Below are 121,896 nucleotides of genomic sequence, written 5' to 3' on the forward strand. Positions count from 1 at the left end.
GGCATAAACAGGCACAAACAGGAGTAAACAGGGATAAACTGGCACAAACAGGAGTAAACAGGGATAAACAGGCATTAACAGGAGTAAATAGGCACAAACAGGAGTAAACAGGAGTAAACAGGCGTAAACAGGCACAAACGGGAGTAAACAGGCGTAAACAGGAGTAAACAGGCACAACAGGAGTAAACAGGCACAAACAGGTACAAACAGGAGTAAACAGGTGTAAACAGGGATAAACTGGCACAAACAGGAGTAAACAGGGATAAACAGGCATTAACAGGAGTAAATAGGCACAAACAGGAGTAAACAGGAGTAAACAGGCACAAACGGGAGTAAACAGGCGTAAACAGGAGTAAACAGGCACAACAGGAGTAAACAGGCACAACAGGAGTAAACAGGCACAAACAGGTACAAACAGGTGTAAACAGGCGTAAACAGGCACAAACAGGAGTAAACGGGTGTAAACAAGAGTAAACGGGCACAAACAGGTGTAAAGAGGAGTAAACAGGCACAAACAGGAGTAAACAGGCGTAAACAGGCACAAACAGGAGTAAACGGGTGTAAGCAAGAGTAAACAGGCACAAACAGGTGTAAACAGGAACAAACAGGTGTAAACAGGCACAAACAAGAGTAAACTGGTGTAAACAAGAGTAAACAGGCACAAACAGGTGTAAAAATGAGTAAACAGGCACAAACGGGAGTAAACAGGCACAAACAGGAGTAAACAGGGATAAACAGGCATTAACAGGAGTAAACAGGCACAAACAGGAGTAAACAGGTGTAAGCAAGAGTAAACAGGCACAAACGAGAGTAAACAGGCGTAAACAGGTGTAAACAGGCGTAAACAGGTGTAAACAGGAGTAAACAGGCACAAACAGGAGTAAACAGGCGTAAACAGGTGTAAACAGGAGTAAACAGGCACAAACAGGAGTAAACAGGCACAACAGGAGTAAACAGGTACAAACAGGAGTAAACAGGCACAAACAGGAGTAAACAGACACAAACAGGAGTAAACAAAGTAAACAGGTGTAAACAGGCACAAACAGGAGTAAACGGGTGTAAGCAAGAGTAAACAGGCACAAACAGGTGTAAAAAGGAGTAAACAGGCACAAACAGGAGTAAACGGGTGTAAGCAAGAGTAAACTGGCACAAACAGGAGTAAACGGGCACAAACGGGAGTAAACAGAAGTAAACGGGTGTAAGCAAGAGTAAACAGGCACAAACAGGAGTAAACAGGCATAAACAGGCACAAACAGGAGTAAACAGGGATAAACAAGAATTAACAGGAGTAAACAGGCACAAACAGGAGTAAACGGGTGTAAGCAAGAGTAAACTGGCACAAACAGGAGTAAACGGGCACAAACGGGAGTAAACAGGCGTAAACAGGAGTAAACAGTGGTAAGCAAGAGTAAACTGGCACAAACAGGAGTAAACGGGTGTAAGCAAGAGTAAACAGGCACAACCGAGAGTAAACAGGCATAAACAGGTGTAAACAGGAGTAAACAGGCACAAACAGGAGTAAACAGGGACAACAGGAGTAAACTGGCACAACAGGAGTTAACAGGAACAAACAGGAGTAAACAGGGATGAACTGGCATTAACAGGAGTAAACAAAGTAAACAGGTGTAAACAGGAGTAAACAGGCACAAACAGGAGTAAACGGGTGTAAACAAGAGTAAACAGGCACAAACAGGTGTAAAGAGGAGTAAACAGGCACAAACAGGAGTAAACAGGCGTAAACAGGCACAAACAAGAGTAAACGGGTGTAAGCAAGAGTAAACAGGCACAAACAGGAGTAAACAGGCACAAACGGGAGTAAACAGGCGTAAACAGGAGTAAACGGGTGTAAGCAAGAGTAAACAGGCACAAACAGGTGTAAACAGGAGTAAACAGGCGTAAAGAGGCACAAACAGGAGTAAACAGGTGTAAACAGGAGTAAACAGGCATAAACAGGAGTAAACAGGCACAAACAGGAGTAAACAGGAGTAAACGGGTGTTAGCAAGAGTAAACAGGCACAAACAGAAGTAAACAGGCATAAACAGGCACAAACAGGAGTAAACAGGGATAAACTGGCACAAACAGGAGTAAACAGGGATAAACAGGCATTAACAGGAGTAAATAGGCACAAACAGGAGTAAACAGGCATAAACAGGCACAAACGGGAGTAAACAGGCGTAAACAGGAGTAAACAGGCACAACAGGAGTAAACAGGCACAACAGGAGTAAACAGGCACAAACAGGTACAAACAGGAGTAAACAGGTGTAAACAGGGATAAACTGGCACAAACAGGAGTAAACAGGGATAAACAGGCATTAACAGGAGTAAATAGGCACAAACAGGAGTAAACAGGAGTAAACAGGCACAAACGGGAGTAAACAGGCGTAAACAGGAGTAAACAGGCACAACAGGAGTAAACAGGCACAACAGGAGTAAACAGGCACAAACAGGTACAAACAGGCGTAAACAGGCACAAACAGGAGTAAACGGGTGTAAACAAGAGTAAACGGGCACAAACAGGTGTAAAGAGGAGTAAACAGGCACAAACAGGAGTAAACAGGCGTAAACAGGCACAAACAGGAGTAAACAGGGATAAACAGGCATAAACAGGAGTAAACAGGCACAAACAGGAGTAAACGGGTGTAAGCAAGAGTAAACAGGCACAAACAGGAGTAAACCGGCATAAACAGGCACAAACAGGAGTAAACCGGCGTAAACAGGCACAAACAGGAGTAAACGGGTGTAAGCAAGAGTAAACAGGCACAACCGAGAGTAAACAGGCATAAACAGGTGTAAACAGGAGTAAACAGGCACAAACAGGAGTAAACAGGGACAAATGAGAGTAAACAGGCACAACAGGAGTAAACTGGCACAACAGGAGTTAACAGGAACAAACAGGAGTAAACAGGGATGAACAGGCATTAACAGGAGTAAACAAAGTAAACAGGTGTAAACAGGAGTAAACAGGCGTAAACAGGCACAAACAGGAGTAAACGGGTGTAAACAAGAGTAAACAGGCACAAACAGGTGTAAAGAGGAGTAAACAGGCACAAACAGGAGTAAACAGGCATAACCAGGCACAAACAGGAGTAAACAGGGATAAACAGGCATTAACAGGAGTAAATAGGCACAATCAGGAGTAAACGGGTGTAAGCAAGAGTAAACTGGCACAAACAGGTGTAAACAGGAGTAAACAGGCACAAACAGGAGTAAACAGGCATAACCAGGCACAAACAGGAGTAAACAGGGATAAACAGGCATTAACAGGAGTAAATAGGCACAATCAGGAGTAAACAGGAGTAAACGGGTGTAAGCAAGAGTAAACTGGCACAAACAGGAGTAAACAGGCACAAACGGGAGTAAACAGGCGTAAACAGGAGTAAACGGGTGTAAGCAAGAGTAAACAGGCACAAACAGGTGTAAACAGGAGTAAACAGGCGTAAAGAGGCACAAACAGGAGTAAACAGGTGTAAACAGGAGTAAACAGGCATAAACAGGAGTAAACAGGCACAAACAGGAGTAAACAGGAGTAAACGGGTGTTAGCCAGAGTAAACAGGCACAAACAGAAGTAAACAGGCATAAACAGGCACAAACAGGAGTAAACAGGGATAAACTGGCACAAACAGGAGTAAACAGGGATAAACAGGCATTAACAGGAGTAAATAGGCACAAACAGGAGTAAACAGGCGTAAACAGGCACAAACGGGAGTAAACAGGCGTAAACAGGAGTAAACAGGCACAACAGGAGTAAACAGGCACAACAGGAGTAAACAGGCACAAACAGGTACAAACAGGAGTAAACAGGTGTAAACAGGGATAAACTGGCACAAACAGGAGTAAACAGGGATAAACAGGTATTAACAGGAGTTAATAGGCACAAACAGGAGTAAACAGGCGTAAACAGGCACAAACGGGAGTAAACAGGCATAAACAGGAGTAAACAGGCACAACAGGAGTAAACAGGCACAACAGGAGTAAACAGGCACAAACAGGTACAAACAGGTGTAAACAGGCGTAAACAGGCACAAACAGGAGTAAACGGGTGTAAAAAAGAGTAAACAGGCACAAACAGGTGTAAAGAGGAGTAAACAGGCACAAACAGGAGTAAACAGGCGTAAACAGGCACAAACAGGAGTAAACGGGTGTAAGCAAGAGTAAACAGGCACAAACAGGTGTAAACAGGAACAAACAGGTGTAAACAGGCACAAACAGGAGTAAACAGGGATAAACAGGCATTAACTGGAGTAAACAGGCACAAACAGGAGTAAACAGGAGTAAACAGGTGTAAGCAAGAGTAAACAGGCACAAACGAGAGTAAACAGGCGTAAACAGGTGTAAACAGGAGTAAACAGGCACAAACAGGAGTAAACAGGTGTAAACAGGAGTAAACAGGCACAAACAGGAGTAAACAGGCACAACAGGAGTAAACAGGTACAAACATGAGTAAACAGGCACAAACAGGAGTAAACAGACACAAACAGGAGTAAACAAAGTAAACAGGTGTAAACAGGCGTAAACAGGCACAAACAGGAGTAAACGGGTGTAAGCAAGAGTAAACAGGCACAAACAGGTGTAAAAAGGAGTAAACAGGCACAAACAGGAGTAAACGGGTGTAAGCAAGAGTAAACAGGCCCAAACAGGTGTAAACAGGAGTAAACAGGCACAAACGGGAGTAAACAGGCGTAAACAGGAGTAAACAGGCACAAACGGGAGTAAACAGGCACAACAGGAGTAAACAGGCACAAACAGGTACAAACAGGAGTAAACAGGGATAAACAGGCATTAACAGGAGTAAACAAAGTAAACAGGTGTAAACAGGCGTAAACAGGCACAAACAGGAGTAAACAGGTGTAAACAAGAGTAAACAGGCACAAACAGGTGTAAACAGGAACAAACAGGTGTAAACAGGCACAAACAAGAGTAAACGGGTGTAAACAAGAGTAAACGGGCACAAACAGGTGTAAAAAGGAGTAAACAGGCACAAACAGGAGTAAACAGGCGTAAACAGGCACAAACAGGAGTAAACAGGGATAAACAGGCATTAACAGGAGTAAACAGGCACACAGGAGTAAACAGGAGTAAACGGGTGTAAGCAAGAGTAAACGGGCACAAACGAGAGTAAACAGGCGTAAACAGGAGTAAACAGGCGTAAACAGGCACAAACAGGAGTAAACAGGCACAACAGGAGTAAACAGGCACAAACAGGAGTAAACAGGCACAAACAGGAGTAAACAGGTGCAAACAGGAGTAAACAGACACAAACAGGAGTAAACAGGCACAAACAGGATTAAACAGGCGTAAACAGGTGTAAACAGGCAAAAACAGGTCTAAACAGGTGTAAACGGGTGTAAACAAGAGTAAACAGGCACAAACAGGTGTAAACAGGAACAAACAGGTGTAAACAGGCACAAACAAGAGTAAACGGGTGTAAACAAGAGTAAACGGGCACAAACAGGTGTATAAAGGAGTAAACAGGCACAAACAGGAGTAAACAGGCGTAAACAGGCACAAACAGGAGTAAACAGGGATAAATAGGCATTAACAGGAGTAAACAGGCACACAGGAGTAAACAGGAGTAAACGGGTGTAAGCAAGAGTAAACAGGCACAAACGAGAGTAAACAGGCGTAAACAGGAGTAAACAGGCGTAAACAGGCACAAACAGGAGTAAACAGGTGTAAACAGGAGTAAACAGGCACAAACAGGAGTAAACGGGCGTAAACAGGAGTAAACAGGCACAAACAGGAGTAAACAGGCACAAACAGGAGTAAACAGGTGCAAACAGGAGTAAACAGACACAAACAGGAGTAAACAGGCACAAACAGGATTAAACAGGCGTAAACAGGTGTAAACAGGCACAAACAGGTCTAAACAGGTGTAAACAGGAGTAAACAGGCGTAAACAGGCACAAACAGGTGTGAACACGAGTAAACAGACATAAACAGGCACAATCAGGAGAAAACAGGCACAAACAGTAAAAAGGCGTAAAAAGGAGTAAACAGTCATAAACAGTCACAAACAGGAGTAAACAGGCATAAACAGGAGTAAACAGGCACAAACAGGAGTAAACAGGCACAAACAGGAGTAAACGGGTGTAAACAAAAGTAAACAGGAACAAACAGGAGTAAACAGGCACAAACAGGAGTAAACAGGTGTAAACAGGGATAAACAGGCATTAACAGGAGTAAACAAAGTAAACAGGCACAAACAGGTCTAAACAGGTGTAAACGGGTGTAAACAAGAGTAAACAGGCACAAACAGGTGTAAACAGGAACAAACAGGTGTAAACAGGCACAAACAAGAGTAAACGGGTGTAAACAAGAGTAAACGGGCACAAACAGGTGTATAAAGGAGTATACAGGCACAAACAGGTGTAAACAGGCGTAAACAGGCACAAACAGGAGTAAACAGGGATAAACAGGCATTAACAGGAGTAAACAGGCACAAACAGGAGTAAACGGGCGTAAACAGGTGTAAACAGGAGTAAACAGGCACAAACAGGAGTAAACAGGCACAACAGGAGTAAACAGGCACAAACAGGAGTAAACAGGTGCAAACAGGAGTAAACAGACACAAACAGGAGTAAACAGGAGTAAACAGGCACAAACAGGATTAAACAGGCGTAAACAGGTGTAAACAGGCACAAACAGGTCTAAACAGGTGTAAACAGGCACAAACAGGTGTAAACACGAGTAAACAGACATAAACAGGCACAATCAGGAGAAAACAGGCACAAACAGTAAAAAGGCGTAAAAAGGAGTAAACAGTCATAAACAGTCACAAACAGGAGTAAACAGGCACAAACAGGAGTAAACAGGCACAAACAGGAGTAAACGGGTGTAAACAAAAGTAAACAGGAACAAACAGGAGTAAACAGGCACAAACAGGAGTAAACGGGTGTAAACAGGGATAAACAGGCATTAACAGGAGTAAACAAAGTAAACAGGCACAAACAGGTGTAAACAGGAGTAAGCAGGCGTAAACAGGCACAAACAGGAGTAAACGGGTATAAACAAGAGTAAACAGGCACAAACAGGAGTAAACAGGAGTAAACAGGCATAAACAGGCACAAACAGGAGTAAACGGGCGTAAGCAAGAGTAAACAGGCACAAACAGGTGTAAACAGGAGTAAACAGGAGTAAACAGGCGTAAACAGGCACAAACAGGAGTAAACGGGTGTAAACAAGAGTAAACAGGCACAAACAGGTGTAAAAAGGAGTAAACAGGCACAAACAGGATAAAACAAACCAAATCAGAGTCAAATTCAAATCAAAAGATACTAGACAAAGATGAGCAAGCAAAAAGACAAACCAGACAGACAGACTAAAATCACTCGCTAAGATAAATTCAAGGACAGAACAGGACAGAGTCAAATCAAAGGAAATCAAAATAGTCTCAGATGAGCCGTCCCCAGCTGCCTCCTTTTATTCCTGAGGGTGATTAGCTCGGGACCAATCCAAAAAGGGTCATTGTCTCTAGACTGAGAACTCTCCCGGGGAGAGGCACGTGGCGCTTAAACTCCAAAAGCCTAGACAGGCTGGATATGTGACACATACAATCTCATACATGGTATAACCAGCCGTGAAATGTTTTTATAACTGCCCACTAACATGAATAATTTACAAATATATACATAAAAAACATATTTCTGTCAGTGGCAATATTGTCTGTATTGATGGAAACATAAATGCTCAAAAATACAGACATGTTTTAATTCATCATGTCATGCCCTCTGAACAGCACGATTAGGAATGGTTTTATTTTTCATCATGATAATGATGCCAAGCACACTGCTAATGGAGTGAAATCATAACTGGAGAGAAAAACAGCTGACAAAGCACTGGCAGTCATCCACTGACTTTCACTGGAATCCAGATCCGAATATGATAGAGGCAGTATGGGATCACCTAGACAGAGACAAGCCTATGTCTAAAGAAGAATTTTGGGAACTGCTGAAAAAAGCCTGGTATAATATACTTCAGGACAGTCTCCCCAAAACAGTTCAAGATGTGCTTAGTGCCAAGGCAGGTCACACAGGAAGCCTGTATTTTGCTCTGGTAATTGTTTTTTTTTTTTTTTTTTTTTTGGATCTTAATAGAGATATTATTAAATAAGTATGATCATTAAAACTTAGCTAAAATAACTAAGCTAGTAGAGGCCTAAAACATTTGCATAGTACCATTTTGCACAGTTGCTATTCTAGTTGAGGAACCGAATAACTTGTGAAAAAGCTTCTCCTCACACTATCTGTGTTGGCATTCAAGGAGCGAAGAGATTATTGGGGTTGGCTGTGGTCCTACACTTGGCCTTGGTCCAGCACTGTTTGCTATATATGGAGTACAGGTCAGGAAGCTCAATCCGGATAATCTGGAGAGCCTGACTGTGCTGCTTGGTGCTGTTCCCAAAGTTTCCTATGAGGATGTTTTCATTGGTGCAGGTGTAGAGGTTGCGCAGCACCTTGGAGGGCAGTTTGAAGTCTTTTAAGCCTCTAAGGTGGTATAGATGTTGATGGGCCTTCTTTGCCAGGGTGGTGGTGTGGTAGGACCGTGACAGGTCATTTTAATGTACTTAAAACTGTCTACACACTCTGATACAAACAGGGTGGTAGTTCCTCTTCTGTATCCTGCTGCAGTCCATTATCAGCTTTGTCTTGCTGACGTTAAAGATGAGATTATTATCTGGCCACCAGTACTCCAGATGTTTAGTCTCTTTATCAAAGATCAGACCCACCACAAGAGTGTTGTCAGCAAACTTGACAATGGTGGTTGTGTGGTGCAGGTAATTGATGCCATCATCTGTATAGTGGTTGTGCTGGTATGCAAACTGTAAAAGGTCCATTAAGCCTGGAAGTGAGTAGGTGCCACCCTTGCCAGTAACAACTGCAATCATACATTTGCGATAACTTAGTTGTTTTTTACATCATTGTGGAGAAATCTTCACCCACTTGTGGAATTGTTTTTATGTGGCTACATTGAAGGGCTTTCAAGCATGAACTGCCTGTTAAAGGTATTGCCACAGTTCATGAATGAAAATCAAGTCAGGACTTTTACTCTGCCACTCTAAATCATTTATTTTGTTTCATTTGAGCCATTCAGAGTTGGACTTGCTTGTGTGCTGCTGCATAACCCAACCCAACTAAATTATTAAATCAATTATGACAAGTCATCCAGGTCTTGGGGAAGCAAAGCAGCTCCAGACCATCACAGTACCACCACCATGTTTGACTGCTGATATGATCTCATGGTGGGTCATTCCATAGACCCATTCCTGGACCCATAGACCCATGTCTTTCAAAAAGTTCCAGCTTCAAACAAAATATTATCCCAAAAATCGTAGGCGTCTAGGGCTGCTGCGATTGGTCGACCTAGTCAATGACGTTGACGCTAAAAATGCGTCGACGTCAATATTTTAAGTCGATGCATTATTTTTAAAACTATGTTTATAAATGATGACCTTTTTAATTTCTACAATGTTACCATTCATATAATCGTTCATATGATTTCCCTCAGCACTACTTGCTGCATTCATGACCTAAGTTGTATTTGGTCCAGTCACTGGTTGGACCCAAATCACCAAAAGTTTGGGAAAACTTAAAACTGGCACAAAACAAAAAGGTGGTTTGTACACTGTGCAAAGCTTTGATGGTACCACAGCAGCACTAGCGTGATGTTGCACGTCTATATTGTTTCATTAAACTTTTTTATCGCGGAGATCCTAGCACACTGTATTCCTTACTTCTATATTGTTTAATTAAGCTTCTTAATTGCGGAGAAGGTCCTGGCTTTGATCCCCAGGTGGGGCGGTCTGGGTCCTTTCTGTGTGGAGTTTGCATATTCTCCCCGTGTCCGCGTGGGTGTCCTCCAGGAGCTCCGGTTTCCTCCCACAGTCCAAAAACATGGAAGTGAGGTGAATTGGAGATGCTAAATTGTCCATGACTGTGTTTGATATAACCTTGTGAACTGATGAACCTTGTGTGAAGATAAACTACCGTTTGCTGTCATGAATGTAACCAAAGGTGTAAAACATGACGTTAAAATCCTAATAAACAAACAAACAAACAAACTTAATTGCGGAATATCTTGGAACACAGTATTTCTTACCGAGTTCAGTTAGGGTGCATCCACACACGCCACGCACTTGCTCCGTCGGGCTTGTTATTTTTGCGGTTGCCGCGGCGATCATAGCGCAAAAAGCTTCTCATGTGAATGCACCCTAACACTTACCACTTTGTTTACATCGCTTAGATTTTGAAGTAAGTTTTGAGTGAATGTGTAGGTTAGAATCTGGGCTCATTCTGTCGTTACTGTACGTTGGACTTAATGAGACGTGCCCACCTCTAACTATTATATTTTTGCTTTAAGTTTAAGCACTTTGCTTTGTGTACAGAATGTCATAAACACGTTACGCTTTGTTTAATATGGAGCACTTGAGAATTTGATAATATGGACATAAACTCTGTTTACATTTAGTTTTGTGCCATATTATTATACCATACAGTTTGTTGTTAAAATAAAAGAAGTTTAAATGAGATTCTCAATTAAAACTTTTGGAGGAAAATTAATCGACTAATTTAGATTAATTGACTAATCGATAAAATAGTCTATAGATTAATCGATAGAAAAATAGTCGTTAGTGGCAGCCCTACAGGGGCCATCTACTGTAGATGTTATTTTTGGCAAATACGAGACAAGACTTGATGTATTACTGAACCTCCAGCTTTTCCATGGATGCCATGTTTGCCCAGTGTCTTTCTTATTGTGGAATAGTGTACACTAAAGTTAACTGAAGCAAGTAAGGCCTGCAGGTTCTCCTGGATGAGTCGTCAATGTGTTCTTGGTGAAATTTTGGTAGGCCGACCCCTCCTCAGAAGGTTCAACCCTGTTCCAAGTTTTCTCCATTTGTGAATAATGGCTCTCACTGTGGTTTGCCGGAGTCCCAGAGCATTTGCAATTGATTTGTAACCCTTTCCAGACTGGTACATTTCAATGACTTTGTTTGGCATCTGTATTTGAATCTCTTTGTAATGTGGCATCATGTGCTGCTTTTGAGATTTTCTAGTCTGCTTCACATTGCCAGACAGGTTCTATTTAAGTGATGTTTAGAGTGATGCCTGGGTGTGGCTAGTGAAATCCAACTGTCTATTGTATTTGGTTAACTGGTTGATTTAGTAGCTAGGGAGGCAATTACCTTTTCAGATAAGGCCAGGTAGGGCTGAACAGCATTTTCCTTTAGTAAATAATTAAGGAAAAAGCAGTATTTTGATTATCTGAAAGATTATCTCACAAATTATTTACTTATTTTACAATGTGTTAATTCTAACTCCAGCTTGTATTAGCAGTGGTACAGAGTTTAAGAACAAGTACTCTTCAGACTGATTCTATTGCTACCATGGACTATCATACAAAACACATCCTAGGGGGATTTCCTAGGGTAAATGTTGATGTTAGGTTGATAACACATGTGGTTGAGGTCCAGATCTTTTTTCTTCACTTACTAAAGGTTGTGGTTACAGGTGTTTGTTACAGGCCTACACACTACCAACTTGATTTTACTTAATAACCCAGCTTTGTATTAAAATCTAGATCTAGCAGAATCGGGTGTTGTGGAGGAAGGCTACATTGGAAACACATACACAGTGAAGTAATTATGAGGACTTTATCATTCGATTTATCCTCAATGCTAGCTTTTATGTTTTTAAGTACTAATACTAATACTTATTATTAGTAACCATTTCAAATGTTACATTATGCTGTAAATGAATGTGTCTTTACCTTTAGGTGTAATGATCTTTAAGCATTTTATACTATATGGCCTACATCCTCTATAGGTCTGTCTGAAAACCTGAGCTCTCTGCATGCATTTTACACCAACGTTCACGCACACCTGAGAAGAAGTTATGTCTAAATTATTAGATACCTTAAAAGTCTGCCTAATGAGGTGCCTTATTTATGACCAATAATCTGACTGAATAATGGGGGAGCATCCAATGATTCCTTTGCAGTGAAGGCAATCCCAGCATTCAGTGTGGCACAACTTTTCTCTCAAAAAGTTACAAATATGGCGGATGAATGCGGAGCAACTAACAGTGTGCTTTTTAAATGTAAATAATTTGTATGAAGGTGTAGAAGTGTCTTTTGTTTGCAAATTTAGGCTCGTCAGTGACAGTTTAACCATTTTCGGTACATGGAGGGAGATGTTAGCTGACATGCTAGCAGATTGTGCCTCCTCAGCCCATTGGTTTGAATGCCCAGAGGCTAACTGTGTTAGCTTAGTAAGTAAAAACTGTGGTGACGTAATCACCATAATCGCTGTTTAAGTAGTGCATCTGAATAACCTGCCTTATGAGTTCAATGTATTATTAGAATCCTCTCTACTTAGTCAGCTGCCTAGGTAAGCAGTACTCGATAAGCTCACTAGATTTTTAGACAGACCCTATATGTATGTGCACACCCACACTGATCTCCACAACCACAGACCTGCTGCATTGATCTCTACTGCATGTGTCTGACTTTACCTGCTAGGGGATCTTTGAGTTCCTGTTTAACAGGAAGCAGCACATGAAGCTGGGAAAACACATGTTCAACCCACCATCAGCACCTGTTCCCCTCAAAGCTGTGTCTTTTCCCCACTACTTTCTACTTTACACAAACAGCTGCACCTCCAGTGACCAGTCAGTCAAGCTGCTAATGGTGACACCACCATCACTGGGCTCATCTCTGATGGGAATGAGTCTGCTTACAAATGGGAGATTCATCGCTTGGTGTCTTGGTGTGAAAGAAACAACCTGGAGCTCAACACTCTAAAGACAGTTGAGATGTTTGTGGTTTTTAGAAAGAACCATGCCCCACTTGACTTAAACACTCTGTGTGGCTCCTGTGGTTAACAATGTGGAATCCTTCTGCTTCCCATCCAACACCATGACACAGGACTTTAAGTAGAAAAGAAAGCACAATAAAGGATGTCCATCCTGTGATAGCTGACAAAGGAATTGATGGTGCACTTTTACACAGCCATGATTCAGTCTATCCTCTGCACCTCCATCACCATTTGGTACCCTGCTGCACTACAAGGGCAGACTACAGCACATCATCCACTCTCCTGAGAAGGTGATTGGCTACAACCTGCCATATCTCCAGAATCTACACACATCCAGAAAACAGAGGCAAGAAAGAAAAATCGTGGTTGATCCCTTCCACCCCGGACATATACACTCTGTCAACCACTACCTTCTGGCCAAAACCTCCAGCCAGAAAAAACAGTTTCTTCACAACTGCAGCTGGCCTTATCAACCACGCCTGGGACCTTTACTGACAGGCTCTCTCAGCCTCATAGACAGTTCATATAACATTTCATGTACATATAAGAGGTTATACAGTATAAATGCAATTATTTAAACTTGCACTACACATTTGCTCATTGCACACACTGTTCATACTGTGAACATCTATCTGCACTGGACACTTACTTTCTTTCAGAACTTGTTAAATATTCTTTCTATGTCTGTAGTCCTATTTCTATACACCAGCACAAGTCAAATTCCTTCTGGCAATCAATCAAATTATGGTTTTGCTAAGCTAAATTATACTTTAAATAAAGAATTTAACAGCTAAAAGATGCAGCAAATGATCAAAGGAAATTAATGAAATAGTATTTAAAATGATGCTGATGTTTTGTTAATACTGCCATGCCACGATTATTCAACTCCTACATAATAGTGCTAGAGTACTGCTAGTCATGACCTTAAGTTGGGTTACAAGGGCAGCACGATGGCTAAGTGGGTAGCTCTGTCACCTCACAGCAAGAAGGTCCTGGGTCCGATCCCCAGGTGGGTGGTCCGGGTCCTTTCTGTGTGGAGTTTGCATGTTCTCCCTGGGTTTTCCTCCAGGTGCTCCGGTTTCCTCCCACAGTCCAAAGACATGCAAGTGAGGTGAATTGGAGACACTAAATTGTCCACGACTGTGTTTGATATAACCTTGTGGACTGATGAATCCTGTGTTTGTTTGTTTATTAGGATTTTAACGTCATGTTTTACACTTTGGTTACATTCATGACAGAAACGGTAGTTACTCATTACACAAGGTTCATCAGTTCACAAGGTTATATCAAACAGTCATGGACAATTAGTGTCTTCAATTCACCTCACTTGCATGTCTTTCCTCTGTGGGAGGAAAACGGAGCACCCGGAGTAAACCCACGCAGACACGGGGAGAACATGCAAACTCATGCAAACAGAAAGGACCCGGGCCGCCCCACCGGGGGATCAAACCCAGGACCTTCTTGCTGTGAGGCGACAGTGCTACCCACTTGCCGCCCTGAATCTGGTGTAATGAGTAACTACCGATGCTGTCATGAATGTAACCAAAAGTGTAAAACATGACGTTTAAATCCTAATAAACAAACAAGTTGGGTTACAACATGATTAAACCACTGGGACTCAATAATGTGCTTCAGCTTTGATGTGTTATATAAACACCACCCAGAGATTCAAGTGTTCAATGTGTGTAGCAACCATAGTGAAAACTAAAGAGCTGTAACAACAGCTGAGACAGGAGATCATTTCATTCAACCTAAAGAGCAATGGGTCTAGGAAGATTTCCAAGAACTTGAACATTCCTAAAGACAATAATGTCCCGAAACTCCAAACTTATGGCACAGCAGCAAACCTGCCTGGAGAAAGCTGAACATTTTGAGGCCTTAGCTTTTTTACAGTACAGAGATGAAAAACCCCAATGGTACTGCCAAAGACTGACAGGATGAATTAATTAGGCTGGGACAAATGTGCCAACCATAAGATCAGACTCAGACTCAGACTCAGCTTTATTGTCATTCAAAACCATGTACATGATTAAAACGAAATGCAGTTACTCAGGTCTCGGTGTGTGTAAACATAATAAAATATAAAATATAAATAGCAAGAGAAACTATGTTTAGTAAAAATAAAACTTAAGACTTAAAAACTAGAAGAAATAACTAAGATATGAATTTTAAATATTTACATTTACATTCAAGTATTGGCTTTATGCGGATCTAAAGTGCACGATTCAGTATAGCAGCAGATAAAAGGCAGCACCAGGTCACAGGTGTTTAAAGTAACTGGTGCATAGACAGTACATGAGGGGTGGAGCAATTTAGCAGTCTGACTGCATCCGGAAAGAAGCTGTTTTTCAGTCTTGTTGTTTTTGCTCGGATGCAGCGCAGCCTCCTACCAGAGGGAAGGGGGGTGAAAAGTCCATGTGCAGGGTGGGTGGGGTCACGGAAGATGCAGGCGGCTCTTTCCTTACACCTGGTTGTGTATATGTCCCCGATGGGTGGTAAGCTGCATCCGATGGTCCTCTGTGCAGACTTTACCACTCTCTGCAGCGCCTCCTTTTCTGCCACAGTGCAGCCAGCATACCACACAGTTAGGCAGGTGGTCAAGGTGCTCTCCACCACACAGCTGTAGAAGGACCTGAGGATGTCTGTGTGAAGACCTGCCCTCCTCAGCTTCCTCAGGAAATACAGGCGTTGGTTGGCCTTCTTTATGACAGCCATGGTGTTGGTATGCCAGGTGAGTGTGTCCGTCAGGTGAACCCCAAGGTACTTGACGGAGGGGACCATCTCCACAGCTAATCCATCAATGAGTAGAGGAGGAGGGGATGTACCAGTCCTGCGGAAATCCACAACCATCTCCTTGGTTTTCTGAACATTGAGGATGAGGTTGTTGTCTCTGCACCACCATGTTAGGTCCTCCACCTCCTTCCTGTACGGCGACTCGTCTCCGTGGGTGATGAGTCCGACCACCACTGTATCGTCCGCGAACTTGACCACGAGGTTGTTGATGATCATGTAACCGAGCTTTCTAGAGGGTTCGTTTAACCACATAAAAGTTAATAACAGAATAAGTGCACACGGACACAGAGTGAACATGAACCAGCACGAACTTTACTTTCTTCTTCTCTCCTCCTTTTCACACAAAAACAATAACATTTTACAGCGCCCCAATAGGGCATTCAATATAACTCATTCTTACATAAAAGTCTTCTACATACATCCCCCCTCAACTATAAACGTCCTCGTTTATACCATGCTCATTACTAAACAAAATCACAAACTGTAAAAAAAACCAAAACAAGTTACAAAATAAACACTAAATATTAGTGCATCATTAACAAAATCCCTAGTGCACCTGAGCATGTCACCTGTTGTTTGTCCACTTTTTTTTTTTTTTTTTTTTTCAAGAAAACAAAACATTTTCATTGAAAACATACCAAAAACTGGGCAGAAAAGTGGCAACAGCACATAGCCCCAATACAACCCCATATATTCAACCCTACTTAATACATAACTGTTATGTGGGAGAAGGTAGGACTCAAACGCAGATTTAAATAAAAAGAATAATTTTATTTATTTATCTTTTAAAGCAAAAATACAAAAGAAAGGTAAAAACTGGAACAACCAAAAACAATCGGAAACTCCGATAATGTCGCTGACACTGCGGACAATGGAAACTGAGAAAGAGAAGAAAAATATAAATATGAGGTGAGACGCGAACCAGGGTCGTGCCGGTGCACGCCGGGTGCGTTACCACCGCGCTATTCGAGCGCGGGTTTTTAATTAAACAGGAAGCGCTGCTAAGCGCTGCGGTAGGACCGCAATAGGAGAAGAACGCTCGCCGTAGACCAACCCAGGAAGCGGTGGTCAAGGCGGAGCACAATCGGCGAACACTCTAACTGGCTTCTCCAAGAGAAAAGCACGCCGATCTGAAAAAGAGAGAAATATAATCAGTGACGACAGACACAGTTATGGTCGGGATTCGAACCGGGGAAGTAGGCTCGCCAGCCGAGTGCTTAACGGCGTCGCCACCCAGCGGTTACGAGATCGGGACACAATAACGGTAATGTGTTTAATAGAAAAGGGCTTTCACCGGTGTCTGATGCTAGCGGTTAGCAAAGCCGCTAGCGCAAACCCGGCACGATAAAAACAAAAGCAGTTCGCGGACTGCACGGCGTCGCACCACACTGGCCCTAGAGGAAATAAAACAAGCTATTTACCTCGACCTTTCAGTCTACACACCCGACTGGCCTAGCTGCCACCCGGGGATACCTGCTGACCCTAAAAAGGAGCATGGACGAACTGCCACTGAGAGAGAAAAGAACAAAAGGTGCGACACCCACTGCTGCGCAGAGCTGGCTTAAATAAGCCAGCTCCCAGCTGCGGGCAATCAGCCCTAATTAGAAGGCTTTCTATTTACAGCCTTTGTTTCCTGAGCTCTGTAACGCCTGCTTCGCCGGGAACCCGGGAGTCGTTCACCAGCTACCGCAGGCATCCTAATAGAACCCCCTCCTCTAGGGACAGCTCCTGAGGTCCCAAGACCCGCTGCTCGGTTCCGGCGGAACTCGCGGATCAGTTCAGGGTCCAGGATCTGGCGAGCCGGTACCCATGAACGTTCCTCAGGGCCATAACCCTCCCAATCCACCAGGTATTGGGTGCTACCCTGAACCTTCCTATTATCCAGCAGGCGGCGGACAGTGAAGGCAGGGGCACCCTGGATGATACGAGGGGCGGGAGGTTGGGGAGGGGGTGAAACTCCCCCGCACATAAATGGTCGGAGTTGGGAGACGTGAAAAGTTGGATGCACTTTCATCCTTGGAGGAAGCTCCAACCTATATGTCACCGGGTTGATCCGCTTTACCACCTTAAACGGACCAATGTACTTGGGTGCCAACTTGTGAGGGACACCTCTGACGGGGAGATTCCTCGTCGACACAAGAACGCGTTGGCCCGGCCGGAAGGTGAGAGCCGGCTGCCGCCTGCGGTCAGCGGTGCGCTTCATGGAGCGCTGGGTGGCTAAAAGTGCCTGCCTTGCTTTGCGCCAGGCGGCGCGGCAGCGGCGGACATGAAGCTGTACAGACGGGACCGCTACCTGCTGCTCTTGCTCAGGAAAGAGCGGAGGAGGGTACCCGAACTGAGCTTCAAACGGTGACATCCCTATCGCCGAGTGATGCAGGGTATTGTGAGCGAATTCAGCCCACAATAATTTATCCGACCACGTGGCCGGATTCCCTGCCGTCAGGCACCTGAGCATCTTGCTCAGATCCTGGATCAGTCTCTCCGACTGCCCATTCGACTCAGGGTGATACCCTGAGGATAAGCTGGCCTTGGCGCCAATAAGTTGGCAAAAGGCCCGCCAGCACTGGCTCACAAACTGTGGGCCCCGGTCAGACACAATGTCTGATGGGACCCCATGCGCTCTCACCACATGTTGCAGGATGATCTGCGCAGTGCCCATGGCGGATGGTAGCTTGGGCAGCGGAACAAACAAGCAAGATTTGGTGAATCGGTCAACAATTACCAATACCGCCGTGAACCCCCTGGACTTTGGCAAACCTGTCACAAAATCCAGGGCAATATGGGACCACGGTCTTGAAGGTATCGGCAACGGATGGAGAAGACCTCTCGAGCGTTCTCTGGGACTCTTGTTCAGAGCGCACACAGAGCAGGCACGGACAAAGTCACGTACCTGGTTCTCCATCCCCGGCCACCAAAATCTTCGGCGCAGCAAAACCAGGGACTTAGTCACGCCTGGGTGCGCCGCGAAAGGGGAAGAATGGGCCCACTCAAATACCTGACGACGTACTGTAGAGGGTACGTACAGTCTATCAGGAGGTCCCCCACCGGGGTCGGGTTCAGCCCTTTGGGCGTCCCGAATGACCTTTGAGATACCCCAGGTGACTGGGGCAGCTATCTGGGTCGAGGGAATCACGGGATCAGGCCCGGTCTCCGGCCTAGTCGGTTCCCACTGTCTAGACAGGGCATCCGGTTTACCGTTCTTGGATCCCGGTCTATACGACAATGTAAAGTGGAACCTACCAAAAAATAAGGACCACCGGGCCTGACGTGAATTCATCCTTTTCACTTGTTGGATGAACGACAAGTTCTTGTGATCAGTCCAAACAAGAAAAGGATGTTTGGCTCCCTCGAGCCAGTGTCGCCACTCGTCTAAAGCCAACTTAATAGCTAGTAGTTCCCTGTCTCCGACCGGGTAATTCCGCTCAGCCGGAGTCAGGCGGTGCGAAAAGAAAGCACACGGATGCAGCTTCTTTCCTGGCCCCACTCTCTGGGACAGAACTGCCCCAACCCCGACCTCAGAGGCATCAACCTCGACTACGAAGGGTTCCTCTGGGTCTGGCAACTGCAAAACTGGAGCAGTCGTTAAGAGAGATTTTAGCCTGTCAAAGGCTTGTTGGGCCTGCACCGACCACTTGAAAGGACCCTTACCAGTAAGGGCAGTTAAAGGAGCAGCGACGGTGCTGAAGTTCTGGATAAATCGCCTGAAAAAGTTTGCGAAGCCCAAAAACCTTTGCATCTGGCGAACAGAACTTGGGGTTGGCCAACTCTCCACTGATTTAATTTTGGCCGAATCCATGCGAAGGGTGCCCTGAGAAACAATGAACCCTAGGAAGGACACCGTAGGGGAGTGAAAGACGGACTTCTCCAGCTTGACGAAAAGATGGTGATCGAGAAGGAGCTGGAGGACTCGTCGGACATGCCCTATGTGTTCGTCGATGGACCGGCTAAAAATGAGGATATCGTCTAGATAAACGTAGGCGAACTTGTCAAGGGTCTCTCGTAAGACCTCATTGATAAAACGTTGGAAAACTGCGGGGGCATTCATTAACCCAAAGGGCATCACTAGATACTCATAGTGGCCAGTGGGCGTAATGAACGCAGTCTTCCACTCATCCCCCTGCCTGATCCGGATCAGGTTGTACGCGCTGCGTAAATCGAGCTTTGTAAAAACAGATGCTCGCTGAAGGGCTTCAAAAGCCGTGGCCATCAGCGGCAGCGGGTACCGATCCTTGATCGTGATGGCATTCAGACCGCGATAATCGATACAGGGGCGCAAAGTGCCGTCCTTCTTGTTCACAAAAAAGAACCCTGCCCAGGCTGGGGAGGAAGAAGGATGTATGAACCCCTGCTTTAGTGCCTCGCGCACATACTCCTCCATGGCTACCTTTTCTGGACCGGAGAGCGAGAAAAGGCGCCCCCTAGGAGGAGTAGTGCCGGACAACAAATTGATGGCGCAGTCGAACGGTCTATGGGGGGGCAAGTCCTGCGCCCTGGACTTGCTAAAAACCTCCCGTAAATCATGGTACGCAGGAGGAACAGTTGCCAAATCCGGGGTCTCCATCTTAGGTTCGGATGGATCGGAAATCGTGCCGGCCTGCAGTAAGCACGAGTCCCGACACCTCGTTCCCCAGATGAAGATTGATCCGGAGGCCCAGTCGATCTGGGGATTGTGTCTTTGCAACCACGAGTACCCCAAAACCACCTGGAGATGAGGAACGTGAGTCACTAGGAAGGTGATCCGTTCCTCGTGGTTTTGCAGACGTAAAGTGAGAGCTTTAGTCTGTTGGGTTATCGGGCTGCCCGCTACGGCTCTTCCATCCACGGCATGGAGCGAGACCGGATTGTCTAGCGGTTGGACCCCTATCCCCAGCCTGCGCACCAGATTGATGTCAATGAAGTTCCCCACCGCGCCTGAATCGACACAAACCTTGAGGTCTGTGTCTCCCGACCCCCACGACAACCGGGCCTGAAGGAATAGGCCCTGAGCAGGGATGTTAGATCGGCCCTTCCTCGGCTCCCTGGTACGAGGATGGCCTACTCGTTTAACGACCGTCGGGGTCGGGGTGACTCCCTGGGTTAGCCCTAACTGCATGGGCTCGGGATCCAGGTCGGGTGGAGAATGTTTAGGAGGGGTCTGCGAACGGGTGAACGGGGGACAGTAACCCCGCTCCCGCGTTCGCTGACGCAGACGGGTATCTATGGTTGTGGCCAGTTTATAAAAGGCCTTGAGAGTAGATGGAAGGTCTCTAGTGGCTAACTCATCTTTGATTTTACCCCCTAGCCCGCGATGAAAAATGGCGATGAGGGCTGCCTCATCCCACCCACACTCAGCAGCTAGCGTCCGAAATTCTATCACGTAATCGGCTACTGAGCGTGCACCTTGAGTGAGCTCTAATAGCCGAGGGCCTGCCTCGCGACCTCCCGAAGGGTGGAAGAAGGTTTCTTTAAGGACCTCCTTAAAGGTTCCTTCTGAGGCGCATTCTGGAGCATCTTGCTCCCATAAGGCAGTGGCCCATTCTAAGGCCCTTCCTGTAAGGAGGGATATAATATACGCTACTTTGGACCGCTCGGTGGGGTATCGAGCGGGTTGCAGCTCGAACGCTAGTGAGCATTGCAAAAGGAACCCGCGACATCTCTTAGCCTCTCCCGAAAACCTTTCGGGAGGAGGAAGGGGAGTGTCCGGGGTTCTGGGTTGACTAGCGGGGGGTACGGAGCTAGGAGTGGCAGCGGTGGCCGGCAACTGCTGGGCAAGGGCAGCTACCCGCTGAGCCAACTCATTGATGGCCATTTCGTGTCTACCTAATGCCACGCCTTGGTGGCGTAGCGCGTCCGCGGCGGTTGAGGAATCTGCTGAGTCCATTTTATGGTCGCACCTTTCTGTTATGTGGGAGAAGGTAGGACTCAAACGCAGATTTAAATAAAAAGAATAATTTTATTTATTTATCTTTTAAAGCAAAAATACAAAAGAAAGGTAAAAACTGGAACAACCAAAAACAATCGGAAACTCCGATAATGTCGCTGACACTGCGGACAATGGAAACTGAGAAAGAGAAGAAAAATATAAATATGAGGTGAGACGCGAACCAGGTTCGTGCCGGTGCACGCCGGGTGCGTTACCACCGCGCTATTCGAGCGCGGGTTTTTAATTAAACAGGAAGCGCTGCTAAGCGCTGCGGTAGGACCGCAATAGGAGAAGAACGCTCGCCGTAGACCAACCCAGGAAGCGGTGGTCAAGGCGGAGCACAATCGGCGAACACTCTAACTGGCTTCTCCAAGAGAAAAGCACGCCGATCTGAAAAAGAGAGAAATATAATCAGTGACGACAGACACAGTTATGGTCGGGATTCGAACCGGGGAAGTAGGCTCGCCAGCCGAGTGCTTAACGGCGTCGCCACCCAGCGGTTACGAGATCGGGACACAATAACGGTAATGTGTTTAATAGAAAAGGGCTTTCACCGGTGTCTGATGCTAGCGGTTAGCAAAGCCGCTAGCGCAAACCCGGCACGATAAAAACAAAAGCAGTTCGCGGACTGCACGGCGTCGCACCACACTGGCCCTAGAGGAAATAAAACAAGCTATTTACCTCGACCTTTCAGTCTACACACCCGACTGGCCTAGCTGCCACCCGGGGATACCTGCTGACCCTAAAAAGGAGCATGGACGAACTGCCACTGAGAGAGAAAAGAACAAAAGGTGCGACACCCACTGCTGCGCAGAGCTGGCTTAAATAAGCCAGCTCCCAGCTGCGGGCAATCAGCCCTAATTAGAAGGCTTTCTATTTACAGCCTTTGTTTCCTGAGCTCTGTAACGCCTGCTTCGCCGGGAACCCGGGAGTCGTTCACCAGCTACCGCAGGCATCCTAATAATAACAAAGTCCTGAAAGTGAGATGGGGCACGCAGGACACGTCCAGTGCGGGACATAGCAGCCCTGGACTCTGATAATCCCAGACCATTCTCCACCTGGAAGACGGCGGACGGTGCCGGACCCCTTCATCACAGTACACTTTCTGACGTTCTCGAGCCAAATTTAGCCTAGTCATCCCAAAGGCACCAGAGATGATATGAATTGGGTGTGGGACCCGAGCCCCTGAGACCCCAGCAACGTGGATGGTACCAGCACATCAACAGGAACCCGTGCCTCACGGCCATGCATCAGGAAGAAAGGGCTAAAATGAGTGCTGCTGTGTTTGGACGTGTTGTAAGCGAAAGCAGTCTGTTTCAAAAAATTGTCCCACTCACCCCCACAAGAAAGCAGCTGCTTGGCTAACTGATCAATCAGCGTTCTGTTATGGCGCTCCACCATGCCATCTGACTTGGGATTATAGGCCGTGGTGCGGGTTTTCTTAATCCCTAACAACCGACAGAGCCCTTGAATTACATCCGCCTCAAACTGACGGCCCTGATCGCTATGCAAGGTTTCTGGAACACCGTGTAACAGAACATAGTCATCAAATAGACATTGGGCCACTGATTGTGCTGTCTGGTTTGAGAGTGCGTACAGATTTACAAACTTGGTAAAGTAGTCCTCCACCACAAGAACATACCTATTACCCTTGGATGTCACTGGCAGCTCTAGAATGTCCGCAGCCACCCTTTGCAGAGGCCGGCTAACAGGCAACCCCCCCATAGGTGCCCGATGTTGTGGCACAGGGGATTTACGCGTCTGACAAGCCTCGCACTGTTCACACCAGCGCCTAATGTCACGTAGCATGGAAGGCCAGTAGCATGTTTGTCGTGCTTTTTCCCACAAACGCTCAGCTGAGAAATGGGCAGAAACAGGTCCACCATGTAGGTGTTGGAGCAGTTGGGGCACCAGGACCTGGGGAATTACTACCTGCACTTGCTGCTCGCCTGTTGGAGACCCACGCACGGTACGACACAACAACCCGTCAACAATAGACAGACGACTAAATTCTGTCCACAGTTTTCGAAGGTTGAGAGAACCTCCTTGTACCCGCCGACGTGGTGGATGCCCAACACCTCTTTCAATCCAGGCTAACACTCTGGTAATATCCGGGTCCTCCCGCTGTAATGAGCCTATTTCTGAGCCATCATGGGAAAGTGAATAAATCAAACTTCTGTCCAAACCTGGTTCTGCATCAGCCAAGTGACAGTGTGGGCTGTCCTCCACAGAATGTACACCAGTCGTCTGCTCCTTCAATGTTGGTCTGTCTGGAGTCAGAGGACGGCGAGACAGTGCATCCGCATTCATGTGTTGGGAACCATCTTTATGGACCATGACCCAGTTAAATGGGTCCAGCTCCAGCACCCATCGGCCTCGTCGCCCAGTTGGGTCATTATTGATGCTCATGTTTCGCAAGCCCAGCAGAGGGCGATGATCCGTAATGATGGTAAATTTGGACAGCCCCACATAATGTTTAAACTCTCGGACAGCCCATACAACAGCCCAGAGTTCCCTATCAAAAGTGGACCACCGCTTTTGCACTTGAGTGAGTGTCTGGCTGGCGTAGGCCACAACATGTTCTCTCCCATTGATGTCCTGTGCTAACACCGCCCCCACAGATTCCTTAGAGGCATCTGTGTGAATTTTAAAAGGGATAGAAAAGTTGGGTAATGTCACCAGAGGAGCAGAGGTGAGCACCCCTTTAAGGTACTCAAATGCAGCAGCACACTCCCCAGTCCATACAAATGGCACATTTTTCCCTGCTAAGTGGTGCAAAGGCGCGTGAAAATTTTTCACAAAACGCCGGTAATATGAGCACAATCCCACCGCTGCCACCAATGTAACCGAGCTTTCTAGAGGGTTCGTTTAACCACATAAAAGTTAATAACAGAATAAGCGCACACGGACACAGAGTGAACATGAACCAGCACGAACTTTACTTTCTTCTTCTCTCCTCCTTTTCACACAAAAACAATAACATTTTACAGCGCCCCAATAGGGCATTCAATATAACTCATTCTTACATAAAAGTCTTCTACAATCATTTAACCACCAAGGACTTCATGGCCAGACACCTTTGTGCCCTCCACTCTTTATCAAAAAATGAATGTTGAATGGAATAACTCTGTTATTCTGCAGAGTTCTGGAACACAGTTCTATGGAGTTATAAATAAGAACTGGAACTGTTTGGTTATATGGATCAGTTGTTTGGCACAAGAATCATGGAGTTGGGGACGTTTTTCTGCTGCCGAAACTGGCTGTACGGGCCGTAATGAGGGAGCTGCTGAAATGATACTCACCACCAAGCTGATTCTAGACACAAGTGACTACCAATGTGACTAAAAAGAACATCCGACTGAGGCAGGATTCGTTATGATGCTGTAGGGCATTGTGAAGTCCAGGTAGCAAAATAATGAAGCCTAAAATTGGATAAGCGATTGTGAGTCGGTTTGTGAGTCAAAAGGAACAAAAACAAACCAATTTAGGAGCGAGCTCTAGGTGGAACTGCTAACAAGGCCAGTATGTTAGCTACTCAGTCCACCAATGCACATGGCCACAGCCCAATCCTTCTTCCTCAACCTTAACTCTGGGAAAAAGGAAAATGATACAAAAGGAAGTCAGATCACTGATCCAAATTCTCATAGTCTCTGAGAATTGGGAACTCAGGAATCAAATTCTATATTTGTTTATATTTACAAAATACAATCAATGGTGAGCCAAAACAAATGATAAATTCAAATTTTTATTGCAGTTTCAAGCCTCTTGACCCTTTTGTTATACCTTGACAGATACCCCCACCTGTTGCCAACTCACCTGCTTGTTTTGGAATGTTATAAATGGTTAATGGTATAACTTGAATATTTGAGAAATGTTTTACTCTTATTTTCCTCTGTCTTAAACTGTGTTGTGGTCATCTTGTTTGGGTCTTCAAGCGTTTTTCTGGTTCGTTCATTGTTTCTCTTATTGTATCCATCCATCTTGTTGCTGGGCGTCCTTTTGTTCTTTTAGCTTCAACTCTTCCAAGCATAACTGTATTTTCTGAACATAAATAAAAATTATAAGGCATAATGTCTTCACTCACTCACTGTCTTAACCGCTTACCCAATTAGGGTCGCAGGGGGGTGCTGGAGCCTATCCCAGCTTTTCAATGGGTGCAAGGCACACAGTAACACCCTGGATGGGGCGGCAGTCCATCGCAGAGCAGACACACACACACACACATATATATATATATATATATATATATATATATATATATATACAGTGTATCACAAAAGTGAGTACACCCCTCACATTTCTGCAGATATTTAAGTATATCTTTTCATGGGACAACACTGACAAAATGACACTTTGACACAATGAAAAGTAGTCTGTGTGCAGCTTATATAACAGTGTAAATTTATTCTTCCCTCAAAATAACTCAATATACAGCCATTAATGTCTAAACCACCGGCAACAAAAGTGAGTACACCCCTAAGAGACTACACCCCTAAATGTCCAAATTGAGCACTGCTTGTCATTTTCCCTCCAAAATGTCATGTGATTTGTTAGTGTTACTAGGTCTCAGGTGTGCATAGGGAGCAGGTGTGTTCAATTTAGTAGTACAGCTCTCACACTCTCTCATACTGGTCACTGAAAGTTCCAACTTGGCACCTCATGGCAAAGAACTCTCTGAGGATCTTAAAAGACGAATTGTTGCGCTACATGAAGATGGCCAAGGCTACAAGAAGATTGCCAACACCCTGAAACTGAGCTGCAGCACAGTGGCCAAGAGTATCCAGCGTTTTAAAAGAGCAGGGTCCACTCAGAACAGACCTCGCGTTGGTCGTCCAAAGAAGCTGAGTGCACGTGCTCAGCGTCACATCCAACTGCTGTCTTTGAAAGATAGGCGCAGGAGTGCTGTCAGCATTGCTGCAGAGATTGAAAAGGTGGGGGGTCAGCCTGTCAGTGCTCAGACCATACGCCGCACACTACATCAAATTGGTCTGCATGGCTGTCACCCCAGAAGGAAGCCTCTTCTGAAGTCTCTACACAAGAAAGCCCACAAACAGTTTGCTGAAGACATGTCAACAAAGGACATGGATTACTGGAACCATGTCCTATGGTCTGATGAGACCAAGATTAATTTGTTTGGTTCAGATGGTCTCAAGCATGTGTGGCGGCAATCAGGTGAGGAGTACAAAGATAAGTGTGTCATGCCTACAGTCAAGCATGGTGGTGGGAATGCCATGGTCTGGGGCTGCATGGGTGCAGCAGGTGTTGGGGAGTTACATTTCATTGAGGGACACATGAACTCCAATATGTACTGTGAAATACTGAAGCAGAGCATGATCCCCTCCCTCCGGAAACTGGGTCGCAGGGCAGTGTTCCAGCATGATAATGACCCCAAACACACCTCTAAGACGACCACTGCTTTATTGAAGAGGCTGAGGGTAAAGGTGATGGACTGGCCAAGCATGTCTCCAGACCTAAACCCAATAGAACATCTTTGGGGCATCCTCAAGCGGAAGGTGGAGGAGTGCAAAGTCTCAAATATCCGCCAGCTCCGTGATTTCGTCATGGAGGAGTGGAAAAGCATTCCAGTGGCAACCTGTGAAGCTCTGGTAAACTCCATGCCCAGGAGAGTTAAGGCAGTTCTGGGAAATAATGGTGGCCACACAAAATATTGACACTTCAGGAACTTTCACTAAGGGGTGTACTCACTTTTGTTGCCGGTGGTTTAGACATTAATGGCTGTATATTGAGTTATTTTGAGGGAAGAATAAATTTACACTGTTATATAAGCTGCACACAGACTACTTTTCATTGTGTCAAAGTGTCATTTTGTCAGTGTTGTCCCATGAAAAGATATACTTAAATATCTGCAGAAATGTGAGGGGTGTACTCACTTTTGTGATACACTGTATATATATATACAGTGTATCACAAAAGTGAGTACACCCCTCACATTTCTGCAGATATTTAAGTATATCTTTTCATGGGACAACACTGACAAAATGACACTTTGACACAATGAAAAGTAGTCTGTGTGCAGCTTATATAACAGTGTAAATTTATTCTTCCCTCAAAATAACTCAATATACAGCCATTAATGTCTAAACCACCGGCAACAAAAGTGAGTACACCCCTAAGAGACTACACCCCTAAATGTCCAAATTGAGCACTGCTTGTCATTTTCCCTCCAAAATGTCATGTGATTTGTTAGTGTTACTAGGTCTCAGGTGTGCATAGGGAGCAGGTGTGTTCAATTTAGTAGTACAGCTCTCACACTCTCTCATACTGGTCACTGAAAGTTCCAACATGGCACCTCATGGCAAAGAACTCTCTGAGGATCTTAAAAGACAAATTGTTGCGCTACATGAAGATGGCCAAGGCTACAATAAGATTGCCAACACCCTGAAACTGAGCTGCAGCACAGTGGCCAAGATCATCCAGCGTTTTTAAAGAGCAGGGTCCACTCAGAACAGACCTCGCATTGGTCATCCAAAGAAGCTGAGTGCACGTGCTCAGCGTCACATCCAACTGCTGTCTTTGAAAGATAGGCGCAGGAGTGCTGTCAGCATTGCTGCAGAGATTGAAAAGGTGGGGGGTCAGCCTGTCAGTGCTCAGACCATACGCCGCACACTACATCAAATTGGTCTGCATGGCTGTCACCCCAGAAGGAAGCTTCTTCTGAAGTCTCTACACAAGAAAGCCCGCAAACAGTTTGCTGAAGACATGTCAACAAAGGACATGGATTACTGGAACCATGTCCTATGGTCTGATGAGACCAAGATTAATTTGTTTGGTTCAGATGGTCTCAAGCATGTGTGGCGGCAATCAGGTGAGGAGTACAAAGATAAGTGTGTCATGCCTACAGTCAAGCATGGTGGTGGGAATGCCATGGTCTGGGGCTGCATGGGTGCAGCAGGTGTTGGGGAGTTACATTTCATTGAGGGACACATGAACTCCAATATGTACTGTGAAATACTGAAGCAGAGCATGATCCCCTCCCTCCGGAAACTGGGTCGCAGGGCAGTGTTCCAGCATGATAATGACCCCAAACACACCTCTAAGACGACCACTGCTTTATTGAAGAGGCTGAGGGTAAAGGTGATGGACTGGCCAAGCATGTCTCCAGACCTAAACCCAATAGAACATCTTTGGGGCATCCTTAAGCGGAAGGTGGAGGAGCGCAAAGTCTCGAATATCAACCAGCTCCGTGATGTCGTCATGGAGGAGTGGAAAAGCATTCCAGTGGCAACCTGTGAAGCTCTGGTAAACTCCATGCCCAGGAGAGTTAAGGCAGTTCTGGGAAATAATGGTGGCCACACAAAATATTGACACTTCAGGAACTTTCACTAAGGGGTGTACTCACTTTTGTTGCCGGTGGTTTAGACATTAATGGCTGTATATTGAGTTATTTTAAGGGAAGAATAAATTTACACTGATATATAAGCTGCACACAGACTACTTTTCCTTGTGTCAAAGTGTCATTTTGTCAGTGTTGTCCCATGAAAAGATATACTTAAATATCTGCAGAAATGTGAGGGGTGTACTCACTTCTGTGATACACTGAGTACACCCCTCACATTTCTGCAGATATTTAAGTATATCTTTTCATGGGACAACACTGACAAAATGACACTTTGACACAATGAAAAGTAGTCTGTGTGCAGCTTATATAACAGTGTAAATTTATTCTTCCCTCAAAATAACTCAATATACAGCCATTAATGTCTAAACCACCGGCAACAAAAGTGAGTACACCCCTTAGTGAAAGTTCCTGAAGTGTCAATATTTTGTGTGGCCACCATTATTTCCCAGAACTGCCTTAACTCTCCTGGGCATGGAGTTTACCAGAGCTTCACAGGTTGCCACTGGAATGCTTTTCCACTCCTCCATGACGACATCACGGAGCTGGCGGATATTCGAGACTTTGAGCTCCTCCACCTTCCGCTTGAGGATGCCCCAAAGATGTTCTATTGGGTTTAGGTCTGGAGACATGCTTGGCCAGTCCATCACCTTTACCCTCAGCCTCTTCAATAAAGCAGTGGTCATCTTAGAGGTGTGTTTGGGGTCATTATCATGCTGGAACACTGCCCTGCGACCCAGTTTCCGGAGGGAGGGGATCATGCTCTGCTTCAGTATTTCACAGTACATATTGGAGTTCATGTGTCCCTCAATGAAATGTAACTCCCCAACACCTGCTGCACTCATGCAGCCCCAGACCATGGCATTCCCACCACCATGCTTGACTGTAGGCATGACGCACTTATCTTTGTACTCCTCACCTGATTGCCGCCACACATGCTTGAGACCATCTGAACCAAACAAATTAATCTTGGTCTCATCAGACCATAGGACATGGTTCCAGTAATCCATGTCCTTTGTTGACATGTCTTCAGCAAACTGTTTGCGGGCTTTCTTGTGTAGAGACTTCAGAAGAGGCTTCCTTCTGGGGTGACAGCCATGCAGACCAATTTGATGTAGTGTGCGGCGTATGGTCTGAGCACTGACAGGCTGACCCCCCACCTTTTCAATCTCTGCAGCAATGCTGACAGCACTCCTGCGCCTATCTTTCAAAGACAGCAGTTGGATGTGATGCTGAGCACGTGCACTCGGCTTCTTTAGACGACCAACGCGAGGTCTGTTCTGAGTGGACCCTGCTCTTTTAAAACGCTGGATGATCTTGGCCACTGTGCTGCAGCTCAGTTTCAGGGTGTTGGCAATCTTCTTGTAGCCTTGGCCATCTTCATGTAGCGCAACAATTCGTCTTTTAAGATCATCAGAGAGTTCTTTGCCATGAGGTGTCATGTTGGAACTTTCAGTGACCAGTATGAGAGAGTGTGAGAGCTGTACTACTAAATTGAACACACCTGCTCCCTATGCACACCTGAGACCTAGTAACACTAACAAATCACATGACATTTTGGAGGGAAAATGACAAGCAGTGCTCAATTTGGACATTTAGGGGTGTAGTCTCTTAGGGGTGTACTCACTTTTGTTGCCGGTGGTTTAGACATTAATGGCTGTATATTGAGTTATTTTGAGGGAAGAATAAATTTACACTGTTATATAAGCTGCACACAGACTACTTTTCATTGTGTCAAAGTGTCATTTTGTCAGTGTTGTCCCATGAAAAGATATACTTAAATATCTGCAGAAATGTGAGGGGTGTACTCACTTTTGTGATACACTGTATATACTGTATATATATACACACACACATTCACCTATAGGGCAATTCAGTGTCTCCAATGAACCTGACTGCATGTTTTTGGACTGTGGGAGGAAACCGCAGCTCCCAGAGGAAACCCACGCAGACACGGGGAGAACATGCAAACTCCGCACAGAAAGGACAAGATCGAACCCAGGACCTTCTTGCTGTTAGACGACACTGCTACCCACTGAGCCACCGTGCCACCCTAAGGCATAATGTACTACATTTAATTTAAATGCTACATGAAATTACGTAACTGACAGTTGTGGACTTAGGTTACTGCAATCTCGTTCAGCTGTGCACTCCTAGTTGTATAGTCTGAATGACAATAAAGTTCACTTTGACATTTGACTTTGCCCACACACTTAATAGGTGAATAGGTTCTAGTTCCTATTTTAAAGGGTTTTTTTGTCCATGTGGGGAAATTATTAAAGCTTCCATGAAGATGGAAAAAAACTACCTACTATCAAATGCAAACAGTGTACATTAAATATGTAAATAATTTGCCATTTAGAATTTCTGTACATTACACGTATTACCAGTGGAAACAACCTGGCAGGCTTTATAATTTATTATTGAGTTTCACTTTTAATTTTGGTGTCCAGCTTCTGGTATCAGTGTCAACAGTAGAGTGTAGACCTCATCATCTACACAAAAAAGGTTTGTCACCTTCTGCAAGCCATTATGTAAGTTGAATGTAATATAAGTTTTCATAAGGCAGTTATGAAAAGTGTAAAAATAAGCTTCACTGATAGGATCTAATATCAGCCACCAGACCTCTCTAATGAAAAACCAGTATAAAAACCAGTACAAATCCTGCTTTTAAACTAACGCTGACTAAATTAGATTTCTCAAAACAGCTTGGTGCATGGCTCATGTTCCCCCAAACATTATACGTTATATACGTTTACGTTAAATAACTGTGTATTGAAGCGCGTTAACGCCATCTAGAGGACAGAAGGCAACAATGTGTCAGGATTTTAACCAAAAATTTACACTCTGCCTTCACACACATATATGAACCTGAGTGACATCCCATTCTTAATCCATAGGGTTTAATATGATGTCGACCCACCCTTTGCAGCTATAACAGCTTCAACTCTTCTGGGAAGGCTTTCCACGAGGTTTAGGAGTGTGTTTATGGGTTTATTTTGACCATTCTTCCAGAAGCGCATTTGTGAGGTCAGACACTGATGTTGGACGAGAAGCCCTGGCTCGCAGTCTCTGCTCTAATTCATCCCAAAGGTGTTCTATCAGGTTGAGGTCAGGACTCTGTGCAGGCCAGTCAAGTTCTTCCACACCAAACTTGCTCATCCATGTCTTTATGGACCTTGCTTTGTGCACTGGTGTGCAGTCATGTTGGAACAGGAAGGGGCCATCCCCAAACTGTTCCCACAAAGTTGGGAGCATGAAATTGTCCAAAATCTCTTGGCATGCTGAAAGAGTTCCTTTCACTGGAACTAAGGGGCCGAGCCCAACTCCTGAAAAACAGCCCCACACCATAATTCCCCTCCACCAAACTTTACACTTGGCACAACGCAGTCAGACTAGTACCGTTCTCCTGGCAACCACCAAACCCAGACTCGTCCATCGGATTGCCAGGCGGAGAAGCATGATTCGTCACTCCAGAGAACACGTCTCCACTGCTCTGTCCAGTGGTGCCATGCTTTACACCACGGCATCGGACGTTTTGCATTGTGCTTGGTGATGTAAGGCTTGGATTCAGCTGCTTGGCCATGGAAACCCATTCCATGAAGCTGAAGACCACATGAAGTTTGGAGGTCTGTAGCGATTGACTCTGCAGAAAGTTGGTGACCTCTGCGCACTATGCGTTTAGTATCCGCTGACCCCGCTCTGTCATTTTACGTGGCCTACCACCTCGTGGCTGAGTTGCTGTCGTTCCCAATCGCTTTCACTTTGTTATAATACCACTGACAGTTGACTGTGGAATATTTAGTAGCAAGAAAATTTCACGACTGCACAGGTGGCATCCTATCATGGTACCACGCTGGAATTCACTGAGCTCCTGAGAGCGACCCATTCTTTCACTAATGTTTGTAGAAGCAGTCTGCATGCCTAGGTGCTTGGTTTTATACACCTGTGGCCATGAAAGTGATTGGAACACCTGAATTCAATGATTTAGATGGGTGAGTGAATACTTTTGGCAATATAGTGTATATAGCAAACACTGATATATACATGAAACTCGATATATATGGAATGAAACTGATACATATGGAATGAAAACTGATATATATAGAATTAAAATAATATATGGAATGAAAAACTATATATTTGGAATGAAACTGATATATATGGAATGAAAACTGATATATATGGCATGAAAACTGATATATATGGAATGAAAATGATATATATGGAATAAAACTGATACATATGAAATGAAAATTGATATATATAGAATTAAAATAATATATATGGAATGAAAACTTATATATATGGAATGAAAATGATATATATGGAATGAAACTGATATATATGGAATGAAAATGATATATATGTAATGAAACTGATATATATGGAATGAAAACTGATATCTGATATATATATATATATATATATATATATATATATACAGTGTATCACAAAAGTGAGTACACCCCTCACATTTCTGCAAATATTTCATTATATCTTTTCATGGGACAACACTATAGACATGAAACTTGGATATAACTTAGAGTAGTCAGTGTACAGCTTGTATAGCAGTGTAGATTTACTGTCTTCTGAAAATAACTCAACACACAGCCATTAATGTCTAAATAGCTGGCAACATAAGTGAGTACACCCCACAGTGAACATGTCCAAATTGTGCCCAAATGTGTCGTTGTCCCTCCCTGGTGTCATGTGTCAAGGTCCCAGGTGTAAATGGGGAGCAGGGCTGTTAAATTTGGTGTTTTGGGTACAATTCTCTCATACTGGCCACTGGATATTCAACATGGCACCTCATGGCAAAGAACTCTCTGAGGATGTGAGAAATAGAATTGTTGCTCTCCACAAAGATGGCCTGGGCTATAAGAAGATTGCTAACACCCTGAAACTGAGCTACAGCATGGTGGCCAAGGTCATACAGCGGTTTTCCAGGACAGGTTCCACTCGGAACAGGCTTCGCCAGGGTCGACCAAAGAAGTTGAGTCCACGTGTTTGGCGTCATATCCAGAGGTTGGCTTTAAAAAATAGACACATGAGTGCTGCCAGCATTGCTGCAGAGGTTGAAGATGTGGGAGGTCAGCCTGTCAGTGCTCAGACCATACGCCGCACACTGCATCAACTCGGTCTGCATGGTCGTCATCCCAGAAGGAAGCTGACGCACAAGAAAGCCCGCAAACAGTTTGCTGAAGACAAGCAGTCCAAGAACATGGATTACGGGAATGCCCTGTGGTCTGACGAGACCAAGATAAACTTGTTTGGCTCAGATGGTGTCCAGCATGTGTGGCGGCACCCTGGTGAGAAGTACCAAGACAACTGTATCTTGCCTACAGTCAAGCATGGTGGTGGTAGCATCATGGTCGTGGGCTGCATGAGTGTTGCTGGCACTGGGGAGCTGCAGTTCATTGAGGGAAACATGAATTCCAACATGTACTGTGACATTCTGAAACAGAGCATGATCCTCTCCCTTCGAAAACTGGGCCTCATGGCAGTTTTCCAACAGGATAACGACCCCAAACACAACCTCCAAGATGACAACTGCCTTGCTGAGGAAGCTGAAGGTAAAGGTGATGGACTAAACCCAATTGAGCACCTGTGGCGCATCCTCAAGTGGAAGGTGGAGGAGTTCAAGGTGTCTAACATCCACCAGCTCCGTGATGTCATCATGGAGGAGTGGAAGAGGATTCCAGTAGCAACCTGTGCAGCTCTGGTGAATTCCATGCCCAGGAGGGTTAAGGCAGTGCTGGATAATAATGGTGGTCACACAAAATATTGACACTTTGGGCACAATTTGGACATGTTCACTGTGGGGTGTACTCACTTATGTTGCAGCTATTTAGACATTAATGGCTGTGTGTTGAGTTATTTTCAGAAGACAGTAAATCTACACTGCTATACAAGTTGTACACTGACTACTCTAAGTTATATCCAAGTTTTAGTTCTATAGTGTTGTCCCATGAAAAGATATAATAAAATATTTGCAGAAATGTGAGGGGTGTACTCACTTTTGTGATACACTGTATATATATATATATATAACAGTTTTCATTCCATATATATCAGTTTCATTATATATATATACAGTATATATATATATATACAGTATATATATATATCAGTTTTCATTCCATATATTAGTTCCATTCCATATATATATATATTATTTTTCATTCCATATATATAATTTTCATTCCAAATATATCAGTTTCATTCCATATATATCGAGTTTCGTTCCATATATATTGAGTTTCATTCCATATATATCAGTGTTTGCTATATATTTCCTGTTTGGCTCGCCATAATATATATCCAAACAGGAAATATATAGCAAACACTTATTTTATTTAATCAGAAGTGTCAACTTGTAAGCTTTTTATGTTATTTTAAGTCTTACAACAGGATAAGTTTACATTTTCAACCAAAACAAATGTTTTCAAATAATTCTGTCTATTTATTCCACTAGGTGGCAGTAACGGACCTTTATTAGTTTATTAGTGTAGGCTGTCTACTCAAACGTGGTTTACATGACGTTTAATAGATTAATAAACTCAGTAAGGTAAAGAGAAAACCAAAACAAGCAAACCAAAGAAAAACATATTAACATATTAAGTTAAAAGCAGTAACGGGAGAAATTGTTAAAATGACTCTCTGCTACTTTGTTGGGGACATTTAGCAGATTTTGCTACAGATTTTCTTACATTCTTACATCTTAGATGATCCTTTATTTAACATCATCTTTAGTCACAACCATGGACAACTTATGTGTGACAGTCGATGTCATTTACTATTTTCTTTCTAATTTATTTATTTGAAAATGCAGCATGAACTACACTGATCAGCCATAACATTAAAACCACCTCCTTGTTTCTACACTCGCTGTCCATTTTATCAGCTCCACTTACCATGTAGAAGCACTTTGTAGTTCTACAATTACTGACTGTATTCCATCTGTTTCTCTGCATGCTTTGTTAACCCCCTTTCATGCTGTTCTTCAATGGTCAGGACTCTCCCAGGACCACCACAGAGCAGGTATTATTTGGGTGGTGGATGATTCTCAGCACTGCAGTGACACTGACATGGTGGATGTGTGTTAGTGTGTGTTGTGCTGGTATGAGTGGATAAGACACAGCAACGTTGATGGAGTTTTTAAACACCTCACTGTCACTGCTGGACTGAGAATAGTCCACCAACCAAAAATATCCAGCCAACAGCGCCCTGTGGGCAGCGTCCTGTGATCACTGATGAAGGTCTAGAAGATGACCAACTCAAACAGCAGCAATAGATGAGCGATCGTCTCTGACTTTACATCTGCAAGGTGGACCAACTAGGTAGGAGTGTCTAATAGAGTGGATTGTGAGTGGACACGGTATTTAAAAACTCCAGCAGCGCTGCTGTGTCTGATCCACTCATACCAGCACAACACACTTTAACACACTAATGTTATGACTGATCAGTGTATGCAGTGTGGTCTCAATTTAGTTTTTCCTTTTTGTATCACTTTATAATGGACTCAATTGATATCTGTTGTTCAATGCTTTTAAATGTTTTGTGCATAGTCTCGTAATTAAGAGGTACATTGTATGGGCAAAAATTGCAATAGGGATGGAATGGGCCTCGCTACAGAGAGCACAAAGAAGATCCCACATGGCGGCAGGAATGGAAATAGAATCTATGTGCAGATATTTAATCAAGGTACAACAACACTGTGACTAAAAAGTCACTAAAAGATGATAATTAGTAAATTACTAGAAACAAAGTAACAAAAAAATCACTAAAACATTCACAACCCGCAACAGAGAAAGTAGATAGAACAGGGATAGTGCAGAAATGAGAACTGGATGTCAGAATATGGCTGCTCCAGTTGACTAGGAACTACCAGAATCTGCTGGCTCAGCTATGAATGAACAAACCCCCTACCCTACCACTGGTGCCTCTCGCACATGAACTGATTTTACATGTTATTCTGCTTCTGAAAATGGAATCCAGTTTCCTAGTGCGGCTCCATTGCAAGGCCAAAAATGGAGCAGTTTCCAGAAATCAAGAATGCAGACATCCCACAGCAGCGGAATACCAGACTGGACCTAGCGTTCCAGCATCACTGCTTTAGAGAAAAGGGGATATATAAGGGTACTTCCACCTGGAGCATATTAATGCTCATGAGGCATGGGTGCTTGTTAATCAAGAGAGATTGATTGACAGATCACATACAATTGAACCTCCGTGCCCAATCTGTTGGCCAAACTAGAGAGCGCAGATGGACACAAGGGACAGGTGATTGTCAATCAAAAGATCATTCACAACTGAACCTCCATGCCTCATCTGCTAGCCAAAATAGACCACACAGAGGAACATGTCTCGCTTTTGAACAGCTACTACCACATTGCATATTTATTAGGGTAAGGTTTTTAGCCACACCTATTGCTTAAAGATGTATAAAGTGATTTATATGCAATGAAAGATTTGCTTCCAAACAGTAGCAACAGTTTTGGGAAGGACCATGTTGATTAAAGCCTCAAAGAGTGAGTGGTCATGTGTTAACATAATATTGTCTATATCGTATATTAATAAATCATTTTTGTTTTCATAAACAAAACCTGTTTGCAGGTGAGCAGGTGATCATCAGTTTAAAAGAAACTAACAGGTCAGTTATCGACACCTCCATGCCTCCTCTGTCTGCTATAACTCTGTAACCAGGCCTAGCTAGACCCAATACAAATACGATTTCTCACTCACTTTCTTAACCGCTTATCGGGGGCTCTGGAGCCTATCCCAACTTTTCAATGGGCGCAAGGCACACAGTAACACCCTGGACGGGGCACCAGTCCATCGCAGGGCAGACACACATACACACACACACACACACACACACACACACACACATTCACTTATAGGGCAATTCAGTGTCTCTAACCAACCTGACTGCATGTTTTTGGACTGTAAGAGGAAACCGGAGGTCCCGGAGGAAACCCACGCAGACACGGGGAGAACACGCACAGAAAGGACACGGACCACCTCGCCTGGGGATCGAACCCGGGACCTTCTTGCTGTGAGGTGACACAAATACAATTTCAAAAATATGTAAAAAGAAAACAATATTTCTTTTATTCTTTAAAATAGTCTTAAATGGGATTTGTTGATATACATGTAATATGATATGAGTAATAAAAGTGGCTTAGATTATAATTTATAATTTAATCCTTAAATAATAAAGAATAATTAACCCACCTTTTTGTGGAATTTGGGAGAACATGCCACAGAACTGAATGATTTTATAGAACCTACTGGCAGCGCCAAATTCATGCAATCATACATTGATTCATTCTTTCTTTTACCACCACTTTATCTTGGTCAGTCACGGTGGGTCTTATTTACTGGGCAAAAGGCAGGAAACACCCTGGACAGGTTGTCAGTCCATCACAGGGCGGAACAGCTTTGTGTACGGAGAGCCAAAACCTGATCGACACATTATCCCTCTCCCTCGATGACAGAACTGAGTTTTGAACCGACGAGTTCGAAATGTCAGCTCTGGTGTGCTAGCGTGTTTTACTGCTGCGCCACCTGAGCACCTACACTTTTTTTTCTTTAGTAAATTTTCCAGTACTTATTCTACTCATTAGAAAATTAGCAAGCCTATATGTTTACTGTATTATAAGCATGGCTATAAAATACACTATATGAACAAAAGCATTGGGATACCCATTGTAATTATTGATTAATATAATTTGTGTTAAAAATTATGTGCATCCAACTTCTGCAGCAACCGTTTAGGGAAGGACCAGCACAAAGCAATGTCTATACAGACATGAAGCTTGGTTCTAAGAAATTCCTGTGGCCTGCATGAACCCCTGACCTCAGCTCTATTGAACAGCTTTGGAATGAACTGGAACATTAATTGAGACTTTCTTGACCAACATCGGTGCCCAGCCATAAAAATGCTTTTTTGACTGAATGTGCACAAATTCCCACAGTGTCTGTTGGCTGTTGTTATAGCTGAAAATATCACATAAAGGTTACTGTTTTAATACCATTTGTTGTTGGGATGTCCAACAAGCCCCTGGTCAGGTGTCCAAATACTAAATAGTGTATTATTAGTGCAATAAACATCAGATATATATTAGGATGGCCTGTTTTTTGCACAATTGAACAATTCTTGTGTGGAAAGGTTGGGCAAAGTCTAGTGGGTGGGAGGGATTTTTATTTATGTCGGCAGTACATTTATTGTTTTGAATGGAAACTATGACTGAATGTAGCACTGTTTTATAATGTAAGTCATTGAAGGGATGTAATTGCTACAAACATGACAGTATTGCTGTCTTCCTTAGCAAACTGGCATAAATTCAATATAGAGGTTCAGGTTTGTGATTTTGTTACATTCCTGAACTTTAAAACTTAGCCATGATCATTAACACATTAACCTAAGTTAATAACTTACAGCAGGTTTGGGATGAAATAAAACAATGTGCTTAAGCTATGGCTGCTTCAAATGGCTTATTTATTAATAGTGATAAACAGCATCTGTTCCACATACTTCAGTATTATACTTAATACTAACAGGTACACCTGTTTAAACACAGATATTGATACACATTAAACATCAGTATGAACTCACATAACCTTGATAAAAAAATAATTTAAGAATCTGAGATAAACACGGTTTTCAAATTCCAGCTAAAGTTTAAATGCAAATAACATCATACAAGCTTTTAAACAGTTTGTGTACCTTTGGGCTCAAAGTCCAGCACCGTTTAGTAATGGAATGAGGAGTGTTTCAGCTGGAAAATGTTCAAACTCTGCTGAACTCCAGCGTTCCAGAACTGTAGATGTTCAGCTGTAATAAAGAGTGACAATGCTCCAGCAAGACATTTTCATTCCAAGCTACAAACTGATTGCAAATTTCAGTGAAACTTCATGGTTCACCTGTCCTGGATTATTATTATTTGTTATGTCATGGGTACTGGTGTTATGATGATGATTATTATTGATATTGTCATTATTGGTATAAGGGTGTCAGTGTTATTACACTTAAAAAGTCTTTTTTAATTATCATGTCATTATGTTATTATTGTTATTGTTATTATTTGTTATGTCATGGGTACTGGTGTTAAAATGATACTTTGGTTATTATTGATATTGTCATTGTAATAAGGGTGTCAGTGTTATTACACTTAAAGTATTTTTTAATTGTCACTATCACACACCCTCTTGTTATTACTGTTACTGACTATTGCTGTCATTATGCCATATTATGATGTTATACCACAATATTGTTGTTATTATTATTGTTGATGTCATGATGACAGCCAGTATTTTATAATGTTGATAATATTGTTTTTGTTGTCATTATTAATACCATTTAAAAAACACTGTGAATGTTGTTTTGTGTTGTGTTCAACACAAATATTGCTAAATATCAACAAAAGGTCATTTAACCTTGATGAAAAATGTATTTGAGAACCTGAAATAACCAGTGCACTGCTAAGATGCAAATTACAGCATTAAACAGAGGTGCACCTCTAGGCTCAGACAGGGTGTGTTTAAAAGGAAAAGTTACCAAGTCTGTTGGACTCCAGCACTCCAGAACTGTAGTCGTTTACAACTGTTCTACAGAAAAAAGATGGAACAGCAGTTTCACCTCAATGTCAGAAAGAGAATACACAGAGAGAGAGAGAGAGAGAGAGTTTCTGACCAGTCTCAGTGCTTGTTTTCTCACTACTGAAAATGGCAAAGCTGTTTGAACAGAGAAGAGTGAGTGTAACATCCCAGTTTATTAAAACTCAGAGATGCATTTATCTGAGACCGCATATACAAGTCACCGGTCCAAACTTCAAACTGATTCCAAACCTTGGTAAAACATTACAATTCTTTCTCAAGAAAAAAAAATCGTACTCTTGCCAAACAATATGTAGACCATATGCCATTACACCCATTAAACATTCTACATACCTCTTCCTCAATCCCACATATTCATTTTGATATCACTATTATTATTTATTGATTTCGTAGTTATATTATTGTATTTAGTAACATTATTACTGTCATGATTACAGATATTTTGTACAGTAGGTCATTTTGTTTAATTCATTCTTAATTTAATATTTATATCATAACTTAACTTAATTATTTTGATATCATTGCTATTGTTATTATAGTGTTATTATTATAGTTATTTGCTTTGTCATGGCTTCTGTCAGTCTTTATGGTACTATTATCATTTCAAAAATAATAATATTTAATGTTACTTTAAAATCAGAATATTTAATGTCACTGATTTTGTGTTCTTTTTGTTGTTGTTGCTTATTGTCATTTGTATTGTTTTACTTGTTATTACTGTTGTTTTTTTAATACTGTAACAGCAAAAACAACAACAATATTAACATCAACAACAAAACTGATAACACGACAACAATGATAACAACAACAACAATAATTATTATGATGAGGATAATGATAATAATTTAATAATGAGATACTAATACTAGGGTAGGGTAGGGTAGCTGGCTTAGTGGGTAGCTCTGTCGCCTCACAGCAAGAAGGTCCTGAATTCGATCCCCGGGTGGGGCGGTCTGGGTCTGGGTTTCTGTGCGGAGTTTGCATGTTCTTCCCATGTCTGCGTGGGTTTCCTCCAGGTACTCCGGTTTCCTCCCACAGTCCAAAAACATGCAGCTAGGCTATATGGAGTCTGAATTGTCCTATATGCACCTAGCCGCTAAATGCACAAACCAGTGCATTGTAGTGCTGGTCCCAAGCCCGGATAAAATAGGGAGGGTTGTGTCAGAAATGGGCATCCAGCGTAAAAATTGTGCCAAATCAATGCGGATCATGATCCGCCGAGAGCCGACCCTGCAAGCGAACGGGACAAAGGCCGAGGAAAAAAAAAACAAAAAGAGATACTACAAATAATAATAATAATAATAATAATAATAATAACAATAATTTTAATAATAATGAGGATAATGATAATAATTTTATAATGAGATATACTACTACTACAAATAATAATAATAATAATGAGTATTTGATAATAATTTAATTATGAGCTGTTACTACTTCTACAACAAATAATAATAATAATAACAACAACAAAAATAATAATAACAGCAACAACAACAAAACAATAATAATAATAATATTGAGGATCTGATAATAATTTAATTATGAGCTATTACTACTTCTATAACAAATAACAATAATAATAATAACAAAAATAATAACAACAACAAAACAACAACAACAACAACAATAATAATAATAATAATAATGTATCTGGCTTTTAGAAATTGAAGTAAATGTACTTTTATTTGTTGGTCTTTTGTATTTTTTGATATTTGTTTTACGTGGGAAAATACATATTAGTCATTGAAGCACAGTGTAGCAATTGTTGAAATATCCTTTTGATTTGATTATTTGATATATTTCAATTAATGTGTTTGATGTCATTATTGTTTTTATTGTTTGTTGTTGTTACCACTTTTCCAGCTCTATTTCTGGCATATGTAGAACAATCTATGACTGTAACACAATAGTAACTTTATACTACGTACAGTCCTCCCAGTAAAGCTACCTTGTGTTGTATTGTATAACATTGAATTAATTGATTCAAATGAGAGGAGGGAGGGGGAGAGAGAGAGAGAGAGAGAGAGAGAGTGTGTGTGTGTGAAAGAGAGAGAGAGAGAGAGAGAGAGAGAGAGTAAAAGGGGAGGAATAGGAACTTCAGAATCTAAACACACTCGGTGAAAAGTTTGTGCTCTCTCAGTAAGGAATGAAGTCCAGAGAAGCTGGTGTAGAGTCCCGGTGGAGTGTGTGTTGATAAACGGAGTGTGTGTATGTTTATGAGGAGTGTTTAATAGCGGGGTGTGTGTGTGTGTGTTTGTGAAGAGTGCTGGGTTATGAGTGTTGCGTGTAGTTTCTCTCTGTGTAACTGGACCTGTATCTGGACTGGGTTTATTGGGAATGAGAATGGCGGGGTTTGTGCGCTGTACTGGTTGCAGGAGAAGCACTGAGTCCTGGGTGAGCATGGAACTGGTCCCGGTTTCATGCTCTCTGCTTTATTGATCGGTTCAGTTTGCGCATGAACTGACGCTCCGCTTTGTGAACTCGTGGAAGACAAACTTCACGTGTATGAACGCTGGAGTGGAAAAAAAAACGTGAAAAGGAAGAAGAACAAGCAGTGTGTATTTGTGGCTCATTAAACAGGAACTCATGGAAACGTTTGCGGTGAACAGTGAGGAGGAGCGGGACCGGGACCGGGACGCAGAGAGCGGGGCGGCTGAGGAGCCGCTGCGGAGGAACGGATGCGCAACTGCCGCGCAGAGTCGATCCAACAACCGGCCTCACACCAACCCCAAGTGCCTGCTGGTCCTCTTGGATGTTGTGTGTCTCCTTGTGGGTAAGACTGTTTTATTCTTCTAGTGATTAATATGAACTTCATAACTTTAGGTAATACATTGATTACATCAACTACTTTGAGGTATTATTGTGTAATTATTATGAAACATTACATTTTTATGTTTTAGTACTGCTTGATCCTAGTCAGGGTCACAGTTGGTCTGGTTTCCCCAGGATTACTAGGTGCAGTGCAGTAACACATCCCAGATAGTTGGTCATTCCATCCATCCCCTTCCACAGACACAGCATGTCTTTCTGTAGATGCTCAATGGGCTGATAGCACCACTAGGGATTTGACCTGATGATTATTAATCAACAGAGTAAACACTTTAAATGTTTACTGTATTTCTTAAAAACTTAGTTAAAGCTAAATGTTTACATACATTTTACCTTGTGCTGAAAGGAAATTTGATCAATGTAATGCTTGCTTGACTGTGTCACCAGTGACCAGCATAATCTGGCAAACCATTTCTTGGGATGACATGGTGGTTCAATGGGTAGTCACCTCACAGCAAGAAGGTCCTGGTTTCGATCCCCAGGTGGAGCGTTCAAAAATTGTCAAAATTGTCCATGACTGTGTTTGACATTAAACACTGGAACTAATGAATCTTGTGTAATGAGTAACTACCGTTTCTGTCATGAATGTAACCAAAGTGTAAAACATGATGTTAAAATCCTAATAAACAAATAACAAACTTTTTTTTATTGCTGGTTCCTGAATTTGACCAACCACACAAACTTCCCCTCAGTATGATCTAATAGCTATATGTATATTTATAAACTTTCTAACCTTGCACATCTGTTCATATCAAAAGAAAGCCCACAATAAACCTATACATGGATTAAACAATTGCAGATTTGATCAATGGTCTCAAGACTACCATGGCATACAGTTGATTATTACAACTGCATATCAACTTAAATATGAACTTTGACTTGAATGGTAAATTTCAAGCTTTAAATATTAGGAAACTTTATGAAATAATGAGCCCCTTAATGCAGATTACAGGGTTTTTCATAATGTCAGGGATAAATTTTGGAGGAATTTGAATGTGCATGAACCTAAATAGTTATGTAACAAGTTAAATGCCATTAGTATTAAATATTTATGCTTTTAATACACCAGTCTTTACAACATAAGCTATATTTAGGAATATGCTCACCTACTATCCAAAATAACTTATTGATTTCCTTAGTTTGAAAAAAGAAACATTATTTTTTGTTACAAAATAATAATTTGTCATTTATATTAATGTTCATTGTGATTTAAACACATACATTTAATAAATGTCTTCTAGTTGGTAAGGACGACCTGTATGTAGCAGCCTGTCTGCTGTGTAACATTGCATATTTACAGTATATTTTGACAGTTCTTGATAAACCAGATTTGTGAGCAGGTTTCGAGGTAAACATGTGTAATTGTATTACACAAATGGGGTCACAGCTTTTTAAATCACTTCAAAATACTTATTCTATTTTTTCATTAAAAATATGAGTTCCTTCCCAAACTGTATTTAATACATTGGTTATGGTATGAGACTAATGACCCCTTGGGTGGTGTATTAATATTGAAGGTAATGAACCAGACTGTTTGTTTTAGAACTTTTGTTAGTTATTGTATTCTTTACTTAGTTATATCATAAGCTGCAACAGCCCAGTGTTGATGCTGCATCCACTGGATAATTCACTGTAAATAAAAGTCAACCAGCATGTTTTCCTAATGATCACTGTGTATATATGCCAACCACTAGGGACCAATTATGGGGTTATGTTTTACTACAGTTCCAAACAAGAGAAAGCAGGTTTGGTGTTTGGGAGTAGTGTTAGCATGTAAGGTATCTAGCTTGATGTATGTGCTTACACATTAGAATGATTTAGAAAACCAGTTGTTAAGCTGATCAAAACACATTCATGAAGGACAGTATCTGGGAGAAATAGTGGGGATCTCAGGATGTTGTGTTTTGTTTAAGCAATACTGACAGTACTTAAAACTGTAACTCTGACATCACATTTTACCAACTGAACTTATTGAAGCAGTAAGAGTGATTCAAGCTGCACTTTTTTATCATTGCTGGTGCTGATACCAAAATGAGAACAGTAGGGGTGCAACACTAACTGTAATAAACAGTGCATTACCTCTGCAACATCAGCAAATAAATCCTTTTAAAGTTAAATATTTATTTAACGTATGGATAAAGTTAGTCAAACAAATACATACAATTCATATCTATGTGGAAACATGACCATAAGCTAATTGGTCACCACTTTCCAAAACTATGGGCCAGGTGTCCGCTAGCATACCAGCACCGAGATTCTGAACTCCTCCGTTTTGCCACCGGTTTGCTGGGCACCATCTACCGGGCATAAATGGCCTGCAGCAGACATGTTTTTGCTAGGGCGGGATAACCGGACAATGTGGGTGGGGTCTTCAAACGCTGTGACCCTGATTAGCAGATAGAGAGGCGCCTGTGCAGAATGCATGGGTGTAAAATGGGTCCACTGAGGGCTGGAGGAGGAGGTGTGAGCAGCAATATACCCACCTTGACTGCAACCAGGGATCCCCCAGCAGCAGAGAACAAATTGACTACACTAAATTGGGAGAAAATGGGAGAAAATGGATAAATATAATAGAGAAAAAAAACTATGGGCATTTATTTGAAGTGACCAACTTGTGCTACTAAAGCAGCCTCCACCAGTTAAGGATATGTTTTTTTGTGTCAGTTTTGTGTCAAAAAACATCTGTAAAGTCAGTCACTGATATAAAGGAAATCCTGGCTCACAATTAATGTTCATCCCAACACTGTTCATTCCTCTGTGCAGGCACTGGAGTTTGTTTTAAATAGTAAACTGGCCCTCCACAAAGTGTTGGCACAAAGTTGGATGTGTATAATTTATTTTACATAATCATAAAACATATAATTCTTTCCACCTGTTAGCAATGAATATGACTAAAATACTTGAACGTACTAAATAGGAGTGTTTACATATTGACCATTTAGGTTGTATCGTGCCTGTTTAACCTCTCTTAAAAAATAAAAGAACTATATACAATGTCTGTATATTTATATATTGGGATTTATGTACAGAGCAAATAGCAAATTCTACAAAAGCAAAAATGTAAGTTGCTTTTAAAAAGACATGATAAATAGTAGATAGTAAGTAAGTGTGTGTTTTTTGTGTATGTTCAAGTACTGTAATATTACTATGTTAAATAATATGTTAATATAGTACATGATATATACCAACTGTGGTAACCTATGAGGGCATACTACCATGGCATGCTGTTTAGTATGCTTGTGTAACGCTTAGCCCGAATGAGCATTGGTCCAGGACATTCAGGTGTATCCATGGCAACAGTAATTCTTTAAAGGAAAAGGAAAAAAGTCTAAAATGCAAACAAGTGTGTTGTTATTAGCATCCCTAAACAGTGTCTTTGCACTTTAGCTCAATAAGCTTACACCAATCTGTGGAGTTTGTGCATAGTTTGGCATTTTATTCTCCCTTCTCTGTTCCCTTTTCCAGGAAAATAGAAAAGAAATTGGCAGACGTACACATTATAGTTTTATGGCCCAGTATTTTCAGATATTCTGCAGTCGACTAACATATTAAACTTTGTTTACTAACTTATAAAAGTGATCTGACCAATTTGTGCAGTTTATGGGGCCCAGCCCAACCTGTCCCGGCAGACCAACAGGTTGGTGTAAAATCCTGTGTCACCTACACTGATAGATAAAATCTTTTAGGCTCCTCATCCCTTGGTTACATTATTTTCCTGAAACAAAAACACACAATCGTTTATGTCTAGCATCAACAGATCTGGAAGGAAGTGTCCTTACTTAACTTAAGAACAGCTTTATTCCAAACAATTAATCACAACACCTGTAGTTTCACAGTGACACTGTGTAGCACTGTTGTGTCTGGCAGTCTACAGATCTCTTGACTTGGTACATAATAATGTCTTCTGTAATGTCAATATAAGGTCTGATAGTCAAAAACATTGACATGAACTTGAATTGGGGAAAAGGTTAGAGTTGTGCAACAGGTAGTGTTGGTGACGCACGGTTCCAGCGTCCTTGTTTAATTTGTGCATTGATTTACTACAGTGTATGAATGTAGAACAGTTACACAAAGTAAAATCACCAGAGTATTTCAGGAGTCTAAATGTAGATTTTAAACCAAACGGTTGGTGGCTAGCAGTCTAGATTAGGCTTACTTAATAATGTAATTAAATTACAAAGATGCAGCAGGAATCTCAAAGCTCCTACCAACAAAATCAGGTAAAATAAGTAACAGTGCCAACACAGTCCAATCTTTATATTGGGCAATTAGTCCAATATCATGTAACACACATACGTATCTACATGTAAAGACTTTAATATAATTACAGCATGAATTCGGTTTGCCACTGGCTTCTAGTACAGTGCTTATCAGCTTGCTTGTTCATTTCAGTAATTGTAGTGGTTAATAAAGTAACAGTTTACGATTTATATTTATAATTGTTTCTATGTTTATGATTTCTATGGCACTTATTCAGCATAACACAAGTATTGTTGTTATAGTGAACATTATTGTTTAGAGTTGTGGCTTGTTAAGAGTTAATTAAACAATTACTAGAAAAGTTGGACCATTTCATAAAATTCATTCATAAAATTCAATGAAATGGGGTGGCACGGTGGCTTGGTGGGTAGCACTGTCACCTCACAGCAAGAAGGTCCTGGGTTTGATCCCCAGGTGGGGCGGTCCGGGTCCTCTGGGAGCTCCGGTTTCCTCCCACAGTCCAAAAACATGCAGTCTGGTTAATTGGAGACACTGAATTGCCCGATAGGTGACTGTGTGTGTGTGTTTGCCCTGCAATGGACTTGCACCACGTCCAGGGTGTTACTGTGTGCCTTGCGCCCATTGAAAAGCTGGGATAGGCTCCAGCACACAACCCGCGACCCTTATTGGATAAGCGGTTAAGAAAGTGAGTGAGAATTCAATTTCATTTCGTTTTTGTGGCTTTATCCTGGTCAGGGTTGCAGCAGGTTAGGTTTCACTGGGAAACAATGGGTGCAAGGCAGGAATAGGATTACCCTGTACAGGGCGTCAATCCATTGTAAGGCTTTAACCATTCACCCTTATGTATAGCAAAGCTTGTCTGTGTAAACACATACTTCATTAATAATTACACAATAATTATTTTTGTTTATTTAGTCTGTTGCCAAAATGTTGCCAAAAATAGAAACAAAAAGTTCTAACAATAACTGGACAGTGAAAAGCAATCATTTGTTCAAGTTAGAATGACGTATGTGTGCTTAATGGGCGGCGAAAGCTTATCTGTAACAAATGAAGTAACTTGTAAAGGTATTTTAAGACAACGTACCTTAACAATGATTTAGAAACAAGAAATCTGGAGGCAGTGCTCATACTGGTCCTGGACTATTGATCAGAAGTTTGCTGGCTCAAGCAACACTACTGCCAAGTTGCCACTGTTGGGCCCTGAGCACGGGTCTTAAGCCTCAATTGCTTGGATTGTTATTAGTGGTATTTAAAAGTCACTTAGGCTTAAAGTGTCGTAATGTAAAATTTAAGTACAGTGGGGTCAAAAAGTATTTAGTCAGCCACTGATTGTGCAAGTTCTCCTACTTAGAAAGATGAGAGAGGTCTGTAATTTTCATCATAGGTACACTTCAACTATGAGAGACAAAATGAGAAAAAAAAATCCAGGAAATCACATTGTAGGATTTTTAAAGAATTTATTTGTAAATTATGGTGGAAAATAAGTATTTGGTCAATAACAAACAAGCAAGATTTCTGGCTCTCACGGACCTGTAACTTCTTCTTTAAGAAGCTCTTCTGTCCTCCACTCGTTACCTGTATTAATGGCACCTGTTTGACCTCGTTATCTGTATAAAAGACACCTGTCCACAGCCTCAAACAGTCAGACTCCAAACTCAACCATGGCCAAGACCAAAGAGCTGTCGAAGGACACCAGGAAGAAAATTGTAGACCTGCACCAGGCTGGGAAGAGTAAATCTACAATAGGCAAGCAGGTTGGTGTGAATAAATCAACTGTGGGAGCAATTGTAAGAAAATGGAAGACATACAAGACCATTGATAATCTCCCTTGGGGTCAAGATCTCATCCCGTGGGGTCAAAATGATCATGAGAACGGTGAGCAAAAATCCCAGAACTACACAGAGGTGAATGAATGACCTGATGAATGACCTGCAGAGAGCTGGGACCAAAGTACCAAAGGCTACCATCAGTAACACACTACACTGAGAGGGACTCAAATCCTGAAGTGCCATTTGTGGCCCCCTTCTTAAGCCAGTACATGTCCAGGCCCGTCTGAAGTTTGCCAGAGAGCATATGGATGATCCAGAAGAGGATTGGGAGAATATCATGTGGTCAGATGAAACCAAAATGGAACTTTTTGGTAAAAACTCAACTCGTCATGTTTGGAGGAAGAAGAAAAACCCAAGAACACCATACCTACTGTGAAGCATGGGGGTGGAAACATCATGCTTTGGGGCTGTTTTTCTGCAAAGGGGACAGGACGACTGATCCGTGTTAAGGGAAGAATGAACGAGGCCATGTATTGTGAGATTTTAAGCCAAAACCTCCTTCCATCAGTGAGAGCATTGAAGATGGAACGTGGCTGGGTCTTCCAGCATGACAATGATCACAAACACACCACTCGGGCAACGAAGGAGTGGCTCCGTAAAAAGCATTTCAAGGTCCTGGAGTGGCCTAGCCAGTCTCCAGGCCTCAACCCCATAGAAAATGTGTGGAGTCCGTGTTGCCCAGCGACAGCCCCAAAACATCACTGCTCTAGAGGAGATCTGCATGGAGGAATGGGCCAAAATACCAGCTACAGTGTGTGCAAACCTGGTGAAGACTTACAGGAAACGTTTGACCTCTGTCATTGCCAACAAAGGTTATGTTACAAAGTATTGAGTTGAACTTTTGTTATTGACCAAATACTTATTTTCCACCATAATTTACAAATAAATTCTTTAAAAATCCTACAATGTGATTTCCTGGATTTTTTTTCTCATTTTGTCTCTCATAGTTGAAGTGTACCTATGATGAAAATTATAGACCTCTCTCATCTTTCTAAGTAGGAGAACTTGCACAATCAGTGGCTGACTAAATACTTTTTGACCCCACTGTACAATTAAAACATTAGCATACTACTATTTAGTACACTACAACCCCAAATCAGAATTACATGGGACTATATGGAAAATGCAAATAAAAAAGCACAGTGATTCTTATATTAGTTTAATGTAATATTATTACAGACAGTATGAACCCAAGATATTTCATCCATTGACAAATCATTAAAATATATTACATTCATGGATGCTAGAAGCTAGAAGTATTTGCCATTTGTCCCCATTCTCCTACTAATCTGACTGATTTACACATATTCATCATGATGATGTACAATTTTACTGTTCAGTCAGACTGGAATGTTATTTTTTTCTTCATCCTCTCCATCACTTCAAGTGCAAATGAGTCATGGTCTGCTGACAGATGACTTAATTTTGGAAGAGGTCACTCTTGGTATTTCACTAGGCCAAGTGTCAAATATGTTTCACATTTTGAAGTAAACCAGCTGACTGCATTGCGTCTGGTCACCCACACTGCTGGTCACATCAGACTTAAACACTGGTGACCTGTTGATGCTTAACCACACGTCTGCACTGTTACAATAAAGTTATTAACACACCCTTGTTGACTTCCCTTCATGCTTTAGAAATGTGTATAAATAGCTCAATAGCTCTGCTGCTGAATTAAAGTACACTGACTGTTATGTCGCGAAAGGAATTACCTCTAAGGGGAATGCCAGGGGGAATTGGTAAGGTCACAGAAAGTTCAGGTCCAACACAGATGTAGCGCAGTTATCTATCTAATCAAGGTTTACTGATAAAACATATTAGAACCAAGTGTAACATAATACTGTATAGTACTGTAGAAAGGTTATTGCCTTTCCTCAGTGTGTCATGATTTTGCATACTTGGCAAGCTAAATAATTTCAGATTACTAAAAATAATATCAATAATACACTAAGGGAATTTTAAACACAACACATTTTGTAAAATCTAATTTCATCCAGCATCATCCCCTTTGTGAAAGAGGAATTCCATCCTTAATAACTGGCTGCACCACCTTTAACAGCAATGACTGCAATTAAACACTTTCTGTAATTTGATAGTAGTTTTTCACATTGCCGAGGAGAAATTTAAACCCATTCTTCTTGGACTTTGACCAGGTCACCTCCTGCAATTAACCTGTAGACTTGTTTTTGTCATTTTGATCACAAATGTTTTACTCTTGAAGTCCACAGATCTAATACCTTATCATCAGCACCAAAATATCATGTTTAGAACCAGCCAGTTTCGAGACAGCTTCTTCCCCCGAGCCATCAGACTGCTGAACAGCAATGGACAAGCACACTCCTCATAATCAATACAGTGATCTCCACAGGGATCCCCACCATACACACCCCACCCATACAACCCATTCTGCACTCTGCACTTTACTCACTCCAACTATATTCACCACACCTGCACACATACCAGGTGTAATTCATATCTTGTACAATAACTGTACATCTCGGACTTATTATTCCAAATTTTATATATTTATATTCATTCACATTTCATAATTTTTGTACATCTGTACATAAAGAGTCTTTAATCAATACCTGTATATACTGAACAAATGGTGCTAGTTTTTATGTAAGTTTTATGTAAGTTAATGTGTATATTTTTTGTAATTAATGTGTATTGCAACTGTGAGGGACTATTCACCTAAGACTTTCACTCACCTTTCACACCTGTGTTAATGTGATGTGACAAAGTGATTTTATTTTATTTTATTTGAATATGAAAACTTTAACAAATAGTGAATAAAGATTAAGGTTAAGCATTATTCAGACGTGGAAAGTCGCAACTACCACAGAGGTAAGCTATAGAAAGCTGTATGTAAATATTTTTGAGCAGGCACAGTGCAGCGATCTTTATAGGGGCAGATACTCAAAATAGAAAAGCCACACATGCACAGGCAAGAGTTCACAACTTTATGTCTACAACATGTAAAATTTTGTTTATTTCTAGCCAGACTAGCTTTCTGCAACATGTGTCAAATATTAAGAGTTGGCTTTAGATTCTTAGTGACTGGATTAAAAAATGACTCATTTTGTGATCAGCTTAGTACAGCACACATGGTTTTATTTACACCAATCAGCCATAACATTAAAACCACCTCCTGGTTTTTACACACACTGTCCATTTTATCAGCTCCACTTACCAAATAGAAGCACTTTGAAGTTCTACAATTACTGACTGTAGTCCAGCTATTTCTCTACATACTGTTTTAACCTGCTTTCACCCTGTTTTTCAATGATCGAGACCCCCACAGGACCACCACAGAGCAGGTATTATTTAGGTGGTGGATCATTCTCAGCACTGCAGTGACAATGACATGGTAGTGGTATGTTAGTGTGTGTTGTGCTGCTGTGACATTATGTCAGATATACTCATTTTAGTTACTAACTAGTAAGAAAATTACACAATAATGTTGGAAATTCCACTGAGGCAACAGAAAAGTCACAGGGGGTGATGTGATCTGGTGATGCCATAGCCATATGTGTCCAGAATTCTGAAAGAGCATAGCTGGCTTTGTATTCTGGGTGAGAGATTAATTAATGTGACACTAACCAAAGTGCCTTGGTTCACTTAAAGTAACAGATGGAGGCACTTAGTATTGCCTAATGTTTGTATGCTGTGTTGTATTGGGTGCAGTTCAAAAGGGGTGGTTGGCTGGAGTCACATGACTTGATTGGGGGTCACTATTTTAATCTGGAGAAGTTTTGCATGGAAATTAGAATTCAAGGATGTCCAAATACTGAGAAATATGAGAAACATTATGTGTATATATTTGTTTAATATATTATATTGTTTTTTTATTTAATAAAAACAGTAGACAGTAGATTTAATCCAAATCATTATGTCCATACAGTAGCTGATTCTGGTTCGTATGTATTCCTGGTATTTAGTTCAGCTTGTGAATGGTGTATTCATGGTGTGGTATTCCAGCCCTCTTTAATAAATGCACCACACTGGAGCGATGAGGGTCTGAGCTCTGATCTGTCTTAGAAAAGCCCGCTGTGTGTATGAATGGCGTCGTAGACCACGGACGAACAACGCCGAACAACAAGGCGCATTGTTCGTAGAGGCCTTTGGAAATACCGAGAAGATCAGTCACTGAGGCTGGCTCCTGTTTTCTGGAATAACTAAATCTCTGTAAGTGTGTGTGTGTGGGGGTGGCGGGTTGGCTGGCAAAATGCAATTAATTTAGTTGTTTTTTGTAAAGAGCCATAAAATGATTGCACGGCCTGTTAAAGAGCCTGATCACAGATAAAGTTCAGAGAGGTTGGCAATGTAGAGTCATGCCTGAAAATCCTGATTTGGAAGACTACAGTATTCATAGTGCATGATTGTTTTTGACATAGGAAAACAATTCTTTTTCACGGCTCAACGCAACAAAACACAGTTTTTCACCATGGTCAAGTGTAACAGCTTTTTACATAAGTAAAATGTACTTTTTTTGCCATAGTTATTTAGTAGAACTTAATACTAGGGACGCAATTTTTTTTAATTTCTTTGAGCTGATAACCAACCACAATTAGTCAACCATGAACCGATAACCGACAAGCTTATAGCATCTCATCTAAACATAAACCACGCCATCAAGTTTCATACCAACCGTAGCCATAAACTGAATATTGGACGAGACCAAATCTACCACCTGGAGTTCCTGCCACTCCTGTCATATCAACCACTCATAGGATGAATCCTAACATTATGCAAAGCTATTGAGTGGAATATGTTTATTTAAAATTTATACATAACTATTTTTTTTTGTGTGTGTGGGGGAGGGGGCTTTTTTACTATTTTATTTATGCATTTTCTCCCAATTTAAAGTAGTCAATTTTGTCTTACGCTGCTGGGGGATCCCTGATTGCAGTCGAGGTGGGTATATTGCTGCTCACGCCTCCTCCGACCGGCGTGCAGCCCTTAGCAGAACCCTTTTTCACCTATGCGCTCTGAACAGGTGCCTCTCTATCTGCCAATCAGGGTCCTTACACAGCGTTTGAAGACCCCACCCACATAGTCCGGTCATCCCGTCCTAGCAGAACCGTGTCTGCTGCAGGCACTAGATGGTTCCCAGTCGACTGGTGGCAACGCCGAGTTTCGAACCGAGGAGTTCAGAATCTCGGTGCTGCTGTGCTAGCGGAATATGGGGGGGGGGGGGATTTTAAACATATCAGAATATTGGGGGATGCCCCCCATATATACTGTGATAACAGCTTTGCTTTATTGATTACAATGAGTGTAGTGTAGTGAACATGGCAGTAATGTAGAAGATTAGGATAAACTAACACTGTGAACAGATCTAGTTGCACATTCTAAATAGCAGTTGATTACCAGTGCTAACAAAACATGTTAATCAAAGAATAGAGATGCAGTCCATATCTTAAAAAGCGTTTTCTGAGTAGTTAGTGTAGTTAATATAGGTGATAAACAGAGTTCTGTCTTTATACTGGGAGATGATGCAAAATGAGGTGGTGAGGCTTTAACATCTAGATCTAAGTGTATTTACAAAGTACCTCGAAATTAGTCAGTGATTTTTTTTGGATTTTTGTCAATTAAATAAATGCTTAATATAATTAACAAATCAAAGATTCTTGTTTTTTATTGCATTCCACAAAATCTTTTTGGAGTGGCATGCCACTAGAATTATACTCTGGGTAAGCTTAAAGCAAACAAAGTAGTAAGTGGAGAGAGGGTAAGAAATATCTTCCATCTCATCAGTGATTAGCGAGGATTGATGGACGTGTCTCATTCCCTTTTTGTCTCATCATTCTTTTCCAGTCATCCTTGGAATGCCATTCCACACCAATCATACAGCCTGTGCGAGTTGGTTTAAAAATGGAAGAAAGCAAATGTGTTTTGTTTATTATTTATTTACTAATAGGATGTTCATCATTAATATATTAGCATCCAACTTTTCAAACAGTAAAATGTTTAACTGATATAAATGAAAAGTAAGCTGTTCTTTTAGGATTTATTGCACCAGTGTGTGTGCTTTCAAGGTGTGTCTTTACACCACTGAGCTTGTGTTTTCATTTATTCTGCCAGATCTGGGGAGTCAGACAAAGATTCTCAAGCAAGTTGCAGCATGTTGTAGTTAAAGGCGTCTACACACACGTGTGTTACGCATGCTACACCCTAACACACTAAACTCTCAACCGTTAAGACTTTTATCAACACAACCTTTAGGCTTGACTTGTACAAAGTTAACATTTACCTTGGTTAGTGCAGAGGGGCACAGTCATGCCTGTCATGCCAAAGTTCCATTAATTTGCTTTGGGCAATTTGCAGGTGGGAGTTCACAAAGACTGTAATTACAGTTGATTAGATGGGTTATTTATGGGATTATTTAGAAGATTAATTAACAACTAAAGTAAACAGTACTTTGCATAATCCACTTTGGCAGCAATAACAGTTGCTTGAATGCAGTTGCTTGTCTCTGCATGCATTGTACATTTGAATTTGGGTAGTTTATCCCATTCTTCATAGCATATCTTCTCACTTTTTGAATCCATAGTTTCTGAATCCAGTGTATGCATAGGAAAACTTGATCTGATTAGCTTTGTTTATTGCTTGTTTTTGCTGCCATAGGGCTACTGTAAGTATGTTAATTATAAAGGTCTGGGACAAGAGTCACAAATAATTGCATAGTATTTGGTCACAGTTGTTGGTGTCTGCTAAATACTGTGAATGTAAAACAGTCATTAAATGTTGTAACTTTCATTATGTCCTTCCAACTAAAGTTAATTTGTTATCAGAGTTTTTCAACCCCCCATTACCTTATTGCGACTGTAGATGTGTAAAGAATGGATGAAAATTAGATAAAAATATACACCAAGAAATCTCAATTTACAGTGAAAGAAGATTCATTGATACAAGCAATTTTCAATAAGTTTACATGTCACTGTCAACTTATGCTTATGCTGTATTGTAGACAGATCTCTTAAACTTGTAAGTGGTTTCTTTGGTCAGCGCATGTTTCTAAACTTTAATAGAGTTTGTATAAAGCTTTCTTTGTTTAAAAGGAAAAATAAGATGATAAAAAAAAACAGTTTTTACTTACAGTTTCATCTTGGTCACCCAAAATCCTCTTTGAATGGGGCATAACATCCAAAAAATCCACGCCATAAAAAAAGAAGATATTCTCCTAAATATGCTTGAAATTAAAAGCCTTAAAGTCAGCAGGAACTTTTATGTAAGCTCTAAGTTAAACAGTAAAAAACACTGACAAAGTGCTCCATGTTAAAAGGAAGAAAGTCACTAACAAGTTAAATATTTGAGTCTCAAAATCGAGGATCCTTTTACATTTAATATGCCATATTACATATAGGAAGTAACAAAGTAGAAGTCTTGACTTTGGAGTTGACTCTGAAACTTAATTTTTGGAAACTTAATAGTCTTTAAATAGTTCTTGTTTACTTAAACACAAAGTATATTTAGTTTAAGCTCTTGCATTGACGGCTAGAACAATGCAATAGACTGTAACAATCAAGAACATTGTAATGAAGTAGATAGCATTGGCAGTATATTTATTTACGTCATGTTTTACACACTTTGGTTACATTAATGACAGAAACGGTAGTTACTGGTTACACAAGATTTATCAGTTCACAAATTTTAATGTCAAACACAGTCATGGACAATTTTTTGTATCTCCAATTCACCTCACTTGCACGTCTTTGGACTGTGGTAGGAAATCCACACAGACACGGGGAGAACATGCAAACTCCACACAGAAAGGACCCCACCTGGGGATCGAACCCAGGACCTTCTTGCTGTGCGGCGACAGTGCTACCCACTGAGCCACCGTCACTGGCAGTATATGTATTGATGTTTCCTGACGTTTCGTTTTAAGAAGCTTGGCTATCCAGCTTTTCACATAATTCTTGTCATTATTAAACCACAATGTATTGCAAGATACAGAATTGTATATTGTGTCTATAAAATTATTATGATTATACTTTTATCAGAGTGTTTGTATTTTTACTTAAGAGGTTTTTGATACCTCTGGTTATTATGACTTGAAGAGATGTTTATGTCTGTTGAGGTCAGGAACTCGCTGTATTACTAAGGCTGCCAAAACTAAAAGTCAAAAGTTTCAATACACTTAAATGTCATGACAGTCCAAAAACCTTTTACAGGTGAAAGTTACTAAAATTATTGTGCATTTTTTAAATGTTAGCTTGGTTGAATATGCATACAGCAACTTCAATTAATATTCTAGAGAAAATTAAAATTCTACTTTGTCCATTTATGTTTGTTGCATAATTTCCTAATGCTTTAATAGTGATTATGATTAAGTACAGCTAATGACTTCTTTGTACCCAAAGAAGTTTTTTTTGCCACAAAACACTTCTGTGCATTCCTATGTGGTATTTTAAAAACTGGTCAATACATTAGAAGCCTTTGAAACATGGCTGGAACCGTCCACAGTTAAACAAGCTTTACATTGCCCTGTGGGCGCGGCACGGTGGCTTGGTGGGTAGCACTGTCGCCTCACAGCAAGAAAGTCCTGGGTTCGATCCCCAGGTGGGGCGGTCCGGGTCCTTTCTGTGTGGAGTTTGCATGTTCTCCCTGTGTCTGTGTGTGTTTACTCCGGGTGCCCGGTTTCCTCCCACAGTCCAAAGATGTGCAAGTGAGGTGAATCGGAGATACAAAATTGTCCATGACTGTGCTTGATATAATCTTGTGAACTGATGTATCTTGTGTAATGAGTAACTACATTTCCTGTCATGAACGTAACCAAAAGTGTAAAACATGACATTAAAATCCTAATAAACGAACAAACAAACAAACATTGCCCTGGGCGTGGAGGCTGCTGTGCAAGAAAGAATCCCCTGCTCCCAAATTACGTGTTGCAAACCTTAAATAACATTTGTTGCAGATCACATGGACAGAAAACTGGAAACAGCTGCTTTTCGCTTGGCAATTTCCAGGCATATGGGAATGTAAATCTGTCTTGACTGTAGACAGCAGCTTTTAATGCAACAGATTTAATTAGACAGGTTTTTACACATGACCATCTAAACAAATGTAGTGAAAATGCATCAAATCGTTTAGTAGCAAAGTACAAAAAATAAGCAGACAGTCTTTTCTACAATTGAATGCGGAAGTGTTGACAATATTTTGCAGTCTCCATGATAACAGACAGTAATTGGCACATACCTTATGCATTGGTAGTAATTTTATGGTTTAGGTCATAGTAAAGCAAACACAATTCCCATTCACTAACATAATAAAACTCACGGAGAAGAGCAGAGGAGGGAGTGACTTCACTTCTTCATACTGATGACTGACATGATTTACTGTACTCACAGCAGCAAATGTACACATCTTTAGTTACTCACTGTCATTTTCCTGACTGTTTGAGCAACAGAACGTTTGCTATACTTTTCCTTTTGTTTAAGTAGTAGTTTAAAAGGTGCGAATCAAAGCAGTCTAGGTAAACACTTGAGACATTTTTCCTAATTGTATATTATTGTAACTGTGACAAACTGCAAAGAGGTTGATACCACCTCATTACCTCATTACCTAAGGGCTGTGAACGGGTGCTTTGACTTGCTATTTTAATAGGACACACACACACACACACACACACACACTTCTGGTGCAGTGCATTATATGCTGTATGGAAATTTTTGACAGGTATGTCTAGCACCTATACTTAGTTACTATGAAGCCACAATTGACATTGTCTTGCTCACAAAAGCAGAGGCGTTTTTTTATTTGAGCGACCCACATTTTGTCCATGATTTTTACCACAACCCAGACAACACAAAAATCCATCAAACGAAACACAAAAAAATATATACTTAATTAATAAAAATTGTGGCAATCTGGTTCCACTGTGGTTTACAAGATGTAACATAAAGCCTCCACAAGGATTGTCCATGTACTAGTTCATGTTGCGTTTATATGCTTGTTAAAATGTATTTATTTAATGATTATTTTTTTCTCTGTGACCCACTCAAGGGTCTAGATCAGGGGTGGGCAAACTTTTTGGCTCAAGGGTCACACACAGTTTTAAAATTTGACAGACAGGCCAGGCCAGTAGCAGATAAGGGGATAAACTAATATAAATGATCACTTTAAGAATGAATATCTGTGTGTAGAGACGATAGCGTCAAAAAGTGGTAGTGTTTGGAGTGCGCCATTTATTGGAGTCAATTAAAACGCAGGGTATTGCAGGAAAAAAAACAAAAACAAAATGAATATGGTCTTGAAGACAATTTTGTAAATACTCAACAGGCCAGATAAAACAGCCTAACGGGCCGGGCCGTATGTGGTCCGCAGGCCGTAGTTTGCGCACCACTGGTCTAGACCCAAGGTTTGAAAAACCCTGATCTAGATGGCAGCATATGTTGCTCCAAAATGCATGTGTAATCCTTAACATTGATGATCCCTTCACAAATGTGCAAGTTACTCATGCCATTGGCACTAACACCCCCCATACCATGATAGAAGTTGGAAACAATCAAGATAGTCCTTCTATTTCCAAAAACAATAAGCCCTGATAATTCAGGGGTTTTCTAGGTGTTTTTAGTATGTGGCAGATGCAGCAATGGCAAGAGTTTTCTGAATGTAATACTTACTCATGGTATTATTTATTGTAGTGTCATGCAAGGGATTGAAAATGAAGGGAATACAGTATTACTTATTGGTTTTCCCTGTATGTTTTATTTGAATTGTGGTTTTACAATATAGTGTCTTTAAAAGAAGCCTCTAAATAGGGCAGTTATGATCATACAATGAAGCTATAACGTAATACTATTTTTTTTCAACTGCAATGGATGTGGAACACAGTACTGTCTCATATGTAGATTGTTGAAAATGTGTCTGTTTTGTCTCTGTAATAAATTGTATGCACTTTTAAAGCAGCAGCGTTGCATTGTGCATGCATACACACACTAACACAAAAGACAGGACGTACAATAAGACGTGACACAAAAGCAAAGTTAAACTGATTTACCAACTGTAGTAAACAGGAGCTAATGCATTTGTTGTTTTCTGAAATGCTTGAAGAGTTGAGAATGAACTGTTAAAGAAATCATTGAAATTCCAGGACTGCTGTGACATGTCCTTTATGAGTGTATGTCAGCTTGTGACTTTAAATGTTGATGCTCAAGATTAACATCAAGATTAGCATCACTTGGATCAACAGGAAAAACATGAGTACCATTCTAGCCACCAAGAATGCTGGAGCAGGTTGGCTTTTTTAGATTTGTACATAATCAGGGACTGACCTCAAACTTCCAGTAAGACTTTACTGATGACTATAACTTTTGAAATGAGATTTGTAGGAAGGGCAGTTTTAATCTAAGGGTTAAGGTACTGGACTAGTAATGGAAAGGTCGCTGGTTGAAGCCTCACCACTGCCAGGTTGCCACCGTTGGACCCTTAAGCCCTCAATTGCTTAGATGATACACTGATCAGCCATAACAATACAACCACCTCCTTGTTTCTACACTCACTGTCCATTTTATCAGCTCCACTTACCACATAGAAGCACTTTGTAGTTCTACATTTACTGACTGTAGTCCATCTGTTTCTCTACATACCATTTTAGCCTGCTTTCACCCTGTTCTTCAATGGTCAGGACCCCCATAGAGCAGGTATTATTTGGGTGGTGGGTCATTCTCAGCACTGCAGTGACAATGACATGGTGGTGGTGTGTTAGTGTGTGTTGTGCTGGTATGAGTGGATCAGACACAGCAGCACTGCTGGAGTTTTAAAATGCCTTGTCCACTCACTGTCCACTCTATTAGACACTCCTACCTAGATGGTCCACCTTGTAGATGTAAAGTCAGAGATGATCTCTCATTTATTGCTGCTGTTTAAGTTGGTCATCTTTGAGGCCTTCATCATTGGTCACACTATTCTCAGTCCAGCAGTAACAGTGAGTTGTTAAAAAACTCCAGCAGTGCTGCTGTGTCTGATCCACTCATACCAGCACAACACACACTAACACACCACCACCATGTCAGTGTCACTGCAGTGCTGAGAATCATCCACCACCCAAATAATACCTGCTCTGTAGTGGTCCTGTGGGGGTCCTGATCATTGAAGATTAGCATGAAAGGGGGCTAACAAAGCATGCAGAGAAACTGGACTACAGTCAGTAATTGTAGAACTACAAAGTGCTTCTATATGGTAAGTGGAGCTAATAACATGGACAATGTGTGTAGAAACAAGGAGGTGGTTTGGCTGATCGGTGTATACTATCACAGTACTTTAAGTCACTTTGGATAAAAGCGTCTGCTAAATGCCCAAAATGTAAATTTAAATATAGTCATGCATAGTAAAAGACTAGGTGGTTACATGGAAACTTATTGTAAACATATTAAGCACGACCCTAAGCAAACATAGCACAAATCCCAAGCATGAATCCCAATATAAAACCTGCTCCAGGCCGTTACTGCCCGATGGAGCCGCTTGGAAACAAGTCTGAACGAAGATGCAATCTCAGACTTGTATGTGTTTGTGTGAGCTGTATACATAGTGGATGTTGGTGATCTTGTGAGAGGTCAGAGGTCATGGCCCGAGGGCGTGTGTGTGTTTCTCCTGCTGTAAAGGAAGCAGCTTTATCTGCCTCCTAGATAAAGTGAGAGGATTACAGTAGTCATGAAATAAGCACCAAAGACCTGCAATTATCTCACTGCACTTACTATAGGCTGATACTCCAGATATACATCTGCTTCTTTTTTTGTGTGTAGTGGTGTTTAAAAGTGTTTGCAATCTTTCCAGTGTTTAGGTACAAATCGTTGGAAATGTGTGCCTTTGTGTTAAAACCTAAAATACACCAATTTATCTTAATCTAATCCCCATCGACCACATTGGTAAGGGTGATTACCACATGATTTCCTGTACAAAGAAAAGAACAGAAAACCTGGTTACTCAAATCTTACTTATAATGAAAATTATAAGTGATTTTTTACTGTTGTTGTTTTTTGCTGTTGCACTCCTGAACAGGCCTTGTATCTAATACCAGTCTATACAGATTGCAGTTCTAAGCAGAACAGTGTTTCCTCACATTTTATTCTATACAATTCTTTATTTGGTGAAGTAAATAACACTGATTATCTCTTCATCACAGCACCTGTTAGTGGGTGGGATATATTAGGAAACGAGTGAACATTTTATCCTCAAAGTTGATGAAGCAGGAAAAATGGGCAAGCGTAAGGATTTGAGTAAGTTTGACAAGGGCCAAATTGTGATGGCTAGACGACTGGGTCAGAGCATCTCCAAAACTGCAGCTCTTGTGGGGTGTTCTTGGTCTGCAGTGGTCAATATCTATCAAAAGTGGTCCAAGGAAGAAACAGTGGTAAACCGGCAACAGGGTCATGGGTGGCAAGGGCTAATTGATGCACTTGGGGAGCGAAGGCTGGCCCGTGTGGTCCGATTCAACAGAGGAGCTTCTGTAGCCTAAATTGCTGAAGAAGTTAATGCTGGTTCTTATAGAAAGGTGTCAGAATACACAGTGCATCACAGTTTGTTGCGTATGGGGCTGCATAGCCGCAGACCAGTCAGGTTGCCCATGCTTACCCCTGTCCACCATCGAAAGCACCAACAATGGGCATGTGAGCATCGAAACTGGACCATGGAGCAATGGAAGAAAGTGGCTTTTGGTTTGAGGAGCACAACAACAATCTCAATCCAATCGAGCATCTGTGGGATGTGCTGGACAAACAAGTCTGATCCATGGAGGCCCCACCTCGCAACTTACAGGAGTTAAAGGATCTGCTGCTAACATCTTGGTGCCAGATACCACAGCACACTCTCAGGGGTCTAGTGGAGTCCATGCCTCAACAGGTCTGGGCTGTTTTGGCAGCAAAAGGGGGAACAACACAATATTAGGAAGGTGGTCGTAATGTTAGATCGGTGTAATTGTAAAAGTTACAGTGTTATACTTTACTGTTTTTAATGAATGCTGCTTTGTGTAACTTTTGCTGTTATACATATTTGAAAGTAGTACTTTACGATTTATAAGAAAGAAACATAACTTAAATCATGGTGTTCTTCTTTGCTGCACTGAGTAGCCTTGAAAAGCAATAAATAATATTGCAAGGTCAGCATTGTTGGGTCTAGTCTAGTCTAGTGTTTTTTTTTTTTGAAGATTTAATGTTTTGGTTAAACATCGGTTACCAGATTGTTTAGAGTATTTTTCTAATGTTGGAAGGTTGGATAAAACTAAGCGAAACATCTGAAATTTGGCCAGCATAACGGCACAGCTGGGACTTTTGGTGCTGCGCCACTTCAGTGACTCAGATTTGGTTCTCATCTCTGATAACTGTACATATAAAGTTTGTCATGATGTCATTCAGTTTCCTCTAGTTACTATTAACATAACAACAATAACAATACAAGCTAATTGGTAGATTGGTTACTCAGATGTTTCCTACATTTTTATAGTAACATGTATTGCAAGTAGCAGGTGCTTTTATCCAAAGTGACTTACAATTGTGTTTGATACTATGCAAGCAATCGAGGCTTAAGAGCCTTGCCAAGCCTCATCATTTCCAGACTTTCATTGTTACACTCTTGAGCAAGGCCCGTAACCCTTAATTGCTTGGATTGCATTGGGCCACAATTGTGTAGCACTTTGAATAAAATCATCTGCTGATTGTTAATACAGATGTGGTAGATGGGAATTTTTTACCTCTTCCATTTAGCCCATCATAATCTGAATCATATCATCCACTATATAATGGATTGTGCCGTCTTTAAAAAAAACACTCACCATTATACACACTCTGCCAGTCTGAAACTCTGATAACCCCAATGGCTGTTTGTGTTTGTGTGTGTGTGTGTGTGTGTGTGTGTGTGTGTGTGAACAATTTGCTAAAGCAAGTCTGGACTCGGCTTAAGAAGCAAGCGTCGGCTTATCTCTGTCTTCAGCTGCGTGTTTTGTTTGTCGTATTGTTCCACTGATTTCTTTTTGCCTGAGCCATTTACTTTAAAAAAAACCCCACACCTGGAAAAACAGGGAAAAAACACTGCTTTACATGATAATCCGGGAAGGCCAGCCTCTTCCAGCTGTCTCCAGATGTGCTTATTAGGGGTGTGTGTTAGTCCTTGTAAGATTAAACAGTGTGCGTTTTGTTATAAGAGCGACAGTACAGAGTATGAAAAAGACTAACGTGTACTGTGGCCAGGTGTCCTTCATTATGACCGGAAGGCAAGAATGCAATGCCACCTTTGCTGGAACTTCATTTTAGAAATATGATGCCACCTTTACACAGACTGGCAGGCACAGAGGCCCGGCAGGCACAAAGGCCAAACAGGCACGTACCATGTGGTCTTAATTGGAACAAAGGCAGATTCCATGCCTTCCTTGCTAGGACTTCCTGGCATTGATGCAGATACCATGCCTTTGCAATTAAGATCAAGTCTCATAGGCAGATTCCATGCCAGACATGCCAACTCCACCAGTACTAAGACACAGAGACAGATGCAATGCCATTTTCACTTTGACTAAGGCATAGGCTTAGTCCTTCTTCCATAAATTCCTTTAAGCACTGATGCATGGCGCGTGTGTGTGGCTACAGATGATGGGAGATAGGAAGGACTTTTTTATCTTCCATTCCTGTTTTCTTTGTTCTCGGTGTTACTGGTCGTTTCCGGGCGAATCAGGGCAGACTAAACAGAACACCCAGTTACCTTTCATTCTCGGCCTTGCGTGGGGCGGCGATGTGAGCCGAAACACCGCCGGCTAATATTTCATCTTTTCCGGCGCCCTTTTGTGTATGAGTATGTGTGATTGCAGTCTTAGTTGTGTTCATATCTGAACACGTTTCCACAAAGGCTGTTTTTGTCTGGGTCTTTAACCACTGATAGATAAATTGCAGTAACCTGAGTAACACACACACCTACCTACAGACACACACACACACCTTCCTACAGACACACATCTACAAACGTACACAGATAAGGCATTTAAAGTACAGTAACTTCTAACAAACACTTTACCAGCTGCACTACTGTGCCACCCTACAATATTGTAAGCTTTCTCTTCTTCTGAGGACAATATGATAAAGCTACTACAGTGACCAGTATGTGCAGATCAATCCATTAAAAGATATTTAGTCATCAAAACACATTTAAGTTAGCTTTTTAATGAAAAGGAAACAAATGTGTTTGAAAAAAGTCTAAAAGTATTGCAGTTCATTAGTCCATTAATGATATTTCATTTCCATTGTTAAGAAATAAATCTTGGTGTTAAATTAAGCAAGTGAACATAAACTCTCACACACACAGTGCAGGTACCACACACAGCTCTTGTGGATGATCTGAAGGATCTGCTGTAGCTGTGTGGCCTGGCCTTATATAGTCAATCCTAACTTGTGTATATGAGTGTGTCTGGGTGTTTGGGTTAGTTGGTTGAGCTGTGGTTTGCAGCCTCCTGACCTGCAGTTTAGCTTTGGTCTGTTTTTTTTTATTTTTTATTTTTTTTTTATATCTATTTCATTAATGCATTTAAACCCTTCTTTCTCCCAATTTAACATAGTATATATTTAGTCTTTCATTGCTGGGGACCCTGATTACATCCGAGGAGGGTATATTTGCCTGAAGCATGCTCCCTTTGACGCATACTGAGTCCACCGATCCCCTCCTATTCGCCCATACTTTGATGGTTTTACCCGTAAGGCCAGTCTTGCACAAGGAGAGTCACACAGTCCTTCACTTCTGAACAGGTGCCACCAGCTGCTAACCTGTGTTCTTACATAGCATTGGAGACCCCACTTTCTTTTAAGTTTGGTCTTTTCCCACCCAGCAGACTAGTGGCCAGTTGTGTCTGCTGCAGGCACTGCAAATTGCACCTGCTAGGGGGTGCTCAGCTGACCAGGAACAGAGCTGAGATTGAAACTTGAAGAGTTCAGAATCCCAGCGCTGGTGTGCTAGCAGAACATCCTGTATATTGCTGTGCCAGGGTCTGGCAAGTCTGAGAAGAAGAAACTTCAAAATATATATAAAGACTCCCACCTGGAGCACAGGGGACTGTCAATTACAAGAAAACAACACATCAACTATCCATGCCTCTGTGCTCCCTCTGCTGGTAAAAATGGCATAGCAGAAGGACACGACTTCAGTGTGGATCATTGCCGAATTTCACATGCACATGAGTTTTCAACAGAAAACCAACAATCCTACTTGTCCTGTATATTGCAGGGTGTTGGTTCTTGTTCGTATTTGTGGAGTGTTTGGCATGCGTAAAGAGGTCTGTCCTGTTAGGGCCAGATGATACTGGTAGGTGTCATGTATCTGCTGGTGTGTACAGTGTACTATGTGTATGCTGTCTGTTGAAAGGTAAAGGACAGTCAAACGTTTGAGCAGTGTTAAAGAACAGTGTTGATAAGAGGCTATCACACGGCCCATCTGACATTTGTGAGGTTGCCATCTGCATTTTTTACCATTTTTACCTTTTTTGACTGTCAAAGAGAGCGGGGCTGTGTGCGAAAAGTCACGCAATGCTCTCCAGAAATCATCCACCCCTCATGCAGGCTCCTTAAGCAGCCTGCAGCTGCAATAAGGAACCCTGTGAACCTTCCTACTGTAAACGTTAAATAAATTGAATCCAAGTGCAAGATGCTTAACCAAGGTAGAACAAAAATGAGAATAATCACAACTATATAGGGTGGCCAAAATAACAGAAACAAAGTTACAAATAAAAGACACAAAAACATCCACAGCTCTCAACAGAGTCTGCTCTGACAGTCTGCGACAACACAGTCTGAAAAAAAAAGGACAGATAAGGGACCCCAAATGCAAGCCTGGAGTGGTGAAACATGAGCTGTAAGCCTACACTATTAACTGTGGAACCTGCACCACTGTTATTTTACTAAGTGAAGACTGTTCTAGAGAAGAGGTTGTCATACCACTTCTGGAGTAGCTTGCTCATCTCAGCCGACATCCCTGAGAGTTTCCTGAAAACAGATACAGTATCCTGGCATCCCATGCCAGCAAATAACAGACTGAACTGAGCTCGGTATCACAAAAAACCGCAGGTTTGCCAGTCAGAGGAGCTGGCAAGTCTGAGAGGAAGAAACTAGGATACATAGAAAGACTCCCACCTGGAGCGCTGGTGACTGTCAATTAAAATAAAACTGACACATCGATTATCTGTGCTTTTGTGCTCTCTCTGCTGGTAAACAAATGGCATAGCAGAAGGACATGACTCCAGTGTGGGTCATTGCCGAACTTCTACAACAGCTGAGATGCGTTACAAGATGAGATTCAAATTCGTTGGTGGGTTAGCACATTTTTAACAGGAAACCAACAACCCTACTTGTCAGCAATTAGCATCATGCTATTTGGCCCATGGTAATTAGCAGATCAGTTTTCTTCTTTTGTGGAACCGTTAAGCATTTATTATCAGCAGTTCTTGACTTTTTTTCTAATGTTACTCTTGGGTTTGTGTTTTTCTCAGATAAAACAAAACACACAGACCAAACCAAAAGTTTTACGGCCGTGAGGCTTGCTCAGCAGGTAGTAGTTCCTCAAGCTCAGTCCAATTGGCCTGATATTGGCTCTATATTGTACCGTCAGACTTCAATATCTCCTACCCCGTATGACATATACCCCTTTTCCACCATCGTGGATTTTGAACCAGTTCTGTGTGTTTCCACTGAAAAAAAAGAGGTTCCAGAAAGCAAACTAGCATTCTAATCTGTCACCTCAGAATACTTGGTTTTTCAGCATGAACCGTGACATCATCTGTGGGCGTGTCACAGTGTAGAGGTTTGGATGCTTTCACTTGAGAAATTATAGCATTTTACAGAATTAAACCACTTTCATCTTTTAAAGTTCACCTGATACAATTTTTATCCAGTTTGCTGCTGATATTCGCTGATATTTTCAAAGCGATGAACTGTGTGATATGACATGGTAAAAGTGACCCGGACAGAACAAAAAACGCTTAAAGTGATAAATAAAGCATAACATGACTTGTACTAAAACAATGACCGATAAATTTGGGCAGTACAGAGCACTTATAACCAGTAATAACAGAGAGAAATGTAGTGTTTCTATGTAGTACTTTTAGTACACTCAGCCACGTTACGCATTTTTTGCGTTAAGCCAATTTTCAGAACCCCGAGCTGTATAACCACCACTCGTGAAGTTAATTTGGCTAAACACAGACACATGTGGAACTTTTAGAGTGGATTTGAGGGTTATTTCACAAAAATGGATGTTCGTGTCGTGGAACTTTAGTGATGTTTTATTGCTCAAGCCGAGCACTGAGCAAATCAGCTGTTTGCGCCGAGGATCGCGGTGAGAGTGAAGCGCAAAACGCTTCTCACGTGAATGCACTAAATAAAACAACAACTGCGACAAACACGTCTACGTCTTCTTATTACTAATAGTTGAGTGATGCTTTTTGCATAAAAACAAACATCTGTAACAACAGCACAAATGCTCACACATAATCTACACGCTCTGCCATCATGTTACTACTCTTTACTTTCATTGTGTAACGCCCACCGTAGATGACGCAGGCTTGGTTCCCAAAAACTGGTGGAAACATCAAGGTTTGAAGAAACCTGAACAGAACCGGTTCAAGAACCAGGGTTCTTTTGGTGGAAAAGCGCTATAAGTGGAGACTGTTCTAGAGAAGAGGTTGTCATACATTTTGTCAGATAAAAGAAAATGCATCGACCAAACCAAAAGCCATATGGTCATGAGGCTTGCTCAACAGGTAGTAGTTCCTCAAGCTCAGTCCAATTGGCCTGATATTGGTGCTATAGTGTACCATCAAACTTCAATATTTCCTACCCCGTATGACCTAGAGACAAAATTCTTTTTTAATCCCCTTGATTACTCATCTCGTGCCCTACAAAAAAGCCTCAAGAACCATATAGCTCCACCCATATAGATCTTAAAAATTACACAACTTTTGACAGTTTCTCTGGGCCATTATTATTTTTCTGTTTGATTGATCAGTAGATTTTTATTTATCTTTAGATTGCATTGCTTCATCTGCTGTCAATGCCAAACTTGTCACAGGAGCTAACACGAAAAGTTCCCACAGGCACGTTTTATATTTTAAAATGTGGATCACTTTAACACATAATACAGTCCACACCCACATCCTGGAAGTTCCATAGCACTCAAGCTTAAAAGCATTTACTTTCACAAGTGCAAATGGACTAGGATCTGGACAAAAGTATGAGTTCAAAAACGTTCTCCAAACATTTCTTGGCCCACTGGTTCCCCACTGGTATTCTAAGTTCGTTAAGTTATTGAAAGGGTTTTTTCAGGCCATTTACGCACCTATACCCAGAACCTAAACTACACCTAGCCACTGATCCATTCCCCCTCTCTGTCCCCCTGTTTCTGCCAGTTCTTTCTGCTTTTCTCATTTTATTGTTGTTCTTGATTCCCACTGACCTCATTTCTGGGCTGTAACACTCCAATGTGCAAATCAGAAACAGAACTTTCTGTTGAAGAGAAGCACGGATCCTCCCTGTTGTGTGAGAAAACGTTGTAAATCCAAACATGGTCCGAGTTTTCTCTTCTTTTCTCTGCTCTTTTTTTCACTCCTGGCTTCTTGCTTCTTTTCTCATCTCATGTCATTTTGTCATATTTTTCTTCTCTTGTATTCTTCCCAGCAGTCTTTTTTTTTTTTTTTTAATTCTTTGCTTGTTTTATCTTGTCATACAACCCCAAATCAGAAAAAGTTGGGACACCATGGAAAATGCAAATATTAAAAAAACACAGAGCTTCTTACATTTACTTTGACTTTTATTTGATTGCAGACAGGGTGAACCTAGGATATTTCATGTTTTGTCTGGTCAACTTTATTTCATTTCTTAATAAACATCCATTCCTGCATTTCAAATCTGCAACATATTCCAATAAAAAAAGTTGTGACAGTAAAGCATTTACCACTTTGTTATGTTGCCATTCATTTTCACCACATGTAAAAGACGTTTTGGCACAGAGGAGACCAAGTGATTTAGTGTTTCAGCTTTTATTTTGTCCCATTCTTCCTGAAAACACGTCTTAAGATGTGCAACAGTACGGGGTCGTCGTTGTCGCATTTTTCGTTTCAAAATTCTCCACACATTCTTTATTGGGGACAGATCAGGACTGCAGGCAGGCCAGTCCAGTACCCATACCCTCTTCTTCCACAGTCATGCCTTTGTAATGTGTGCAGCATGTGGTTTTGCATTGTCTTGTTGAAAAATGCATGAACGTCCCTGGAAAAGATGACGTCTTGAAGGCAGCTCTAAGATCTCAATGTACTTTTCTGCATTAATGCTGCCATCACAGAAGTACAAATGACCTTTGCCAAGGGCACTGACACAGCCTCATACCATGATAGACCCTGGCTTTTGGATTTGCTGCTAATGGTTCTTTACGTCTGTGGTTCGGAGCACACGGAGTCCATTTTTTTCTAAAAAAAAAAAGACCTGGAATGCTGATTCATCTGACCACAATACACGTTTCCTCTGTGTGATGGTCCATCCTAGATGCCTCCGAGCCCAGAAAAGACATGGTTAACATAAGGCTTCTTTTTTGCACAGTAAAGTGACATTTGTGTATGTAACTCTGTATTGCAGTGCTTGACAAAGGTTTGCCAAAGTAATCCCTCACCCATGTGGTTATATCAGCTATTGTTGAGTGGCGGTTCTTGATGCAGTGTCGTCTAAGGGATCGAAGATCACAGGTGTTCAAATTAAGCTTGCGCTCTTGGCCTTTACACACTGAAATTCCTCCTGATTCCTTGAATCGTTTACTGATATTATGCACTGTAGAGGGAGAAATATGCAAATCCCTTCCAATTCTTGTTTGAGGTACAAACTGGGGATCCTCGGTCCACCTTTGCTCATCAAAGACAGCCTTTCCTGGATGCTGCTTTTGTATCAAACCATGATTACAATCACCTGTTGACATCACCTGTTTGGAATCACATTATTATTTCGTTTTTTCACCTCATTACTAGCCCTAATTTGCCTCCGTCCCAACTTTTTTTGGAATGTGTTGCAGACCTGAAATGCAGGAATGGAGGTATATTAATAAATGAAATGAAGTTGAGCAGATAAAACTTGAAATAACTTGGGTTTAAACTGTCCCAACTTGTTCTGATTTGGGGTTGTATTTCTTATCTATTCTTCTCTTTTCTAGTCTTTTTTTTGTCTTAACTTCTTATTTTTTCTTTTTATATTTTATCAGTTCTCATCTTGCCTCATCTCATTTGTTTTTGTTTGTTGCCCTGTTATCTTTTTGGGACACGTCTTATATTCTCTATTATATCGTCCGTTCTCATATCTTCTATTATTCTCTCTAAATCTTTTTTTTATCTTGTCTTCTTTCTTTTTTTTTTTCGTCTGACTGTTTTGTCTCTTTTATTCCAGTGACCTTTTTTCTAATTTGTTTTCTTCTCTTCTTTCCTCTTTAAATCTTCTCCTGTCGTCTCCTCCCATTTTATCTAGTCTGCTTTTCTCTTTTTCCATTTTCTCTGTACTCACAACATGCACAGCAGTGCTAAACACAGGCCGCTGTGATCTGTTAGTTTAGAGGCTTGTTGTGAACTTGTTGAGAGTAAATGTGAAAGGCCAGTGAACGAAACCTGACATTTATTTTTGTTGGATCTGCACTGTGGATGAATTTATGCACTTTTGATCTGATCTGCTGCAAGATTACACTACCTCTCTTCATCTTACACACTCAGACACACACACACACACACGTGCACTAATGGATCTGCTTGTATGGACAATCTAGTCCAGTCAATATCATTGACTTAGCCGACTTGGCCGAGCTAAACGCAGAGTGGAGAATCGCAGTCGTTTCCCATTATGGTTCAGACGCATTATCAATACCCCAGACACGCCGTCTCTCCTCCAGCCATCAGAGATGTGTTGTGATGTTCCACATGAGTGTTGAATTGATTTTTCAGAGTGCAACTCACGGATAATGAATTAAAGCGTCAATCACGCTGTTAGGTGAAAAACAGTTTCAGAGTTTAGGAAGATCTCTGAAAGGCTCGAAGGATCTGTTTCTTGCTGCGTACTGAACAAGTGACGATAATAAATCACTGCTTTCGGTGCTGAGAAATCATCATAAGCGCTGTCAAGCAGAGTCTCATTTTCATCACAAAACCAACAGCCCTACTTGTCAGCAATTAGCATCATGCTATTTCACACATGCTAATTAGTAGATAAGTTTGCCTCTGTTGTGGAACCGTTGAGCACTTATTATCAGCAATTCTCGACTTCTCTCCTAATGCTACTCTTGGGTGCTCAGTAGTTTTCTTCAATAAAACAAAATGCACAGATCAAATGAAAAGTCATACAGTCATGAGGCTTGGTCAACAGGTAGTAGTCCCTTGAGCTCAGTTTAATTAGCCTGACATTGGCACTATCACAAACTTCAATATCACTTCCCCATATAACATAGAGACAACATTTGTTTTTCTCTCTGATTACTCATCTTGTGCCCTACAAAAACGCCTCAAGAACCATACAGCTCCGCCCACTTACAATATTCAAAATCTGGTGCACACTGTCGTTGCCAGATGTCAATCAAAAACTTGACTGGAGCAAGCCAAGCACAAAGCACTCATATGCTGCTCTAACTCAGAAAGCACCAATAGTCATCAAACTTTAGAGGCACATACTGTTGGAGGTTCAAAGACTATGGCAAAATAACTGTAGTGTAACTGCAGTGATAGGTGGCACTATAACACTCACTCACTCACTCACTCACTCATTTTCTTAACCGCTTATCCAATCAGGGTCACGGGTGCTGGAGCCTATCCCAGCTTTTCAATGGGTGCAAGGCACACAGTAACACCCTGGACAGGGCGCCAGTCCATCGCAGGGCAGACATACGTACATACACACACACATACACACACCCATTCTCCTATAGGGCAATTCAGTGTCTCCAGTTAACCTGACTGCATGTTTTTGGACTGTGGGAGGAAGCCGGAGCTCCAGGAGGAAACTCACGCAGACACGGGGAGAACATGCAAACTCCGCACAGAAAGGACCCGGACTGCCCCGCCTGGGGATCGAACCCAGGACCTTCTTGCTGTGAGATGACAGTGCTACCCACTTAGCCACCGTGCCGCCCTGGCGCTATAACATGCAAGATAATGTTACGCAAACAACAGCTGCATACGAAATCACATACTTTAACAGTACGTACCAAATTCGAGGCAGTCCGCACTGGCCTGTAAAGCAGTATGCACTTTTACAATTTTAAAATCAAACCACATTAATTTTGTCGTTCTTTACAAAGCTACTCATAACGTTATTCAGGGTTGTACTTAATCATAACACTTTTAATTTTTGTCTTATTTACCCATTCTCCACTTTCCACCATCTTTCAGCTTTGGTTGAATCATGGGATAGATTATTGGACCGCAGTGTGCTGTGTTTGGATACACAAAACTGGCTGCCCATGCAGTAGGTCATCCGGGTACATCCTATGAGGCCATGAAGCCAAGCAAGCTATAGTAGGTGCCACCTACATGCCGCCTTCAGAACATGATGCCACTGTCTTAAATTCAAGTCTCTGGTGGCAGGGTAGCGCACTAATGGCAGAAATGCTCTTGAAATTCAGTTTTAACTGTAATCCAGTACATCTGGTCCTAATATTTATCATACAAAAAATTGATTATCGAGGGCAGGTGTGTTGAAGCTATACAGTGTGGTAGTTCTTAAGCGGCAGGGTTTTGTCTAGAATTAGGAATCATGTGTGTATTGAATACACGCTAACTACGCATACTTACACAGACCAGCTGCCTGCTGTGCAACAGCTGGGTCCTGAGGGGGATTTCTGTGGTTGTATTTGATAACACACCATCCATTACAGGGATTACAGGTGTGGGTCTGTGCGATTGTGTGTGTGTGCACCATGTTTAGATGCTGAGCTTCAAAATGAATGTAAAGGCTACTGTGGATATAATGGAAAATAAATTGAACCTATTTTAAAAATTAACATATTGTAAAATAATAATAATAATAATAATACATTCGACTTATATAGCGCCTTTCATAATACCCAAGGACGCTTCACATAGTGATTACAGTCAAGAACAACAATCAAATAGAAACACGAGAATGAAAGTGTTGAGTAAACAAGAACGTTTTAAGAAGAGATTTAAACTCAGAGAGAGAGGAAGAGAGACGAAGAGGGAGAGGAAGAGAGTTCCACAGTGTCGGGGCAGCAACACTAAATGATCTACCACCCATGGTGGTCAACCTAAACCTGGGTATAACAAGGAGACCAGCATCAAACGATCTTAGCCTGCGGGAAGAGACATAGCGATGTAAGAGATCAGCCAGATACAAGGGAGCCAGACCATGAAGTGCCTTGAAAGCTAGCATCAAAATTTTATATTGGATATGTTTATTGACTGGGAGCCAGTGGAGTTGTTCAAGTACCGGGGTGATATGTTCATGTTTTTTTGACCGGGTCAGTACTCGGGCAGCAGCATTCTGAGCAATCTGCAAGGGTCGGAGGGATTTTGATGGAAGTCCATAAAGGAGAGAATTGCAATAGTCCAGTTTGGAAGTGACAAAGGCATGTACCAGGGTCTCAGCAGCTTTAAACGAAAGGAACGGACGCAAACGGGTGACCTTTCGAAGCTGGAAGAAGGCAGACTTAGCCAATGAACAGATATGTGGCTCCAGTGACAGGAGAGGGTCGAACAACACCCCGAGATTACGTGCCTTAGAAGAAGGCTGAACAGAGATACCAGCAATAGTGAGGGATGTGTTAGAGAGAGAAGAGACAGCCAATTTAGAGCCAATAATGACATACTCCGTCTTATGGGCATTCAATAGAAGAAAGTTTGCACACAGCCATGAGTTGAGATCACAGATGCACTAGGTGAGGGATGGTGGTGGAAATGGATCAGATGGTATAAGGTTTAGATAAACCTGGGTGTCATCAGCGTAGCAGTGAAAATTTAACCCATGATGACGAAAAATTTCACCAAGGGGCAGGATGTAAATAAGAAACAGCAACGGTCCCAACACTGAGCCCTGGGGAACACCCTGCTTAACAGGAGCAACATCAGATGTGTGTTTACCTATGCCAATGAAATGATGCCTATCAGATAGATACGATTTAAACCAAGTCAAAACCATTTCAGAAAAACCAATGTCAGAGAGCCGGGTTATGAGAATTTCATGGTTAACCGTGTCAAAAGCAGCAGTAAGATCAAGGAGTAAAAGGATAGAAGCAAAACCTTTGTCAGATGAAAGAAGAAGGTCGTTGAGTACACACAAAAGTGCAGTCTCTGTGCTATGACGGCACGAAAACCAGATTGAAAGGTGTCAAAAAGATTGTTAGAATTCATGTAGTCTAGTAGCTGGGAGGCCACGACACGTTCCAGAATTTTTGCAATAAATGGGAGATTAGATATTGGTCTGTAATTACTTAATATGGAGCTATCTAAATCAGGTTTTTTAATTATGGGAGTACCAACAGAAGTTTTCAGAGCTACTGGAACATGACCAGATTCGAGAGAAAGGTTGACAAGGTGACAAATAGAGGGCAAAAGTGAAGAAATAACTTGCTTGAGAAGAACTGTAGGAGCAGGATCAAGGAATGAGGTAGTGGTCTTGGAGCCTGTTATAATTCTGGTGACGCAGACAGGATTGACAGATGCAAAAGACGAGAAAGTGTGCAGAGAAGAGGAAGTACAAAAAGAGATTGGAGAAGAGCGCAGTGATTTACATGTCTGATCTTTCAGTATTTCCTGGTAAATGTTGGACACTTTTTCCCTGAAAAAGTTAAGAAATGTATTACATAAGTCCGATGATGGAGCCAGGGAGTCTGAGGGGGGACGCAAAAGTTTATTCACAGTAGTAAAGAGTTGCTTGGGATCCAGGCCGGCCTTTGTAATTGTAGAAGTGTAGTAGGTAGTGCGAGCATTGTTTAAAGCCTCTTTATATCTGACCAAATGATCCAGATACGCTTGATGGTGTACGCATAAGCCTGTTTTCCTATATAGACGTTCAAGACGCCTACCAGCTGTTTTTAAACCACGAAGTTCTGCAGTAAACCAGGGTGAGGAATGCGAGGAGGGCACAGACCGAGTTATAACTGGAGCAAGGGTGTTAAGGGTATCGGCCATAGACTGATTGTAAACAGAGATGGCCTCATCTATGTCGCATAGTGAGGTAATAAGAGGTAAACTGGAAGATTCCAGGACAGAGGAGAAAGCTAACGGATCAACAGAGGAGATATTGCGGTAAGAGAGAAGGGTCTTAGAAGGGGGGTTAGCAGTGTGTAGTGAAATACATGATGTAATAAACAGATGATCAGATATGCCAATATCATGACCTGATACATTAGTGATAGTTCCGGCTGAGGAGCAAATCAAGTCCAAAATGTGACCATGTTTATGAGTTAAGAAATCCACATGTTGATACACTAACAACACAACAGTTGGACTAGGGCCCAGGATCCTAAGAGCCATGTACTCAAAATGAGCAGTTTCCTGCATCTTACACATAGTTATTTTTAATTTACTGCTAAAAAAGACGGCTAGACCCCCACCACGACCACTCAGCCTAGGTTCACAGAGATATTTAAAGCCAGGTGGGTTGGCCGCATTTAGATGAAAGAAGTCGCCTTGTGATTGCCAGGTTTCAGTCAGGAAGAGCAGGTCCAGGTGATGATGACCGATGAGGTTTTTAAGGAGGACGGCTTTATCAGACATGGAGCGGCAGTTGAACAGGGCCAGGTTTAGCTGACGACCTTGAGCAGATGAGGTTTGAGCAAAAGTGGGCAAGACCTTGGATTGTGGGACCTCACTTAAAACACTAAAGTCCACTCCTCGCTGGAACATCGATGGGTAGCTCCTAGGCCCAGGGACCGAGCCGTAAATCACAGGAATACCCGAGACAGATGACAAATACACAAAGTGTTGATGTCTGTTGCCACGGTGGATGTAGTATGGTCGACGTGTAATGCCAATGGAATGACATAACTTGTAAGTTGTGGAGTCAAGACGATATGAAGAGCGTAGATGATAAAGTTCAGCCAAGGAGTAAACACGCTGAGAGATTTCTTTAAAATCCGGCAGCTGCCACATGACTAGGCGAATAATCCACAGGTAAGTGATCCAGACATAAGGTAACATAACAGATCCAAGAAATCGTACAGGTACAAGTAGGCTCACGCAAGCAGAAGACCTACATGTATCCAACCGCTTACCATACAGTCACCACAAAAATACCGAGTAGCTAAAAGCTAGGCTGCGTTAGCCCGAGACACAACCCGAACCACAGACCGGTGTTCAGCAATGGACGTAACTAAAGCCGGACTGGCAGTAAACAACAGATTGAGAGAAATGAAGTTCACTCACCCATGTTGAAGCTAACGGAACGGGCTATGAGAAGAGAGCTCGCACACAAGCACATAGCAACCGGCTAAAAGTGGAAGGCTTAGCGTTAGTCGTGATCCAGAAAAAGCGAGGAGTCAAAGTAGAAAATCCAGAAAAAAACAGTCCAATGCAGAGCCAAAAAATACAAAAAGCAGAAAAAATAAATAAATGAAGCACATGAAACAAAAAGAGAGAAGATTCAGGAGCAGCGGCAGGAGCGGCAGCACAAAACGCGCACAGCGTACCCTACAACCGGAAGTATGCACTTGAAAACATGAAATATCTTGATTGAATGACTGAAAGATTTTGGTAACGTTAGTCCTACCTAACAACATTATTGTATACTGGAATAGGCTAAAAGAGTTATATTTCCCTATGTACTGCAGTTGGATCTTTAAACACATCTTCTGCTTTGCAGATATTTAATGGTTTGTTATACTTTGTGAGTGATTTATGATAAACCTACATACGTGTTGGTTGTCTTTGCAAACAGTTCTAGATCTACAATATATTTAGGTGATGGCTTTCAAATACAAACGGTATTAGCAAGGCCCAAAATTGGCTGGCAGGTAATATAAAATTAAGCACATTTGGTGTAGCTGTCAAACACATTGGACTCATTGTCTCACTAATTCTGTTTTGCTCTGGTTATTATTGACTTGTCAGTAATAACCAAAACAGCTGTCAGTGACATTTTAAAGGCCATGCAAAGCACAATTACACACTTGATCTGAGTACATGTGTATATTTTGCAAAGAAATACCTACCTGTTTTAGTGTTTCCATGTGTTGTCATTTCTGTCTACTCCAATACAGAGTGCTATAGACTAAAATCTGATCACATGATTAAAAGTGAAAAAATTTTTATAAACTGCAAAATATAACTGGCTTATTGGCCAAGTAGCTAGACACTTTTTTGCTGAGAATTAAACCAAACATACTAGAGTTTATAGTCATCAACACAAAGCAGATTTTATGCAGCTGTCCAAAACATTTCACTTAAATTGAGTTAAGAAAATACTTTTCTATGGGAGTCTTATTCGTGGTTGATCGTATAAACACATTTGGACCTTTTTTGCTTTACAAACCACAGATGTTGGTCAGTTTTGTTTGGAAGATTTGTTTACCTGGTGTACAAACATATGTTTGAGTTACTGTCAGTGGTGTGTCTTACACAAACTGTTATAGGTTTACCTTATAGTTTATAATCCCTCTCAGAAGCTTACTTAGCAGACTTGACCAAAAATGGACATCAACTTTATAAGCAGTTGATGGTTACAAACAGATATTAGTCTACATATCTTATGGGGTCAGAGGTCTACTTTATAAGCACACATTTGCTAATTCATAACATTTACTTAATTTACATTTAAAACATTTGTAACTTTGCTTTTTAATAGTAGATGATATTTAGAAATGATTGTTTACATTATTTTTAAACCTTGGATCATGATAAACAGTTCTGATGCTCTGATTGGCTTAAACAATTTGTATGGAATAATAATTGTTGCTCGATTTCCGTAATAATAGAGCATGTATTTTCGATTGTTGCTTATCTGTGTTTTGGCTTTTACAGATTGGTTACTTTGACGTACACCGATCAGCCATAACATTAAAACCACCTCCTTGTTTCTACACTCACCGTCCATGTTATCAGCTCCACCTACCATACAGAAGCACTTCTAGTAGTTCTACAATTACTAACTGTAGTCCATCTGTGTCTCTGCATGCTTTGTTAACCCCCTTTCTTCAATGGTCAGGACTCTCCCAGGACCACTACAGAGTAGGTATTATTTAGGTGGTGGATCATTCTCAGCACTGCAGTGACACTGACATGGTGGTGGTGTGTTAGTGTGTGTTGTGCTGGTATGAGTGGATCAGACACAGCAATGCTGATGGAGTTTTTAAACACCTCACTGTCACTGCTGGACTGAGAATAGTCCACCAACCAAAAATATATCCAGCCAACAGCGCCCCGTGGGCAGCGTCCTGTGACCACGGATGAAGGTCTAGAAGATGACCAACTCAAACAGCAGCGATAGATGAGCGATCATCTCTGACTTTACATCTACAAGGTGGACCAACTAGGTAGGAGTGTCTAATAGAGTGGACAGTGAGTGGACATGGTATTTAAAATCTCCAGCAGTACAAACATCCAATTTGGCCTAATTTACACTTTATAGTCCTCTTTACAAACATTTTATGGCCTACTTCACATGTCAAAAGGTTTATAATCTCCTAAATGTGTGGTCATTGACTATTTTGCAAGCAGTTTAGGGTCTTCTTGACACAAATATGTACATGTCTGTTTTTTCCTCTCCCACCACTGAATGTGAATTTTATGTTTTTTTTTCCCTAATAAAGCTCCTATTCTAAATAAGTAATTTACATATATCACTGTGGTGTCTATGGTTTTTGATGTTTCCAGAAAAGTCAGTTTAACATTTACAGTTATTTCAAGGATGCTTTTATTCAAAGCAACTTACATTTGTTACCAAATATCATACAAGCAATTGAGGGTTAAGGACCCAAAATCGGTATCCTTGCAAAAGTGTGGTATGAACCAGTCTCTGATCAATAGTCTAGTACCTCAGTCGCTGAACTGTTTTACACCAGATTCACCTGTCTTATTAGTTCATTTAAACCCGAACTCATGCTAATGTTGGACATGTTGGATTTACACCGTTTGTTTAATAACCCTTGGTGGTGAAATGTTTGTGTTTTAACACATAATCTTAGCAGCTTTGCTAACACAGATCACCTGATTTTTTTCTTCTTCTGAGCACTCAGTTTCTCAACTGTAATGAAAAATGGCAGCATGTAGAGCAGCAACACCAGATTTTTTTGGGCTACACTAATGTCCCCCATCCACACACACAGGGCTTAATGAGGCCTAAGAGTGGAACATTATGATGCAGTGCTGCAAACTGAAGTGCCTGCAGGGGGATCTGAATGAAATGAGATGTTTGTTATTTCTTCCACTTCCCTCTTTACAGTTCTCAAACACATTTAAACGACAGCATTTGCTTAATTAATCATCTTAATTTACTTTAATTCAAAAGAAGTATGATGCATATGGATAGCTTTTTTCCCTCCCGTATATTTAGTACTATCACATAAATAAATTCATCATGTTTTGCTACAGACTGGATGAACATTGGAAGAACAAACCATGACATTTTACAGATGTTTTAACTTAAAATTAGGCTAAACGTATGCATGAACGAATGCATTCCTTTTTGGTAAAGGAAAGTTTGCACTAGCCTGCATCTGTTAAAAGAATTTGCCTTATATTTGTTAGCTGTTATGACCATGTAGAGCAATAATTGGACCTTATGAACTTCACCCATTCCGTTATGTATTTTTTAAGTGTTGTAGCCACACCTTTTGCTAACAGGTGCATAACATTAATGGCACATGTAATGCTTTCAACTGTGGCAACCAATGAACGTAAGATATATAAAGACTTTTGTATAAAGAATCTCCTGTGGCCTACAACTAACCCTGTGCTTAACTCCAGTAAGGACATTTGGGATACTATAAAACGTTCATTTCAAGCTAGACCTTCATGTCTTGCATTAATGCCTCCAGACACACTACAAAACCTTGAATGTACTCTTGCCAGAAAAAAGGCTTTTATACACTATATTGCCAAAAGTATTCACTCACCCATTCAAATCATTGAATTCATGTGTTGCAATCACTTCCATGGCCACAGGTGTGTAAAACCAAGCACCTAGGCAAGCAGACTGCTTCTACAAACTGTTCCAACATGACTGCGCACCAGTGCACAAAGCAAGGTCCATAAAGACATGGATGAGTGAGTTTGGTGTGGAAGAACTTGACTGGCCTGCACAGAGTCCTGACCTCAACCCGATAGAACACCTTTGGGATGAATTAGAGCAGATACTGCGAGCCAGGGCTTCTCGTCCAACATCAGTGTCTGATCTCACAAATGCGCTTCTGGGAGAATGATCAAAAATTCCCATAAACACACTCCTAAACCCTGTGGAAAGCCTTCCCAGAAGAGTTGAAGCTGTTATAGCTACAAAGGGTGGGCCGACATCATATTAAACCCTATGGATTAAGAATGGGACGTAACTCAGCTTCATATGTGTGTGAAGGCAGACGAGCAAATACTTTTGGCAATATAGTGTATATGCTAAAGGAAAGCCAAACTTTAATACTTTAAATTTATTTCGTTAGACACTATAATCAAATTAGAACAGAATCAGTAACATAGTTCAGTTTGACTTTTGCCCTTGCAGCAGTGGTTGCACTTTGAATAAGGTAACATGTGATTCAGTCTGCCTCAGGCTACGGCGTATTGGAACATAAAATGTGATGTTTTGTTTGTTATTTTAATAAAGACGGTTTACTTTCAGAGTGGAAAGTTCTCTCAGAATGTGTAGACGTGGAGGTGTGTTATTTGTGTCGTAGCATGCCGTGCTCCATGCTCACTACTGACTGCATTGATGGCAGTTTAGGTTTCACTCATGTCAAGTCAATATTTATCATCCAATTCCTTTACATATATACACTGGGGTAAGATTTCCAGCCTCCAGGAGACTGGGGCGATGTGAACAGTATAGCAGTATAGCTAATATACACAGGGCGATGAGGACAATGAGAACTGCAGAGTACAGCAGGGGTTGTTAGTAGGTTAGACATGTCTGTGATTCATTTACCTGCATGATGAATGATCATTCACTAGTATTAGAGGTCAAATATAGAAATACATTGTTTTCTACTTGTTGATGTGTATTAATGTATTGGCAAAATGCTAAATTATATCTATGCCCCTGTGGTCTGTGTCATTGTTGCTGTTGTTTGGATTGTGGAACTATTGGTTTAGACATGTCTACACTAACTTTATTTACTAACAAACAGTGGTCAGTGGTAGCCAAGTGGGTAGAGCTTTGTCAATTTAAGTCCAGTCTCTGCTCCTTGAGCAAGGCCTTTAAACCTGTCTGCTTCAGGAGCGCTGTATAATGTCTGATCCCAGCTTCCGAACGAGCTGAGATATGCAGGAAAATAATTTAATTGTACTATATACATCAGAGATGTTCACAAGTCACAAAATACAAGTCACAAGTTTTTAGGCTAGAGTCCGAGTCAAGTCACAAGTCTTTAAACTAGAGTCCAAGTCAAGTACCAAGTCAATATAATATACCCAAAATATATATTGGAAATGTATTATAAACAAATAATATGTAAGTTCAGATAAAAAACAACAACAGATTAGCAACTGTATTTTGCCGTTTTACTTAGTGCCTTTACTTTCCTAGTCATTGTGCAAATGAATGTAATTTCCGTAACAAGAAGGTACCAGTTAAAAGCTTAAACTGATACGTTTTGTTTTCATTGCAAAACAAAAGCGTGCGATAAATCACGGCACAGCGGCCAAAATCCAAAACTCAGCAAAAAACCAAAACATAACCATTGCTTACCTCAGCTTATGTTCTTTCAGATGCTATTAAATTTATAACCATGTGTCCCATTAGGAATATAATCCGTTATTTTGTAAATGTGCTTATAATTAAAAACCTAAAAACTTTTCCCGGTTGTGAAGTAAAACACGAACTCGTTAGAAAGTCAATCAAGCATTTCATTGACAATCATAAAATCAGAAGGTCTGATTGGTTCAGAAAGTGGTCTTTCAACCATTAGCGCCAATTCTGTAGGAGCGTCACGCGTATTGTCACACGTATCTAATGTTAACACATGCTGACGCTAGGGACTCTTGTTGTTTACAAGTCATTTTTTTGCTAGTCATGAGTCGAGTTATTTGAAACGAGTCCGAGTCTGAAGTCACTGTGTGTTTATATGACTAATAAAGGCATTCTTCTTATTAAAGAATTGCTGTGTTTATACTGGTCAGAACAGGTTTATACATAATTGATTATACAGATAAGTTTTAAATAGACTTACATGTTTGCTTGCTTCTAAAACATACGCTATATCATACGATTCTACAAGGGATCTTCAAAAAGTTTCCGCACTTTTACATTTTGGTTCGAAACGGTGAGGGTGGGAGGAGTAGTAATTGGTCGTGTCTGAGAGACTGAGAGAGAGCTTATAGTCTGGATTTAGCACCATCTGATTTCCACCTTTTTGGACGCTCAAAGAAGCTTTAAGGGGAAGAAGATTTTCATGTGATGATGATGTGAAAGCAGCGGTGCATTAGTGGCTACGCGCTCAACCAAAAAAATTTTTTTTCTGATGGCATTAAAAGTGGGTACGCAGTGGAATAAATGCATCAGAAGCTGACGATGTAGAAAAGTGATATCATTTGTTTTTGAAATTCTTAATAAATAGAGGTAAAAAAAAAGTGCGGAAACTTTTTGAAGAACCCTCATAAATTCAAACGGAATACTATCCTTCAGCAATACTATCCTTCACTTTTCCAAGAAGGCTTTTGGAAGTTTGCCTAGCTTGGTTCCTAAAGCAATGATCATGGACAGGCCTCAGTTTGCAACCCCTTTGGTTCCTCAGTTTGCACTTTCCTCTACATTGATCCATCCTGCGTGTGCTTGCGTGTGTGCTCGGTGTGTTGTGTGGTCACGTACTTCACAGCGTCCCTGGCAGAGCCTAAACAGAGTTTGTGTCTGGCTTCGTTCCAGTGGGTGGAGAGAAGGATCGAGAGGAGGGTTAATGATCAATCCCATGCTCTCTCTGGGTCGAGGACTGAGAGAGGGCATGGGACCGAGCAGGGTCAGGAGAGCAAATGAGAGAACGAATAGGAGAATGGGAGAGAAAGGGAAATAAAGAGAGAAGGAGAATTCTTTGAGAAAGCAGGCAGGAATTCAACACAAATTGTTGTTCTCATAATCACACCCAGCGTTTGCGGATACAGTCGCGGCTTCCTCATGTTACCCACTGCTGTGTGTTTACTCAATCAGTGGGATCTTGGAAGTGGCCATGACTTTTTTTTTTTTTTTAGAATTCCCTGCTCTCTGCTTATCAGGACCCAGCAGGAAACGACTCAGGTAACAGCCGCTGTAAAATGCACCGTGAGAGCTTCATGCTGTTTAATCATTAATGCTGCAGGGTTTTTTTCCTGCAGCGGTTCACAGAGTATTCAGGGTGTGACCGTACCAGCAGGATCTTTTATCCCATATGTTGCCCACTAAAATGGTTAAATTTGTCCTTTTTTAATTTATTTATTCATTTAATCAGTCAAAAGTTTTCTTTTACTGTAAATAAATCGATAATTGATGCTTTGTCTGGTTTTTATCAGGAATTTGTTAATCTTTTAAGTGTATTTCAATTTATGAGTGTTATTTAATGACTGTTGTGGTACTTTTGTTTATAAAAGTCTGAAGTCTGTGAATCACATTTTCCCATTTTAGTAAGGCCCTACTTGGCCCTACTTATCCATCCATCCATCCATCTACACTATATTGCCAAAAGTATTCACTCACCCATCCAAATAATTGAATTCAGGTGTTCCAATCACTTTCATGGCCACAGGTGTATAAAACCAAGCACCCAGGCATGCAGACTGCTTCTACTAACATTAGTGAAAGAATGGGTCGCTTTCAGGAGCTCAGTGAATTCCAGCGTGGTACCGTGATAGGATGCCACCTGTGCAACAAGTCCAGTCGTGAAATTTCCTCGCTACTAAATATTCCACAGTCAACTGTCAGTGGTATTATAACAAAGTGGAAGCGATTGGGAATGACAGCAACTCAGCCACCAAGTGGTAGGCCACGTAAAATGACAGAGCGGGGTCAGCGGATGCTGAGGCGCATAGTGCGCAGAGGTCGCCAACTTTCTGCAGAGTCAATCGCTACAGACCTCCAAACTTCATGTGACCTTCAGATTAGTCCAAGAACAGTGTGTAGAGAGCTTCATGGAATGGGTTTCCATGGCCGAGCAGCTGCATCCAAGTCCTACATCACCAAGCAGACGAGAAAATACTTTTGGCAATATAGTGTATCTATCACACCCCATACAGCTATATACCTCAATGCACAATGACAGGTCCAGAATCGACCTTATTAATGTCGCTTTTTGTACAGACTGCCTAACAAATGAGTTATACTGCTAATCAATCCACTTTTTTAGTTTTACCATTAGTTGAAGAATAAAGGATCATTGTAATTGCTTTGCAGAGTGAGTCAAGTATGAAATAGTTGTGCTGATGTAATGGTTAAAACATATTTACCTAATCAGATGTCATGACGGGTGCTGCCTGTTGTACAAATAAAACACCTACTGGCCAATCACAGTTGAGAATTTAACAGCACCATGGTTTGGTTTGACAGTTATTGTACAGTAAATAAAACTGCCCCCTTTCTAATAGTTTTCTTCCTTGATAAAAGACCCTATTTCACCCTGATTTCCAGCCTATTAGAATAGTGCTCCACTTCTTTTTGAAAGATCTATGTGAGACAAGTCAGGTCGTCCTTTCCACTCTCAGACAGGACTGACAGGCTGAAAGCTTAAGCATGCTCTAATTGCACATAACTCTGCTCAAGCAGCTAATCTCGATGTCATCTGACTGTAATTCCCGAACCCCTGTCTGGCGTATGGATATTTTTGACAGGCACGTAACCCCCCTGTCTCTCATTTTACCTCTGCAGCCTCTATTCCGTTCTTCGCGTGTGAGATGAAAGCCGTAAAACCGTACAAGCGAGGCTTTTTCTGTGGAGACCCCTGCATTACCTACCCATATGTGGAGAAGGAGGCCATATCAGACGGTGTACTCATCACCGGAGGAATCATCATTACAGGGCTGTCGGTGAGAAATACACACATACACACTCACACACACTTGTTGCCAGATCTTTAAATATTTCATTGGAATACCCTGGACAGTTAAACAGTTGGTTATAACACAGCAATTGCTTAATAACTTATTTTTTTATACTCAAGCACTGGGTTCTTTAATTTAGTCTGCTGTTTACTGTAGGAAACTGTTTATGTAACAAAATGATTTGCTTTACACCACATGATTATATGTTGGTTCAAATGGGATCATTCATTCATTTATTGTCTGTTTTACCGCAGCTTTATCCTATTTAGGGTCGTGTTGTGTACGATTCATTGGGCAAAAGGTAGGAAACATCCCAGACAGGTTGCTAGTCCATCACAGGGCAAACACACACACAGAGCAATTTTAGTATCTCCAATTACCCTGACTGCATGTCTTTAGACTGTGGGAGGAAACCAGAGCTCCCAGAGGAAACCCACATGGACACAGGGAGAACATGCAAACTCCCAGATGATCATTTTCATCTGGGAACAAACCCAGGTACTTCTGATTAACAACAAGGATTTAAGATTTATTAAATAAATAAATAACTAACCTAACTGAAAATGGAAACAATAAAAATAATACATGAAAATAATGCCATAAACGAAGCTAGTTAATGATTTGAAATTTACATTTTGAAAGCAGTTATAGTAACAAAATCAAGTGTACAAAAAAGTGTAGGATCCTAATACTATTTTCAAATAAGAACCAATGTGTCCAGTGATTATTAATAATTAATCATATATAATTATTAGTTTATATTTTAGATATACAGTGATATATGATAGATATATAATGATATATAATGCTTATTGTGGCAGGTCGGGAGCCATTAACTATAAGGCAGTAATACCACCCTAGACCCATCGCAGGGCTTCAGCCACCCCAACACTCTGTCATGGCCAATCATATCTGTGTAAACACATGGACGGCCAATAGCACAGTTGAGATTCGAACCTTTGGTGGGCTGGTGCACCATCGAAGTGTCTATATCCAGGCGCTTATATCTAGTGATGCCCTACCTAAATGTTTTTTGTACCTATTACATTACCCCAGTAGGCTGCTCAGGTGGTGCTGTGGTAAATTACGCTAACCCTTTACCTCTAGGATCCATGATTGGCTATGTCTGTGAGGGTTGGCAGAGGCTACGCCATGGATTTGCGTCCTGTTCAGGTGTGTTACCGCATTGCTCCCAGTGACTTGGAGTAAGCCAGACCCACTGAGGCACTGACCAGGATAAAACATTGTTAAAAAGAATATATCTAATTCCTTTTTGCACTCTGGACACCCCTGCCTCTCGACAGGAAAAAAAAACAGGCTAGCACATTCCTCCTCTGACACGTGTAATGCCACCAGCCACTACTTTAAATTCACACCACTTGTGTCAGCACCTCTCAGCCAGTCAGTCGACCAGACATGTTTTTTGAATTCCACAGGCTGATGGAATGTACGAGATATTCTTAAGGAATAGCAACAAAAATGTAAGATTAAACGTTTTGTTAGCAAGTAGCTGTAGACTTATGATGATACAAATCTGAAAATGTTCATCCCTAATTTAAACTTATAGCCACTTGTAAAGTCTGTTTATCATCAGACTAGTTGCTCCTTACCGAAGTGTGTAGATGTCCTGGTGAGTGTGCTAGGGGTGTCAGATTTTAGCACAGCATAACCCCTCCCTACCTTTCCTTTTGTGGCTCTGGGTGATGTTTGTTTGTTTATTAGGATTTTAACGTCATGTTTTACACTCTTTGGTTACATTCATGACAGGAACGGTAGTTACTCATTACACAAGATTCATCAGTTTACAAGGTTATGTCGAACACAGTCATGGACAACTTAGTGTCTTCAATTGACCTTACTTGTATGTCTTTGGACTCTGGGAGGAAACCGGAGCACCCAGAGCAAACCCACACAGACACGGGGAGAACATGCAAACTCCACACAGAAAGGACCGGACCACCCTACCTGGGGATCGAACCCAGGACCTTCTTGCTGTGAGGCGTCAGTGCTACCCACTTAGCCACCGTGCTGCCAGGCTCTGGGTGATATTTGCTACACTAAATGAACAAAAGTATTGTGTGTTACAGCCACAACAGTTGCTAACAGGTATGATAATTATGTTATATTAAGAAAATTATCCACTTCCACTTTGCAGCAACAGTTTAGGGAAGGCCTTTACTTTTCCAGTGTACATATATGCCTCTCAGCACAAAGCAAGCTCGTTAAAGACACGAATAACCGCTTGGTTTAAATAAGTGCTCTGCACCTTAGCCCCACTGAACAGCTTTGGAATGAATTGGAACATCAGTTGAGGTTTTGTTGACTCACATCAGTGCCCAACCATACAAATGCTATTTTACCTAAATAGGTACAAATTCCTACAGAAATTATTAGAGAATGAAGGCCTGCTCTTATGATACCAGGAACACTGTGTTCAACCTCACTTATAGAGGTCGTAGCCTCATGATCAGTGCTGCATCTCTATAAACAGTTCAGGATCATTAAGCATCATTAAAAGAAACATAACTGGAGCAAAGTACTGATACATATTAATTAAATTATGTAAAAATAATAAATTGTCATTAACAAATCTATATATTTCAGTAAGTCCACAACCCAGTGGGATCCCAGTGGGTCGGAATTAAGCAACAATGATAAAAAAATATTATTCATTACTTTAGATGTTTCAAAGGGTGCTTGGGTGGTGCAACAGTAAAGTATGCTAGCCCACTACCACTGACATCCAGGGTTCGACCTTAGCAGTAGTGGACCATCCTATTTTATTGCTGTGCCACTGCTGCTATTAGCCAGTATGGTAATTCTGATGCGCCACCACTGCTGCTATTGGTCCATTGGGCATCTACACAGAAGCCTACCCACTGGGAGGTGCACTTGTCAGTGCGAGCTCAGTATCAGTCCCAAGCCAGAATAAAATATGGAAGGCTGCATCAGGAAGGGCATCCAGTGTAAAAATGTGCCATATCAGGTCTGCGGACCAAAATGATCTGCATTAATGACCCTAAATACAGGAGCAGCTGAAAGAGAGAAAAAATGTAGATGTAGTTTAGTATTATAATGCCAACAATAATAATCCAACAAGACAGGTAAACAGACATTCAAGCCTAGTGGCTAAGGTGCTGGACTAGTAATCAGAAGGTCACTGGTTCAAGCCCCACCACTGCCAAGTTGCTGCTGTTGGGCCCTTGAGCAAGGCCCTCAACCCTCAATTGCTTAGACAGTATACTGTCAAAGTACTGTAAGTTGCTTTGGATAAAGGTGTCTGCTAAATGCCAAAATATACAAAGATAAAGTTGGTGGTAATGTTGTAGGGCAGTTGTAGTCTAGTGGTTAAGGTACTGGACTAGTAATCAGAAGGTTGCCGGTTCAAGCCCCACCACTGCCAGGTTGACACTGTTGGGTCCTTGAGCAAGGCCCTTAACCCTCAGTTGCTTAGACTGTATACTGTAGGTTGCTTTGGGTAAAAGCATCTGCTAAATGCCGAAAATGTAAATGTAATGTGACTCGGTGGGTAGCACTGTTGCCTGACAGCAAGAAAGTCCTGGGTTTGATTGCCAGGTGGAGCGATCCGGGTCCTTTTTGTGTGGAGTTTGTATGTTCTCCCTGTGTCTGCGTGGGTTTCCTCCGGGTGCTCTTGTTTCCTCCTACAGATCAAGGACATGCAGTTAAGTTGACTGGAGATACTAATTTGCCCTTAAGTATAAATGTGTGTGTGTGTTTGCCCTGTGATCGACTGGCGACCTGTTCAGGGTTGTACCCATGAATTGTACCCATTGCGACCCTGAATTGGATAAACCGGATGGATAAACCGGATGAATGAACGAATGAATGAAAGATATACAGTAGTGGTTAATAAGTAAGATAGTCCACCAATGTAATGCAGTTACAATTTAGCCTTGACATAAATTTGCACTGTTTAAACTGTGTAGCTTGGTTACTTTATCAGTAAAACGTTTACAGAAAATCAGTGTGAGCTCAGATATTAGCGTGATTTCCTTTCCACCCATTTAAATTCATTCCATGACATTTTCACTCATCCCTGCTTTTCATCTGGTGTTTTTCAGATTGCCCTGGTCGAGTCTTGCTGTGTGCACTTACGGCGTGTAAAATCCCGCGCCTTCGTACAGAACAGCTACGTTTCCTGCCTTTATAAAGAGCTGGGAAGCTTCTTGTTTGGTTGCTGCATTGGACAGTCACTGACCAACATGGCCAAGCTGAGTGTGGGTCGGCTCCGTCCCAATTTTCTGTCTGTGTGCAACGTGACTTACGAGTCGCTGGGATGCAAGCTGGGTGATTATGTGGAAAGTGTGACCTGCAATAACACGGAGAAAGCCGAGGAGGAGGCCAGGTGAGAGAGAAAGTGGAGTATTAACCCTAAACTACTTCAGTGAGTTATATAAATAATTAAAGTTAGTTTTCATGTGACTGCACAGGCAAACGTTTCCACAAACACTCTCCAGAAACCCAGAGAAGTACAGGCTGGTGTAATTGCAAAGGGGGGGAGGGGCAGCTCCATATTAATGCTTTTGGGTTTGGAATTAGATGTCCAACAAGATCATGGATTTTTATCTTTTTAGCTTTATTACTTATTATTAATTAATAGCGCTGGAAGTATACACCGATAAGCTAAAATTCTAGGGCCACCTGTGTAAAATACTGTCCTAACAACCCTGACCCTCTGAGAAATGGACTCCACAAGACATCTAAAGCAGGTCATAAGCATCAGGTCCTTCAACTTCTATATGTTGCAAAAAGAATCGTCCTATAGTGCATCTTAGTGGCATCTCTTCTGAGGATACAATGCACACATACCTGGCTGTCTTCATAATTCTGGACAAAACTGGGTCTGTCAGACCAGTCAACCTTCAACTGATGCTCCAATGTCCAGTTATGCCAATTGTTGGTGTCTATGATGACAGACAGGAGTGAGCATAGGGACCTTGACTGGCCTACGACTTTGCAGTCCCACACACAGTAAGGTACAATACACCTCTGTGTGTAGCGACACATTGACATCATCACTAGAATTAAAATGATCTGCAATTTTAGCCACAGTAGATGGTTGGTGTCTGTACCAGACGCCATAGAAGTTTTTTCTTCTGGCATCAATGAGTCTTGGCTGCCCAACAACCTGTCAGTGGTTTGTGGTTCTAACCACGTCTGACCACAGTTGGTGGGTATTTACCATGGCTGGTCCAATGGTTTTGGCTTTATGGTGTAATTTGGCATTTGAGGTCAAAATATAGTACGACTTTAAGGTTAATCTGAAGGCTTCATAGCTTTATAATGCATCACTATTGATAAGCTGGCAAATCTGAACATTAAATGATATAATATATGGACAAAAGTATTTGGACACCCTTTTAATTTTTGAATCCATGTGTTACTGGAACAAAATTTGTTAACAGGTGTAATAAATCAATTATATAAAGGGAATTATATCCTTCCAACTTTGCAGCAACAGTTTAGGGAAGTCTCTTACCTATTTCAGCATGACAGTGCCCCTGTGCACAAAGCAAGCTCTATAAAGACATAAAGAAAAGCTCAGTTTAAAGAAACTCAGCTCTACTGAACAGCTTTGGAATAAACTGGAACCTCAATTGAGGCTTTCTTGACCAACATCAGTGCCCGGCCATATAAATTTTGACTCATTTGACTGAAAGGGCACAAATTCCCACAGATATATAAGCCTTCTCAGAAGAGTTGCTGTTGTTAAAGCTGAAAGGAGCACACAAAGGTCACTCTATTTTAATACTATTAGTTTTTGAACTGCATGTCCAATAAGGTCATGGTCAGGGGTCCAAATAGTTTTGGCCACATAGTGTTGGATGCAATACTTTCTTTCCATTTCAGAACAATACAATTGATGATTTTAGGATAAAGGGAGGGACGATTGTCAGTCTAACCCTTGGCCAAACTATTCCTTTAATTGTTACAGAGCATTAAGACTCCAGATGTGGAATGCTGTATGCGTGCAACCAGCTCTGTGCTCAGTGTTCTTTTTCCTTCCTCTCTTACAGGAAGTCCTTTTTTTCTGGCCACGCCTCGTTCGCCATGTACACAATGCTTTACCTGGCTGTAAGTATCCTGTTGTTTAGCTATAATTATACACACACACACACACATAAACACTATAAAACAGCTGTAGTTAGGGTTTAATTTCCGAGCATCCTGGCTTCACACTGCTGATGAGATTTACCCCTCTTGGCTTCTATTCCTGTCACATGGGATGTTGCCAAAAATGTCTGTTTTTCACTCTGGCTCACAAACAAACACATACACATGTGCATCCCAATTCTCTCTCTCTCATACACACACACTGAAAAGAGAAGGGTCTGAGAAAGCCAAAACTCCTCCAAGGCATCCTGTTTCAGCCGAAAGAGAAAGGGCATGCAAGAAGGAGAAAGTTCCTCTAAAGTTGGATGAATAGCTGGAGGGAGGGGACGAGAGGGAGAAAGAGGACTGGGGACAGAAGGGGCCTTGTTTAGATGTGGGTTTGACTGTAAAAAGGGCGGTGATTTGGCCTGCTGCGAGATGGACAAGCTTCTTTCACTACTGACCTCTCTCCTTTCTCTTTCTGGCTCTCTTTCTCTTTTTCTCACTCTCTCTGTTTCTATCTCGTGTGGCTCAGATGGAGAACGAATGCGAAAAATGACCAGACAATCAGCCATGCTGACATTTAGCTGCACTCAAAGCTGGCTTTCTCTGTCCCGCTTGCCTTCTCATGTATGCCCAGGCTTTTACCTTGTGCTGTGCCAGTCATGTGTCATGAGGCGATGGTAATTTGGGACGCGCTTCGAAATAAGGCTTATTTCTTTCTTCATTCTTTGAGGACCATTCATGGTCCTGCGCCTCCGGTCGAGCCGAGACAGCTACAGTACTAATTGGAAGGAGAAGGGTGAAACTAGAAAGAGAAAGCAAGCTGTTGACGAGAAGTGAGAAGGGGCCTCTGGAATGCTGTCAGACTTTTTGTCATAGGCATCTCCCTGTTTTTTCTCTTTCTTCTTTCTCTTTGGCTTACAGCTATGCCTTTGGAGGGGTGGGCATCATGCTTAAAGTATTATCAGGCCTTAAGACAATTTCAGGTTTTAGGACATGTATTACACTGTTACACTAGTACTGCCAAAACTCTGGTTCATGCTTTCATTTTCTCTCTTAAGTGATTACTGTAACTCTCTATATTCAGAGTTCAGTGCAACAGTTTAAAAACTGTAATTTTTTTTGTAATTTTTATATATCTTTTTATATATCTTTACATTTCTATTTTTTAATATACACTATATTGCCCAAAGTATTCACTCACCCATCCAAATAATTGAATTCAGGTGTTCCAATCACTTCCATGGCCACAGGTGTATAAAACCAAGCACCTAGGCAAGCAGACTGCTTTTACAAACATTTGTGAAAGAATGGGTCGCTCTCAGGAGCTCAGTGAATTCCAGCGTGGTACTGTGATAGGATGCCACCTGTGCAACAAGTCCAGTGGTGAAATTTACTCACTACTAAATATTCCACAGTCGACTGTCAGTGGTATTATAAAAAAGTGGAAGCGATTGGGAACGACAGCAATTCAGCCACGAAGTGGTAGCCACGTAAAATGACAGGCGGGGTCAGCGGATTCCTGTTCCAACATGACTGCGCACCAGTGCACAAAGCAAGGTCCATGAAGACATGGATGAGCGACTTTGGTGTGGAAGAACTTGACTGGCCTGCTCAGGATGAATTAAAGCGAAGACTGTGAGCCAGGCCTTCTTGTCCAACATCAGTGTCTGACCTCACAAATGCGCTTCTGAAAGAATGATCAAAAATTCCCATAAACACACTCCTAAACCTTGTGGAATGCCTTCCCAGAAGAGTTGAAGCTGTTATAGCTGCAAAAAGTGGATCGACATCATATTAAACCCTATGGATTAAGAATGGGAGTCACTCAAGTTCATATGCGTGTGAAGGCAGACGAGTGAATACTTTTGGCAATATAGTGTATGTATGAGGGATCTTCAAAAAGTTTCTGCACTTTTATATTTTGTTTGGAAATGGTGAGGGCGGTGAGGGAGGAGTAGTAATTGGTCGTGTCTGAGAGACTGAGAGAGAGCTTATAGTCCGGATTTAGCTCCATCTGATTTCCACGTAAACCACCTTCCACCTGGTAACCTCACCATGGTCTGACCCCAGCCTATCTTGGAGAGCTCCTATATCTAAGGTCCTCTGGTGGCAGGTTCCTCTCTACTTCTCTTATTATTATTATTATCTAAATTTAAGAAGGTTTTTTAGGTTTAACTTTTCTAAACATAAAAACAAAACGGAAATAGCTTAGCTGCTTACCACAAGTTGTTTTAACAATCAACAAACTACCTATATTATGTTTCTCCATTTATTGTTAATTATCAGTTTAGTCCTAGGTGGCCTAGCAGTTAAGGTACAGGACTAGTAACTGAAAGGTTGCTGGTTTAAGCCCCACCTCTGCCAGGTTGCCACTGTTGTGCCCTTGAGCAAGGCTCTTAACCCTCAATTGCTTAGACAGTATTGTGTCAAAGTTTGGATAAAAGCGTCTGCTTCTGCAGAAAATGTCATTTTAAGGTCATTCCAAACATTAAAGCACAAATGAAAAAGTTATTACAATCAATCAAATTGTGCTACAATTTACTTTAGTTCAACCATCATATTTGGTGAGCTAAGGGTCTAAGTTTCAGTGTCAATCAAGTAATGAAATACCACATTTAAATAAGAAGAGGAATGTAAACTAACAAGCTACTCCCTAAGATAAGGCAAAGAGAGAAAAGCATGTCTACTCAAGCCTACTATAAAGCCCTCAGGTAAACTAAACAGAAAATACATGTGGTGAGACTAAACAATGCAGAGGTACATTTGTACTGGGGATTATCTAAGATTTGAAAGACGGAGGTTGTCATCAGCTTAAAGTTTTCTTAGAATATTTTCTACCATTCCGTTATGATGAGTCGAAACATTAGGACTACTCACCTAATATGCTGTCAGAACAGCCCTGACCTGCCGAGACATGGTGTAATACTCGTCTACGGAGTCTAGGAAGAAAAGCAGGACACAAGCATGCTATTTAGACAAGAACAAGAAATAAGGAACACACAAGGAATGAAGACACAAACCCCTGTGCTAAAATGCTAACGCTGTGCTAAAGTTAACCTAATGCTAATGGTAATGCTAACTCTAATATACATGGGAAAGGTAGCCCAGTGGAGGGAAAGTGTTAGCCCAGTGGGTAGAGTTTTAGGATATCAGTCAGAAGATTGCTGGTTCAAATCCAGGCTCTTTTATGAGGCAACTGTTGGGCCCAGCTTCCAAACAAGCTAAACTATCCTAATACCTAATCAAGAATGCTTAACCATATACTAAGCTAACTGCTACACTAATAAAGAACCAAGTACTAACACCATTAGGTACAAAGACAGAGACAAGACATATGCTAAGCTATGACAAAGTCTAAACTGTGACAATGGCTAGGCACATGAATCACAAACAGATATCCTGTGTAACCACATGTAGCAATAGCAACCTCTACAGCATATGCTAAACCATATGGTAAGCTAACTGCTTAGACTAATAAAGAACCAAGGAACGAACACTATTGGATACAAGATTAAAGACAAGACATATGATAAGCTATGACTAGGTCTTCACTGTGACAATGGCTAAACAATGACAAGGCACACAAATCAAAAACAGATAACCTGTGTAACCAAGTGTAGCCATAGCAATAGCAACCTCAACAACAAACAACTCTGGACAGAAACACACAGGTACTTTATACACAAGGTGACAATTAGAAAACAAGGATTTGCTGTGGCTCATGGACCTGGAGGCAAATTAGCAGGCAGAGGTGAAGACAGAAGGGTGTGAAACACAAACATATACACCATCCATGAGTTCATGTGTTCTTGGAATCAAGGGGGCGTGACACACAAACCAAAACACTGAGTTCATGAGTTCCTGGAACAAAAAGGGACTGAAACTGCTACACATGGATTGTACTCCATATGACATCTGAAAGAGTCTATGGCATCTGGTACTAGGACATAACCAGTAGATCCTTTAACTTCTGTACGTGGATCTGGCTACAGTGGATCTGGCTACAGTGCATCCTGGTGCCATTTCTTCCCATACCCTCCATACCCTTTATGTCCTCTGGTATCAAAGATTCTTGGCCACCCAACTGGTAGAGCAGTTCGTGTCTTGTCCGTCCTCTGACCATGGGTCACCATGCTGCTTCTGAGCACTCCTTGCTGTTTTGGCTTTACTGGCAACAAGGCTATATGAAAATCACTGGGACTGCTAGGTATAGTTCCCATACCATACCTCACTGGTACTGTCATTAACTACATAAAGGTCACCCATACAAAGTGGACACTACTCCTTCACTGTCAGTGACAGGCACAGTGGCCACTCCTCCTTCATTGAGACTGTCAGGTATAGTGGCCAGTAATTCTTCACTGAGACTGGCAGCTACAGTGGTCACACCTTCTTTACTAAGACTGAGGGGTACAGTGGCTACTCCTTCTTTACTAAGACTGACAGGTACAGTGGCCACTCCTTCTTTACTGAAACTGACAGAAACAGTAGCCATTCCTTAACTGAGACTGACTGGCATAATAGCCACTCCTCCTTCACTGAAACTGACAGGTACAGTGGCCACTTCTATTTTACTAAGACTGACAGGTACAGTGGCCACTCCTCCTTTACTGAAACTGACAGAAACAGGAGCCATTCCTTAACTGAGACTGACTGGCATAATGGCCACTCCTTCACTGTCTTTACTGAGACTGATAACACCTCCTTTATTAGTACTCACTGACTGTAATTAGTACATCTTTACACATATACATCAACTGACACAAATACATGTAAACTTGTATATTGTATATCACACTGTAGATGTTGATTGTTGTTTAATCCTTTATCTCCTGCTGTTTTCTAGTTTTACCTGCAGGCACGGTTCTCATGGCGTGGAGCACGGCTGTTGCGCCCCTTGCTGCAGTTCCTGCTGGTAATGATAGCCGTGTACACAGGACTGTCCAGGATCTCAGACTACCGTCATCATCCCACTGACGTCCTGATCGGCTTCTTGCAGGGTGGACTCACAGCCTACTGGGTGGTACGATATACCTTACCTCTACTTTTTGACACTTGTTTGATAAGACAGTCAATTTATACAGTGTATCACAAAAGTGAGTACACCCCTCACATTTCTGCAGATATTTAAGTATATCTTTTCATGGGACAACACTGACAAAATGACACTTTGACACAATGAAAAGTAGTCTGTGTGCAGCTTATATAACAGTGTAAATTTATTCTTCCCTCAAAATAACTCAATATACAGCCATTAATGTCTAAACCACCGGCAACAAAAGTGAGTACACCCCTAAGAGACTACACCCCTAAATGTCCAAATTGAGCACTGCTTGTCATTTTCCCTCCAAAATGTCATGTGATTTGTTAGTGTTACTAGGTCTCAGGTGTGCATAGGGAGCAGGTGTGTTCAATTTAGTAGTACAGCTCTCACACTCTCTCATACTGGTCACTGAAAGTTCCAACATGGCACCTCATGGCAAAGAACTCTCTGAGGATCTTAAAAGACGAATTGTTGCGCTACATGAAGATGGCCAAGGCTACAAGAAGATTGCCAACACCCTGAAACTGAGCTGCAGCACAGTGGCCAAGATCATCCAGCATTTTTAAAGAGCAGGGTCCACTCAGAAAAGACCTCGCGTTGGTCGTCCAAAGAAGCTGAATGCATGTGCTCAGCGTCACATCCAACTGCTGTCTTTGAAAGATAGGCGCAGGAGTGCTGTCAGCATTGCTGCAGAGATTGAAAAGGTGGGGGGTCAGCCTGTCAGTGCTCAGACCATACGCCGCACACTACATCAAATTGGTCTGCATGGCTGTCACCCCAGAAGGAAGCCTCTTCTGAAGTCTCTACACAAGAAAGCCCGCAAACAGTTTGCTGAAGACATGTCAACAAAGGTCATGGATTACTGGAACCATGTCCTATGGTCTGATGAGACCAAGATTAATTTGTTTGGTTCAGATGGTCTCAAGCATGTGTGGCGGCAATCAGGTGAGGAGTACAAAGATAAGTGTGTCATGCCTACAGTCAAGCATGGTGGTGGGAATGCCATGGTCTGGGGCTGCATGAGTGCAGCAGGTGTTGGGGAGTTACATTTCATTGAGGGACACATGAACTCCAATATGTACTGTGAAATACTGAAGCAGAGCATGATCCCCTCCCTCCGGAAACTGGGTCGCAGGGCAGTGTTCCAGCATGATAATGACCCCAAACACACCTCTAAGACGACCACTGCTTTATTGAAGAGGCTGAGGGTAAAGGTGATGGACTGGCCAAGCATGTCTCCAGACCTAAACCCATTAGAACATCTTTGGGGCATCCTCAAGCGGAAGGTGGAGGAGCGCAAAGTCTCGAACATCCGCCAGCTCCGTGATGTCATCATGGAGGAGTGGAAAAGCATTCCAGTGGCAACCTGTGAAGCTCTGGTAAACTCCATGCCCAGGAGAGTTAAGGCAGTTCTGGGAAATAATGGTGGCCACACAAAATATTGACACTTCAGGAACTTTCACTAAGGGGTGTACTCACTTTTGTTGCCGGTGGTTTAGACATTAATGGCTGTATATTGAGTTATTTTGAGGGAAGAATAAATTTACACTTTTATATAAGCTGCACACAGACTACTTTTCATTGTGTCAAAGTGTCATTTTGTCAGTGTTGTCCCATGAAAAGATATACTTAAATATCTGCAGAAATGTGAGGGGTGTACTCACTTTTGTGATACACTGTATATGTAATGGGTAGGATGCATGATTGGTGTTAGGGATCCCAATGTATCTCATTTACCACATTATTCTGATCTGGATCACAATGGGACCCAAGCCTGCTTTGACCTTACATACAGTATAAATATATAGTATAGTTAATAATCTTAAAGTGGTACAGTGGTGCCACTCAACAGCATGATTTCTAAGGTTCTGGGTTCAGTCCCCTCTTTTGGCTACCATAAATTGGCACTTAAGTGTGAGCAAGTTATGCTAAGTTCACACTACATGACCTTTGGTGTGTTCAGATGGCTGTACAGTTCACAAGACACAACTTGATCTCTTGTAATCAGGAGTCTTTTAAGTCTTGGTGTTTTCATGCTACATGATTGATTAGCGATAGGGGGTCACACACTACACCATCACCATGACGAATCTCAAACGAGTCTGTCTGGTCTCTCAAACTATTATGGTTTGATGTGGATGATAAGATCACAAATACTGTAAAGCTTGTGTGTGTACTGGTGTATTATAATAGAACCTACATTCGGCCCCTGGCCCACACACTTACACCTCTTTCTTGGATTTCCCATCACTCTGTATCTTACTTTCATATTGGCTGTAGCTCCATACCCCACTCACTTCCAGTCACAACCTGATCACAACACTTTTCACAGTACAGGATTCTAAGTCGCTGACAGGTCCAGATATTTAGCATGCTAGATATTTTTCTTGAGTGTGTGAGAGATTGGTGCTTTGCTCAAATGGAGTCGCTGAACAGTTCACACATAGCGCTTTGACAGCCGATTTTCGAGCCCCGAGCGAACGCTGATTTGCCTTCAAGCTGGCGCATCTGTCAGCGATCTGTCAAGGCAAAAATCGTGTAGTGTGAATTAGGTATTACAGAGTGTGTAAATCTGTGTTTCTGTCTTGTGTCGAGTGTTTTGTGTCCACTGTGACTCTGACCAGGATAAAGCAGTTACTAAAAATTAATTAAGGAACGTTAGATTTTGGTTTCCACAGTAAGATTAATTTCAGTAGCTGTGTGGTGGTGTTTCATGTAATCTCAGTTTTTCCATCTGTGTCCTTCTTCCAGGCTTTCCACATCTCTTCCATGTTCAAGACGTGTCCTGCAGATGTGTCCTCTGTATCTCCCACCAGTATGTCCTTGGACAGCCCAATGTCCATGTCCAGCCGTCAGACTGAATGTTAGCATCCGTCCTGAGACGTGGAGACCAAACACTGCCTGTATACTGACTGAACTGAATGACTCGGATGGCTGTGATCAGTGGAGAAAGCACACAGACAGCGGACAGATCGACAGGCCGATACAGTCAGACATATTACAGACGAATGTGTCCTTGTCCAAACACTAAATGTCCTACGTAATGATTGTCCTGCGCCGGAAGTGCTTCCTTCTGAGCTCATATGCCTGCACATGCCTGTCCACTGCCCGCAAAACCTGCCTAAATACGTATATAATACAGATTTGTTTTCTCTCTGTAAGCTTCTGTATTTTTTTTTCAAAATTCTGTCAATATATTGTAGACATAGCTGCTAATGATGGTATTAGTCCGTAGTGACATTTATACTGACCATGTCTGTCGAGTGGTGCACCAGGATTTCTGCCTTTTAAAAACACTGAGAATCAACCGCTTGAGCACCTGCAACAATAGAGCTATGCCATAATGATGAACACATACACTGACCAATCACAACAGCTCTGTAGTTACAGCTAACACTATACAAAGGGTGTGATGCTCCCTGCACAGACGTCTTTTCATTTTCCTGTTTTTTTTTGTTTGTTTGCTTTGCCATTTCCCATCTTTCATTATTTATTTTAATTTCTTTTTTTCTCTTGTTTTATTTCTTCATTTTACCTGTTTGTCTGGAGAATGTTTTACATTAACCATAACCACTAACACTAAACGTTACTATTAAGACATGTACTGAGATGTTATTCTTTCTTTTTTCACTTTAAGTTCAGTTACGTCGGGTTTAGGCTCCTGTTCAATCGAGGCAGCAGTATGACTGAAATGAGACGAGACCCGGGTTGGTTTGCTAAGTGTGTTCGAGCAGAAGAACCACTGAACACTAGCACCCCATTCGAACCCTTAGCACCTCATCTGCAAAACTGAACCCTGTAACCATAGCACGTAGTCTCATTTAAACAGTGTTTTACCCTTTTACTGTGTTCAACCAATCATCTTCTTGTTTTGTTTTTGCAGAATGATAATTATTCCGATTTAATGTATATAAATCATTTTATAAAGAAAGCCTCTATAGAATTTACAGATATATTACCATGATTGTGTAGAAGTTGGGTTGTGTGTGTGTGTGTGTGTGTGTGTGTGTGTGTGTGTGTGTGTGTGTGTGTTTCAGGTACGTCGCGTGTGTGTCTGTCTGTATGAGTGTGTGTTGTAATGAATAGTGACTGAGCCAGAGATATATTGAGATACTATCACAAAGCTATATTCTTGTTTCTAGTTTTATAAATGTTACGTTGGTTTTGTCTGTGAAGGCCAGTGAGGCTAAAATAACCACTGTATTAATAAACCAAATAATAAAACGAATGTTCAACCTTCACCTCGTAGTCAGCCCTTCCTTAAATTTCAGCAGCTAACTTGAGATGCATACACTACATACAGTTATGTACACACACACACTTATGGCTGCATGGCACCAAGTCCACCAGCTGCGCCGCTGTATATATAGACATTCAGGCATATATAGACGTTCAGATATACATTCAGTCTAGACGTTGCTGTAAATCGGCTTTTCAGGTCTAGACCAGTTCTAGTCTAGACCAGTACCAAGAAATTCTATAATTACTGTGGCAAGAGAAGAAAGAACTATCTAAATGCATGAAGATTCCTTTGACAGAAACCAGGAAAATGTGTTTTACCCTACATAGTATGATAATGTGCTGGACATTTAACAAGAAAGTGTGCCATGTTTTCATTTGAAAGCACTAAAAATAGATAGACAGACAGATAGATAGATAAACAGATATTTTATCAATCCCAAAGGAAATATGGAATTTTTGTGAAATGGAGTGCTCTTGGGGGAAAGTCGATAAGATGACAACCTGTAGGATTGTAGATGATCCAGCCCTTATCATACAGTTGCTTCATCTACGGGCATTTGTAACCTAGCAGTTAAGGTACTCGAAAGGTTGCTGGTTTAAGCCCCACCAATGCCAGGTTGTTACTGTTGGGCCCCTGAGTAAGACCCTTAACCTTCAATTGCTTAGACAGTATACTGCCACAGTACTGTAAGCTGCTTTGGACAAAAAGTTAATTTAGCAGTTCTGTTCCATTATGTCCTTAAAATATTTTTGAATGATTGCAGTGAGTTAAAAATATTAACCAAAAATCATGGTAGCATTGACCAACACAATGTGTAAAACACAACTATAATACACTATAATAGAGGAGTAAGGAAGTTAGCATGTTAGTATGTTTACACAATTGATAGTATGTTTCCACAAAAGAAGTTAGCATGTTAGCACATTTGCACAATTGTTAGCATGTTTACACAAAAGAAGTTAGCCTGTTTACACAATTGAATTGAAGATACGAAATTGTTCATGACTGCGTTTGACATTAAAAACTTGAACTGATGGCCGCTCAGGTGGCGCAGCGGTAAAAAACACACGCTGGAACCAGATCTGGGATCTCGAATACATTGTATGGGCTGAGCGGCCACATGAACAACGATTGGCCTGTTGTTCAGATAGGGGTGGGAAATTAAAAAGCGGGATAAGGACTCTCTCATAACTAATGCAATTATGACCTGTGCTGGCTGACTGATGCCGCCTGCACAGAGACGGGAAAAGAGTGCTGTCAGGGTGTGTCTCTCCGTACACAGTACTGATCCGCATTGCACTCGTCAAAGTGTAGGTGACAAAAATGCATTTGGGTGCTGCCCAGGTGTCGGAAGGGGCGTGGGTTTGCTTTGTTCTCCTCAATCAGAGCATGGATCGGCATTGGTGGAGAGGAAGCATGACGCAATCGGGCAATTGGACGCGCTAACAGGAAGAAAACAGGGGAGAAAATGCATAAAGAAAAAAAAAAGTCATTGGAGCATTGACCAAAACAATGAAAGAGACTCAGTAAAACACAACACACTATAACAGAGGAGTAAGGAAGTTAGCATGTTAGCATGTTTGCACAATTCAATTGAATATACAAAATTGTCCATGACTGTGTTTGACATTAAAAACTTGAACTGATTAATCATGTGTAGTCTATAACAACCTGACCTATTATGAATTTAACCAAAGTGTAAAACATGACGTTAAAATTCTTACAAACAAACATACATGGGGTGTTTTAAAGTACATATTAACTTGCTTTAGGGACATAGGAGGAACTGGAGAACTTAGAGAAAACCAACACAAATATGAGATGGACATGCCAACTTACACAGTATTATTATTATTTACTCACTTTCCTGACCGCTTATCCAATTAGGGTCACTGGTGGATCAGTGCAGGTGCCTATCCCAGCTTTTCAATGGGCTCAAGGCACACAGTAACACCCTGGAGACACACACACACACCCATTCACCTATAGGGCAAATCAGTGTCTCCAATTAACCTGACTACATGTTTTTGAACTGTGGGAGGAAACCGGAGCTCCCGGAGGAAACCCACACAGACACGGGAGAACATGCAAACTCCGCACAGAAAGGACCCGGACCGCCCCACCCGGGTATCGAACCCAGGACCTTCTTGCTGTGAGGCGACAGTGCTACCCACCGAGCCACCCATTATTATTATTATTATATAATTTATTTTTATTATACTGTAAATAAGAAAAATAATAAATCAGTTATTTCTTGTTTTCTTAGAAATAAGAAAATAAGTTTTCTTTGAACTTTTCTTTCAAAAAGTTTTCACACTTTTTTTAAACTCTATTTATTAAGAATTTCAAAAACAAATGACATCACTTTTCTACAGTCACCTTCTGATGCATGTTTCCCAGCGTTGTACCAATTTTTCAATGCAATCAGCAAAAAATGCTTTTGGTTGAGTGTGTAGCTACTGATGCACCGCTGCATCATCATCACATGAAAAGGTGGAAATCAGATGGCGCTAAATCCAGACTATAAGTTGTCTCAGTCTCTCAGACACAACCAGTTACTACTACTCCCACCCTTACCGTTTCCAACCAAAATATAAAGTGCAGAAACTTTTAAAAGATACACTGTATTTTCTATGTCTTTTCTGACTTTATTATTTTTATATTTATTTTTATTCTTTTACTTGTCTTTTCTTTTATCCCTGCATTCAGTTTTGCATTGTGTTTTTTATATTTTCCATGATTACTTATTTCCTTCCTTATTCCTACATCATATGGCCAAACGTATGTGGAAACCTGACCACCAGTTTGTTGGACATCTCATTTCAAAACCCTGGCCATTAATATGGACTCCCCCCCCCCCCCCCCCCCCCCCCCCCACACACACACCACCACCACCATCTTTGCAGCTATACAAGCTTCTACTCTCCTTGGACGGCTTTCTACAAGTGTGTCTTCAGTAAAATATGCCCATTTAGTCAAAAGCCCATTTGTGAGCTCAGACACAGGCATTGGCTGAAAAAGTTTTATTCCAAAGGTGTTCAGTGGGGTTTAGGCCAGGGCTCTGTGCTCGCTTTAGGGAAAGTATTGCTCAAACTGTTGCCATGAAGCAAAAAAAACCCCAAAAAAACCATATAATTAATTTTATTATATAGAAATTATACAGCTGTTAGTAATTTGGCTAAACACTTGAGCTGAAGAAAGTGAAAGGGGGCTCTTTGGAAAAAGAGTGTGAGAGAAAAGAAAGAGAAAGGGAAACTTTGTTTTCACTTTTTATTCTACCCTAAATTCTTTCATGTTTCTTTTATCATGTATTAGTCTTTTTATAAATATAGATGCACATTTCAGTTTTACTTTTCTTATCTCTTGTTCTTTACTTTTCTGGTATTCACTTTCTGAGTAGAATGAAAATGAATCAGACTAAGACAGAGAGAGAAAGAAGGGAGGTCTGAGTATGGTTGAGGGTTCTGGGAAAGGCATCAGAGGAGAAAAATTATGAATAGAGGGGGAGGGAGGCATTGATGGGGGCCTATGATGGCTGGTTGGCAGTGTGGAGCATGGTGGTGGTGGTGGGGGGGGGGGAGTAAGTTTCGATTTGTGGGGCGCTCGTATGCAGAGGAATGTGACAGCGGTTTTTACTCTGTTTTGTTTTACTACACTGGAGAACATATTTCATTCCTGACACACTGCACATGGCTGTGTCTGTACATGTGCACTCTGCAGGCTCTACACTGAGTTCTACCACATGGAGAAACACTTTCTGTATTTCATGATTGTAGCTATTTAAGCCCACTTTTATTTGCAGAACTGATTCAAATTAGACACACTGATAGGTTAAGTCTTGTAACAGCACCTTAATTGAGTCAAGACTTTTAGTTTAAAACTTCATTTGTTTATTTAGTTTAAAACTTCATTTGTTTATTTAGTTTAAAACTTAATTCTTCATAAAAAATTCAGATGTATAAAACTAATGCCTAGTTTACACTACACGATTTTTGTCCTGATTTTCGCTCGCCGACTGGTCGCTGCTAGATTTGCTGGCTTGGGAGCAACTCGGCGTTCGCTCGGCGATCGAAACTTGGCTCTCAATCACTATGTCTGAACTACTCAACAACTCAATCCGAGCGGCTTGCCGAGCGCTCGCCAACTGAAGAGAGATATCTAGCATGCTAAATATCTGGATATCAGTCGGGCAACTGGCAGGTGAAGAGTTGTAAAACGTAGGACAGGGGCATAATATAGTTTCTATCAGAATACATTGGCACACACACGTTTTACAGTATTTTTGACCTTATCGTTCTCCACAAAACATAATACCCACGCTGCATTGCAAAAATATTTATTAACCTCCAACTCAGTACAAAACAATCCATGCTGCTTGTGTAGCCAAATCAACTCAGATTAATTTATTTTTCCTACTTGATTTTACGCTGTACATCAGCGCACAAACAACTTTGATTGCTCGCTTATTGTTGACGTGCATTTTTGAATGAAATACACAATGACTTAAAAGACTTCTGATTACAAGAGATCCAGTTGTGTAGTGTGAACTGTACAGCCATCTGACAACTTGAAAGTCGTGTAGAGTGAACTAGGCATTACTAATTCCAAACTTCTCAGACTGTAACTTTTGCTCAAAATCACACAACAATTCCGTAGAAGGTAAACAGATGAATGTTAATATCACACTGATTATGTTTACATTTCTACATTTTCTGCATTTAGCAGATGCTTTTATCCAAAGTGACTTACACTACTGTGACAGAGTACTGTCTAAGCAACTGAGGGTTAAGGGCCTTGCCCTAGGGCCAAACAGTGACAACCTGGCAGTGGTATGGCTTCAACCAGTGACCTTTTGATTACTAGTCCAGAATCTTAACCACTAGGTGACAACAATTGTGTGTATGTGTGTGTGTTAGGTGGAACTCTACATCAGTTCCCATGGTTTTGCATTGGGATATTGGGATACGCAAAAAGCTCATGGCTGGGTGTCAGATCAGGTGTTTCAGGCACCACCTAATTTTGTGGTGAAACTCAAGAATGACATTCCAGCATGATTGCCCCCTGTGCACAAAGTGAGCTACACTATATAGAAGAATGCCTTTATTTGTCATATATACATATACAGGTGTACAGTACAACCAAATTCTTTCTTTGCATATTCCAGCTTGTTTGGAAGCTGGGGTCAGAGCGCAGGGTCAGCCATATCACGGCGCACCTGGAGCAGAGAGGGTAAAGGGCCTTGATTAAGGGCCCAACAGTGGCTGCATGGCAGAGCTGTGATTCAAACTCTTAACCTTTCAATTGACAGTCCAAAGCTCTGCCCACTAGGCTTCCCACTATCCCATTTCAAAAACAAATGGTATTAAAATAGAGTGACCTCTATGTGATCTTTTTAGTTCTATCATCAACCACAATTCTCATAAGGCTCAGAGGAAAGTTTGTCTGTGTGAATTTGTTCCCATTCAATAAAAATGGCTGGGCACTGATGTTGGTCAAGAAAGCCTTAACTGATGTTTTAGTTAGTCAGTGGGGCTGAGGTCAGGGCTCTGTGCAGGATACTGGAGTTTCATGTCTTTATAGAGCTTGCTTTATGAACAGGGCATTCTGGAACAGAAACAAGGCCGTTGCTGCAAATTTGGAGGCATATAATTTCCTTTGTGTAATTGATTTATTACACCTGTTAGCAATTGTTATGGCTCAAACATGTTAATTCAATAATTAGGACTTACACTCAATATTCTTTAAAGCTTTGTTTTTTCTATTTTTTTTATGTTTAAATTAAATCTCTACTGTAATTTTTTTGTATTTGTAATTATTTCTATTTGTATATATTTCATTTATTATCCATGTAACCAGGCAGCAATTGCTAGTTGTTCCATGTAAGACTTTGTATGTGACAAATCTTGATTTGACAGTGACACAGGGTGTGTTGCATTGGTATAAGTGTATCAGGTGCAGCAGTATTGTTGGAATTTTTTTCCACCTCAGTGACAGTGCTGGGAGGAAAATAATGCTCCAACCAAAAAAATAATAAAGCCAACACAGTCACTCACTCACTCACTTTCTTAACCGCTTATTCAATTAGGGTTGCGTGGGGTGCTGGAGCCTATCCCAGCTTTTTCTTCAATGGGGTGCCAGTCCATCACAGGGCAGACACACCTACACACACACACCCATTCACCTATAAGACAATTCAGTGTCTCCAATTAACCTGACTGCATGTTTTTGGACTGTGGGAGGAAACCGGAGCTTCCGGAGGAAACCCACGCAGACACAGGGAGAACATGCAAACTGCCGCACAGAAAGGACCCGGACTGTCCTGCCTGGGGATCGAACTCAGGACCTTCTTGCTGTGAGGCGACAGTGCTACCCACCGAGCCACTGTGCTGCCCCAACAGGGTCATGTGATCAGGAATTATCCACTGATTAAAGACTACATGAAGATTAACACACTTTGTGCATAAGAAATAGCTCTAGTCTCAAACTGTCCACTTATAACCAGTGCTTACAGGGTGTGTGTTCATAATTAAGAGGCCAATTAAAATCCCAACACTGCTGCACCTGATACATACATATTACCATTTTATTGACATGTTAGTGCCATTGTAGTGCTAAGAATGAACAATGACTTAAATAATATATGGTCAGTGGAGATACTGTGGGTGCCCCTTTTGATAGAGGGAGTTGCCAAGGTGTACACAGCAACAAAAGGGTTAGTAATTGTATACACACAAAGTTATTCCATACGGTAAGTGACATCTACAAGTGACTTAAGTCACTGAAGTGTGCTGAAGTGCGCCAGACAAATTACAGCAGACCCCTCTTATCCTGGACATCACCTTTTTGAAACCCTTCCATCTGGCAGAAGATTCAGGGCAATCAAAACAAACACAACCAGACATGCTAACAGTTCTTCCCCCAGAGCTGTAGCACTTCTTAACCACAGTTGTTCTCTTGGTTAAATACTTGTTAACAGTCCATGTGATGTCTGGTCTGTTAAATATGTCTGTTACATGTCAGGTGTATTATGTGTGCTATTATGTGTATTATAATGTATCATTAAAACAAATTCCTTGTATGTGTAATATACCTGGCTAAATAAAGTGATTCTAATTCTGATTCTGAAGTGTAGCTCATAAACGGCCAATGAATTAATGTTCGAAACCGACGTTTCTAGTGCATGGTGAGTGTATGTGAAAAACTAAATACATTAATCAGACTAAGATAACTGGTCCATGGCTTAAGCTTTCCATTCTGCAGACCAAGATTTTTACTCTGCCGTGTGACCTTTTTAATCCATGTGAAATGAGTTTTATGGTATTTCCAGAGCAATTTAAACTCATTTAGAAAGAAAAAGCTGGCAACTAAGCTAAACGCAGGTATTTAAAGGTAGATATAGCCACAAAACCTCAGCTCCACAATCCCCCTTTAAAATGTTAACAGTTTAACCACAGATTACTTCCATAGTCCTGGAGGTGCAGAGCAGCAATTCAGCAGCATTTCATTTTCTTCAGCTCGTAAAATTGAATAATTACATAATGATGTGTGTCTGAGGTACGAATTTACCACACTGTGCCAAGCTGCTTTAAAAAAAAAATACTGTGGCATGTAGACTCCTTATACTAGGACATAGCTGACTGCTCTTACATGTTTCCACTGCATGTTCACAGGTCAAAACAACCAAATTTATTATAACCTTGACTCATTTTCTACAATCTATTTGTAGAAAATCTATTTGTATTACTGGGTCATTTTGACCTTAATCGGGTTATACTCCCTTTCATGCACACACACACCTTCAATAAAAGGGCTTTTAAACATCTCCTACCCTAAAATATTGTTTATTTTGATTATTAGTGTGGGTACAGTGTGGGTGCTACAACTCTGGGTTCCGGAGGACATCATTTTAAACCTCACTTCTGTCTGTGAAGAGTTTTGCATATTCTCCACATGTTAACACCGCCCATAGAATCAAGGTGTTCAAAGTTCAATGTGTGTTGCAACCATGGTGAAAACTAAGGAGCTGTAAAAGCTGAGAGGGGAGATCATTTCTTTGCAACCAAAAAGCTGTGGGTATAAAATTCCAAGACCTTTAACATTCCTAAAGACACCATTGGCAGTTTAAAGGAAAAATGCTGTTCAACCCTACCTGACCCTATCTGAACATGTACTTACCACTACAGCTAACCAAACTAAAAAGACAATTGAGTTTAATTTCACTAGCCACACCAAGGCATGATTACTGCCAGACCTGTTGAATCTAAACATCACTTAAATAGAACCTGTCTGGCAATGTGAGGCAGACTATGATGCCACATTATAAAGAGATTCAAAAACAGATCGATCTACCAAGATATCACCAAGAATGCATCAATGCCTGATTCAGGAGGTCACAAAATAACCTAAATGAACATTTAAAGATTTGCAGGCCTAACTTGCTTCAGTTAAGATCAATATACACACACAAAGAAAAAAAAAAATATGTGCAATATTTCTTACTTAGTGTGTATATATTTTTTACTTTACTTAACGTGTATTTTATGTCTGTCTACAATGTCTGTGCAATATTTTTTATTAAATTTTTTTTTACTTTTTTTTTAAAAAACTTAATGTATATTTTGTCTTGTATATGCTCTTTTTTTCATATTCTGCACATTGGAGCTTGAGAAACGCAATCTCGTTCAGCTGTACACTCCTAGCTGTATAGTCTGAATGACAATAAAGTTCACTTTAACTTTGACTTTGACAAAGGCTCCTCTCACATTTGCCAAAAATGTCTAGATGACCCTCAAGACTTTTAGGATAATATTCTGTAGACTAATTAGTTAAAGATGGAACTTTCTGGAAGACATGGCACATCTAGTGTAAAGCTAATGTACAGTATGTATATGTATGCATACATATATGGATATATACATGTAGTCATTTCTTACCAACTGCACAACACCGGTTTGCACTTTATGCACACTGCCTTCACTTTAAGCTTACATTGCACATAATATGTACTTACTTTTATCTCTACTTAAATTTTTCTCTATTTTTTGTAAAGTTATTTCTATTTTGTACTTTAGATTTTTCCTTTGTTATTTGGTACTAATGTGACTGGGCAGTTGTAAAAGCATTTCACTGCTAGTTATACCATGTATGACCTGTATGTGAGACATAAACTTTGAACTTTTAAACAGTTATTAGGTTTACGGGGCAATTACTTTTTCACATGGGTGATATAAGTTTTCAATAAATGTTTATCTTTAATACATAAAATGATATTTAAAAGCTGCATATTGTGTTAACTCGTCTTTTTCTTAGTTAAATAATAGTTGGAAGATCTTAATTATTTAGATGTGACATTAGCAAAAATGAAAGAGAACGGGTGAGGGGGCAAGTGTGTGTGTGTGTGTGTGTGTGCACGCTCCTTGAGACACATACACACATACCTGCATACCTGTCTGCTTAGCTCCCCATATCTGTGATGGCAGACATGGCCAGGGCAAGTCTGCTCACACCTGCATATCGTCTTCCCATAATAGCTATGTTACCCACAATCCCCCAGCTCAAAAGCTTTTTATTCTAGCTCATAAATCTCAGGACCATGAGTGGCTGCAATTTTTATGACAAGTCATTCTCCTATTTCTACCCTTAATGTGGAGTTTTTTGGCACTTCTAATCTGTTGGGTCTCAGACGTGCTGCTCACACTTCATCACTATAACACTCGCTCGATTCTGTATCCAGTTCAATTCCAGATAGAATTAGTCTGAATTAATTGGCTGCTCGGCAGCTGTAGTGCTGTTCCATGCTCTCATAAAGGTGCACTCCATTTACTGGCACAATGCAAGCACTGCCAGCTATTTATGACCCTTTATTGGGCAGAACAGTGTGCTCCTTCCACATCTGCCCCGGCTCTGTGAAACACATTAACCACGCCGTCTGAGAATTCCTCTCAGTACATCCTCACACATTTGACCCTGGGGAAAACACAGAAGCCAGCAGATCCGACACACGGTAAACTGAACACAAGTGAAAACAAAGCCATGCCCAAAGATTCTTCCTTCCTGAATATAAAAATAGGATGTTCCTATGGGTGGATGTGATGTACGAGATGAGAAGTCATCTGATGCGGATGTCCTCAGGAATGTGTGTGTGTGTTCCCCCAGACACGTAGCACACCTGTGTACCAGTCCAGTAATCACTGTAACCCTGAGCCCGGGAGCAAACCTGCTGCTAATCAGATCAGTCTGTCGTTATCAATTTTCCATCTAGAACCATGACGTGCAGTAAAGGTAGATATTGCAGGTAGTACAAAAATAAACCACATATAAAGAAGTCTGAAGTGTTTTTTTGTTCAGGGTGTTTCCTGCCTTTCACCCAGTGGACTGGACCCACCACAACCCTGAGTAGAATAAGGCAGAGGTAAAACAGACAATGAATGAATGATTTACTACAATCATTCATTGATTACTCTTATTATACGTATAATACAGTGGTACCTTGTAACTCGATGTTCCCTTAACTTAAAATCTTTGAAACTCGACGCCCTTCATAGAGAAATTTGTACCCTTAAACTTGACATTTACCTTAAACTCAATGTGTTCAGCGGCTGTTCCTTTGTTTAATGCTCGGCTTGAGTGGTGCAATAAAACCTCAACAAAGTGCGAATATGAAACAAATCTGCATTTGTGTGGAATAACCGTCAGATTCACTCTGAAAGCTCCACATGTATCTGTGTTTAGCTAAATTTTCCTCCTGTTTCACTTTAAAACTTCTGAGAAATTGTAAGAATCAGCTTTTCTGAGATTATAAAACGCTTATCGTTAAAAAAAAAGCTTGATGTGACTTAATGTATTAAAAGAAAGACATAGGAACATGAAACCTTTCTTAATAGTTACTGCTCATAAGTTCTCTCCACTAATGAAATTCCTCGCTTGTTGTTTTAGTACAATAAGTCATGTTAAGCTTTGTGCACAACCACACTTCATAGGAAATAACAACAGTCAGCGCAAACGCAATTTTGTCACTTCTCATGTAAATGCACCTTTACTGAATGGATTACGGTATTCCAAGATCAAGCATCTCAGCGATTTTTTCTGTTTTTAATTGTATTTCAGGTTCTTATATTTGTTCTATTGTCAGTGTATAAGTGTCAAAAACAGCCCCATTATTTTACATTAGCCTAAAATATATGCAGTTCCATGGGACCATGGAACACATTAACAGGTTTCCAATACAGTACATCCTTATGGGAAAAAATACCTTGAAACTCAACGCCTTTAAAACTCAACAGCAGTCTCAAAACCAATTGACGTTGAGTTTCAAGGTATCACTTTATTTTAATTATAATAATTATTAGTAATGATTCTCCTGTATTTTGCATTAAGATCTAAGTTACCTTTATGCATGTATATTTAAAATAATTCAAATACTAAGATGGTTTGTGGGTTAAAGAAGTGTTTGTTCCATCATGAAGTCACTGAAAAAAGAAAAGTATCAGTATTAGTGTCATGTTTATGGTAACATTTATGGTGCTCTGATAAAGACAATTGCCTAAATTAACAATATGCCTAGATATATTAGTGAAAGGTAGCTAGCTAATGTTGTATGTAATGTCAATCAGACACATAACACTGTATTTTACTCTTGCCATAAAACACAAGATCCTGCCATTTGTGTTCTGAAATTGAACCCTTATTAATGCTGATCAGTATCAACTGGGCATTCTTACCTTTTTATTTAATAGTAATTATCGGGGTGGCAACGCAGTACTGACCAATACAAACCACATCTATAAAGGTAAACATTATTTTTTAATATTACACAGAATGTCAAAAGGTTAACAGAAGACATGTCATTTTCTTTTTTAATTCATCAATTGTTTTTTACAGGGTCAAGGTCGCATCAGGTCTGGTTCTACCAGGAAACACTGGGTGCTAGACAGGAATACCAGACAGGGTGCTAAACCAATCACTGAGCTTTGGCCACCCCCTTCCAAGACATAGCCAGTCACCTCTGTAGACGCCCAGCTGGCCAATTGCACTGTTGAGATTCAACCTGGATCTCAGTGGTAGGGGTCTAGTGTAACAGACTGCTGCACCATCCAAGTGCCCTGTGAAAAATATGAAAAATTAAGGAGGAAAATAAATTACTGTTCAGAGCCACAGAGTCTCTGGAGCTGTACTAAAAAATGAAACACTGTTCCTTTAAACATTTTCCTCATTGGTATTTTAATAGCAGTGTAGAGCTCTGTGTTTTATACCTGTTCAATATCTACCAAGTGGCTGGAGATCAAGAGACAGCAAGAGCCAAAGTAAATCATTTATATAATTTTGGGACCCTTTTCGGTTTTAGCATGACAAAATAAACAGGACGATGAAGAAATAGTTCCAACATAACAGTCATGTTCCAACATCTAGTGAATAAATAGCCTTCCCAGAAGTGTGCAGGTTATTAAGCAACAAATTGGCAAATGGTCAAGAGACATGTTTTCTCGGAGCTAGGAATATTCTTCTACGTGGTACATTAGAGTAAGTGTATGGATTATGTAAAGTACTTCTGCGGCTAATGTAAGAAAGAAAATGCATACTAGCCGTTAGTAAATGCCCATGATTCGTGGCTATCCCATACTTAAATAATTAATAATAATTATGTAGTAATAATAATTTATAATAATTATTACAATGAGTGGCACAGTGGTTTGGTGGGTAGCACTGTCGCCTTACAGCAGGAAGGTCCTGGGTTTGATTCCCAGGTGGAGCGGTCTTGGTCCTTTCTGTGTGGAGTTCTCCCCTGTGTCTGCGTGGGTTTCCTCCCACAGTGCAAAGATGTGTGGTGAGGTGAATTGGAGATACAAAATTGTCCATGACTATGTTTGACATTAAATGTAACCAATGAATGTCATGAATGTAACCAAAGTGTAAAACATGACGTTAAAAATCCTGAAATCCCTGAAATCCCTGAAAACCCTAAAATCCCACAGAGTCCAATCCTTATTCTTATTTCTGGGTAATTGTAGCTACTAAAAATCCCCCTAAGTATATGTATGTGTGTGTTTGTGTGTGTGTGTTTACACTGTGATTGACTGGCAAACTGTTCTGGGTGTTTTCTGCCTTTTGCCCAGTTGACTGAACCCATCTCGACCCTGAGTAGGATAAGGTGAATGTGAATGAATGAATGAGTTTTTATTTATAACGCATGTGTGATACAGCCTGCCACGCAAGTCTAATCAGATCCCAACTGGTGCCAAAGATTGTATTAGGTTATTGTAGTGTGTCCTCCTTAAATGTTCCAGTTCAGAGAGACCTGAACACATCTCTCGGACACAGTGTCAAGGTTAAGCAAATTAATGAGCGTTCTGACCTTAGAACACACATACACACATACACTCACACACACACACACACACACACACACACACAATCACACACAATCACACACAATCACACACAATCACAGATACCCCTACAATACATGCAAACATACAATAATAAGACATAAAGTAAATGGGACGGCACGATGGCTAAGTGGGTAGCACTGTCGCCTCACAACAAGAAGGTCCTGGGTTCGATCCCCAGGTGGGACGGTCCGGGTTCTTTCTGTGTGGAGTTTGCATGTTCTCCCCGTGTCTGCGTGGGTTTACTCCGGGCGCTCCGGTTTCCTCCCACAGTCCAAAAACATGCAAGTGAGGTGAATTGGAGATACTAAATTGTCCATGACTGTGTTTGATATTAAACTTGTAAACTGATGAACCTTGTGTAATGAGTAACTACAGTTTCCTGTCATGAATGTAACAAACAAACAAATAAAACATAAAGTAAATGCAAATGAGAACAGAAATTATGTATTTATCAACGGTGTTTTACAGTTATTGTTATTAAAAATGGCACAACACAGAGCTTATTTAATGTTCTTCTCCATCAGCTTTATTAATACATTATTTATTATCTGCAACACATTCTACAAAAGTTGGCACAGGGGCAATATAAGAGTGGAAAGTGTGTGTAATGATTAAAACACCTGTTTTGTCTTTTCATAGGTGATGTTATCGTGTTATCATGGGACACAAACCAAAAGGGACAGCTGTTTGCAAGCGAGGAGGGGTCGACTTTTTCCATTTGGTAGAAAATACTTAAGCAAATAGTCCAACAGTAGTGCAATAGTCCAAAATACTTCTCAACACATGATTTTAGCCTGACAATGTCAGGCCATGCTCTGTGTGCTACAATATAGTAAGATTTCATAGACTTCAATAGAGTCCATAGACTGTTGAGCAGCTCAGGTAATTTATCATGCAAAAATAAAAATAAATATAATTTTAAGAAGAAGTCGACAATTGGTGTATTTAGTTCCAAGATAATTACAGTTGTTGACAGGAAGGGTTTTGATACAAGGTGGTGAATATGCCCCTGTCTTAATTTTTTTTCTATTAATTTATGCATTTTCTACCTTTTTTCCCAATTTAGCGTATTTATTTATGCATTTTCTCCCCTTTTTCCCGATTTAGCGTAGTCAATTTGTCTTCCACTGCTGGGGGATCCCTAATTGCATTTAAGGAGGGTATATTGCTGCTCACACCTCTCCGACACAAGCTCAGTCTTGGTGGACACCTTCTTTTTTCCCATGCTTTCTGCACAGGCACCTCTATCTGCTAATCTCGGTCCATAGTGTTTGAAGACCCCACCCACTTAGTCCGGTCATTCCACCCAGCAGACACTGTGACCAATTATAATCTGTTGACCGACTGGTGGCAGAGCTGATATTCCAACCGAGGTGTTCAGAGTCTCGGCGCTGGTGTGCTAGCGGAATATCCCACTGCGCCACCTGGGCACCTCGTTTTAATTTTTATAAAAAGTGTCTCAGTCATCAAAATGTATATGTGCATATATACAAAAATACATAATGTTAATTGGTTAAAATATTAAATACAGTCAATATTAGACATCATGTCTAAGAACTTTGTAGTAAAGTATTGGTTCCAACAATTTGCAAATTATTTTACTCTGTTATTAATAAAAATTTTCCTACTGTCCCTGCTTTTTTGGAATTGAGTTTGTACGTGTCCATGGTCACATACACATGAAGAGGAACAGGATGCACCTTTGTACATAATTCAGACAGGTACGACTACGAAGGAAACACTGCGAAATCACATAAGTTCTTAGAGCTGAAGAAGCTGTTATCTGTGAGACTTGCACAAGGCCTGATAACGTTCTGATAAGTATGGGTATGAGAGTGTGTAAGCGTGTGTGTACGTGTGTGTAAAAAAATAAAAATCTGATTAGGCAAAAAAACAGTAGCAGATCTGGGTTACTGCCTACAAAAATCAGGGTTCAAAGTCCAGGAACCATGATATATTTTAAAGCTGATTAATGTTTTCAGCCATCTATTATTATTATTATTATCATTAATTTCATTATTATTAGTAGTAGTAATAGTAGTATTGTTATGTAACCTCGTACTCACAACATTCTTTTTTTTTAATTATCAATTTTTTCCCACTTTTTTCCCCCAATTTTTATCCCCATTCTAGTCATATCCAATTACCCTGATTATGTCCTCTATACTGGTTCAACCCCTTGCCGCTGACTGAGGACGCCACTCAACCGAATTGCGCCCCCTACGGCACGCAATCGGTACAGACTTGCATTTTACACCCGCACGAGCCGAGTTCATACACCGAGAGACACTGCGCACGGAGGGTCACACTCCCCTCAATGTTATTCCTCAGCCCTGTGCAGGCGCCATCAGTCAACCAGCAGGGGCCGCAGTTGCACCAGTTATGAGAACCAATGCTCCGACTCTACCCGCTAAACCCATGAACAACAGCCAAACGTTGTTCATACTGCCACCCAACCCAGTCGGAAAGGTAGAGCTGAGTTTCGATACGATGTGTCTAGAAACCCAACTCTGGTGCACTAGCGTACTTTACCGCTGCGCCACCTGAGCGACTCACAACATTCTTAAATTTACGAGTGTTTCCCGAAACCCTTCGTAACTAACGTAGTACTTAAAATCGTTCGTATATTACGAGTAGTCTAACCCATTCGTAACTCACTAAGTACTTCTTAACTTGAACTTTGCGTGCCCAAAAATGATAAATTCAGCCAATTTGCCTTTAAAACAGCTCACAGACTCACAGCACAAGTTCTATACACAGCAACATCACCTTTATAAAAAATATTAACTATCATGAAATATATATATTGAATTGAATTATACTTTATACTTGAATTATGCTTACCTAATATATACACACACACACTAATCAGCCATAACATTAAAACCAACTCCTTGTTTCTACACTCACTGTCTATTTTATCAGCTCCACTTACCATATAGGAGCACTTTGTAGTTCTACAATTACTGACTGTAGTCCATCTGTTTCTCTGCATGCTTTGTTAGCTCTTTTCAACCTGTTCTTCAATGGTCAGGACCCCCACAGGACCACCACAGAGCAGATATTATTTAGGTGGTGGATCATTCTCAGCACTGCAGTGACACTGACATGTTGGTGGTGTGTTAGTGTGTGTTGTGCTGGTATGAGTTGATCACAGCAGCGCTGCTGGAGTTTTTAAATACCATGTCCACTCAATGTCCACTCTATTAGAAACTCCTACCTAGTTGGTCCACCTTGTAGATGTAAAGTCAGAGACAATCGCTCATCTATTGCTGCTGTTTGAGTCGGTCATCTTCTAGACCTTCATCAGTGGTCACAGGATGCTGCCCACGGGGCGCTGTTGGCTGGATATATTTTTGGTTGGTGGACTGTTCCCAGTCCAGCAGTGACAGTGAGGTGCTTAAAAACTCCATCAGCGCTGCTGTCTCTGATCCACTCATACCAGCACAACACACACTAACTGGTTTTAATGTTATGGCTGCTCAGTATATACATATATAATACAATATATATATATATATTTGCATGTCATTCATTCTAATTTGACTATAAACTATGCAATGTTGTATTTCAATGTTTAAATCATTTTATTCACTTAAAAAACGTACATGAGATCATTTGTTAATGTACACATCTAAATGAAATAAATTAAATGCTTGTTCAGAGGGCAGTATAACTGGCAAAGAAATAGATGCCATTGATTAGCTATAACTCTGCTATTGGAAGCTGCTTGGCCATGAAGTCCTGTTAATCGGGTAAAGCCATTTCACATGGCATTTTTGAAAAAATATTGTATATATTTTAATAATATTAGTTTAGAAATATTGTAAAAATGACAATTCAAATAAATGTGAATTCATTTAAAGTAGTAGTGGCAAATCCTGGCAACCCAGTATTCTGAAGCTTACAAGACAGACAGATACATTTGGTATCTGTTAATCAGGCAAAATTGTACGTAACGCCCCTCAGTATGTACCTAAAATCAAACAAACAATGTACATACTTTAGCCCTCTCATTCTTCTAATTTGTAGATTGGCAGAATGACACACCTGCTGCTCTGGTATCCGCAGTTATCTGCTTGTTCTATCCTCCCCTCGATCTGGCCTTGCGTATCATGTTCAACAAATGATTTACAGAGCAGCAGGTACCACGCAAACTGAACCCAACAGAGAGGAACAGACACTAGCTGAGAGAAAGACTGGCTTCAGCTTTAGCAAACTGGATGTCTGTTTTTTTTCTTCAGACACCTACATGGTCACAGAGCACATATACATTGGGACACCCTTCCCCAAAAAATGCATGGCAATGCCTATTTAGTCACAGTTGTTTAAGTCATGGTTTGGGATTATAGTAAATATTGGGCTGATGGTAGTTACTCGTAGTTCACGTGTTGAATATAGCAGATATGATCAGCATAAAGACCTGAGTAACTTTGATAAGGACCAAATTATTTTGACCAGATGACTTGGGGCCATTTAAAGTGCCCAAGTCAACGCGTGTACACAATCAAAAAACACCTATACTGGACATGAAGGCATTGGAACCGAAGACTGGCACAGTGAAAGAAGGTTGACTGGTTGAGCATTGATTTGACCACTTTTTGTGGAGTTGGCTTGACACTTTAAATCATCCCAAATGTCCAAATGTGTTCAGTAGAAGCTCTTTGCAGGCCACTGTACCTTCACTACTGACAAATCACAGCAACAGAAAAGGATCTACCCCAAACTATGTTGTTAAATGAAAAAAAAAAGATTTTACATACCTGTTAGCAAACTTAATCATTGGGCCGAATATCTACTTACTTATGTCCATATAGTGTATATAAAACAATTACATTGTTATCATTGTAATCCAGCCTTCCACTTTTTGGCTTCCCACATCCTAAACACATCTCCTCTTGTGGTGTTCCATGTCCTTTACAGGCCTTTGCTGTACTGTATCCTGTTTACTCCTGTGCACTTTTACCCTCTGTTTCTTGGGAACTCATGTACTTATTCTTAGTAAATGTATGTCTGTTTTTTCTACTTGGGCTTGCTGGTGAATTAGACCTTGTTTGTGGTCTTGACCTCTGTTAGTCTGTGTTGTGTTGTGACTGGATTTGCTAATGATAAACCTGTCTGCTTGTTATTTGAGCCAAGTCATGGACTGGTAGTGTTACAGTGATGTGTGGGAAAATCCCAAATGCTCATAAAATATTTTTCTTCCTTTTTTCCTTGCTGATACAAATGTAAGTACTCAAATTACTACCTGTTGTTCCGCTGACAGTCAATAAGGTATATACATATATACATAGATACACATACACCGATCAGACATAACATTAAAACCACCTCCTTGTTTCTACACTCACTGTTCATTTTATTAGCTCCACTTTCCATATAGAAGCACTTTGTAGTTCTACAATTACTGACTGTAGTCCATCTGTTTCTCTACATACTTTTTTAGCCTGCTTGCACCCTGTTCTTCAATGGTCAGGACCCCCACAGAACCAGAGTATGTATTATTGAGATGGTGGATCATTCTCAGCACTGCAGTGACACTGACATGGTGGTGGTGTGTTAGTTTGTGTTGTGCTGGTATGAGGGGATAAGACACAGCAATGCTGCTGGAGTTTTTAAATACCACACTGTCCCTGCTAGACTAAGAATAGTCCACCAACCAAAAATATCTGTGTCTAATAGACTGGACAGTGAGCGGACACGGTATTTAAAAACTCCAGCAGCGCTGCTGTGTCTGATCCACTTATACCAGCACAACACACACCAACACACCACCACCATGTCATTGTCACTGCGGTGCTGAGAATGATCCACCACCCAAATAATACCTGCTCTGTGGTGGTCCTGACAGGGTGAAAGCAAGCTAAAAAAGATATGCAGAGAAACTGATGGACTGCAGTCAGTAATTGTAAAATAACAAAGTGCTTCTATAAGGTAAGTGGAGCTGATAAAATGGACAGTGCGTGTAGAAACAAGTAAGTGGTTTTAATGCAATGGCTGATCGGTGTATATACACGTGTATATACAGTATATATTATTTTTCTATATTAACAGTAATAAAGTCTAGGACATATACATTTGTGTGTGTATGTGTGTGTTTATGAAAACATTTTGTTAAAATGAGTTCTTAATCAATAATGTCCTAGATTTTTTAACTAGTTAGTGTAAGAGAACAATACATATACATATACATGTCTAAATATAAACATAAACCTCAACGACTGTGCCTGTTTTTTGTCAGACACTGTGCTTAATAATCTGGCCAGAGAGTTTTATTTTTATCTCATTAGACCAGAAAAGGTTTTGATGAAAAAAAAAATTGTCTCATTAGACCAGAAAAATAAATTCCTCATGAAAAAATCCTTTACAGGCTAACACATGCCTTTTACTCATCATTGGCTTTCGTCTTACCACTCACTTTGTCATTCGTCTTGCCATAAAGGCCTGGTTTATGTAGGGCTGCAGAGAGAATTGTTTTAGAGGGACCCTTTCCTGCCCAGATACCTAATTTGGTCAGACGGCCAACTTTAACCAGGTTCTTTTTTGCGCCAAGATTATTGTGGCCACTGTGGTCCTGGGAA

General features: G+C 41.1%; 1 protein-coding gene across 1 annotated transcript; it reads left to right on the forward strand.

The window, feature by feature from the left end:
* The first annotated feature begins 42,629 nt into the window (after positions 1 to 42,629).
* ppap2d (phosphatidic acid phosphatase type 2D) lies at positions 42,630 to 101,925 on the forward strand. The gene is made up of 6 exons (XM_063015883.1): positions 42,630 to 43,267; positions 86,348 to 86,505; positions 90,603 to 90,886; positions 92,559 to 92,616; positions 97,487 to 97,663; positions 100,436 to 101,925. The coding sequence occupies exons 1-6, from the start codon at positions 43,081 to 43,083 to the stop codon at positions 100,550 to 100,552; spliced, it is 981 nt and encodes a 326-aa protein (XP_062871953.1). The 5' UTR covers positions 42,630 to 43,080; the 3' UTR covers positions 100,553 to 101,925.
* The last annotated feature ends 19,971 nt before the right edge of the window (positions 101,926 to 121,896 follow it).

Source organism: Trichomycterus rosablanca, chromosome 2 (genome assembly GCF_030014385.1).
Source record: "Trichomycterus rosablanca isolate fTriRos1 chromosome 2, fTriRos1.hap1, whole genome shotgun sequence".
Lineage (NCBI taxonomy): Eukaryota > Metazoa > Chordata > Actinopteri > Siluriformes > Trichomycteridae > Trichomycterus > Trichomycterus rosablanca.

What these genes read in the sequence shown, in the direction of transcription:
- ppap2d (XM_063015883.1), top strand. Translation starts at nt 43,081, where the DNA reads ATGGAAACGTTTGCGGTGAACAGTGAGGAGGAGCGGGACCGGGACCGG. An exon ending in TGTTGTGTGTCTCCTTGTGG is followed by an intron (nt 43,268 to 86,347) that starts GTAAGACTGTTT and finishes TTACCTCTGCAG; the next exon opens with CCTCTATTCCGTTCTTCGCG. An exon ending in AAAGCCGAGGAGGAGGCCAG is followed by an intron (nt 90,887 to 92,558) that starts GTGAGAGAGAAA and finishes CCTCTCTTACAG; the next exon opens with GAAGTCCTTTTTTTCTGGCC.